This window comes from Clinocottus analis, unplaced genomic scaffold (assembly GCF_023055335.1).
Source record: "Clinocottus analis isolate CAN_PGR_092001 unplaced genomic scaffold, fCliAna1.0.p SCAF_22, whole genome shotgun sequence".
Lineage (NCBI taxonomy): Eukaryota > Metazoa > Chordata > Actinopteri > Perciformes > Cottidae > Clinocottus > Clinocottus analis.
In genome coordinates, this window is record NW_027175954.1 from 2,617,470 (window position 1) to 2,761,648 (window position 144,179).

At 43.4% G+C, this 144,179-nt stretch overlaps 8 protein-coding genes across 8 annotated transcripts; 5 read left to right on the forward strand and 3 right to left on the reverse strand.

The window, feature by feature from the left end:
* The first annotated feature begins 4,804 nt into the window (after positions 1-4,804).
* On the forward strand, positions 4,805-7,969 carry lrata (lecithin retinol acyltransferase a). The gene is made up of 2 exons (XM_068589211.1): positions 4,805-5,341; positions 7,817-7,969. Exons 1-2 carry the CDS (start codon positions 4,805-4,807, stop codon positions 7,967-7,969), a joined length of 690 nt encoding a protein of 229 aa, XP_068445312.1.
* Positions 7,970-10,115: 2,146 nt separating this feature from the next.
* Positions 10,116-11,542, forward strand: si:dkey-30k22.5 (lecithin retinol acyltransferase family protein). The gene is made up of 2 exons (XM_068589214.1): positions 10,116-10,610; positions 11,387-11,542. The coding sequence occupies exons 1-2, from the start codon at positions 10,116-10,118 to the stop codon at positions 11,540-11,542; spliced, it is 651 nt and encodes a 216-aa protein (XP_068445315.1).
* Positions 11,543-18,741: 7,199 nt separating this feature from the next.
* npy2r (neuropeptide Y receptor Y2) lies at positions 18,742-21,227 on the forward strand. The gene is made up of 2 exons (XM_068589257.1): positions 18,742-18,859; positions 20,020-21,227. The coding sequence occupies exons 1-2, from the start codon at positions 18,854-18,856 to the stop codon at positions 21,157-21,159; spliced, it is 1,146 nt and encodes a 381-aa protein (XP_068445358.1). The 5' UTR covers positions 18,742-18,853; the 3' UTR covers positions 21,160-21,227.
* Positions 21,228-26,678: 5,451 nt separating this feature from the next.
* LOC137792984 (PDZ and LIM domain protein 3-like) lies at positions 26,679-37,417 on the reverse strand. Its single transcript, XM_068588853.1, has 7 exons — positions 36,915-37,417; positions 32,244-32,395; positions 30,886-30,970; positions 30,580-30,767; positions 29,158-29,285; positions 27,816-27,927; positions 26,679-26,988 (listed from the first exon to the last, which is right to left on the reverse strand). Exons 1-7 carry the CDS (start codon positions 37,005-37,007, stop codon positions 26,799-26,801), a joined length of 948 nt encoding a protein of 315 aa, XP_068444954.1. The 5' UTR covers positions 37,008-37,417; the 3' UTR covers positions 26,679-26,798.
* A 1,012-nt stretch (positions 37,418-38,429) lies between these two features.
* sorbs2a (sorbin and SH3 domain containing 2a) lies at positions 38,430-85,812 on the reverse strand. The gene is made up of 27 exons (XM_068588849.1): positions 85,254-85,812; positions 79,461-79,661; positions 68,972-69,027; positions 67,522-67,611; positions 65,646-65,672; positions 65,396-65,520; positions 63,383-63,790; positions 61,940-62,060; positions 60,795-60,979; positions 58,982-59,048; positions 58,033-58,083; positions 57,690-57,903; positions 57,468-57,582; positions 54,871-54,942; positions 53,240-53,296; positions 52,427-52,476; positions 51,467-51,642; positions 49,272-51,086; positions 48,106-48,185; positions 47,769-47,866; positions 47,297-47,411; positions 47,027-47,155; positions 46,366-46,560; positions 45,248-46,228; positions 42,036-42,073; positions 41,731-41,837; positions 38,430-40,737 (listed from the first exon to the last, which is right to left on the reverse strand). The coding sequence occupies exons 3-27, from the start codon at positions 68,979-68,981 to the stop codon at positions 40,676-40,678; spliced, it is 5,388 nt and encodes a 1,795-aa protein (XP_068444950.1). The 5' UTR covers positions 68,982-69,027; positions 79,461-79,661; positions 85,254-85,812; the 3' UTR covers positions 38,430-40,675.
* LOC137792979 (uncharacterized) lies at positions 64,020-65,366 on the reverse strand. Its single transcript, XM_068588845.1, has 2 exons — positions 65,361-65,366; positions 64,020-65,158 (listed from the first exon to the last, which is right to left on the reverse strand). The coding sequence occupies exons 1-2, from the start codon at positions 65,364-65,366 to the stop codon at positions 64,499-64,501; spliced, it is 666 nt and encodes a 221-aa protein (XP_068444946.1). The 3' UTR covers positions 64,020-64,498.
* A 15,287-nt stretch (positions 85,813-101,099) lies between the features above and the next one.
* Positions 101,100-105,727, forward strand: tlr3 (toll-like receptor 3). The gene is made up of 6 exons (XM_068588850.1): positions 101,100-101,195; positions 101,749-101,877; positions 102,408-102,874; positions 102,972-103,166; positions 103,324-105,173; positions 105,300-105,727. The coding sequence occupies exons 3-6, from the start codon at positions 102,419-102,421 to the stop codon at positions 105,529-105,531; spliced, it is 2,733 nt and encodes a 910-aa protein (XP_068444951.1). The 5' UTR covers positions 101,100-101,195; positions 101,749-101,877; positions 102,408-102,418; the 3' UTR covers positions 105,532-105,727.
* Positions 105,728-106,556: 829 nt separating this feature from the next.
* Positions 106,557-112,134, forward strand: cyp4v2a (cytochrome P450, family 4, subfamily V, member 2a). Its single transcript, XM_068589240.1, has 11 exons — positions 106,557-106,749; positions 106,888-107,000; positions 107,531-107,616; positions 108,528-108,718; positions 108,838-108,907; positions 109,006-109,132; positions 109,247-109,420; positions 109,805-109,907; positions 110,420-110,554; positions 111,680-111,859; positions 111,965-112,134. The coding sequence occupies exons 1-11, from the start codon at positions 106,557-106,559 to the stop codon at positions 112,132-112,134; spliced, it is 1,542 nt and encodes a 513-aa protein (XP_068445341.1).
* The last annotated feature ends 32,045 nt before the right edge of the window (positions 112,135-144,179 follow it).

The following is a 144,179-nucleotide window of genomic DNA, read 5'->3' on the forward strand; positions in this document are numbered from 1 at the left end:
GGTGAGCAGTGAATCTTGGAGTTTCAGTCTTGTTAGGAGCGACCCTGTGACCAATGAAACTTGGAGTTTCCCTCCTGACAGAAGTGATCTGCTTGGGAATACTTTTTACAGAATCACCTCTGTCAGGAGGACTGGCACCAGGCATTGCCACTTGGCGGCGACACTTAATTTGGACCCCGTTTTGCCATTGTTTGTTGAAATTGTTACAGAGTTGAGTCCTATTAGTATCTTTTCTCCTCAAAGTGTCTCGGTAGGAAACTGTTGGTGTTCCATCTTCCAAGTAATAGCCGCATTCGCGGAGGCGAGCACTTTGTCTGAGCATTGCTGTAAAACTATCAAAAAAAAGACCAGAAGGTGAAGAAAATGAAGGGAAGTCCCACGTGGGTTGTTCTTCGTCCAAAAGAGGCTAACCACTGTCTGGTCCGTCCTATTTAAAGTTTGGTTCATGATCTCACTCATATCCAAAGGCACATCTTCAAAGGTACAACTGTGACATCACACAATTCTATTGCAACGTACGCAGCTCACCCGGATGTCGCTCACCCGGATGACACTCACCCGGATGTCACAAACCCGGAAGTCACTCACCCGGATGTCACTCACCCGGAAGCAAAACAATAGGCACGGCGTTTGTGCTTGGAAGCTAGACTAACGTTACGGGTTGAAATGAATGAATGGTCAGCGCGATACGGCAAAATGAATAAGACGTGGTTCCCTGGACAAGACGGAAGTGGTATGAGCCGTTTGTCCTTGTGAACTGAGCTATCATCGTAGCTATTCAGTCTGAAATACCACTCGATGGCCAAGCACACAGCTGATGCTAACTCTGCGCCCCCTCGTCATAGCCAGACACGAACGGATGACTTGAGACAGAAACACATGGACACCACAACGAAGAACAAACTTACTGCAGCCAAAGCTGAATGGATGCTACTCGGGCTGCAACAACGAATCGATAAAATCGATTATTACAAAAGCTGGCAACGAATTTCATTATCGATTCGTTGTGTCGCGCGATTATTAATTACGTCGCTCAATAAGTCGCGGAGGTGTTCGCGTATTGAACAAAACAGTTGAGTGAAGCGGAGCGCAGCAGACAGGAGGTCCAAGAGCTTCTGCAGCGCGCTGTACCTTCTCGTATGTCACTGCATAGTCGCGTTGCGTACAATAACTTAGCAGCTAGGCTAACCGTTGTCGTTAGCTCGCTAGCTAGTCCTTCATTCTCCGTGTTTGAGCCGCGCTGTTGGGTTAGATAACGTCTTCGTTTTAAAATACCGCGCAGCTTCAAGAGAAGCAACGCGTAAATATCTCCTGAGGTGAAGAACTCAGACCTGCATTCAATAGTCTGATATAATGTGGCTTCATGCAGAGGAAGTGCTGCTGGGATTTGTAGTTCCATATCGAATTAACAACCTTTGTTTAGATAAAGTGCAGTCCGTAAGTTATCCGTTGAAACACTGAGTGGTTACTTCTGGAATATCATCTCTTGTTCTCTGAGTTCTGTGTGTGTGTGTGTGTGTGTGTGTGTGTGTGTGTGTGTGTGTGTGTGCGTGTGTCTGTATGTTTGTCTGCATGTGTGTGAGTGTGCATGTCTATGAGTGTGTGTGTGTTTGCGTGTGTATGTGCAGGTGTGTGTGCGTCTGTGATTGTGCATGTCTGTGAGTGTAGAGAACAAGTTCTGACAAATCCTGTTAAGTTTCTGATTTGTATTTGCTTTTTATAAATTCTTTATTGTTAAGATTTGTTGCACTGTGAATTTGTACTGTTTTTGTAATAAAAGGTTGCAAATTAATGCTTTAAAATTATTATTTTTTTATCCGATTAATCGAAAAAAATAAATGACCGATTAATCGATTATTAAAATAATCGTTAGTTGCAGCCCTAGATGCTACTGCGTGTAGCCTGTTAGCGTTGTGGAGGACGAGGATCTAGCTGATATAATACACATCGCATCCAACGACAGGACCTGCGAAGCCTGACTGCTATGTTCACCACATAGAAACATACAACTCATACAGATAACAAAAATAATACAATATAATAATAAAACAGATTGAAAGTCTCTCTCTCTCTCTCTCTCTCTCTCTCTCTCTCTCTCTCTCTCTCTCTCTCTCTCTCTCTCTCTCTCTCTCTCTCTCTCATTCTTTAGCACTTCTGTGTGAAATTGAGAGATATCAAGTTTAATGTTTTGCTTTTTTTGTAATGAGGAATGTTTGCCATTCCAAATTGTCCAAGGCCACTGGTATTATCACTCCAACAGGTTGTCCAGTGTGCTGCACTGTTAGACTACAACCACACAGCTATTGTAGCTACATATACACAGTGGAGATACATGTCATAACATATATCGCAATAAGGCTTCATCCCGTGTTGACATAAGATGATAAATTGTACCTTAACTACCTCTTGTGTGACCTGCTTTTATTATGTGAGAAAAAAAAAACAGGACCGGGACGGGTATACAGCCTCGCTGACCTGACCGCCGGGCCCGTGAAGCTAAACAGCGCTGAACTTTTGCTGAACTGGCGTCTTTGTGAGAACACACCAGATGGAAAGTGTTTCTTTCATTCTCGAAGTGCCATGAAGACGTGGTACACTCTCTGTGAACACTGTGTCCGGGATGTGAAGACGCATTTTTTTGGGCTGTTGTGCGATTCGGACACTGAGCACCCGGGGCGACTCTGACATTGTGCGTATTCTGTACCAGGATGCAAAACAACACAAAAGCAAGACAGTATTGTATTTCTTAAACACATGGGGAATACGTCCGTCGTTAATCTACTTCAGTGTCCAGGACGAAGAACAAAGTCAGCACAGTTCACATGGTGGTCGGAAGAGGAATTACATTTAAAGAGCCTTGTTAGGGTCCCCCCGTCGGTCACAACTATAAGTCTGGAGCCATTTGACCGTGGTGTAAATCTCCCCCCATGACAGAGGGCAAAGGTTTGTCGTAATACCGCCTCAGGGTTCAACCGGTGGTCACAGACGGTAAATCGACTCAGCTGAATGACGGAAAAACATCCAGCGAGCTCGACACCTTCTACCATGAATGACTTAGTGACGTCTCTGGTTTTTTAATGAAACTCAGATGACCCGGATACCTGAGCACGGCCATATGAAGTCATTCTTCTCTGCTTGGCTTCCATGTTCACACCCAGTTTGTGGGTGTGTTCATTTGGCCCTGCAGGGACACATCATGTTACCGGTATATTCATTTGTGTCTGCTTATCGTGCCATTCATCTTATCGTGAGCCGTGAGCTAACACTTACCATCCATAAACATGGACGACACTTTAGTGCATGTTTATGTTCAAGATTTGAGCCGATAGTGCTGTGAACTCATTAATCACACACACTTTCTCAAACTGCGCGTCTGCTTTGTTTTGTCGGACAAACTAGTTTTCTCCTACTAAAAAAAAGCAGCTGTCTAAATTAAACATATAAAGCGAATATGTATCCCTGTGGCCAGGATTTTGGTCAACAAATGAAGAATTTTTTTAGGTCAAATGATGTGTGTAACTGAAGCCGACAGGATTACGGTAATCTGGTGAAAGGAATGTTTTTATCTCATACGAGGAGGTGCAGACGATCCGGCACACGGCTGTTTTCTCCCCCCAACAGGGATCCTTGATGATGGAACAGACCGGCCACTGTGGGTCCACGACGTGCTCGGCCCACCAGGTCCTCTGCTCGGCCTCATCAGGAGCGTAATCGGCTCAATAGTCTAATTAGACATTTCTTTCACGTAGAGGCAGTCAAATCATCAAAAGGGACAACAAAAAACTTGGAAAAACAAACAAACAAACCATCAGTTTAGCAATAATGAAAGCAATATTGTACTTTTGTATTCTTTATTTGATTAATTATTTATATTTTTTTTGCATTTTTGAATTTGTTATGGACTTGTGCTTTGAGCTTGTAAAGATCAATAGTGGGACGTTACTAAATACATTTACTTAGGTACTGGAATGAAGAACCTTTTAAAGGTATTTTCACTTTTAACTCTTTGCTTCTCTGTACTTAAGAAAGAAATATTGTACTGCAGGATATTTACTTATAAAAGAGTCCATAATTGTTACTTTAAAATATCAGGAAATGCATCTGCTTTCAATTAATAAAAAACTATATATATATATATATATATATATATATATATATATATATATATATATATATATATATATATATATGATATATATTGATTTGTGGGTCCACTTATCTAGGTGGTTCTCCACAGCGTGCTGTAAGAAAATATTTACGCTCTAATGATATAAAATCCCAAGAAATCTATTGATGTGATTTCAACACTTTAGATATTTTGGATTGGAAAACACAATTGGGCCCCTATAATGTCAGTCCAGTGTTCACTCCCTTCTGAGCTCTGGTTTTGGTCTCCACCGCAAATTTGGACTGTTGAGCTGCAGTATTTCTTCAGGGGCCAACTCTATTTGTCTGAGCTTCTTCTCTGAAAATAGCTGCCTGCTGCTGTCAGAAATACCGTTTAGGGGTGAGTTATATTTTCCATCAATGTCATGCATTCAATGTATTCTATCACTTACATTTATACAACTAAACTGCCTCCTATTCATCCTCGTCAGTTCCTGAGGTGATTAGTCTAATTAGCAATAAGCCTCCAGCTGGAGAAAAATACATTAGAAAAAAAAAAAAAACATAGAATACGTGCACAATGCTCACTCCTGTCCTCGGGATTTGCTCGCAGCGTTCTCGCCTCCTCGTGCCAGTGAGGATAAAAAAGCTCCTTTGACTGGACCACTTCAGACCACTTCCTCTTGAAGCTCTCGAGATGCTGCAGCTGCTGACCTTCGTGGTGGAGAAGCTCTCTCTATTCTCCATCTTCAAACTTTTTCAGTCCAGCTGCGCGGACGCCGGTGAGGACCGCGAGCGGCACGCGCAGCGCGGCCCCGCGGCGCCCCTGCGGAGGGGAGACCTGCTGGAGGTCCCCAGGACCGTTTTCATCCACTACGGCATTTATTTAGGCGACGATAAAGTCGCGCACCTGATCCCGGACATCCTGCCGGTGTTGTCAAACGACGAGCAGCTCATTGGGTCCGTCGTCACGAACAAGAGGCTCATCCTCGGCTGCATCTACAGGAGCGCCACGGTGCGCGTGGACACGCTGGAGGACTTTGCGTACGGCTCCAACGTGCTGATCAACCACATGGATAAGACGGCGCGCGACGCAGCTCGACCCAATGAAGACGTGGCGCAGAGAGCGGAGCGCCTCATCGGAGCAGTTCCGTACAGCCTGCTGTGGTACAACTGTGAGCACTTTGTGACAGACTGCAGATACGGGTCTGCGACGAGCCGGCAAACGGAGAAGGTAATCGTCATGACACGTGACGCAAACGACGTGATTATTGTGAGGATACGTGTGCGGACGCAGCCATCACGATACTGAAAGATGCTGTGTTCAAATGCGCTTTCACTTGTTTACACTGTGCGTTTGTCAGTTGAATTCATCTCAGTTTATTTTGTAGAGCACACACACATGACACATTTGCCTCAGAGGAAGTTGCATTACGTTGCATTACATTATGTCATTTAGCTGACGCTTTTATCCAAAGCGACTTACAATAAGTGGATTCAACTGTGAGTACGAACTCAGAACAACAAGCATCAAGAGAGTACAATTCCTTCAATAAAGTCAAACTACAAAGTGGTATCAGTTTGAGCCATCTGAGTGCTGCCAAAGTGCTGCTGCTGCTGCTGCTGTCTTTATTCAAGGTGAAGTCGAAAAAAGATGAGTTTTAAGTTTGCGACGGAAGATGTAGACACTTTCTGCTGTCCTGATGTCAATGGGGAGCTCTTTCCACCATCGAGGAGCCAGGACAGCAAACAGTCGAGTTAACAATCATCCCTGTCCCCGGGGCGTCACATCGGCTCAGAAAGAACTCTCCCCAGAAATTGAAGAAAACAACCGAGGCAAAAGAGGAAGATCCCTCTCCCCGGGTAGATGTCATGTGTACAGAAAGAACAATGTAACAGAGTTACAGCACATTCAATGAATATAACATGTAATGAGTAGGAGGCATAACCATGGGTGGATACATGTGTTGTGGAGGCCTGCAGGGCAAATGTTGTTGTTGGGCCCCTGTTGACTTCCCCATTGGGCCCCTGTGGATGTATTTGAATATCTCTAACTTCCCTTTTCGAGAGTCCTCACAAAAGGCCTAAACAACAATTATACTCTGAGCAGCTTTATTTAGGAATATGCGCCACATGAGCAGATCATGTCTAAACAAACAAACAAGGTCTTTACATTCTGGCACAGGAATGCCCCAGACAGGTTGTTGGAAAGATTCACTCGACGCCGTGGAGTAAACTCATTAAACCAGGAACATTTATTCTTCGGAGAAGGAACAGAGTCAGAAGTACAATGTGACAAGCAAATTGCATCTCCCAAACCGTGTGCCGAGCCCGGCCCACACCAGCACCTTAAACACATATGTTTATCAATACATAAAGGCCCACATGACGTCTTCATGGTCTCTCCACAGTCATCTGACGATCAGGCCAGTCCTGGCCTAGATAGAAAGACAGGCGCCCGTATGTTTAGACAAACAGAGACACTTGCTGTCCCAGGACTTACCAGGAGATTCAGAGTTGGTGTGTAGATGCTGCCATGAGAGGAGAGTTCAACGAAAAGTCACTGGCCTTCTAACACATATTACTTAGAACATGCACAATGATTCATATTATGAGGATAAGAGAGTAATTATGTTTTTTTTTCCAACACGGGTCCAGACATTTAGGTCAGGGTGAGCCGTAGGAAGGTTTTAACCGAGGCGTGCGACCCAGATCCTGACAGAGCTCGTCTCGGGATCAGTTCACTTCAGAGCTCATGGTCTCAACGCATTTACAACCTCAACCACCCAACCTGCTCTCAGAGGCGTAAGCACATAGCACGACGTGTGAAGGACACTTCTTGTGTCACGATAGAATGATTCAGAAGATTTAAACAACAACAGGGTTGGGATTAAATAAGTAAGTAAAAAGTATATCATGTCACATAAGTCACTTTTCTGACTTTTATATACTCCGGGTTGCTCTGAGCACAACGTATGCAATTCAGTTTATTTTGTATAGCCCAAAATCACCACTTCCAAATTGGCTTTTGTGGGCTTCACAAGCTGTACACACAGGACATCCATCACATCGGATCAGGAAAAACTCTCCAAAAAAATGTTAAGAGATATTCACTCCTATGTGTTTATATTGCACACTGCATGGCGTAAATAGCAAAAAGCAAGACCGACGTTTTTATTGCATGTAAATTGTCATTTTAGTTGATTCACCAAGTGGGTCGCCTTTTGTTCCTTCCAAAGAAATGCATTAAAAAACAAAACAAAACGTAATCATTATTTTTTTTGGTGTTGGCATAAAGTTATCTATATTTCCAATTTGGCTGCAACGTAGCGCAAGCGACCTTTGTAATGAAGGGCATGACTTCTTATTGTACTTTAAGTGGTGCGCATTCCAACGCAAATCAGCAAATCAGATTAGCAGAAGCAACAAACACTAATTGGTCCTCAGTTTTTGCCCTTCAGAACCAAGTGGCAGGTCCCGCTTTGCCTTTTTTTGTAATCCAGTTTAGAGTTTAACCGTCATGACTTGGTGGTGAGCGCTATTGCTATATGCTTCCCTCCAGGCTAACCGTGCAAACTGATTTAATGTGGTGGTCCAACTATAATCGGGATATGAAATGATAAGGTTTTGACGAGGTTGATTCTGTTCTGCAGCCATTCGTCCATCAGGAACGTGTGAAATAGTGAACTGCATGTCTTTCCTTTTGTAGTTCTGCGAGGGCTTGAAATCCGTCATCAGAGACCAGCGCAGCGTGATCTTCACCGGCCTCCTCGGGATGATCTCCATCGTGTGCTTCGGCATGGCGCCGTCAACTACATTACCCACAGTTCTCATCCCCTTCACTCTGTGGATGGCTGGTTGAAGGAGTTCAGCGCTAATAACCTGCACCTGAACTTTTATTTGGCACCAAACTGACCCAAAGGTGGTCAGTTCGGCGCCCCCGATGCCTCATGAGTCTGCTTTACAACTATACTTTCATTCGATTGTGAAGATGATGTTTAATGTTTTGATAAATGCATTAATAGTTCGCTATATGAGTTGCATCTGCCCGCTCATAAAAGTGTGGGCAAATACATTTTTGTTCACATTTGATGCGCTACTAAAGTTAATATAATGTACAGTGGTGCTTTGACTCCAGCAATATTTTAATTTATATACAGTATCATTGATCTTTTATAGCAGTGTTGTCAATATAACGTTGTAAATATGACACATGTGCAATAAAACAATGTATTTTTTACGTGTGAATTGTATGAGTAATAGTAGCAATATTTCAGTCAATCACATCAAAGCAGTGTCAATAAACTGCCGAGTCTTTCCGCTTCATCTGTACTGACTAACATTTCAATAAATATATATTTAATATACGATATGATGGGAGCATCCTTTCTTAGTCCTGCAGTGGGGAAATGTACAGGATTACAGGAGCAGAGGGTAAAGAGACAAAACAAAAACAAGTTTTATAAATAAGCAATAAAAAAAATAGTACAAAAATCCAACTGAATTGAATATTATGAACACAAGCAGAATGACTTATTGCACTTATTGCATTTACATTGCACTGCTTTTCAGTGTTTAGTGGTCAGAGGTGGCTGTGCAGCCTGACACATGTATTATGATGCTTTTTTTCCCCTCCCTTTTTCTAAATGTCAAAGAAAGTGCTGAATAACGATGACAAGAATTTAAAGCGCTGCGCAACAATCCACGAAAAACAAAAGCTGTTTATTCCATTATCCGAAGCGCTTATCCCGTCCGGGGTCGCGGGGCGCTGGAGCCGACCGCGGCTGACAACAGGCGAAGGCCGGGTTCACCTGGACGGGCATGGGGCTCTTATAGAGATCACGTTCACACCTACGGGCAAGTTAGACCTGAGCTGCGTGTCTGTGGACTGTGAACCCACGCTGGGAGAACGTGTAAACTCCACCCAGAGCCAAGAGCCAAGCTTTTTGCTGTCAGGTGACAGGCGCTAGAGAGCGTATTCACCCACGTGACCACAACAAGCTTTGGCGGCCATGTTGGGGTCCATGCACGGCATTGTTTTGCTGTGTTTTATGCCGCTCTTCTTCAGAAATTACCATTATATCCTGAAGGAGGCACAATTTCAGTTCAAAACGGCGTGTCTTGTGATTATTGTACTGTGCCTTATGGATGTGGGACTAATGATTCAGAATATGAGTTTATCAGCTCAACAAGACAGGCTTGTACTTCAACTTGTCGAGCTTCTCAAATAATGCGTCTAACTTACTTCGGTTTCACTCGCGTATGAGCGTGAGGACCGTTCTCATGGGTTTCTGTTGATACATCGGGTTGTGTGCACGTTTCCATTCACACACTCTTGTAATTAATCACCTTTTGCTTTTTCGCCGAGCGAAAATCAATGGCTTTCACTTGCGCAACGGGAACTGTGGATGGAAACTTGGGAGAAAACCATGAACATGTTTTCCGCAACTGGTTGCGAAAAAGCGAAAAACGAGTTAACCGCATAACGTGTCGAGCAAGTAAAATCAGGGAAACAAGCGTTACGCTTTTGGTGTGAATACGGCATAAGCCTGCAGACTTTTGTTCGCCTTGAAACTTTCCTGTGTGTAAAAACTTGTCTCCAGTACGCAAAACCCATAGCAAAATCCATTGCCTCCCACTTGCGGCAGGCTAACGAGGTGGACCCCAAGATGGCGCGATTGAGATGATGACGTCACGTGAATACGCTCTATGGCCACTAAACCTCGTGCAGCCCAAGGCTGTTTGCGTGATTGCTCAATATGAGTGACCTTTTCAAAAGGAGGATTTAACTTGTAGCCAAGACAGCCTTCTTATTGACGACCTTTGACCTTATTACAACGAGGCATGAGTTGGAAAAACCAACCGCACAGCGAAGTGATTAGAGAAAGCTCCTTTATTTTGGTCAGAATCTTACTGAACTGTTGACCAATATCTAATCCCACAAGCCGCCCCTCCCAATAACAACTGAAATAAAACGGGGACCCGGCACTTTGCAGCACACTGCCACCATGTTTCTTTTCCAGCTGCTCAACCTTTTCTACGTGGCGTCCAAAAAGGAGGAGGAGGAGAACGCCTCTAAGCATGACCTTTCTCTTTACAAGCGCGGGGATCTACTAGAAGTCCCCAGGACGATGTTCACACACTTTGGCATCTACCTGGGCGATAACCGCGTGGCTCACCTCATCCCGGACATCCTGCCTGTGATTTCTACGAATGAATCTGCGATCGCAAAGATGATCACAAACAACCGCCTCCTGCTGGGGGTTCTCGCCAAGGTTGCCAGCGTCAGAGTGGACTCGGTGGAAGATTTTGCGTACGGCTCAAAGATTCTGATCAACCACATGGACAGAGTGTGCAGCCAGCCTCCTCTGGACGGGGACGAGGTGGCCAGGAGGGCGGAGAAATTCCTGGGTTCAGTCACATACAGCTTACTGTGGTACAACTGTGAACACTATGTCATGTACTGCAGATACGGCATGTCCATCAGCTACCAGACGTACCAGGTAGAGTCTCTGTTCTCCTCTCAGTGGAAAGACGAATCATCCGTTTTAGAATATTGTTCCTCGTCGAATCCACAGTCCTCATCCTGTGATAAAAATGCATCGCAATGTTGCAGCCAAGCTAACGGGAGGCTTTAACAATCTCAGTTTGTCATTCTGAGAAAGTACCTTCCGAAAGTACTTTTTTTTGTTTGCTGTGACAAACTTTTCTTGCTGAGCTAAGTCCCCAAACACTTAGAGTGTCATTGCTTTAGGAAGGAAGCTCTTCTACCAATTACTAATGTAGGGTCATAAAGAGAAGTTAGTTTTATTTTGGAGCAGACTTGCACAAAAAAAGTACCTATAGAAGAGAAATCGAAAGAACTGTGTGACTCTTTGTCTTCTATGAAATGAGAAAGGTCACGTTCGAAAGCCAAAAGGTGTTTGGTTCATTGCATGTGCAGCATTCACCGTCAGTTGTTTTTTCGCCTCCCATGGATTTAGCGTTTACATTTAGTGAACTGTGGATTAGAGTTAATCCACAGTCAATGTACTTACGATAGTGTGTGTGATTATTTCTCAATGACGTTAACACTGAAATTCAGATTTACTGACATACTGTCGCAAGTAAATCTCACAGGTTGTTTGCTCCAGTCCACTTATTCACGAGGCGAGTAGCTCCACCTAGTGTTACTGGAGCTGATGAAGCCCTTTTCCCCCCTTTTTCATGGCAGATCTTCCAATTTGTGGTTATTTGAGTCTCAAACCACACTGACTAATCCTCACTCTCCTTCTTGTAGTTCTGCACAACAGTACGGAAGATTGTGTGCAGCAGGAAGAGCGCCTACCTGACTGCACTGTGTGGTGTGGGAGCCCTGCTGTGCGCCGGCTGTGTGACGCCACTGACAGTTTTAGCGACCCTGTTCATCTCGTTCACCATCTGGATGGCGGCCTGACGGCCTCGGGTGGCACGGCTCACGAGAAGGACTAATTTAACAAGCTGAAACCAAGTCCTGTGGCTCAGCTGCACGACGAAAGACGTTGGGAAACAAAGATGTTCACTCGGAACGTCAGTATTTTTTTTATGTTTAAATTACTTATTAATGTTCACCAGGCTGTATTCAACATTAATCTCATGTTACAGTAGCAATTTATAGATTATAGACTTTTGACTGAGACAGAAAATCTGGAAAGTAGAAACTGACATGACGGATGTTGAAGGAATGTTTTGCTTGAGTTGTACTTCAAAAGGTTGCCTTGGACAAAGTGCCATGAGTTCTTTGATGGAATAGAGTATCATTTTGATGTATTGTAAACGGCTAACTTCATGTGTTTGTCAGTCCATTAAACATGTATTTTTACCTGCTTCCTGTCATATTTGTGTTCAATATTTGTATCTTTTTTATTTATTTTTTTTTTATCTCAAAGTGAAATCAACTCTGTTTGGTTTATGTAATATTTGTGTCTGATTTGCCTCATTGCAGTCCTGACTTGTTTGAAACCATGTCAAGCACTTTGTAGCTTTGTTTTGAAAAGTGCTGTATAAATAAAGATTACCCGTTTCATTATTATTACAACATTCCCTGGATTGAAAAAAGAAAACATGTACAATTTGAGAAAAGTCCCTGGGAACATCCAGCTGAATACCGCCTTGGGAATAAATAGCCATGAACAATTAAATAGATTTACATTTTTTGGCTCAGGACTGCAGATAATTGGGTCCGCCTCCTGTCAGTCATGACAACAGTCGCATGACGACACTGGGAAACGTTCCTGAAGCGTCTTTCAGCATCCCCCTTAAGAATTCAAAGCGAGTAACAAAACCGCCCGGCGATATGGATCAACTGAGATACGCACGATGAACGATATGGGAAACTTTGAAAATGGTAACAAGACCTATAGGAACCACATATACACAAACCTTTCTTCGTTGCATTTTCATTATTTGTAGAATCGGAGGATCAGTGTGGAAAACCAAATACAAAGAGACAAAGTAGAAAAATCGCAGGAAGGAACAAGAAAACTAAAAGCTGGTATAACAACTACAGTGCAGGTATATGTGTGTACCCGAGGAGGTGATGAGGGAACAGTGTGCAAGTGGAGGTGAACACTTTGAGAACAATGAAGGACGCCGGCCGCACAGGAAGGTATCAGCAGGTTCTGTGACGACGGGAGGTTTGAATTCTTCAGCCTGGCAACGCCGCAAACAAATGTGTCATCGTTGAGCTCACTTTTATGCATTACATGACGGATGAACACAAAGGTAACCCTGGTTCTATGAGAACGGACTGTTCAAGGCCTGTGTGAAATAGGACTGATCGTCGTTGTGTAAAGAAAGTAGTCATGCACGTCCTGTTCTACTCGTCTTTTTTTTCAAATGAAAAGGAACCATTTGATATTTTTAACCACTAGTGCAGTGAATGAATGGATGAATCTTTTGTGTCTTGTTCATGCGCACATTCCTGCTGATAGTTGTATAATATTCCATCGCTCAACGTGTCGTTTCTCAACAGTGGATGGCCACATAGCAGTGCTCGAGCACAGGTGGAGGAGTAAACATTGATGGAAACGGTTTATACATATTCAAAGAGATGGCTTTTCAAATGTTTTATGATGCCCCAAAGACCATCTTTCGATAGAGATAGGAGTTACAATCTTGTTATCACGTGATCAAAGTTCAGTTTAAGTTTTATACTTTAGTAACTCGAGATCTATTTACTACAGTATTTTAATGCTGTTAATGGATTGTAGCAAATGCATTAACCTTTTGGAAAAATAAAATATGGAATTCTTCCATTTTTAAACCGAACGACACAGTTTCTTGACTGAAACTCCTTCCTAACAGGCCAAGCCTTTATTTTATTGTGATTTTTGTTGAAGAATACAATTCTTTAGGTCCTAATCTTTCCAAGAAGGTGTCTTATTGACCGTTTGAGGAGGCATTTTGGGGGAATCTGGCTCTTATCATGCTGGATGTTCATAGTTACAATGAAAATATCTTTTTTTTTGCAGATATACAACTTTTTCCCCAAGACTTTGCGGAACAAATACATACAATAAACACAAGTATTGGAATTAATTTGGGGTTCTTACGAGGACTCAAACACAGGGGAAAAACACTCAAACAGGAAGAAGGAGGTCTGGAGCCAAAATTCTACAGTTTTCAACGGGCTAACATACCGTAGTAAACATAGGTCGATAAATACAATAATAAAATGAGTTGTCTGTTATATTTCCATGTATAGAATATATCTTAAATCATCAGAAGCTCTTTAACCTGAGCTCAGATCCAACAAACTGATGTCAGGGTGTTTTACTGCAACTGTACCTGCTAGATGTAAAAAGTCACTGAGGTCCAACTGTCTAAATGTATCTCTGCCTTCAACCTGAGCAACACAGGTGGAAGACCAGTGCCAATTATGGATAATTGCCTCCCCATTACACTTCGGCACTTATCCTGCAGGGAAGCACTCTGTATTGATTGAACGGAGGCCGGTGCGACGGGCTCAAGCCCCCGGGTTCTATTAGAGGACTGCAGGTGCACAGTCCTGCTGAGGAGCCTCGCTGAGTTCAGTCACGTCTGAAATTGACACCGTTGAGCTTTCAGCGCGGGTTCACTGAGTGGAATCTGATTTTCATTTCTATATTCCCGTATGGTGTTTTCTTTATTTAGACACATAGATCAAATGGCTGATTAAAAATAAATACGCCAAGTGTGTGTTGCCCCTTAAATGTTCTGCTTTTGAATGTCGGGTGTGATTGTGTACTAGTATACTACAGGCCGTTACTGGATCTTCACCTTCACGGGACTTTGAGAACCCAAAAAGGAACAACAAGCTTTAATATTATTGATTAGAAATTCCCAGCAGGCGTGCCTGCAGGTTGCCTCATGATCATCTCATTTAGATTCATAAAGGACTCCGGTGTGTCTTGAAATACAGATCAAGTTTGAAGTAAACACACCTAGGAGGGATCGCTTAAGTAAAACCTGCATATCCAGATGAATAAAACACCCCTTTAATGTCTTGTTGCATCTGAAATTAAATAAACACACTCCAAAGCCATTTTATTGGCATAACATAGACATATTTGTTCTTAGAAGAGGTGTCCATGTAAATGTGTTATGTGCATGTATCGCATTTGTAAAATAGTTTGAATTCCTCACAAGAAAACAGATAAAGCAATGAAACTTAAATTTAGACTTGGGTTTTTTTCAAAAATATATTATACAACTTATTCGCAATAAATAGTGTGGATGCTTATTTTTCGTTGAAAATGTGATAAAAAGAACAGCATAACTAAAACGATAAATATTGAGTGTGACATTTCCTTAGTTAACCCCTTCATCTTCAAACTGACACGTGGTCATTACATCGGGGCATCCTGCAAGGGTTTGCAGTTTCATAAAGAACACGTGACATTTGATCAATTATTTGATCTATTAGGCCCTGACATAAAGTATATTAATATCTCTGCTGCCCAGCGCGACAAAATGTGTCCACGTCGTCTACAGACACGATGTGCATCGCTGAAGAATCGTTCTGTCTGGATCAATAACTATCAATACTGTGTGCGGTCGTGTTCAGGTGTCAGCTCGCTGCATGTCGTTGTATACGACAGTGGATGAGAACTATTAATTTATAAAGGTGCAAGTTAAGCCAAGGATAGCTGTAACTCTACTCTAAATAGGATCAATAAAAGAATTTAAAGAAAGAAAACCCTTAAAATGAAAAAAAATCCATTTGGAGTCATTGACATTCATGTCAATGGAAAAGCCATGAATAAAAATCTCATTAGACATGAAGTAATATCACCCAGTTTATCAGTGTGACCACATTTTCAGAAATCATTTGAATCAATTTTGCAGGAACTTCATTTGATTACAAATGAATACTAGAAATTTGAATTCAGAAAGCGGTAGAAGAGAAATAGAAGTTAACATAAATCTACTCGGTTTGAATTACCAGTAAATTAAAACGATACCGTCTGATCCCTCAACCCGGTATCGACCCCAACTCGTCAAATGCAGAAAGTCGGTCGGTATCTGCATCTAACACCGATTATAATGAGTCCAAAGTAAACCCACCTGAGTCATTATTAGAAAGTCTTCGCAACAGACGTAGCATAGAGAGCGTGGAGTGGAGAGGTCGACCTACCGCAGGACTTATGCAGGAGACCCGTGATATTTTGTCTGTCGCGTAAGTAATCACGAGAATCTCGTGAGATGTTAGTTCCTCAGTAGTTCCTTAATAGTGAGCCAGTCAGGTTAACGTCAACCACGCTCTGTTCTTAACCCCAACTTAATGGGTTTGTTGTCTAAACCAAACTTCTTGCAAAGATAAAGACAAAGTTCATTTAAAAAGACGCCAGTGACAGAGTGTTTGACAATCTGCGAGTGACAAACTGAGAGCGTTGAAAGGAACGATTTGATGACATGATTGAAAACAGGTGCTGGAGATGACGTGCAGGTGTGGAGATGAGGCCAGGTGCCACACACAGAACACAGAGGGGAGACACAGGGAAAGACCAAAAAGGAGTTGAGTCATGCATGTGTTAAAATGTGTACATGAACCAACAGAGAAGTATCCCCTTTCCTTAATATCTTTCACCTCATTGCTTTTTTTTTTTTTTTTTTAAACATTTTGATTGACTAAAAAAGGAGAGTATGTGGAGGATTTCTAGTGGTGTGGCTGCAGATTGCAACCAACTGGAACGCTCACTCCCTCCTTTCCAAGACGGAGTAATGTGAGCCACTGAGAGCAGAGCGTCGGGAGGGCAATTTGCCTTCCCAGCCTGATGTTTTTAATCAGTTAAACCACATTGAATGAATAAATCACAGTTTCCCTGAGGAACATGTTTTATCTCATTTACAACAAAATACAAATATTATGCGCTCCAGTTACAAGTCATGCTGCTGTGCTTCAAACATGCATAATATTCTTTAAAAAAAAATCATTCCAGGCATCCATTCTTCTCTTTTTGGTATGAACATATTAGCAGACTCTTTACACTTTCTTGGGTTGTGTAATCCAGCACAATGAACATCAGGTCTACATTACAGTTAAATGACTTCATAAATCATGACTGATGAACAACAGCTTACTGGAATTGAAGGAGAAAACAAACACACACGTGTGCACAGCACAACACATGTCAAATTGTGGAGAAAGTAATCAGCAAAAAATGTCAAACATATAATGTTCAGGAGCTGAAAGCTTAAAATCACATTGTTGTGCATGTGACAACCGAATAATGTGCTTGTGTGCTGACATCCGTATGAACAAGGACATCATGTACGGTCAACTCCACCTTCTAAAACCTTTGGGGACGCTCTGGACGAGCCCTTCTATTCAGGGTTTCCTGGTTTCTGTCATTACTTCACCATCTGTGTAGTTGCACTATGGGCTAAGTAGGTTTTTGCCAAGGAGGCTGCATGACAGTAACTCGATTTCCAATGGCCACATGGTGTCTCGGTTTGAAACAGTGGTGATGAGATTATGAGCACAATTACCTGCCCCAGACTAAACAGTTTGAAAGGAGTCAGCCTCGCCGTCCTGCTCTTAAAACACTCAGCGCCATCGACGGGAAGGTATAATTTCAAGTGAGGTTTTTAATAATTATGCAAATTGCGGGTCAATGAAGCTTCTATAGGAAATTATACTGTTGTCATTATCACTGTAACATTTCTGACTCAGAGTTTGTCGTAACTGTACATGTTTAACGTTGGCAGACATTTAAATATAATTGAGGGATGGGTCGATGTCCTTTCAGAGAGTTTAACTTTTGACCCATGTGCTCAAATTGTTGGACAGAAGCAAACCCAGCCATGTCTGCACATATTTAACCCCTCTTCAAGAGTCAAATGTATTCAGGCCTTTACGTAACTTAGCTGCTGGCAATCACAATTATGGAAGCCCATTTCCGCCACAAAAAAAAAAGTCGACAACAAAATCAAATCATAATGATGACAAAAAATAATAATAAAAAAGTTGAAATTATGAGATAAAAACTGAAAATTATGACATAGTAAGGGCGCATGCGCTGCTTGCGCTGTCTTCACATGTCTCTTCAGCCATGCTAACTATGCAAGCTAACTGTGGACGTGTTAGCTAAACAAATACTAGCATTGCTTGTAACGTAGCTGTTGCTGTGTTTCTCAAAGGGGGCGACCGCTACCACAGACTGCACACAGCCCTTAAAACAAGAAGTGCCGTCCAACTAACGCTAATGCAGTGTGTTGTAAAGTAACGCACATGTTGTAACTGTGCACCGAGTTGTCCTCTGTCGTTTTAGACGGGCACTTCACGGTGGAAAGTGTGTTAGCATGACACCGTTCAGATAGAGAATGAAGAACAGCAGTGAGTCTCAAGCATACTGTAGCGCCGCTTGGTCAGGAAAGCTACCAGACGTTATCTTGCTCATTGTGTGGTTTATTCAGGACTGTACACATGCTGCTGTGGGCCACAGGATCTACCACCAACAGTGCATGCACACTTACTATCTCATATGGAATGGACTTCCATACATACTATTCCTCCAAAGAAATTTAGAAAAAAAAAGCATGCATTCATGTAATCATGTTTTGAATTAGTTGAGCATGACACGTGAAACAATTTGTGACTTATACGTTTCTTTCTTCTCCTTTCAATCAGCAGGAAGTTGTCATCAACCCCCAGTTGCTCCTCACGGAAGAATTGCTCTGCGCAGGCAACCCCATTGTATTATTGTTTGCAAACATCTCTCCATTTGGATTAGATTGACTTTTCTTCCCCTGTTGGCGACTAAGAGAAAGTCGAACACAAATGCTCACTTGACATCATGAACGCTGTCCCTCTGTGTTGGCCATTGAAACGCGTCATTGGCCATTCCAGCGCGAGCGGAGGCGCTCAGAGCTAAAGATCCTAAACGACCCATTGTGAGGCAACGGGACATCGTCTCTCGGGGGGAGGATGTTGGACTAGGAAGGACGTGTTTCCCCTCTATTCCCCAACCAGCCTCATCTGTTGCTCTCTCTCACAGCCTCGCGGGGCAGGTACAGTAATGAGCCCCCGACGTTACGCGCTGCAGCGCGCACTGGCACACTGTGCGCGCTTTGCTGCGGCTGAGCGCACGCTGTTCCTCCTTGAAGACGATTCTTAGTGCTTGAGTGGTTCATATTGTTTTAGGGTTTTGTGGACACAACTGGGACGAAAAGAAGGGGATGAAAAGCTGTCACCCAAACTTTACTGCAGGACGAAACAATGAGAGGAATCTGAACATCTCTGCCTATGGAGGTGAGTAAAGAGCGTCTTGATCTGGCATCTGATCTCTGGATCCGGACAAAACAAAACTGTTGTTTCACTTCTGATCCATGTTACGTGTCTTTTAGCTCCTGTTAGTTACTAATTTAAGATGTCCTGTCCAGCAGCAGGTCGTTACTCGTCCTCACTCTTGATACAGGTTCAGATTCAGGTTTATCTTCTCAGATATATAAGGAGGAAATAGCCGTGGTTCATATTCTTGCAGCGGGATATGTCAATATCTTTTAAAAAGGAAAACACTTTAAAACAATATGCATTGTGCTTATTGATATTGCAAGTGGAGGTTGGAGTGACTGACAGTATTGCCAGATATTTTGTTTGAGTTTTATTTCTTTATATCTGTGGATTGGAAATGTGTTCATTACAGCAACAATCCCCTCAGCTGCTTTCAGGGAGTCCTGGCTGTTGTTGTATCGGTGAATCAGCTCTAGGATCAGCATTCTGCAGGCATGACCTGCAGTGTTTTTAGCAAATTGTTTACTTCAAATTCACAAATCAACAATGTGCTTTCCAATATTCCAGGTGTTGCATGTGTATAGATTGAATAGATCACCGTGGATCTCTCAGCACTAAAAACACCTAATATGTCCAATACACCATCTAATGTTAATAGTTTTAAGGACATCTTAAATCATAATTGATATTCCACTGTAATGCGATTTAGATATTTAGAATCTATTGAAATCTTCTTCTTGTCCTGTCCTCTGCATCTTCCTCTATCCATCACCTGCATGTCATACAACACCTCTATAAACCTCCTTTCCTCTGGCCTGGCAGCTCCGTCTTTACCATCCATCTCCTCACATACCTAACAGCTCAGTTTTTCATATGTCCCAACCATCTGTCAACGAGCCCATTTCTCTCATACGCTCATTCCTAGTCCGTTCCATACTCGGGACTGCCACCTTCAACTCTGCCCCCACCGGCTCTGTTGAATCCTCAACATAAATATTGTAAATAGTGTCACTGCTGTCTGAAGGCAGAATACATATATTTTAAATGCAATGCTTTTCAAAATGTTCCAAAAGACAACATTTTCAGATACCCCCTTTTAAAATGGATAATGAAAAAGATTTTTGCCACAATGTTGTATTCAATTAAAAAAAAAAAAAGTGATGTCCATCTTTTCCCAGGGTGACTTCTGGGGACTGTTCGCCATGGACACAGCAGGTCAAGTCAACGCCACTCGAGAGGAAGATCCACAACTTGGACTTCAATCCTCCAACTGCTGCTCAACCGACAACACCGAAAATGGGAGGATCTTTCGGATTCTAGACGACAGCACGAAGCTGGTCGGAGTTCAAGTTATTCTCATCCTCGCTTACAGCACAATCATATTGTTTGGCGTCATCGGAAACTCCTTGGTGATCTATGTCGTCTTCAAGTTTAAGACCCTTCGGACCGTCACCAATTTCTTCATCGTGAACCTGGCTCTGGCGGACTTGCTGGTGAACACGCTGTGTTTGCCTTTCACGCTCGTCTACACTCTGGACGGCGAGTGGAAGTTCGGTCGGGTGTTGTGCTTCACGCTGCCCTGTGCTCAAGGCATGGCGGTGCACGTGTCCACCATCACCTTGATCGTCATCGCCCTGGACCGCCACAGGAGCATCGTCTACCACACGGACACCAAGATGTCCAAAGACATGTGCGGCGTGGTCATCGCCATCACGTGGGCCGTCAGCGCCCTGCTGGCCAGCCCGCTCGCCATCTTCAGGGAGTACAGGACGGTCGACCTCTCGCCGGAAGAGTCCATCCAGGTCTGCATGGAGAAGTGGCCCGGCAGCCGCACGAACGGGAGCATCTACAGTATATCGGCGCTCCTCGTCCAATACGTTCTCCCGCTGGCCATCATCTGCGTCGCCTACATCCGCATCTGGAATAAGCTGAAGAATCACTTGATTTCCAGCGGTCGAAACGACCGTCTGCAGCGCAAGAAGAGGAAGACCACCAAGATGCTGCTGACCATGGTGGTGGTCTTCGCCGTCAGCTGGTTGCCCTTCCACGTCTTCCAGTTGGCCGTCGACATCGACAGCACCGTGTTGTACATGAAGGACTTCAAGCTGCTCTTCACCGCGTTCCACATCGTGGCGATGTGCTCCACGTTCGTCAATCCCATCCTGTACGGGTGGTTGAACGACAACTACAGGGCGGCCTTTTTTTCCGTGTGCAAGTGTTACCAGCCGTTGACTTCCAAGTCGAGACGCTCCAGAGACAGAGAGTCACAGAAGAAAGTGAACATCTTTTACACAGATTGCGAATCAACAAATGTCTGAGTTTGCACTCGAAGAAGGTTCAATGGGAATCCATTGTGGAAATGTTTCTGTTGCTTTTTCTATGTGGATATTTTGAGGTATAGTGGAAATATTACAAAGAAATGGTTGAAAGAAGCCATTTCAAACATTTAAAATAAGGGCAGTGACCTCAGGGTGACAGAAAAAAGGTCACAGTGACCCTCATCCCAATCAACGCTTGTCAACTCATAAGTAATTATGATTGAACTATGGGTATTCCCAGTCTGCTTGCTTCTTTATATTTGTTTTAATGTATCAAATCAATTAAAGCTTAAATTCAAGCACAGCTGATTCAACTTCTGGATCTCCGTTAATCACATGACCCCCTCACCTGTTTTGTTTCAGGTTGATTATATTCCTCATATTGTCCAGCCACCATCCAGATGATACAAATATCAATACACCTCTCTGAGAAGCCTCCAGTTATTACTTTTCTTGTCCTTGGCTTAACCTCTCAGGCTGCTGAATCGATATTTTTACCTAAAAAAAAAATCTGGATCTACTGCATATATATATATATATATATATATATATATATATATATATATATATATATATATATATATATATATTACCTGGCTATTTGTAGTTCAGATGCAAATAAAGTATTATGAATCAATTAATATCACATCTCTAAATGAAATTAAAGATGATGATTTTGAGTAATATAAGCATTTGCATTTCTTTGTTGAAAAGAATGTTTTTCATTTTAATTGCGTCTCCTCCACTCTTGAAGACCACGTCCTTGAGACTACCTTCATCAAAAAGGTAAAATATATATTTTAAAAAAAAACACAAAAACAAAGAAAGTATAAAAGAGTAAACCCCACCTGTCTGCACATGGCATCATATGCAAGCTTGTCTCACACCACTTCAGACATAAACAAGTAAAAAACATAAGAAATCAGTATTACCTTTTTTATACGGTTTAAAAAAAACAAAAAAAAATCATAACTTGGAACAGGAGGATATATTTGTAAATATTAATAAACAGGCCTAATCAATGCTGAAACTATTGCCAAATGAAATATTTTGTAAGATACGCAGCTGTAAAAGGATTCGAGATCGGGAGCATTGCCTCAGCTGCAAAAGAGCTGACAGCTAATCGTGTTTACCTGAGCGCGGACGCGACAATGCAAGAGCGGCGGCCATGAGCCGGCCCGGCTACGTCGACAAAGAAGTAGCTCGGATAAAAAACACACACACACAACACACACACGCACACAAAGAGAGTGACTTAATTCTCTGCTCAGGTAGACGTTACTCCACTACATCAATATGGCGCTAACAGTGGTGTGCTGCTACATTAATGCTCTGAGTCACAACTTTACCAATCAGGAGTTAAGTGCATTCATCAAAAGACGAGTCAAGGACTTAACTTCATTCATCAAGCGAAAGCGCACCAGGGTCCACATGCTGTACAACCTTGTAAGGAGAACAAAAAGCAAAACGCTTTGACTCGTGTGTTAGACATATCCCGTTGTATCTCTCTGTGTGAATGCCAACTGTGTTCTGTTGTAATTTATTCTGCATGCAAAACTGTGAGTTCATGGCACATGTGAGATGGAGAAAGTGTCGTGTGAAGTACATTTAACTTTGTTCCAACCTGGAGGTTTTGAAGCCGTCTTTGCGTTACGGGGTCTGAGCTGCGGTCGCAGAGGGATGCAGATGTTTGTATTATGGGCTGAGCAGGAAATTCAAATATCCTTATTAGACAAATGAGGAGTTCCTCCCCCTCCCCGACCGGTCTTTGTTTGCTGCGAGCTGCATAAGAGCCCTTCCTATTGTGCAGGTCTTCACTGATTTACTTTAGTGCATACGTGAGGTGGTGAGGGGCTGATGCATTACCTTCGTATGTCCATGTTTAGTCGGCTATTGAAGTTGCATTCAGCAATAAATCTATATTCTTTTCTTCACCAGTCTGACGTTATTGAGCTGCTGGACTCTCAGGAAGAGGATACTTGATAATCATTTTAAATGAACAAGAGCTTTGAAACTAATTTGATTCATGTTTTGTTTGCTTACATTAGAGAAAGAGCTTACGTCACTCCTCGTGTCTCTTTCCATCCGCATGCATTCACATTTGATTAATGGCATTCAGTCAGTGACCAGCATATTGATTTGGTCAATGTATTGTAGTTCATATTGGGAAATAATTCAAATTGTAGAGGATAAGGACAGAAGATGATAAGTCGTGGGGTCACTTATTGATGTGGTTAGTGGCTCCTGGCTTCTTTAGGGATTATCTGTCGTATTAATGACTTTTGAAAGTGTGTGTGTGTGCTCGTCATATATGAACATCATATCGGCTGTTATACTGACACATCTAGCAGACACGGAGCAACGTTACCATTGAATGAGAGTCATTCTTCTTCTTTGGAACCTGAATAATGTGAAAGCATTTATTCATCGGTGTTGTAGCTGTAGTTTGGTCCAGCATGTAGTGTGCAGTGGGTTTATTTGCACTTTCTTCATGGAAACAGCCATATGAGGTCGATAGTTCAAGCATGCTGAGAGGTAACGACATGTTTGAACCGAGGAACAAAAAAAACAACATCTTGTGTGTGTTTGTTACTGTGAGCGACACCTTTCACTTGATTTGATGTGCATATGAAACATGACTTAATGTAGCTTCAAAAAGAGAGACAGTCCCCCCCAAATAAAAAATAAAAAAACATGTTTTCCTCTCAATTTATTTATCAAATCAAGACTGCGTATGTTGTGATAAGTGTTGAAGTGATGAGCTGTAGAGGTTTTTTGCCTTTTTAATGTATAAATCAAATTCCTAAAAATAAAATAAAACTCTCTGTACACCAGAAGTGGACGTAGCCGATCTTGTTTCTTGATATTGACCATTTCCAACTTGGCTTTTTTAGCAACCAAAACTACACCTGAATCAGACATTTTTGACCGCAAAAGGTTACAATTAACATTTATGAACCAAAAAAACACACTGAAAACTTGTTAACGCCCAGACCGATGAACGGTGACGTAATGAACCTGTCAATCACAAGGTAGCAACTCCCTAAAAACATTCCCCGCTTTATGGTCCAGTTTACTCTAAAACGTGTAACTGCACCGTTAGCTCAGTGAGCTAGCAGTACGTTATCGAGAAACTTATAACATGATCCACGAGCTCCCTGCTGTGAGGTGATCAAGAGGAAAAATATATATTTCAAACTGTCCTTTTAAATCAATTCATGATTAAAATAATCATTATTTGAGTGAATTCGGCACCACATACGGTTCAATATCCGTTCCTAACGTGAGGCTCAAAGAGGTAAAAATGATACTGTAGCTCCCCCCGCTGTGTCAAAAGGGTCTTACCACGGCAGCAGGACTCACTTCTCTCAGTGTGCAGTACTAAACCATTAATGTGTAGGCTCATTGATGCTGTTGAGCCGCAATAGAAGTATTAAACAGTGTACTTGGATGCATTTGCATCCCACGGTGCAGTACTGTCACTGGAGAGTTTGAGGGGTTTATTTATTCATATATCTTTTTTTGAATTACTGCACCATAGCATCAAATGAAAATATTCATTTTTTTGGGGGTGGATAATTTACCTCAGTTTCAATGCAATCTAGCTCTTTAGTTTTGAAAAGCACAACACAAATGAGTATTGATGGACGCTGTGAGTGTGCTTTATCCCCAGCGGACTCTGTTGTGTAACCGTCTGGAGCAGAAACAGGAGTCGAAATCTCTTAATCTAATCAATCACATCTTTATCCCCGCTGTCCTTTTCATCTGCACTTAATTAAAATGAAATATCTAGCCGGCAACTCATTAAAAAAGGGAACAGCGCTGCAATAGTTGTTTGAGTTGTATAATGGATGCTGAAGCAATCCAAAGAGGACCCTTCATACTAAGTGTTGTCGTCTCTACAGGATCAATACTGGTGTGACAAAGAGGTGGATAACATCAGCTCATATTCACGATGTATTTTTCGTGTTGCCAGCAAGTTCCCTCCTGACATTACGTCACTTCATCAAAGTTTCTGTGCGTCCGGGTCGACCAGTCCGCTCAGTGGTCAGGTCCATCACTGTGTGGCTGCTGGCCAGCGATGATGCATTTTCCCCCTCCGAAAGAACAGATGATGAAGACCAGGCTGCAAGAGACTTACCACAAACACCAGATGTAACCAGATGTGATCCATCTCACTGGAAGCATGTTGTAATTTGGAGATGACGTTAAATTAAAAACTAATCCGGGGCTGGATTGTGTTAAAAGCAGAAGAGACATGTATTGGTTATAGATTCTGCGGCGGACAAATCCCCCCCCCCCCGTGTGTCAGGTTGAACCGCAACATGTGTGTGTTGTGCCTAGGCGGCACTGATTGACTTGAATTTATAGCAGATCGGGACAAAGCCTGCGAAAGCAAAATCGGTGCTCTCACAGAAGAAAAGGCCTCTTTGATAATAAGGACATGTGTACAAAGGGCTTTCAAAGAAAATAGGCCAATAAACTAAATTAAATACAGCCTGCAGGGTTGTGCACAAATCAAGAACTGCCCTGATGCAGGTGGAAAGATTTTATTTTTCCTCAAGATTTACTCAGACGAGGGTTCACAACACTCAAAAGGAGGTCTGCATTACATTGAGAGAGGATCACAATGTCGTGGATGAGCAGCTTCCCGCCACTAAAGCGCTGAAAGAAAGGGCGTTGTGACTCTGATTGGCCAGGAGGAGAAGTGCACCAAGCTGTTTTCAATGTGTAATTAGGAGCCTGCCCGCACACCCTGCACAGGTGATCTGAATTACCCTCTGATTACCTCAGTGGAACTGAAGTTCAGCTAAAATGAATTGGGGGAAAAAAAGGAAAACACAAAAGATTGAGAGACAGTGAACAGGCTTTTTGTTGTTTTTTTGGAATAAAAAAAAAAAATACAAAATATATATTTGCTTATTCTCTCCCAATAAAGGTTTGAAAGTTTTTTTTACACTGGTCGGAGCAGCATCAGCTTCAACTCCAATCACTTCCAAAAAGCTTCTTTTTTTTTTTAGCACAGGTGGTATTAATAACATTAAAGACGGCTCCTTTCTATTCAAAGTCGGATCAGAGTACGTACCCGTGAGAAGACGCTTCTCAAACTACAAATTGAAGCGTTTATTTAGGCTTCAAGTCCATTTTTGTCCCCCACAAAATGCTCGTAAACCTGAGGTTGATGTCCAATAAAAAGGCGATGCAGACAGCTGTGTGTGTTGATCCCCACAGGTGGTGCGTTTCATCTTCAGACTTCACATACAGAGGTCATCTACGAGTCAGTATGAGCAAAGCCCTTTATTGCAAAGACAACGAATTATGAGAAACTGGCAAGTCTCAGTGTGTTTTGCAGCCACTGCCGCTGGGCTCTCTAAACAACCAACTGTGAAACATTCCTCCACAGAGAAAACACTCTGCTGCAAAGATCAGAGAGGAAAGTGTGTTCTTATCGATATATATATATATATATATATATATATATATATATATATATATATATATATATATATATATATATATATATTACTGCACACAGACGACATCAGATAAACAAGCGCGGACAAACGCACACAGCAGATGTAGGACACAGAGGCGTCTGTTGCTCTGTGTGTGTGTCTGTGTGAGTGTTTGTTGTGAATCTATGCAGAAGGGAAAGTCGTGATGAGGTCGTGTCCCTCCGGTGGTCTCATGCGAGCGCGAGCGTGAGTCTCACAGTACAGCTGCCCCTCCACGAAGAAGTAGCCCTTCTGTTTGAGGTTGACGTCGCAGTCGGAGCACACAAAGCAACCGGGGTGACGGTATTTGTCTCGCGCTTTGACCACCGTCCCGCTGCAGCGTGGAAGACAAAAGAGGGAGATGTCAAAAGAAAATGGCGTATGTGTGCAGTGTAGTAGTAATGGTAAAACCAGTACAGTACACGATGGTATAAATACACCCTTTCTATACTAGACACTGACAAGGAGGACCTGAAAGCGACACTGAGACTGCACAAACAATTTCAACACACATCATAATAATATAAGCTATATATGAATGGTACGAGTTGTGTAATAAACTCACTAAGTTACTCATGCTATGAAGCATCTATAACTGGTGTTTTAACAGGAATACTTGAGTACACAGTAACACATTCATATATCATAATGATATCTAATGACAATGTGTTACAAAGTGATATCACTATTAAAATACATGTACGAACTATTCACAAGCTGATGACAGGTAATTGTGTATGTTACATTCATATTTTTTATTGGTTTGCCACTTGGAAAAAGCCTTGGCGAGGAAATGACAAGCTTTTATTTGAACTTTAAAAGGCACATCATACCAACAGAAAAGTGGTTTATTATTATAAATATTGCTTCTTTAAGGTTGAGGTTAGTGTTGTCAATGAACAAAATGATTCCTATGTCTGTTAAACACCGTAGATATGTGTAACGTGTGTTATAACAGTTACATTATGCACAACAGCCCTGCAGTACAAAGTATATCATGAAGCTTAATGTGCAGCCTGCGTGTGTTCAGACAAAAGGGATGTTTCGTGGCGTTGCTCTGGACCGTGGCGCTCCTACACGTCCCTTTGCTTTTGTTAGTGTCCATAAATGGAATGTGCATCTCAGATGATTACGTTTTTTTCTCTCCTATAGTTTACTCACACAATCCCATTCCCACACTTGTCGCAGACGGGCAGCTTCTGCAGGTTTCCTGTGGGCGGAGTCGGTTTGCTCGTCGGGGCTTTCACCGCCCTGGTCACAATGGGACGAGTGCCTGCCCACACGGGAGAGAGACCACACATCAGAACAACCCCCCCCGTGCTCACGAACAAACAAAGCACTCCAGAGAATTGAGGCAAGGACACTTAAAGCCTCTTGAAGTCCTAATGAATGCTTCCTTATCAGGTATGAGCATACTTCATAACTTCAATCCTATCAGGATGCAGTTTTCCAACCCAATTAGCGGAGGAAACACATGGAGGAGTGCTTTTTGTAACGAAGCATTGTGTAGCTCCAACACTACACTACTTGAACATGGGTAAAACATGAGGGCTCGCCTTAATTATATATTGTGTAGCACTCTGTGTATGTTATGAATCATATAGGGTCAACGTGTTGCATAAGTGATTCAAACAATGGTGTTAACCTCCATCTTTGTTCCCTGTGGACGAAAAAAATAGAATCTATATAACTGTGTTTGCCACAGTTAAAAGGTCATCAAATGAGCAACGTGGTTCAGTGAATGCAACTGTGTGTAGGAGTTACAGCGGGTTGTTCGTGTGGCTCCTCTTGTCCACATGTGGAAGTGTCTGTGGGCAAAACAACAAACGCCCAAAATGATCCTGATGTGCGTAAAAACTGTAAATAGCTTTTTGAAAAAAGTAAGCTGTGTGAAATCTGTTTTTTTTTTTCTTCTGCTGCACCTTATGAAATGTCTCAGACTCAATTGATGAGCTCCAGCCCTCATTGCTTTAATATGAAATGTAGTATAATTAAACTAAATCCTTCCACACGACCACAATGACACTCCTAAAAACTTCAAAAAGAGCTGCGGCTCATGAAGAGAAAATTGCATTCAATACCCTGAAAACTTTGCTTCACATTTGAAGTATTTTGTTTGACATTAAAAACTCATCAATGCATAAGTAAGCAAGTAAAAAATCTCTTCAGGTATTGTTTATCAAGTTTATATGACTGCATCTCTTTTCATCAATCTGAGCCCTCGCCCATTCAAACCGAAGAGATCAGAGGAAAAGATGAACACAAAACTCTCATGTGAAAGAACAACAGCAGGTCTAACTTGTGTGTGTTCATGCAGAACCCCAGAGCTCATAATAAAAAGCTCATTTAGAAAATAAGTTCCTGCGGCCTTTAACTTTTAAACATCTGTGAGGCATTGTGTTTGTCTGTCAGTAAGAATGAAACTTTGCGTCTGTAATCATTTCGACCTGTGAGATGTTTTTGTGTTGGGGAAGTGACAGTCCGAGAGAAACGAGGAGCTCACCGTCGCTGTCGATGAAGTCCTGCAGCGCTCGGAACGAGCCGGACTGCCGAGGCTCTTGGGGCTCCTCCTGGTCTCTCTGCAACATCTGGTACACGTCAGAGTCCTCGATGCTGACCAGAGTCCTGGGGCTGAGCAACACACACACACACACACACACACACACACACACACACACACACACACACACACACACACACAAACACACACACACACACTTTCTATAAGATCAGCATATACGTTTGTGGCACCGCTGTCTTTCTTTTTTTTGGGCGGAGGGGAGGGGCATTTTTCAGCCGATCTGAGGCTTTTTTTCTTTATTTTATAATAATTTCTTAAGCTTAAGAACATTTTCTCTGATTAACATTTTCAGAAACATTCAGAAATCCTCAAACTTTGAGGTACATGTACTGCATAACAATGTTGAGTTATTGTTGTTTGTTGTCATAACATATTATATCTTGTTAATAATGCGGAGGCTTCAAATAAGCCCAGTAGGGTTTCTGCCTCTTCCTGCACTGTGGCGTTATTTATCTTTATTAGGTTTGTGTATTTTTTTTCCTGTGCAAAATAAAATAAAACAAAACAAACTAATAAAAAATACGAATAAAGCTGTCAGACAAAAAGTGGAGTGAAAGGTTTTCACTGAGACTAGAAGTGTAACGTTGCATAAAATGGAAGCACAAGCATACCAATAAATATACTAGTTGTACTACCGCAGCGCTGCTATCTAGCAACCTTGACATACGATACGACAGTGACGAATGCAGCGTCTTTTCCCCAGACCACTGAGTCGGTTTTATGAAGAGGGATTCATGCTCGGGGGGCAGAGATGATGCATTGCCATCTTAACTGCAGCGATCAGGTGAGAAGAACCAGCTGGAGATTACAGAGCTACAACACGCTGAGTCAGCCTTAAAAGGAGAAAGAACGGTCCGGATGCTGAATGTGGGACGAGTGAGACAAATCACGAGTTGAGGAATAGAAGGAGGAAGTCGCAGTTTAGCAACACGCTCGTTTTCAGACGTATTGCAATACTTTCTTTCCTTCGTTGTTCTATTAAATAATGATCATCTCTTACGCTGCTCATAAATGCATCACAGTGAACTCAGAGTGCTGCAGAATGAGTCGGCGTTGTTTTGGCCGACGTGACTTATCTTTGATTAAAATATGAAATATGTCTTGTTCTGAATTCATGGTCAAGCCGGGGCAGATTACTTCCTGTGGTAATATGTTGTCCGTGTGACACGCTGTACATCAGGTACGAGGGGAAGGCTGAAGGTCACTTCTGTGGAAAAAATAGTCTCTTTTTTTTTTTTTAATCAATATCTCACAAATATGTCAAAAATATCATCCTGATTCTCCTTATTTAAGATATGGATGCAAGGCCTTGAAGGAGGCTGCAGGTAGAGAGAGAACCATCACCTGTCTGGCTTGGGTAGAACCAGGCCTCGGATCTGGCCCTCCATGGCGTCCTGGATGTTGCCAGAGGAGTAGAGGCCTATCGGCGTGTTGTAGGCGCTGCTGACCACCTGATGCGTGTCGTCGATGTTCGCCGCCGCCACAAACGGCTGAGCTTTCCGGTTGTGAGCCGCGCCGATGGGTTTGAATTCCTGCGAGGAGGAGAAGACGAAGCAAGGTCTTCATGGAGACAGCGGCGGGATAAGGACGTGAAGCGAAACTGTGCTCTTTTGACAAACGTGAGGTTGTTTGTCAAACACGCTCGCAAACCTGCTGTTCTGCCTCTAGGTTCATCCTGTATGGGTGAGTTTTACCCTCCTCCACCACACGCGGGGACCACAGTCTTGATTCATTCCTGGAAAGTATGAAAACAGATTCTGGTCAGAAGGTCACCACAACTTGATTAATAGCTGTTGAATTATCCTGTTTTTGAGTCTGTGTTTATAAATTGTGTCTAATCCCAACCTATAAATTAACTTAATTTAGGTTTAAACATCTGCTCTTTTCCTGTCACACTATAGGAAACTATTTTAACTTTGTCAAGTGGGGTTTGAGTGTAAATGAAGAGTTAAAATTCACCTGATTTTTAAAAAAAAAAGACACATTTGAAGGGTTTGTGAGATGATTGACAGGCATTTAGGACGTTCATTACTGGACAATGTTGACTCATCAGGCCTCCAACATGAACACTCACACAAGGGAAGGTGAAGACTTACATGGTAAGACAAAACTTTGTTTTAAAAGAGCTCTAATTAACCCACACAGGCTCCGCCCTCTACTGGACGCGCTGCGTAACACTCTCCTCCAATCAGAAGCGTCCGTTCACCGACTGAAAGTTTGCATCAGCGTAATCGGACCAATCAGGAGGAAACATCCCTGCTCGACATCCTCTATCTCTTGGATAAACCAGCGATGTGGCTGCTTTTCTTTATAAATGGAGTCGTCGCTCCAAGATCTTTGCCAGCGCCCCCCCGCCGCCATGTCTTCACACGTGCATTCACACGGTCAGCTGCGCTTGGAGCGAGGAGGAGCTCGAGATCCTGCTGAGTCACAGCTTGACAGTGAAGATGGCGGCACTATGTCATCCGGTAGATGAGCCTCCCCACCGACATCGCTCCACCGGGACTTCCCTCTGGTGACGACCGCCGCGACCGCGTCGGTCCGGATCCGTGTCGTCGGGTCGATTTTTATGCCGCAGCCGTGCGTGCGTTCATCGGGCTCCACCCACTGGACCCATAGAGTCCAGTAGAGAGCCTGTGTGAGTACGAAGGTTACGATGTTGTAACTCTAGTTCTAAAAGAAGAGGCAGAGCCCTGGACCCAGGGAAATCTCATGATTTGGGTTAAAATAAACCGTTTCTGGCCGTAAGCCCAGAAGGCTAACTTCTCCCATCTGCAGCGGACACAAGCTCCTGATTGGAGGAGAGAACTACCCGCATAGTCCAGTCGGGGCCTCGGCCTGTGCTCATAGAAACTGGGGTTACACTTTCGTAACCTTTGTTAAAAGCCAAAAAGGTTGGGAACCAGTGCCGCACAGTCCCAGCGTGTATTATTGGGATTTAGCAGGTGTCGCCTCTACTGTGCCCGCCACCGGTTTGTTTGTGTGCAATGCTTTTTGTTGCTTTTAACCTTTCGACGGTAAGACTGAGCTGGTAGGTGGACTCTTTGATCTTGTTCTGGGCTTCGCAGTGCAGCAAGTCGCTGGCTGCGACTCCATCGATGGCCAGGACCACGTCACCGGCACACAGGTTGGCCACGGCGGCCTTGCTGCCGGGGGTGATCTGGAAGTCGGGAGAAGGAGAAACATATTCAACAGAAATACAGACACTCTGTTTTGATTTCTTTGCTAATTAATCCCCCAAGCGGTTCCTTTTTACGTTACTAAATATTAGTTTAGGGCCTTGGAAAAAAGATCCATGAAGATTTGAGTCAATTTTTAGAGTTTGAAAAATATCCTTTGCTCAAATTCAACTGGCATCTCGAATTGATGAGGGTCGTGAGAAGTTTGGGATCTAAAAACAGAGTCATGTAAACTTCCGATTAGCACGAAATTAGTCTGTTTATACTCGTTTTGTTTTTCCTATTAAAGTCATTTTGGTCATGTTAGTTCATCTTGTGTTAGGCTCTATTTGATCTTCCATGAGTCCATTTTTAATAGGTTCATGTCTTCCTATTTAAATAATATAAAGGCTTCTGGCTTGCTGGTTTACTCCAAATTGTTAAGTTCTTCTTCCATCATCTTTTTCAATGTATGTAGGCTTCCACACTACAGGTATGTAGATGAATGTCCTCAGAGTTACTGACATCAGACTGAATCTAAAGCAAAGTCGTCTAGTTTGTAGACAGAAACCAAAAAAAACTAAACTCCCATTCCAACGGTCCTGTGTCTACAACAGGTGGGCAGCATGATGAGAAGCTGTGGTCTGTTCTCCATCACTGGCACTTCATCTCTTTAAGCATACCTCAAGTGCTCTCATCACGAGAGTCTCGCTGCCAAATACAAAACACAGACTCCACTAAGAAGCCCGGCTACTCAGTAGAAACGCATAACAGAAAAGATTCAGGCCATTCATGACCTAAATCCACCTTTTTTAAAAAAAAAATTTCCCCCACCACATGTACTCTGCCAAGCACTAGCTGCTGTGTGAGGTGCAGATTGAGCCGGTTGGTATGCGTCCATGTAAACCGCTCGTCCCTTGTCAGGGCGATAAAGTAAACAGCCGCTGCTTCCCACTAAGTGACAGCATCCAGATGGAATAAGTATTGCTGCTGGCCAGGAAGTGACCGAGATGAACAAGAACTCCCAGAGAGCCAGCGGGGTCACCGAAAAATACCGTAGGAGGCAACTTCAAACCCCGACTGAACATTCCCGCACTCGCACTGGCCTTGACCTATGCGCAGCCATATTGCGTTACGGGACAGAGCTCGATGTTGCATTGAAACTTGAATGAGGTCATCCGCCTATAAATAACTGTGGATGAAAGTGCTGAGGGGATGCCTCATGCTGCCAAAGAGGGAGCAGTGATTTACAGTGGAGCGTTTGTTGGAGGGGCTGCTGTCTGACTGTATGTTTTACTGCTCCGAGTGTCTGTTATCTGGTTCTGTGCACAACAACTATGCTTTTTATTGGATTCTTCAGTTTACACGCAGCTCAGATCAGTCAAACATTCGTCCGTTTTCTTTTTCTTCCTTTGTCTCCGCTGCTTCCGCTACCTTTCCCCCCGCTCTCCCCTCCTTTTTCTTTCCTCCCATCTTTCCTTCCTCAGCTGAAGAAGAAAAACTCAGCGTCGTTACTTGAGATGTGAGCATGAATGAAGTGAGGGCTTCAAAACGGAAAGAGGGAATCCACTTTCAGGAATAATCTTTCCAATAAGAAGTCATCTGGCCGGTCACAAGGTTTGCTGTCGTGAAGCGTACAGTGTTCAAGCGGCGTTCATCATGATTTCAACAGTGTGTCAAATGACTGTGCGTAAAGTAAAAGGGGATCACGGTTCGTGACAAACTAATTAACAACTCCTGTCACTTGATTCTGCAGACGTGTGAGGTAGCCGGTGAGCAGGAAGCTGCTCAAGAGACAGATTTCTCCCCTCAGGAGTTGGCGGAGACCAAAACAAAGCTAAAAGGAGATCGGACTGACATTTTAAATGAATCATGACGTTCCTCCGTGTGGGCTGGATGTGTTCAGGCGACGACTTTTCTAATATTGTGTCTAGAGATTGTAGCGCTGCCCCCAAGTGGCGAAAAAAACCCTGATAATAATTATTTAAAAAAACACGTTGGAGTTAATACAAATTCAAAGTCAAACAGATTAGAAACTAGATGCAGCAGAGGTGAAAGGACGGTCTGGCTCCATACGTTGTTCTTTTCCCCTCTCGACGAATGACACTGTGGCTTGATTGTATTTCTTTCAACCAATCAGAGTTGTTTTGGTGAAGCGCAGAAAGCAGCGGCAGTGCCCGTGCAAAATAGATAGCGGAGGAGATGAGCGTGTGAAATATGGAGCCCACTGCGTGCTTCATATCCACAGTCTGCTATTGGTGAGTCATATGCTTCCATTAGTACAGCTAAATTGCAAAATCCCATCCTGCCTGGTAACTGACTGAGTCAATCAAGGACCATGTTTTTGACGCAGGCCTAACGCCGTTTGTTACACACAGGGTCTTGTGTGATTTATCGTCACGTCAATATAGTTTTCTGAACTGTTGCTTTTGTCATAAGTACTTTCACACAAACGCAAATCCTGCGTGGCAAAAAAAAAAGTCATGTTTCGTAACTTTTGCACCACAAATAAAAGGCATCAACCAACCACTGTGTGCGGAACGGACACAAATAAAAAAAAATGGCTGATACAGCTATACAATAATTTCCCTCAGGGTGTTCTGGATCAATAGGATCCTCTGTGAGACGTCATCTGCCGGCATGAATCTATTCAAACTTTAAGTTGTAAAGTTATGCGACTGTAGCAAATTTGCATTGCTGCCAATATGAAAAGTTTTGATGCAAATTATTCACAGGAGAGGACTTTGTGTTTATTTGCCACACCTCTGGTGTGCAAAGACATTTTATTCTTACCGATGTATAGCCTCGAGCTAAAATAACTCCGATGACATCACCGGGGTTATTTTCTCCAACAGAAGACAGTCCACTGTTCCCACAGGCTCAGGACAGGAAGATGAAATAAACTGATCTGGATGTGTAAATTTGGCTCCGAGCCTCTTTCAGGCCGCTGAGGGAAGAGATGATTATCGCTCCTGTTTACTTTCCTCCACCAGCTGGGAACACCGGCCGGTCACACAGAGAAGGACGTTCCTGACCAAAAATGGCAGTGAAGGAAGACGTTTGTGTTTTAAATGAAGCCCGATAGTTCAGCGACTGTATCGGTGAGATGTTTCGTCAGGTATAGCAGAGCTTTTTCACTGTTTTTTCTTTTTTTTGGGTCTGAATCTCTCCCGCCCTTAAAAGTACATTTTAAGACACGGCTTCTTGTGTTACTGCTCGCGTATCGTTTACCCTCCCGGATTCCTCGTCCATCCGTCTCGTCACACGTCCACTCGCGCAACAGCTGTGGGGTTATTGGACGGAGCCAGTGGTTTGGAGACCTAAGTATGCTTTCAGTCACTAGTTCCTGAGGTCTTCTCCTAAATATAGACGGACAAAAGCCCGACAGAGCGGGATTACTGGGCCTCCTCTCATCTGAGCCTGTGTGACCTCCGACTGCTCATGAACACACCGCTGTTCATATTCAGCGTGTTTGCTGGCTTTATAAACGGACTTTGTACTTTTTCTCGAATAATTCAGCTATCTTTTTTTTTTGTGCTAAGCTAGGCTAACCGTGGTGTTGAAGGTCTCACGTAACTCTGGCCAAGGAGAGGCGCATCAATGTGTCGAGCGACTCCTTTAAATGGGATACGTTTTTGTTTTATCAGTTACTATCTGTTTTTTTTTTTCTTGCAAGTGTGGTTTAAACAGGAAAAACCAAATTACACTCAGGAAATCATCCTTTTATCAACAGATGAAGCTAAATTCCATCTGAATCTGCAGCATCCGTCCACTGTGAGAGATCGCTCGACCATCCAAAGGGTCGGCAACTCGGTTCCTCAGAGTTTTCTCGAGTGAGTCCCGTTTAGGTTTTTACGCGTGTCGTCCGTCATCGAGGCCGCAATAAGGACTCGCCGCGTGGTGACCTCACGCCGACTTTTTACAAGCGTTTGAACAGCTGCACTGTGGTGATGCACATGTGGCACTGTGCTCATCTTCTCCAGGAAAGACACATTCATTTTTCCACGCGTTGACTCGGCTGCGAACGAGTGAAGGATTAAAACAAAAAAACGATGTTTAAGGAACTTTCTAGTCCTCACCAGTTGACTAGCACACTGCGCTCCTTTATACTCTGGTCTGAAATCCACTCAATGACACATTTGAGCGAGTGTGTGTATATGTGTGTGTGTGTGTGTGTGCACATGTCAGAGTACAGTGTAAGCTGCTATTTGTATCTAAGCCTCTTGCATTCACTGTGGCACAGGTGCAAGCCCCATACCGGCCCGGACAGACTCTTTCTAGATCAACGAACCCTCCTGGAAACGCAACGTCGAGGCTCACGGTTACACGGGCTCCTCCGGACCGGATCACAGACTGGACTAAAAGTACGATGCCATTTTAGACACCTGGCTTCTGACAGTAGAAACATTGTCAAGGCCTTGATAGGCAAATGATCAACCGGCAGTAAAAGGATGCCGAAAAGCTTTTTCTTATCAAGTTGTGACGCGGATCGTTCACAGAGACCTTCTATCACTCACTCACCCTGGAGATGGTCAGGGGCTGGTTGAAGTCCTTTCCTCCGGCCAGGCGGAACCCCCAGGGGGCCGGACCGTTCAGCACGACTTTGAGTGGCATGACCCTTTAAATGTCCCCACCCCTCCCCTCTCTGCCGCTGTTGGAGAGCAACAGCACCGACAGTAAACTGCACGCTGCGGGGAAGCGAGTTGAAGAGCAAAGGGATATCAAAGGGATGGAGATTTTGACCCGTGTGGGTGGGAGCAGGGGGAGGAGAATGGACAGACCCCACCCCCACGAGCGAGGTAATTGGTCAGATTTTGGGAACCGGCTCCCAGACTCCTTCCACCAGCACTCGCATGCCAGTCTTCTTATTTCTCTTCAACACTTTTTTTTTAAAAATTATTATTTCCTCTTTTCTCCGTTTCTAGTTCTCTCCCAGAATATACTCCAGCATATCAGCTGGTGAATGAGCCGCTACCCAGGCTTCAGTCGCCCTAAACAAATCCAGTGTTGGCTCACGGTGTGCGAGGACCTACATGGGCACTCGTAGACGGAGTGAGGATGTAAACCAGCTCACAGTCTGGCTGGCCTCCTCTCTCTCTCGCTCTCTCTCTCGCTCTCTCTCTCTTTCTGGTTGACGGGTCTTGCTGCTCCTGTCCTTATTTGGTGTGGAGGCGCAGCTCCACTCGGAGGCCCTGGACGTCCCACAGGCACATTCCAGCCACTATTGATCTGGACGGGACCCAGGACTCTCACCCCCCCCCCCCCCCCCCCCCCCCCCGAGCTCGCCAACAATCCAGTTTCAACACATCGTCTCTCTCTCGTCATCTGCGATAGGCTTCCGCTCATCGCTTTGCCATGAAGTAACTGAATCAAAGTGCCAGTTAAGAGTCACAGCACACAATCCACCACCTGCGTAAAGAGTCAGTTTGACTTTTTGGACTGATTCTCTCTGTGACTAATTCACACCTGCAACAAAAGCATATTTAGAAGTACACTTTCTGACATCTATTGATCCTATTAAATATCGTCAACGCCTGATGTGGATTGTTTCTCTCTGCTATGGACATACAGATCAGGGAGTCCTCTCCTGTTTTTAATGCACAGCTGAAAATAGTCCCCAACAAATACATGATTTACTCTTGTTTGAGTAATGTTGCTGTAAACAGTGCGGGGCAAAGACGTTGAGAACATGACTGATCCTTCAAGCGGATCGGTTTCATGGTGGGCACGAAGCCACAAGACAGACGGTCCAATAAACTGTTGGTTTTTTTGGTACTTTGGACCACTGGTGGTCGGCAATAACATGGTTTTAGATTTTAAAAGATAACCTGCTTTTCTCTTTTTGCACACCACTGCCACCAACAGGCCAACTGTGTGAAACACCGTAGTGCTTAAAATAAAAAGAATTGGAAGAAAAGGGGTCGACATCTCTGGATCGTACTTTTTAAACCACACAAATTTGATTTTTTCTTGTTTTCCGTCATCCACCATTGAAGTCGTCTTCCTGTTAAGCTGACTGGACGAAATCATTAGAAATATTTCATCTACCAGCTGGATTTTATTAGCAATACAGCCCCATAAAATCATCCAACAAATGCTAAGATATTGTAGAAATACTTAGGTCCAAGAGTGTGCATCGAATTTGATATTAACACCAATAACATATAAGATTAACATTTTCATTACATGTATAAACATAGCAGGAGTCAAATCTTCAATCCAAATCTGTTCTTCATGTTGTATCAAAGGCGGACCAGAGGGTCAACACTGTAGTGTGTGGTCATTCTGTGCACACCGTCCTGATGCTTTCTACGCTATGTATGCATGAATTAAAGTTTTTTGCATCACAAAAGAGGTTTACATATACATGGCTAGTAAATTAGTGAGTTGGATATAAGGCAGCAATCACCAACTCTACTCACTATCTACATTAACTTCAGTTTAAATATGTCACTGGCTTTTAAAACAACGCAGATCTGGAGGAAGAAGGAAAGAAAGAAAAAAGAAAGAAATGGCCGACACGCCCGGCTACAATAATAACTTTGAAAAAAGTGGAAATTAGCACCACTGATGAAGAATGCGAAGAAAGAAGGAGAGGAAACCAAATATGATGGTGGGTGAGAAAAAAGCTGACTTTATAAAGCAAGTGGATGTTGGCCATTTTACAGCTCTCATACAAAAGGCTTACAAAAACACCACACGCGCACACACACACACACACACACACACACACACACACACACACACACACACACACAGTGTCCTCACACCAACTGAAATAGTGGATGACGGGGTGACGTGAAGGACGGTGAATGATAAAACAAGATATATCTTAAGGTGCTTTAACAATTGTTTTGATGTCCATGTGAAACACATAACATGAGAAAATAAAAACACATCATATTCACCGAGCGTGACAAGCTACAAAGGGGCCGACAATAAAACAGTATATGACATGAACGCGGTGACGGCCGGTTTTACAAGACACCACCGGAGGGTTTGATGAAACGTCTTCCCGTCCTGCGTCTGACTTAAATAGCTCGGCATAAAACATCATGACACCTTTGCGCCATTGCAGCCCCATGAACAGTTATCTGATCGCCTTATCTGAACAACGATAGTAAAATAAAACGCCTTCACACGTGCGACGTTAGAAAAGCGTCGCGTTGTTTCCGACCGTTCTGAAAAAAGAAAAAAAACGTCTCGTAACGACCGACACTTGTCCTCTAATAAATATAATACCTAAAAAGGTCGGTCACCTCCTCGCACATCGAACTTCATCCCGAAGTGTTGGTCGTGTGTCCACAGTCAAAAACATCTGGTGTGTCAAATCAGAAGTGAAATTTGAGATCAAAACAAACACTAACTTGTGTTAAAAGTTTCGTTAAAGTGCATCAATCCTAGTGAGACGATGAAGAACCAACTGGTCGAAAATATGTTTCCTAATCTTATTCTTTAAAAACTATTACATCAGGTCTAAACAGCGAATGCAAGAATCAATGATACTTTTCACACTTCTTTCATTTGCAATATTTGAAATGATTGCGCGATAGTGATTAATGATCGTCTTTCATATCCCCCAAAGTCAACCGGTCAATACATTAGGCGACACATTACACATTGAGACATGCACAGTCTTTTCCACTTGTACGTGTGGGACTCGACATCCTTTGACCTGAAACATCGGCTGCATGGCTGAATCCCTTCAACACAGTCGGTATGCAACAGAATACTGCTTCTCCAACTCCCTCTTCACTCGACGTCTTTGGGGATATTTGTAATCGAACACTGAAATGAAATGTAACAAGTGTTTTAAAAGTTTGAGACAAACTGGAGACGAAGAAAACAAAAATAGAAAGGAGGTGATGGTGGCGACCGTACTGCCCTTTAAAAGAGAAAGAAAAGCGTCACAGCGGCGCCCCGTTTTCTATCGTTTGACTGATCGCAAAGTGTCCTCCGATATGCTTCCGTCACAGTCAAAGGCTAAAGGTCGCTGACTGGAGCACGAAGTTTGGGTTCTCCGTGATAGAAAAATAAAGGATTAAAAAAAAGATAAGAAAAGAAAAGATTAAAAAAAACAAAAACAAAAAAAACATAATTTTTTGAAAAGAAGTCTTCCATTAAACATGGCTAGTTAGAGCTAAAGGTTGTGTCTGTGTGAAGCCGAAGAGCAACGCAAACACGCGAGTGTGCGACAGGCCTCCGGGGAGGTGGCGTCCTGCGGGTGCTGTGCTGAGGGGCAAAGAAAGGGGCGGAGCCAGGGGCGTGGTCTGGAATCATCATTATAGCGGCTTCACGTAGTTTCCGGGGAAGGTTCCAAACAGCTTGCTCCGTCGAGAGGTCCCTTCAGGAACAGAGGGCAAAACAATGAGATCGTCAGTGCTTGAAACTTGGCAGCGGCTGTCAGTGATATTATCACAGCTCACTGCGGCTTGGAGAGCCGCCAAACCCCGGAGATCAAACCCAGTCACATGAGAGCATCTTAGGAGGGCAAAGTTTTCCCCAAAAGAATGTTTCAGATTAACAAAACAGATTCTCAGGGCTATCAGACCTGCTAAGCTGTGAAGGATGACGGCGAAGTCCGTGACCTTGTGGTGGGACCACAGCGCCACCTAGTGGTCTTTGCTGCTTTTAACATTTGCACAGTCCCTCCGGACCACAAACCAGGCACACACGGTAATAGCTTCTATTGGACCGACTGTTTCTTAGTGTACATTTGATGTCCAGCTGTTCGGTGAGACATATTATACCATAACTGCATGGGTCAGGGCAGTGGTTCTCAAACTGTGGGGTACGACCCTCTAGTGGGACACTGAGGCATTACAGGTAGGGTGCAGGTGGGGGAGGGAGGGAGATGCAGACTCTTAAAAAAAAAAGGTTTTTGTTAAGAATCTTTTATTAATCCCACAGTGGGGGGATTATTATTTTTTTTACCCATCATCCTTAGTAATTAAGGAGCTTTGTGCTGTTGTGAAGCAGTAGGGCTTCAGTGTCTTGCTCAAGGACACTTCAACATGAAACTATGGGGAGAAAACAGGGACATATTTTTTACCAAACATGAGTTATTTTTTGCACATGTATAACTTTATTTGCATTGTTTTAAAAAAAAGTTTTTGTCAGATGGAGCAATCTGGTTTACTTGAAAGCGATTTCATTATTTTTTTAATCTATGAGTTAAAAAAGCACAGATGGAGGAGTCTAAAAAAGTTGGATCATTTTGTTCCCATGTTGTTGGGGCGGTGGGGCCCGAACATTTTGCTTCCTCCAAAGTGAGGCGTGACAGAAAAAGTTTAAGAGCCACTGGGTCAGGGTTAAGGTTGTCGTTCTCTCCTCTTACCGACAAACCAGCCATCGTCACACTTCTCCATCACGTCTACAACGTCGCCCTCCTTCAGCTCCAGCTCGTCCTCGTTGCGAGGCATGTAGTTGTACACGGCCTGGTACCTGTGTAGAGGAATTAATCATATTTATAAGAAATAATGGTTCTGTTGTGTGTACTGTGATCACCTTTTTTTTCCTGTTTGTGTTTAAACATTATACCAATAAAGAAAAAGCAAAAACTTATACTTGGCATTGTTTAAAAAGTATTTCCACACATACTCAGTATAGCACAATATTTAAATACATAAGAGAGATACTTACGGGTCTCCTCCACCATGGAGAACATCCTGGACCAATCGCTGTGAGAAAGACAGAAACAGACAAAGTCAAAATCGTACATTTGAAAGGCTTTTGCATCGGGTGTGAAGATGTTAAACGCAGAGACTTGTCTCAGGTTGCCGCTCATAAGGAATAAGTTGTAATTTCCCACCAAGAGGTGTGACAAAATTCTTTGAAACAGACACACCAAGCACTCACAGCAGACACACAACAATTGATCTTTTCTTGAAAAAGGAAAACGACACTGAATTTGAAAAAACAGCACACTGTAGTTTGTACGTGTCGTGATCAGTGACGGATGATGCGGTTATTTTCTAAGACGTCCTTCCTGCACGGGGACAAGAGTACAGTCAGAGCACGGTTGAATGAAGACATGCCCCTCCTACCCTTCGACCTTTAATGTGGGACAGGTAGGACCTCCGGGACAAGATGGGGCTACGGGGAGGTTTACCACCAACAACTGCGTCCTGCTCAACAGGCAGAAAGACCAGAAGCAACACACCGGTAATCTTCAACAGTAAACGAGTCAGCGGCTTCCACGACACGGGCTGAATGCACGAGCACGAAGGCTAAATGGCATGCTGCAGAACATCACCCATCGACATGCAAACGCCAAGGAGCAGCCTCCCAAACACACACACCACAGCCAACAACACGAGGGTTGTCTGCCGGCGAGGGTTCCCACCACGGAGGTGGAAAGAGGTCTGGTTACAGCGTTGGGGGCTCGGCCGAGTCGCTCAGTGGCACATGAAGCCCCCACACCCACAAACAGAACCGACTCAAGAGTATAACACCAACTGAATCCTCCGCACTGCTTCTGCATGAGCGGTCCCGGACAGGACGAGGGTTTTCGAGCCAATGAATGGACAAAGAATAATTATGGATTTGGTGAGTGTGCATTTTAAAACTTTCAAGACCTAGTGATTTAAATGAGAGCTTTTTAAGTGTTCGTCCTGCGAAGTTGATTTACTTAATGTACTCGCTGAGGTACAGACGTCTCTTTCCCGCTGCATGATTTAAGTCCTTTTGGGCCCCACGGTGTCACATGACGGACCCATAAATTGCTCTTCTACAGTTTAACTTAGGCTGTAACGCTTAAGGCAAGTTAGATTCAAGACTTTTGAAGTGAACCAAGTCCACTCGAAATTAACTTTAGGTTTCAACTTTGCGTTAAAAAAAAAAAAAGCACCATTCCTAGCAAACATTGCCTGGTATCGGTTTCAGCCACCATTTGTGTTAATCTGTTGGTTAATCAATTAGTTCATCTAAAGGCCACAAATAGTCGAACACAACAAAAAAAAAACACAACCAGGTAAATTGTGATGTGCATTTTTCACTTACAGCCAGACAATTTACAAGGATATGAAACAGAGAAAATGCAACACATTATCAGAGCATTTTCCTGAATAAATAACAAACGGTTAATGGATTAGAGGACTAATCACTTCAACCATAGCTTCATCTTCAGCAAGGCCAAGACATACATCGTTAGAGAGAGAGGCATCATCAGATGAGCACTTCTCATGGTCATCGGCACCACGAACAAGATCTAAAATCAACGCCATCATCTCAACATTCCAGCGTTACCTTCACCTTGGGGGACCTACATCCTGGAGGAGGAACAGTGGGGGGAGAGCGCGGAGAGGCGAGGGGAGGAGAGGCGGGCTTAGGGGGAGTCAGGGCGGGAAAGGGAATAGGCGACCCTGAGTCGGGGCCGGAGGTGACCAGATGAGACGGGTGAGTGACAGAGAGCGGTGACGGGACTTTTGGAGTGAGAGGGTGAGAGGAGTGGAGGGGAGGTGGTGAGACAGGCGGCGAGGGTGATGTCATGAGGTAAGGAAGGGATGGGGGACGAGGGGAGAGAGGGGGAGTGGGAGGGATGGCGCTATGATGCTGATGCTGTGACCGCGAGAAAGAAGATAAAGAACGAGTAAAGGAAGAAGTAGAAGATGAAGAAGGAGTAAAAGAAGGAGTAGAGGACAAATAAGGAGTACAAGAAGAAGTAGGAGTACAGGAAAAAGTAGAAGATGAAGGAGTAAAAGATGAAGTAGAAGGAATACAGGAAGTAGAAAATGAAGAAGTACAGGAAGAAGTAGAAGAGGAAGTAGAAGATGAAGGAGTAAAGTAAGAAGTAGACGAAGATGAGGGAGTAAAAGAAGAAGATGATGAAGGGGAAGGTAAGGAGGTAAGATGGGGTGGTGTTGAGGGTGAGGGGAGGCTGGAGGGAAGGAGCCGAGTCAAAGAGGAAGGAGAGACGTCTGCCTACGGAGGTAATGACACACACATCAATTCTGAAGAAGAAACACAAAAGCTAAATGCTGAAGATTTGTATGGAGCCCCAGAAAGAACATGGAGGGAAAGATTTAAAATATGACCTACTTTTATGTATACAATCGTGATATTTTAGGACTTTAGAGTCAATGCATATTTCTTCTTTGATTAAAGTTACGACAAGGAACTTTTATTTTGTGTTGATTTTGGCGGCCCCTGTGGACAGAAGCGGTAGTGTCCCTTTAGAAAAAGTCCCTGCTGCAGCATCTGCCCCGCTCAGTCCTGGCTCAGGCTCTCCTGCGCCTCCCTCCCTTTTAGTTGGCACAATAATTCTTGCCTGCATGATCGAGTGATTTTGAAGGCCCAAATGACGAGCATTTAAGATTAACGATAAAAACAGCCAAATAGCCAGTATTACAGTGAGATTGCCTCATCACCTGTTAAAAGTGCCTCGTAGTGACTTTAATGGACAAATAATCTACTACTACACCTCCCATCATGTTCAGTACTTTATCCTCACACTGGCCTTGTCCTCGCAGGAAAAGCATATCCATGGTTTGTGGCCCGTGAATGACAATGTAACACGGCAATTCACAAGAAATCTCTATTTACTGCTCAATATAAAGTAAACTATTGAGCGTATATTAAATATGATAAGGAGGGATGTAGTTGAGGATATACCTCAACCGAGAAAACGTCAATGCAATCCTCAGTCTCCATTATTATCTGGTCACCATGGACAATAGTTTTAGTTATTTAACATAACGCTTCCTTGCAAATGCATTTTGGCACAGAGTACATTGACCTTGTATCAAACTTTTAAGGCAAACGTAGGCATATTTCTTTTTAAGATTGCATAACATTCCCTCCATCTAACTGCCAGGGCTCGTAGTATTTCCCCTGACGCTCACACGGTGCTCTACCTGTGGACTGAGTCCCTCATTTACACCTTCAATGTCCTCCCCTTTGTGCTCTCTCGCTTCACCATCTTCCTCAATGAACAACTCCGTGTATCCCCTTCCTTTCACCGACGGTGCTCTCTGAGGCTCAGCTGGTTGCTCATTCAGAGTGTTGGGCTGCCCTCCCCAAGAGATGGCCAGTGGCTCCACTGTGACCGGCTTGTGAAACTGCGCCTCTAAGCGAACGCCCGACGAGTCGCCGGTTGGAGTCACCGACGGGGGTTTCCCAGCCCGCTCATGGGATTCCTCTGCTTTTAGTTTAAACCTGCTGTGGGATTGCCTGGGTAGAATCGCTGCTGGGGATTCAACCGGGGACAATCTTGAAAAGTCTGTGCCGGTGGAACCGTCCAGAATCATGGACAACAGCTCGTCATAAGGATCTTTTACCCGCAGCTCGACATCAGGCATTGTGCTGCTTTTGCTTACTTCCACATGTGACCTGTCCTGCAGAGGAACTTGTGTGGGTGACTTGATTGGCTCTCGCATTGTGCAGGACAAAATCTCCGGCTTAGAAATATGTGATGGTTGAGCTATTGCTTTTGCAGTGTTGTACCGCAGTAAAGAGTCAGACAGTGGAGCGGCAAATGACGGATGAGGCAGAGGGGGAGGAGGAGGAGGAGGAAGAGGCACGGGAACTAAAGCGAGTCTCCCCGGAGGAGTTATGGGAAATCTCTGGGGCGGCGGGGCGGAGCCTCTATTTGACGGCGCAGGTGAGGGTGTCTTAGGTTCCTGTGCCTTGAGGAAAGGTGCAAGGTCAGTGGGGAGTGGGGGTGGTGGAGGCGGGACAGGGGTGGCCGCGAGGGAGCGAGCCGGAGCGGACTCCGAAGGGTCCAATGTGAGGGACAGCCACTCGCTGGTGATAGCTTGCAGGTCAAGCCTTCTCAACGGGGGGTGACGGGAGGGGAGGTCACGAGTAGCGGAGGATGGAGGTAGGTGGTAGAGAGGCTCCATGAAGGTGAAGTGGAAGAGAAGGAACAGTGGAATTTATAAAAGTGGAACAGAGAGTACAGTGTGTGTTCTTTGTGTATGTGAGCTGTATTTACTCCTTCACGCAGATGATGCATTTCCCTTGATTCCCCTACCTTGATGGGTGTCGAGCTCGGTGTCCTGTTGACAGGGTAACCATGCGGGTCCATGCGGTGGCTGGGACTCTTGGACGGGGAGCGCTTGACGATGTCAATGTACGACACGGGAAAGATGCCCTGCTTGGTTGTGTCTGGGATCTTCCCCTCGTACCAGTTCTGGTCCACCTGCCGTAGCACGACGACTCTCTCACCCTGCGCACACACAGACACACACACACACACAATATACACGGTCGTTAGCTGAAGCCACAAGTACTGTTGAACACTAATCCACAGGACTCTCGCTCTCTACACTGTGTAGATTTGTTTATGTGAGCATCAACTTCAAAATCATCAAATTTGTTAAGCGGCTTTAGTTTTGTTTGTAGAAATACGAGACAATCGCAGAGAAATCTATCCGTTACTTTCAACCCATTCGACAAACAATAGCTTTAAACACATCAAGAAACGAATACATTTTTGTACTTTGTCTTCATTTAAAAACTTTTTGCACCTTTTCATAGCATAATATACATGAAATTTGGTCTCTGGATTAAAGACATCCTTAGCAATTTAGGAGCAATGGGTTTGCTGTGAAGTGCCCAGGGAGCAACTGGGGCTTCAGTGTCTTGCTCAACGACACTTTGACATTTTATTCCCGCACAAACACACAGGCTACCTTTCTCAGTGACAGCTCCACGTTAGTATCCGCATTGAAGTTGTAGCGAGCGACTCCCTCTCCGACCTCTCTGACCTGTGCTGGTGGAGGAGGACGAATCGGCTGCTGCTTCTCCGAGGACGGCATCCTCTGTTTGTGTGTGCATTGGCGTTAATGTGTGTGTGTGTGTGTGTGTGGAAGAGGGAGAAAAATGAGGGACAAATTACACACGAGACCCTGGAAGGTGCACAGGCGTCGTGCTTGCATGCAGTTCATCAGCGACACACTCACTTCCACGTAGGATATGGGTAAAATGCCGACCCGTCCGCGGTGCTCTCCTTCATACCAGTTGTTGTCTATCTGCCGGATGATGTTCACGGCATCACCCTTCTTAAAAGTCAGCTCCCTGCAACACATTCATGTCATCAAAGTGCCAGCACACAAACGAGAAGAAGACATTAACCGGGGAAAAAAAAAATTCCAGCACGGCTCATTTCATATGAACGTCAAACACTGAAGCAGCCAAAATAAGCTTTATTCGTGCATATATTTAAAGACTGCAAAATAAAAGCAATCAGTTAAAGCCATCCAGGTGTGGTGGTGAGATGTGACAGTGAAGCAAATTAAACTTTACGCAAGAAATGCACCCAAATCCAAAATGGTAACTTAAATGCAATGAGTCGAGATGTGTTGATATGCAGTTAGGCATTCGCACTTCAAAGCTAGCTTCCTCGCGCGCGCGCTGTGCATTTACTGTACTCACTTAGCGGTTTGTGCCTTAAAATCATAAATGGCTCTCGCAGGCTGTTTCTGATGGAGGAGAGAGAACAGAATAAGTTGTGTCATCTGTTTATGGGAGACCTAGGAGATGAGAGTGAGAGAAAGAAAGCCAGCAAGCATTACCAGGCAAAACATAAAATAAAAAAGCTTTTTCAATATTTGTGAGAAGATGTAACTGTGCTGTGGCATTGTGATGCTAAATCTGAAATATTTGTGTCGTGCCAACCACATTACTGATTAAAGTGTACTTATTTAGGATAAAACTGAGGTGGTATGTTTGTTGCATTACATGAAATGCATGTTGGTGTTCAATGTTGTACCTCTCTGTCAGGAGTAGGCCTTCTACTCTGGGGCGTGTGGCGTCCGTCCATGGTGGAATAACACCTGGAGACATCCTGGTCTGTGGTTAGCAGAGACACGTGAGAAAGGTAACAGGAGTTATCACAGCAACCACAATCATATCACTTGACTCGTGCTCACAATACAACAAAATGTGCTTCGGCGAAGTACTGAATGGTACAGCGATCAGACGACGGCTTTCCAACCAGTAAATGAGGGAATGAAAGCTCTGGGGTCAAAAAAAGATTGTTTTATTTCCATTTCACTGGAAAAAACAACAATATGAAACATGCAGTTGAATATTGCTGAAGCACAACGTGAAGCGAAGGGAAAACAGCTCGAAAATGACTAAAAGTACAAAGATGAACATACAAGCAAATGGCTTGAAGGAAAACATGATTGAGGGATAGAAAGACGACTCCATAAATTAATCTGCAAAACAGAAAAATCATACAACAAAAGACAATAATCAAATAATAAAACATACAAAAATATTCACCTGCATTAACTTTAACCAGAGTGATGAACTGTAAATTCTCAAATAACAGCCTTCATTTGAGATATAGTATATTTTACTCCTGGAAGAAATCTGCTCTTACTTCCTATTCTGTTTGATTTTCTCTTTCGAACAGAAATATTGTTCCCCCTGACTAAATAATTCCAATTCTTCCCACTTTGCCATTGTTTTCTTCAAGCTTTTAAGCTACTGTCAATCAAAGCCAGCTTTCTTTTTTAATGTTTCAAATTAGGTTTCCAGCAGCTCAAACAGAATAATCCTCCCAGTTTAGTTGCAGACCTCAAATGTGAAACACCAGCAGGACGAGGTTAGTTTCACTGACATCACAGAACGAAAGAATGTCAATTATTTTAACACCAGGCTTTACTTGAGAATGTACTGTAAACATTCTTACTGAATTTCATACACAGAAAAGACACAGTAATGGATGTATCGGCTGAAACGATTATGGGGACGGGGCAACAAGCCCATGCAACACTGAAAGAGACATTGAGGTAAATGTCTGTGGATTATGTGTACATGTTTATTACTGTGTGTGTAATCAAAAAAAACATGATGTGCTGGTGTCACTGGCTACATGACAAAGTGTACACATGCATAATGAAGGTGTAATATGTGCATTTTCTCCACCTGAATAACAGAGACCATTTCCATTGCCCTGCTCCTCTCCATATTCGTTATTGTTTGAGGTGTCCGAGTGGCGTCCGTAACAGGCACTGACTGGTGACTGTAGCCGCGGAGTGGAGGCATCCCCTCCATGTGGGGCGTACTCAGTGGGGCTCCCGTCTGGGTACAAAGATGCAGAGGACAGACCCCCGTGCCAACACCCCCTCCTCCCCCTCAAAGAGGAGCTCCGCTCAGGCACATTTGGCAGCAGTTCGGCCAGTATTCTCTTCAGGATGCTGTCATCGGGCGCCCTAGTTCCTCTGTGGCCTCGCTCCGCTTGAATGTGCTCATATATGTCTCTCAAGGCCGCATCCAGTGCTTCATAGATGGCCTGTTTGGACTTGGGTCTGCTGCCTCGATCTGCGCCGCCACTGCTTCTTCTGGAGGTAGGCGGGGAGCCCTTTTTCCTGCGGAAAGGCACTGGGCTGACGAGGAAGGCCAGCTTGGACATCGCTTGCTGGGACTGAGAGCTCTGGATTTGGGAATGGCTGCTGCGGCTCGGCTGTGAAGGTCTCTGGTGCTGCTGGCGCGCTCGCTCCCTCTCGTGGCGAAGCATGGTCGTGAAGCGGGTGTAAGAGGCCGGGCAGCGGCCCTTGCAGGAGCTGATGAGGTGGCGGTGTTGGTAGCCCTGGCTCTGGCCTAAACTTTGGTGACCAGGCTGGTGGTGGTGGTGATGGTGGTGGTGACGGAGGTGGTGTTGAAGGGTGGAAGAGCCGTACAAGCTCTCAGAGGAGGTCAGCGAGCAATGGTCAAAGTCACTCTCGCTGCAAAATGAGGAGCCCTCCACCTGGATGAAGTCACTGAGGTCTGACGCAACGGCGTCTTGTTCACTGTCGGAGTAGTCTGGGTTGGCTTGTGGGCTTTGAGGAACGGGAGGAGCGGGAAAGGACCGCCCACGGCCAGGCTCCGGCCCCACGCGGGGCTGACCCTCGGGTGGGCTGCGAGGTCGATGCCGGTGATCCATGGTGTGAGGTCCTGGTCCGCTGTTGCCGTTGTTGTCTTCCTCGAGTAAAGACTCGATGGAAAACCGACGTTTTGGAAAGCTGGGCGTGACACCGCCAGTGCTGCTGGCTCTAGATGACGAGCCGCCCGGTGTGGTGGCGCCTGAAGGCACCTCGGTGTCACCCAAGTTGGGCATGGATTTGGACTTCTGAATAAGGGTCTCGTATGTAGAAATGCGCGTCGGCACCATATCGCGCGGCACCTCCACGCCCCAGGAGGGGGCCCAAGGAGAGAGGCGATGCCGGTGCAGGTGAGGCTGGCGCTCGAGCTCCAGGATGCGAGTGCGCACCGAGCGGATGACCTCAGACGGGATGAGGTGAGCTCGGTCGATCTGGTGCATCTTGCGATAGAGCTGGAGAAAGCCCGGCGAGTCGTGCGCCCGTCGCCGGTGGAGGCGCGGCAACGAGCGAGAGGAGATGGATCCGGTCGAACCCGAGGGATTCCCATCGCAGACCAGAGACCCAGCACTTTCTGAGCGGATGGCGTTACGCCCGGCCGGGCCAGAATGCCCGTCATTGAGTAAGTCATCGCAGCTGCGCGACCTGAGCTTGCCAGGAAGAGGCGGTACCTCGTCGGTACTGCTCCACGTCTCAGCGTCCTGGCATTTTGTCTGCCAGCTGTTTTTACAACAGACAGACTGCTTGGAGGAGGAGCTTCCTTCCTCGCTGGCCTCCTCGTGGCAATGGACAGGGTCAGAGGGGAGAGGGGAGAGATGGGGTCTTTGATAAGGACCTGGGGAGGTCAAACTGTTTGAATACATGTTGCATGCGTCCCCACCTTTCAGATGTCCAAGAAAAAAGCAGCGTGGTGAAAGAGAAAAAGGAGGAAAGCAGGTTTAGCAATTATACCCAGCAAACGGGTGGAGCAGCTGGGGAGAGGGAGAAGAAGGAGAGAAAAGAGTAACGGTGGGGGAAAAAAAAAGAGGGTTTGATGTTTTTTCTTCAGACTTCCACGAATACGAATCACGGAGACTTATGAGCTCACCAGACAGACATTGTAGGATGAAAAACATCACAGTCACAAATGACAACAAATCTTCTAGGATTTTTAGGCAATGTGGCGAGTAAGTAAACACATGAAAGTCTGGGGAAGAGAAGGGGAAAGAGAAATAGAAAGAACAAAAAACATCAAGTAGGACGAGTTGTTTGTTTGTGTACCTTTGGGTCTGGAGGGCGAGGATGGAGAGGAACGAACCGAAGGTTTTTTTAGGCTGCTGCTGGGTCTGTAGGCATCCACTGGTTTCGGGGAAGTGGCCGCTCGGCTCTGAGGCGGAGCGTTCACTTGGGAACTTGCCGGCTCCGACTTCCTTCTCTTCCTGTAGTCGCTGGCGGCACTGCAACACAGCTGGACGTCAAGGACGACACTACACGCCGCCGCTGGCGCATGCATGCGTTTGCAGAAATTGAATTCAGGTATTATGAATGTCTTACAAGGGCATACTATTTACAATTTTTTTCCGTGTCATCGGGACAAACCTTGTACCAAAATGTTGTAAAGAATAAAATAAATATAATAAATAATCAGCGTCTCTATTTACCTTTTTGAACAACGTGAAAAGATGGTTTTCTCTTTTCTAAACCAACGCAGCGTATCCAACAAAATTAGCCTATTAACCACGTATCTAGAAAGATACCTTACCTTCTCACATTCAAAAGGACTAAAAACCCAAATGGGCTTTCAAACACACTCAATGCTTACATGAATTACACGGCCTATTCATTCCTTTTCTGCTCTTTTTGTTGACCGAGGAAATTGCGACTGAATAAGCAGGCCATCGGTGAAAGGGAGTAGGACAAGGGGAGGAAGGGAAGAAAGAGGGGGAGGTTGTGGAAAGGATAGGAGATGAAGGAATCAATAGGTTTGCAGGGTTAATTTATTCCGGCTCGGTTGGTGAAAGAATGATGCAAAGCGTCCCGTTTCAGTGGCAAAAGAAAATAAAGCCTAACACTAATCCTTGCATTATTAATAACAGACACAGAGGCGATTTGCACCAGAGTCAAGGCAAATGACTCCCTGCTGAATCACAACAAGGACCACTGCTGTTGAGAGGATGGGGGAGGGGGGAAAAGGAGTGGGTGGGGTGGGATGCAGATGAAAATAAAAGAAACAGAGGTTACCTCGCAGGTCTCTCAGGAGCCTTTTCAGCGGGAGCGATGTGCAGGGATGTCTGAAATAGGGCAGACGACAAGAGAGAGAAGTGAGGTCGGCAGGAACAAAGACTCCAGGCAGAGCAGTTCACGATGCACAGCCTTGCATGCGCTTGTTGTTGCTGTGTCACACTCAAAACGCTCCCCCAGCAGGAAGGTGCGCGCGGATGCTGGTTCCACATGGTACACCTGCGCGGCGAGGAGGCGCACGGGTGTAAGCGGTGAGGATAAATTCCTGCTCTCTCTTATTTTGGGCTTTTTTTCAGGGCTTTTTTTTCTGGAGGATGACGGCAAAAGGTGATGTAATGAGCTGAGCTCAGGGGGCAAATGTTGCCCTGCAAAATGTGGCTCGGATCAGCCGGAATGGGTCTCAGTGGCAAAGAATGGTCGATGCACATTAACTGCAATGGTGTCTCTGAGGAAATGCTAACCGTAAAGTCGAAACACAATAATGTTGGAAATGTTAAAAAAAAAAAAAGATTTCCAGTGAATTATACCTATATTTATTTTAATAGATCTTCATAAAATGTCTAAGAGACCCTTGTATAACCCTATGCAAAGAAATGAAGAGCACTTCAAAGCTAGAAGTTAAACAAAGCAAACCATCATGCTCATCTCGTGATGGCTGACACTGTGACATCTGACATCAAGCTACACGACATCACACTCATTTGAAGAAATCATGTCTTACATTTTCCTGAAATGAAAGAGTTTTTTAATGCCTGTGATTTATTAGAACTTGTGAGATTAAAACCACCGGAACACTCATGAATGTGCGATTACCTCAATACGTTGGCGAGCAGAGATGTCTGGATTATAATCCAGCCGTTTTTTAGGAGGCTTGAGCCCCAAGCAGTAGCAGTGAGCAGGAGGAGGAGGAGGAGGAAGAAGGTGAAAATGAGGTGAAGGAGGAGAAGCATTGGTGACATCATGGGGAGAAACCAAAAAAACAGGAACAATGTGGAGAGAGCGACACTCGTTAGAGGATCTGAGTAACCAGAGATGGACTGACTCTCTCTCTCTCTCTCTCTCTCTCTCTCTCTCTCTTTCTCTCTCTCTCTCTCTCTCTCTCTCACACACACACACACACACCATCTATTTATTCGTATATAATCCTACAGCATCAACACAACTACAATATGTCAATGTTAAATTGGGCTTTCTAAATCAAACTTTATACACACACACAGACACAAATGTGCTCATGTACCACACACACACACACACACACACACACACACACACACACACACACACACACACACACACACACACACACATGCAGAGTGACAGCAAGCTGTGAAGCAGAAAGCCGTGTGAAGCACGAGCTGTGGTGTTTAATCCAGGATGCAGTGATTGAGTGCTGGGTTACCAGTGCAGATCAACAATTGTTCCCTCAGTCGGTCGAAACCTTCTCGTGACTCAATAAACGCTGGTCACACAGTGAGGTTCTGTGCATGTCGGGGAACCGTCTATGCTCTAAGGGCTTATTCAGTGGTGTGAAACATTCAAAATATTGCAGGTAGAAAATCTCAACGCACAGCAAACACGACCGTGGGAAGCCATGCCAGCAACCGATGTGACATTTCCTCCTGAATATTTTGAAATAAGCCCAACAAACAATCACCTGGAGTCATGCTATTGCATAGACAGCGGCATGGCACTTTGTAAACCAGTCAGGAAGGGGTGGGGTTATCCCAGATCTGTAGCTAGAGGCAATCCCTGCCCTGGGCCACTATGATGTCATTACCATCTACATCCAGCAGAGGGCGGTACAACATTTACCTTGTAGTTGTGCAGAGCATCGCTCTGTCAATGGTAAAAATAAACAACTACAAGAAGTAGAAAATTCATAAATAATCAAGTGAATGAAATATGATTAAGGCAATACACAAGGATGAGGAATGTTTGTTAGCATGTGAAAGAGATGTTGAAGAATAAAAGAATACTTTTCATCTTCAGAAAAATCATCAATGGCATAAATAATATATATTGTTGTTATATGTTGTATGTAATTACTTCTCTGAGCAGCACTACCAGTTAAAACGAATGTCATCTTAAGCATTTTGACCTGTTTTTAATCTTTTTCCCGCTTAACTTTGGGCAAGATGAGACACCAAACTGAAATAAAATCATCTAGTTGTGTGCATGAACATTTCAGTGCCTGCTAGCCACCAGACCAAGAGAACACCCAGCAACGCAGAGACATCACACAGCCGGTCACAAGGGTGGGGGTGGGGGGGTCACAGCACCCAACAAGTACCACATGCCCAAACAACTAGCCCCACCCGGTCTATTGTGGTTGACATTCAAAATAAAGAAATAAAACATCACGGGTGGAGTGGAGAGAGAGTGGGGGGGGGTCTGCCTATGGCAGGGTTGTGCTTGAGAGGGTAGCTATGGCCCTGACTTACCGGCCGACCAAACTCCAGCTCGGAAAAGAACTTATACCAAGGCTCGTTCTCTAAATCTATGTCATCATAGGTCTGGGAAAGCATGACAGTGACAGAGAGAAGAGGTAGAAGAAAGACAGTGTGGAAAAGAAGTCACACACAAAGAAAGACATGAGCCTCATGGTTAGGAATGGACGAAGGTGGCGCGGGAAGATGGGCACAGGATGAAGATTTTAACTCGCTCTCGAAAGCAGTGATGCAAAAAATTTTTATTACAGACAAATCATTGCTTCACTGCTTTAACTAGTTTGACATTTATTCCAAACCATTAGGGCCTTTCAAACTATTTGACAGGCAGCGTACACTAGTGCCATGTTGAATAATCAAATATGCACAAGACATCTCTTACCACCACTGGACACCAAAGAGGCAGACAGTTTCAACACCTCGGCCCTTCTCAAATTGATATTCGTTCATTTCACGTGCGCATGAACATCTACAGAGCTGTGAGTCCCACGACAGAATCCCATTACCGCCGCCTTATATTCTAAGCCTTAGCGAAGCTGACAGATAATGAAAATCAGGATGTTACTTTGAGCATTACATATTTAACACCAAACCTCATTATCCACAGCTCGGAGCCGGCTCAGTGGATGGAATATTAAATAGTACACAGCCGTATGTCAGAAGGGGCAGGTAAAGGTAACTCATTCAGATGGAGAGGGGCACATTATGAAGAACTGTTTGTAAAGGACGCGAGGGGTTGTTCACGTGGGTGTGTGCAACGTGAGCTTCCCTTCTACATTGGTGGGAGCAGCATAGTATCACAGTCACTTTTATCGATGAACATCAAGACAGGACAGTGCAGTCAATAGCATATAATTTGCATTTTACTCTTTTAAAAAACATTTATGCGTCTTTTTTAATATTTTTCTTTTAAATCCTGACTTCACTTTTCGGGATTTTTATTAGTCTGCCCTGAACGCGTGCAAGATAAACTAAGTTCTCTTCATGAATTCAATGTGACACGGGATGAGTAATTCATCTACAAATTGTCATTTTATGGGTGTAATATTACTTTAATGCCTTTTTTATGTCTCATGTAAAGCACTGTCAATTGCCTTGCTGTTAAGAAAGAGCCACACCAATAAACTTAAAGTCCTGCCACACTCTCCCTCTGTAAGTTATCCCCATCAGCACCATTAACCCGTTCATGCATTCATGGAGGCGCTTTTAAAAAGGTGGAACGACAGATAATCAATTAAAAGTTGAGGTCTGAGATGTATCTATTGTATTAAGACCTGTCAGCTGCCATCAAATGTCGCCTTGTCATTTGCTTATTGGCTGACATCATACTGCGTGTCCTAAGTTTCCTGAAGAAAGCGAAGGTTTACCTTTCCTGATGTCACACGATGGATTACAACCATTCTGTTGTATCACATAGGGATTCATTTTCATATCAAATCGACCTGCAATAAACTGTCGGATAGGATGCCTGTATTTGCATGCAACAAAATTAGACGGGTACAAGCCAAAACAACAGGTTGTTGCTGTGAAGCAAGTTAATCATCTCCTCTTTTTCAGTTGGATGTTTAAACTCAAGCAGCTTTCTCTATTTTACACAGTGGCACTGCAGCCACGAGGCGTATTCTTTTTACTGTCATTTAAACTGCCGAGATGATGCGTTGGTTTACTACTGTCTGCTCCTTCTAACCCCATTTCCCACATGGAAGTGAAACACTGCCAGGCGATATTTGTGTAGGCGTCGCGGCGTTGCATCTCTCTTGTTGAAAAGAGAATACAGCTTTGAGACATATGAGTCATCCCGTAAAAAAAAAAAAAAGCGAGAGAAGAGATATCCAACTGGTAAGTAAAAAGAAACTAAAGAAACAGAGTGGCAGACATTTTTTTGTTTTGCTTTCTGCAGCTCATAATTGGACACAAATGGACACTTTACCACCGAACATTATGTTTTTCAGGAGCCATTTGTTTCCATGGACAGTGGAGCGAAAAGGCTTCTAAAACAGAGCTTCAGATTAGACAGCGTGGGTTCACTTCTACTCTTTAGCTTTCTCCTTTTATTGCCTTATCAGGAACTGACTCATGCATTATTACCCTGAGAGAGCTCTCTGCAGTCGTCGCATTAAACGTCTGCAAATACCTTTTTTCCCGTTTAATCTTCTCCCACATGACAGACTCCTCATCTACAACACCTTCTCCATTATCCTGTTCTCCATCTCAGAAACCTTTTTGTCTATTATTTCAACCCTTTCCTCTGCACAGCAATTATCTCTGTACTGGCTGTTCTGAGTGGGGAGGATGACAAAGCAGACAGCAGACACTCAAGGATGCAGCACTGGAAACCTTCGCTTTTAAAACGCCCACGTCTTGCCTGACAGAAAGAAGTCCACGCAAAAGTCCATAAATATGAAAATACATACGGCAAGAAAGTTAAATGTACGTGTGACTCTTTTCTCAATTTGACCATCCAGTTATTTTACATGCCAGAGCTCTACCTCTGCAGTGTTACTTCACTTACGTTTGCTTAATGTTTCGTCATCTATCCCTTCTGAATTGTCAATATAATCAAATGACAGAACATTTTCCAATATACTCACTGGTCTTTCGTGCTCCAAAATGGAGGACTTCCCAGGCTCGTACTCAAAAATACTCTTGGGCTCTGCGCGGTACTTTCGCGTGTCCACCTTCCTGTTGGGAGGACCCCATTCATTCCTGGTGCGAGAAAAAAGAAAAACATACTTTCTTAGAAAACCGCCAGAAACAAAGCCAATGAATCATCAAATGAATGATGAGAGAGATGGAGACAAAGCTGCTCGTACGCGTCAGGCAAGTCTCTCTCGCGGTCGCTGTCTCTGGCCCTCAGCTGCAGGAGAGATGGCATGGGCGGAGGCGGTGGGGGCACAGGTGACGGCGGCGGCTCGCGAGGGGCCGGATGCCCTCCGTTGTCCGAGGGGCTTTTGGCGAGTGGCCTGTACGTGTGTGTCCGGGGAGCAGGGTGGGCCATGGTGGCGCTGGACGACAGGATGTGGTCGTCTGTTGAGGACAGAGGAGACATTACAAGGGAGAAGTAATGAGGCAGAGCGAGCCAGACAGGAGGAGACTAATGGGTTGGGAAGAAATGGCTTATGAGCAACTTCTGTTGTGCGTTAGAGCATCACTCACCGTTGTTTATGACAGCATATGTTGCATTGTATGTGTCAGAGTAGTCATCGTCTGCAGGAGAAGGGAACAAAGAAGGATTGGTGTTCATGCACAAACAGACGTTGTGGTGCAGAGGGAACAAGAGTGCAGTTTGCTCTCCCGAGAGAACAGCACTTTTAGCTCGCTTGAATCCAGTCGTAAAAGTAAGTTCCAATAGTGGACATTTTTCACAGCGGAATATTATAAAACCACCCACGCAGCATGAACCACTTCCCCCTCCGTCCATCAATAAGCTCAGCATCTCACAGAGGCAGTGTGTGTACCATATTGTAGCATAGCTATGAGTATTTGATTTTAGCTCTTTTCTCCACATTCGGAAACTACACATTTTTTTTAAATCTACATGAGCTCACTTGAAAGATTTGTAGACTTCGGTGGGACTATATAATTACTTTATAAATTCAAGAAGAATATACAAGGATTCAGAGAGTCATGGAAGAGCTCCAAGATGCATCAAGAGAAGAGGCCTGAAGATGCCTTTAGCCACACACAATCATGCAACAGTGTGTGTGTGTGTGTGTGTGTGTGTGTGTGTGTGTGTGTGTGTGTGTGTGTGTGTGTGTGCTGCAGTAGAAGAAGCCATAGCAGTTCATAACAAACAAGCTTTGAACCGACTGTGATGCTGTCAAGCCCATAAAATTAGAACAGATTTCCCAGGACAGCTCTGTGTCTATTAGAGGTTTCTCTCAATTCCTCTTCCTCCGCAGACTCTCTTGCGCTCATCTAATGAGTTCTGGCTCTGAAGTTCTCTGGGTCTTTTGGTGTAATAAGAATCGACATGTGCGCACCCACACAAACACACACAAAGACGCAGACAAGCATGCATGGCCAATTTCTAAACGTCTGATGATCAAATCGCAACACAAAAAGGGACATTTCTGCCTCGCAGTGTGATGCAGCTCAGACTTACCTGCTTTGTGGACCTTGTGGATCTGTTTGAACATAGTTTTGTACCAATCCTTAGGCCTATCCACCGTCTGTGGAGAGAGAAACAGTCATAAAGTTTTACGTACCGTGAAATGCAACATAAACCTGATATCTGCAGTTAGACGGTACGAGGGGTTCCCACTGTTTTAGGGAAAAGGTTCCTTACTGAGCCGAGCAAAAAAAACACTCAGCCTTTTTAGGGATCTATATATATATTTCACTCACAATGAATATAACTCACGCTGAGACATGAATAAGTTAATTATCGAGATTTATTGTATGAGACACTCCCCATATGACTTGGGGAGGACTAAATCTTGTCAAGAGTAATTTGCATCAGAATAATTCACTTAATTTAATTTACCAGCTCTTAATTGGTCTCAGTGAGATATTTAATCTTTTTATCAGCTATAACTGATGAGAAACAAGTCTGAACAAAAGTTTGCATGGCTTTATATAGGCTTTGTATACAGTACACTTTAGGTCCGCTCTATATACAGCCTGTGGTTCTCACGTTCACATTGAAGAAACAGTGAAAATGAAATGTGTGTCTGGGTTAAATGGTCATTTCCTTGTTATATGTTATATATGTATCAAAGATTTTACATTTTTAAGTATTTAATATTTTCTTCCTGTAAAACATTGAAATATATTTGATGACACATTGAACTCTGGGACGTAGGAACACATCACTTTGATTGGGTGTGACAAGCTCACCCGTCATATGAAACCACACATGACTATTAGCTTGTGGGCTGCAAGTGGCCAGCAGAATGACATCATAGTAAGCTGTATGTTTGAATGAACCACTTGGTAAACCACAATTGCAGTTTGTTTTGGTTTTTAATTGAGCTTGCTTTCAGAAATCAATGTCAGCAGGTTTTGGTTTCGCAGCACAGAAGGACACAGAAGCCACGTCGCTACAAAAAAAACAAAAAACAAGTGGGAGCTCCTGGTGCGGAGCGTGGAAAGTCCAGGAGAAACCCTGGTATGCGTGTCTTTGTGTATACAGTATAGATCTAAAAGCCACTTCAAAAAAGAGCTATCCCATGGCAGACCTAATCCCCCTTTATTCAGTAGCGCTAAACACCGTGTCTGGACTCAGAGAACAGGCTGTTTGGCTCCAGTGAATGTGACAGAGCATGGAGCATTGGCACGGCCAGGAGACGGACCAATTACCACTTCACTCTCCATGGTGACCAAATAAAGTGCCCACAAAAATGTTTGTCTTCTCACAACAAGGAGCGTCTGTTTTTCTTCTTTTCTCGTTCCGCCTTTTCTCTTTGCTTTTAAAATCGGCCATCTCTCATTCTTCCCGTTACTTTCTCTGGCTCGCTCGCGCTGCAGTAGAACATGTCCGCTTTGAAATGTCACCTCTTCAAGAAATGGATAACGGAGTGGAGTGCTAATACGCGTAAAGCCTGAGCGGAGATAACGCGCAAACACACACTTTAACAAGTGAGCAGCGACGACGTTGCAGCGCTAAAGCAAAAAGACCTCGACTGAGCTCATCTGTAAAACTAGCATGCAGAGGGAGAGTCAAAGAGATACAGAGAGAGAGAGAGAGAGAGAGAGAGAGAGAGAGAGAGAGAGAGAGAGAGAGAGAGAGAGAGAGAGAAAGTGCTTTTGATATGGGGTCAAAAGCTGCTGGCAGCTGAAAGTAATCCACTCTCGTGAACCTGATCAGATATCAAGACAACAGGTCAAAAGACTCATCTGTGCGACACTCTAGGGTGCCTCACCGAGAGAGTCTGCTGCATGCCAACGTGTTTAGCTCTTTGAATGTTTGACCTCACCGTGCGGATAGCAATGGGGATGCCGGAGTCGTCCACGGGGCCGATGCCTTCGTAGTGAGGGGCCTTGATGACGGACACCCTCTTCTCCTCCTCTGAGAAGCGAGCGATGGGCACCGTGCTGCTGTGGCTGCTGTGGCTGCTGTGGCCCAGCGCCACAGACTCTGTGGTGAATGACTCGCTGCCCTCTACATATGAGGAGGAAGAGGAGCGAGAAGAGAATAGACACACTGTCCTTCGAATCCAGTAATAATCACAGAAATCCAAGAAGGAATGAACAAGTCAACTCTGACTCATCTGAAGATGAACTGCTCTTTTGAACACCTCCTGATGGGAACAACCTCTTTATCTCCAACTCATTTCATCCTGTACGCCACATCTAGATGGCTCAGTCTTCTACTAATGGGTATTCACATATCGCGGCCCGGGCTTCTCACAAATACATGTACCATTAACTATTTTTATGGGCAATAATGAAGAGATTAATTTGCAAATATTCTTTTTATGCCTTATTATGCATTAGCTGGTGAAACTGTAAAAATACATATTAAAAAGATCTAATTGCTGTCATCAAACTAATTTACGGAAGATCCGAAATACATTCTGTGATCTCACTCGGAACCATTTAACAAAGCTTTGATGGAAGAAATCTGTCTTCTGTTTGATCCCAATAATCGTTGCAGGAAGAGATCAACAACATATCAACTGATAAGATTCGCGATTCTTTCCATGGCTGATGCTAAAACACTTTTGCATACATTTGTCTCATCGGCTTATTTAGTGGAATACACTGTTCTCTGGTTTACCAAAATCAACTATTAGCAAACTACAACTTGGACATAATACTGCTCACCAAATCTAGAACATTTTATCATTTTACTACAGTTCTTAGTTCATTACATTGGGCCACTTCAGACTCTTAAGATCCAACTTTAGACTTTCACCATCCATAAATTGTCATATACCTACCGGGGCTTCACAATGTAATAAATGTCGCTCTCCTGACCTTTTCCAAAATGACATAACACATCCGATGGATGGTTCTGGGATGGCCTTTTCTTACCAAGCCCCCTTTTCTTTGCTATCGTCTTCCTGTCGAATAATTGCTGATAAAACATGAAGTGGAGGGGTAGAAGATCGTGACTCACCTGAACTCCGGCTCTGTCTGTAGAGCCCGCTATGGAGTGAAGTGGGCGGAGGAGGGTAGGACAGAGGAGAGAGGGGCCTCTGTGGAGCACTTCCATTCATAGCGTGAGAGAGGACTTGGCCCTAAGAGTGGCCCGCAAGCCAGACAACAGAGAAAAATCACTCACTACCAATCACAAATGGCAGCAAAATGTTCACATATACTTTTATAGTGGAGACTGTTGATGCTCTGCCCTATGACATTAGATTATGAGTGCAAGTATAAGAAAATCTATTTTTTTTTTCTTCAAAAAATAGCAAAATCAAGAAAATGATTAGTTTTATAAATCCATAATTAGTCATTACATTGTTACACATATTTGCATTTAAAGTGGCAGAGGAGTCTATTCCGGAAACTAATGTGCATGTTGACAGATGTTGAGGCTGATGTGATTCAGTATCTGCTGAATCTGAAGCGACAGTGTCATGTGAGAAAAGTTAGTGAGGGGGAGGGGCACTTATTGAGTCGCTTCGATTCAAAAACAAGGCAGAAGAGATTAATACAGTGACGTTAAGCAAATGCAAGTCTTTCAGATTCCACATATACTTTATAATCAATTAGTTGTGACAAACAAGACGGTAGACACAATGGGAGGCTCCTTTGAAAAAAAAAATGCTCTCCCATTCAACACAGGGACATATGATTTCATTAGACAAAAAGGGGTAAAAACACAGCGTTTTCATTTTAAGGCCAGTGTTGATCAAAGATTCATGAGAGCTCTAAACCCAATGGCGATTAAAAGATGCTGAGGCAGTCATTTTAAAGTAATAAATTCACAATAAAGCAACACACAAACACTTTGTTGACAGCACTTATTGCCAGTGTATGGAATATCTACACAACATGTTTTTTTCTGTCTTCTGTCTCATACATTTGATGCAACAGATACACTTATATTTTAATTACAGAAGTAATGGCTCGTGTTTTATTTCGGGCATTATGTGCATTGGCATTCTGGCCATCGCCATCTTTGGCTGTCAAAAGCAGGGTTTTCCACCTGGTGTAGACGCTAAAGCTGCTAATCTTCTAACGTTACACTAAGTCCCCTGCATCGGCACAGTGTTAGTCCTACTTCTAACTTCTTGGGAGTACCACTCTTTCACAGGGACCATTACACGTCATGAATTTTTGATACGAACGGGCCTTATTTAAGAGACAGTACAATTGCATGTGATTGCAAAAAAGGCATAACAGAGAAACATAGACAAGCACAAAGACATAGTGATCTCATGAGTAGAGAAACATTCACATTATAAGGGATCATTAGGTTGTAGTTGAAGGTTAGTGAAAGGTACAAATACGGTAGTGAAAACATTTTGTGAAGCTTTGGTTCAGCCATCCAAATGAGAGTGGGGAGGCAGGGTACCATTTGTGTGTTACAGCAATGACTTGTTGGGATAATTACGTTAGTGACAGTGGCGGCTGCGGCAGTGGAGGCCACAAAGGTAGTTAGCGCATCATCAGGGCCAGCGGTGGATGTGTAGGTAGAGACATGGCTGAGGGTGGGCGATGGCGTGGGCGAGGTGCCGGGTGAGTCCAGGCTACAGATCTGCAGCTCGTCCAGCAGACCCGCCGTGGACGACGAGTAGTGGCTGAGAGCGGACACCGTCACGGGGGAGGCCGAGGATGACACCCAGCCACTCGTACTGCTCACTGTGGGGAGGCTCGGCCTGCTGGCTGCACCAGCTCCACTGGGAACGTACGGGGTGGGCAATAGAGCCTTGGGCATTAGGCCTGGCAGGTAGTCGAGTGACTCTGAGCTGTGGCAGCGATAGGGGGAGTGCAGTGCTGTTGGGTCAGGGGAGGGAGGCCCCTGGTGTTGAAGGAGGGAAGGGGGAGAGAGAGGGAGTTGATTGGAAAAGGAGGAAAGGAGTAAAGCGCTTAGTGAGGTCACTCATTTGCCACAACGTCACACAAGATGTGCGGAAGCAACACGTGAAGCGTAACAGAAGATGAAATGCTGCCGTGACACCGCACTCAAGTGTCCCCCCGGCTGCAGCATCTTCCTCTGAGAGGTGCCTAACGCTGGGAAATGAAGAGGGTCTGTTAGTTTCAAACTCTGTTGAAGGCTGCAAATACAGGAGACAGACAGCAACAGTGGTATACAAAAATACATTAAATAGTTGGTTATCACACAAACAGTATGAGTTCACAGATGTGAAGAACACAAATTAGTTTGGTTGGTCAGATGGCAGCAACAAGCCTAAAGGACTGAAGGGCAACACAAACAAGCAGCATCCTGTACGACGTGCATCAAAACACCTTGTTTTCTATATGGGGCCAAACACTGGTGGCTTCATGGAACACCGCTGTCATACGACCTAGTGTTCGTATGCGTAAAAACTCCCAAGGAACAGCAATTATATCATCCTCTGAATTTGGCACATCCCCCCCAAAAAAGAAGTGATGCAGCCAGTGTGTTACCCTTTCATCATCCTTGATGTCATGACAAAAACCCAGCAACGTTGTATCTAGGTGGCCTTGAAATGGACACAATCATTACTTGTGTTGCATGATATAGTCAGTTATGTACCAACAGCACTGCAGGAGAAGGTCTTGGTGGAACTGCAGGTGGATCCCTCGTTACCTCCACCCAGGCTGGAGCCGGGTTCGGGGTTTGATTCGGGCCTCTATCTGGGGACTTCAGCTCCGCTGTGGTGTTTGCAGGCCGACGCTCTGGATGTTTAAGATCCTCTGGGTCCAAGCCGACGGAAGTCGGGGCTGCCTGTGTCAGTAGTTTAGTCGGAGCAGGACCCCTTTGCGGAGGTGAAGGGGGACCTGTGGTCTGGGACTTAGGTTGGGGGTCGAGGTGGGAGTCGCAGTGATCCGGGGGGTCGGGGATGGTGACCGGGGTTAGTTTGAGGGAAGACACCTTACGCTCCTGGGCCTGTGAATTAGTGGAGGCAGAAGCACGACAGCTGCTGATGTCACCGGGGAGAGTGAACTGCTGAGCCTGTTGGGCTGAGCTTGCATTGCTCTCCGAGTAAGAGTAAGAGGATGTGCTACTAATAGTGTAGGACTCTTTCAAAGCGGCTTTCTCATTCTGCGTGAATGTTAGCATCCCGGGGGTAAAATCATTAGCCAGGGCAACAAGGGAGCTGTAGTCTGGCGGATTAGCGGCCGTGGGTGAAAAGTGGTAACTCTCTCTTCTGGGGGGTGGCAATGGCACATGATTGATATCCTTATTGGACAATTAGAAAGCAACAACCAACATAAGTTCAAACAAGAACAACAAAGAAAAAACATCAGTGCAAAGCTTGATACAACTCATCAAGTTCTTCTAAATACAACACTTCATGGTCAACTACAATAGAATAGTAGAAGACACTTTCCACACAGATTACTGATTCCCTGTTTTGATTCAGCTATAACAGCTTTAATGCCAACATCTGTCAGTGTGATGTCTGAGACATTTTACCTGTGTTGGTGACTTTTTGTCCTGCAGGTTGGGTCTGACGCTGCGGAAGCCTTTGGCAGCAAGAGATGAGCTGTTAGCGTCTCCGTTCTTAAAGCCATCTGTTGCGCTGCGGGACCGCCAATTATCTGGAAGTGGAGTTGGTAAAATTAACATCACAGACTGCAGTGTTTTGATTAAGTTTGCTGGGGCTTCAACGGGGTGTTGCCCAAAGAGTCTCACCACCAATTGAACACAAGAAACAGAGACTTACCCAAGTCTGATGAGTGAGATTCACTCCCTGTGGAACGGAGAAGACACGGCAACAATAAGTGACATGAGCGAATGCGTGGTCACATTAATCACAACAGACGTCACAACGACTGTATAGGTTATAGCTAAAGTCGTCTTCATGTCACACGATGGGGTAAGAGAGGAGAAAGAGTTCTGAAAAGACACAACTGAAGATGTAAAAGCACAGGATGGTAACAAAATGTTTCTGTTTTCCCATCATCTTTTAAAGGCGGCAAAGTGAAAACTTATCCCGCATTACCAGTACCAATTAAAGATAGATTATGTCTTTGCTTTCTCAGAAGGCTGTTCTTTATGTGCAGTGGGTGCAAATGGTTTATCAGATTCTGGCTCCATTACAGCCTGTAGTGGCTGTGTACAGTTTAAAAATAAAAAAAAGGAGGGGAGAAGAGCTTAAAATATTTCATGCACATCGAGACTTGATAAACCACTTCACTCCCAGGTCTAATAAAGGAAGAAAATCCTCCAGAGCACACTTATGCGAGCCCCATTATTGAACATAAAGATTAAAATCCACAGCAGAATGACCACTGTGCATGGAGCCACACCATTTTGGTTTATTTCACACTGGCATATTTCCAAAGAATGTGGCTATTGGGTTGTGCACTCACCACTTTGTCATAATTATTCTGATTATGAACGTCTCTGTCAATTGATTCCACAAGGCTGGTTATGTCAGGCAGCTCGCAGCAATATGCACAGCTAGTTTTATCCGTGGAGATGGCTCTCCACAGCAAAACAAAACTGAACTGACTCCTTACCCTTCCATTATTCCCTCGTCTGCAGTTGGAACCATCCCAGAGCTTACTTTCACTTTTTTTTCTAGGGACTCCAAGAGTAAGAGTATGCTAAACAGTAATGGAGAGTGTACCGTACACCCCTGCCAAGGCTGAGGGTCCCTCAGAGGCTGACGCCTGCACAATAACGCTCTAGTAGCTTCACACAAGATCCCCAGGCCCTCCCGAGTGGTGGTTTAATCAGTTATACTATGCTCTTAAACCTTCCATATCGGACAACAGCTCATCAGTTTTCAGACAGCGTCCTACTATAGTTGAAAGAAGGCTGACGGTGCTAGAATGCAGACTTTGGTGTGGCCGTTAACCTAGATGCTGACAGAGTCCAGATATGCTGCTCTTTCAGGAGAGTAAAGGCCAGCTGAGAAAATATTCAGCTCTCCTGCTACGTACAAAATATCTCTCCTCAGTTTCAGGATGGAGGGGCTCATGCATAGAGCAGATCTGCAGTAAATTTGCTCACTGATCAGAAACAATTCAGCAGAATGCCGCCATTTTAGTCAACGCACAAGCCCATCCACGAACTGATCCACGTTCTCTAAAGTGCTTGACGGAGCTGTGCCGTCATGTCTAACCAATCAGTGTCGGCGGAGGAGAACGAGTAGCAGATTTAAAAACAACCTGAGACAACGGGAAGAGCAGAGTAAACTACCCATGAAGATGGAGCAGTGTGAGAGCATGACACATGAGAGCTTTTAAAAGAAAAGAAGAGTCAGCAACAGGTCGGTGCAGTAACAAGCCCAGGACGGGAGAGACTGAACAAAAGAAAATTAAAAAGGATAAAATAACGAACTGATCCGTAGAAAAACAAAAAGCATCCTGCAGTCCAAACAATGCTTTAGCATACAGAGGCAGCTGTGGCCGAATGCTCAAGTCAGGAGTAATGAAGGCCAAGCAACAAGCCACTTTTTAAAGACTTACCACGTGCTTTGAAAGCTCAGTCCAGTCAATACCTGAAGTGGCCTGCCTTCTTAGCTACTCACATAAGTCTCCTTATTCAAATGGGTTCATTTGTAGTGTGTTTGTTTGCGTGAGTGTTAGTACCTGAGCCTAGATTTGGCGAGCTCTGGACCCTCTTCATGGGAGAGAGCGTGAGTGACAAGGCTGAGCTTTTGCGAGCGCATCCTCCGCTGTCTGAGAAATCACAGCCAGGCAAGTGATCACAGAGGCAGAAAGCAGGAGCACAACATGCACATGCACCAACACAAGACAAGAGTACACACACACACACACCAAATGCGTCCAGGCAGAAAACAAAACGCAAACAAGTGCACATGCATTAGAAATGAGCTCAGGACATGTGATGAGGCTGGTGTGCAGCAGAATTTCAAGTGATTTGTAAAGTGTAGAAGTTTGAAGGTGTAGCACACACGCTTGCTGTTCGTCATAGCAAGTCTCAACACATATTTTGCACATTGAAGAACACAGTGAAAAATGTCACTTCTGTAACAAACGCTTAGCTCACTTTACAATTGAAGCTACTGGCCGATATGGTTGGTTTCGAAAGTGTGCGTCAAACTCTGGTATGATTCTGGTGGCTTTTGTTGGTTGCCTTTCAGCACACGGTAAAGCTAGTTTGGTTTGTCTTCTCGATTGTAAATACAGGCAAACAACTAAGATGAGTCGAGCCGTCGCTGGCAGCTACAGAGCGGTGGCATGTGGTGCGTGGAGAGGTGCTCAGACGGGTTGCTCATTGATTCTCCAGCTGCAATACACACTTCTGTCCGGGATGACTGCCAAGTTCAGGACGACGCTTTTGGGAACGTATTGAGGGAGGAATACGTCACCGTGTTGGAAAAGCAACAAGGTTAATATCCCTTCTGATGCTTTTCAGACACTATTAACACGGCCCAAAATGGACGATCACCAAAGAGGTGAAGCATGGTCAGGGTTAGAATTATAGACTCATGCTTGTGGTCGAGGGGAACTGGCGCAAATGGCGGCTTCTAAAATAGCTACGAGGTCTGAAATGTGGAACAATATTGATGTCTTTGTATCAAATGGAATCAATAGTTTCATGTTCAGTTCATTTGTAACACAAGAAAACATGATTATTCTGCTTTGCTAAACAAAAATAATGGACAACAATCTTAACACAGTGTGTGTGTGTGTGTGTGTGTGTGTGTGTGTGTGTGTGTGTGTGTGTGTGTGTGTGTGAGTGTGTGTGTATTCTTAAATACCTGTATTCATATTGAAGAGCACTTCTTACTGATCTACTGCAGGGACACACACTTTCCTGTAAAACAAAAACAAAGCATTTCAGAAATATAATAAATGTCTTGAGTCGAGCCGTCTATTGATGTCTTTGTATCAAATGGAATCAATAGTTTCATGTTCAGTTCATTTGTAACACAAGAAAACATGATTATTCTGCTTTGCTAAACAAAAATAATGGACAACAATCTTAACACAGTGTGTGTGTGTGTGTGTGTGTGTGTGTGTGTGTGTGTGTGTGTGTGTGTGTGTGTGTGAGTGTGTGTGTATTCTTAAATACCTGTATTCATATTGAAGAGCACTTCTTACTGATCTACTGCAGGGACACACACTTTCCTGTAAAACAAAAACAAAGCATTTCAGAAATATAATAAATGTCTTGTGATACAGCGCATTAACCCCTAAAATGGAGCAAAGCGAATCACGACAACGCAAAGTGATTTACAAAATGATTTTCCTGAAACTGCTCCAATAAATTATTCAGGAGGCAATCTCGTTGTATTCGGCATGAACTCTTGTGAATCAAATCTCAAATATAAGCATTTATTTTGGAAATCTGCCAGTTTCCCACTGCCCACTAGGTCACTTGGTTTACTTTGATTTAAATCACACGACTTAAGAAGACAAAATCTGAGTGCAGGAAAAAGTCTGGAGAGATTAATGATGTTTAGGCTGTGTGCTGCAAATGAGCTTTCACACATCTCATTTTTCCAACCGTGAGAAAAGCTGCAGACTTCCTGGTGACAATCAGGAAATTAACTGAATCGTTAATTGCATTTCCAGGCAAACAAGGTGCTGCCACAAAATAGGAGAGAGAAAGAATTCATGCATGGATAATGTAGCATGGCTATGAATTGCCAATATATACTGATCCAGATGTTGAGGAAAGCCTCAGAAAGATAACAGAATTATTTTTTGATTAACTGCTTTAAGGACAAGACAAAGAATATTAGACATTGGACACATGACAGGTACAATCTTCATGTATAAGTCCACTAAGTGTTTTTTAGATGAACAGCAACGTTTGTCAACTGTCTGAGATTTGATGCAGCTAAAAGTGATCACTTTTGTCTTTAATTGACTTTTGATTTTCTATACAGAAACTGTACAAAACAAGTAAACGATTCACGTAAATCAACACATACTGCCTGTCGTGTTCACAAAGATGTTTAAAACAAAAGCCTAAAGCGTTGGGATCCAACCGTGGGAACATGACGTCTTCCAGCTGAAAGACTTAATGATCTCAGCGGACGTTTCCCAGAACAAAGATAACGCAAATGACAGATACAGAATGCAATGTTTACCTAAATGTGCCTATATGTGATGCCCGTCTCTCGCTATATGGAGGCTCTGATTCTTGGAACTGTAAAGCGTGAAACAGACCGCCGCATTCGCCGCTTGAACGCTGTGCACAATGTGTGTCATCACTGGACTTAGTGTGCATGATGTACACCGCGAGTGACAGCCGACAGTGACTGCAGTGGGGATCATACATGTCTGGTATGTAAATACCTGACACACACTCATGGCTGTAGTTGACACACACACACACACACACACACACACACACACACACACACACACACACACACACACACACACACACACACACACACACACACACACACACACACACACACAGCACGACTCTTTCTCTCGATCAGGGATATCAAGTGATTTTAATCCTCGGAAGAGAGCTCCTCGTTTCGCAACAGAGATGGTCACATGACTTTCCGGTGGAATATTATTGTCAAATTACAAATCACCACTCATAATATAGCAGGTGCTTATAATGTATAAACAAACAACATGTTCAGTTACAATAGAGCAGAGCATATACCTAATTTAATGCCTGGGATATTAATCCAAGCATGCAATGTACATACAAGTACAAATTTAGATGTACAAGTACATCTAAAACCAATCAGAATGTCCTTTTTTTCCCCATGTTGAACAGGAAGATGAATAGATGTTTCGGCTGCGTCTCCTTCAGTGGGTGAATCTGTACAAAAGACGTGACACTATTCAATTTTAAGTCCACGTCTGGATTCGTAAGCAGACATTGTGTTTGCATCTCTGTGAGCAGCGATCTCCCCCCGACACATAAAGGCCGTGTGACGATGAAAGCACATACCGCTTGTGCTTGAACTCGAGTTGAATCCTGTCACCACTCTGGGTAGGAAAAAAAAAAACCTGACAATGCATTCATAAGTGATTCTTTTTTGCTTCAACACTATGGCAACTTTTGGGCTTCACATTGACAAGTAAAGTCCTGATAATTGTGGCTATTTTGGAAACGGTATGCCAGTGTATTCTGACATGAATGTGTAAACTGCCTCAGCAGTTGGCTCTGGTGATGAATGCTGCTAGATGCATGGCATAACATTGACACGCATTGGACCATGCTGGAAATTTTAAAAAGGCCTCCACATTAGACGTATGTGTTCTTTCATACCTTCTTAACATTTCACCGGGGTATACGGTATGCGACGCCGCCGGGGGGCCGGCCATAGGCCAATTGTCCCCCAGAGAGAACTGGCAAGTTTATTGTCAACTGTAAAACATCCCTTTAACTATGGCTGTGGTCACACTCGTCTTTTGTCATCACAAATGCGTCTTTTGTCGTCCGATCAAGCCAGGACACTATAAACTCTGCAGCTGAACAGCCAGACCAGCAGTGGACACACATAGGAACATAAATTAATCTAACGGATCTGTTGTATGTATTGTTATCTGTTTTGGTTAAACTCCCGATGTCTTTATCACTGTCGGCCTCAAAACATCTTCATCTTCATGTCAAGGTTGTTTGGTCACCGTATTATTACTTTCGTTACTTTGTCTCCATGCTGACCTTGAGCATTGATTGGTTGGTTCACGTTTAGAACGCTAAGATTTCTTGATGCAAAATGTAGTCTCCACAAACACAAACAGATCTAAAATCCAAAATGTTTTAAACAGACAGGGTTATGCTCTGAATACACTTGTGCTTGAAGCCTTTGCAGGTGGCATGCAAGCTCTCTATACTATAGTATACTAGTATATACTCTATAATAGAGTATATACTAGTAATAGAGTATTATACTCTACGAGCTGTTCACTGCTTTATTTACCGAAACGCCAGAGGGCGTAGAAACAAAATTAACTGTGACGAATCAAAAAGACAAATGTAACCCACGGATATGCTCAGAGAATGAAGGTATGTAACCGGCAAAAAGTGATAAGCCAAGCTCCACCTTGAAAAGGAGGGATTTTAAGTATCTCATATTTATGGACTTTACTCTCTGTGTACAAGCCCTGTGAAGAAAAATAACTTGATGTTAAAGCCCAGCAATGACAGCTAAGTACATTCATATTATAGAGCATTTTTTTCTTTTAATTGTTTAATTAAAACAATTTGGATTAATATTCAACAGATGACAACTTTGCCTTAATAAGTAGTCAATAACCCTTAATGACCCCTTCACAAAATGAATTAACTGTTTATTTTAATAAAGAGGTCATGTGAAGTTGCACTTGGAATAAAATTTGTTTTGTATGCTTCTGTTTTGCCAAAGCAGTGCCGCGAGCCAATGCAAATGTTATGTCCTGAGTTTGTGACAGAAAAATGTTTCACAGCAGCACAGGTGTAACTCGTAGGGACCTCACATCATCCTTTTGTATAAATAAGTAATTAAAAATAAACCTCATCTACCAACGTATAGTTCCAACAACTTTGTGTGAGGGTTTCCAAACACTGGTAACGCGAGACAGGAGGAAACAGTATTACTTGCGGTGCTACATCAAGCCATACATACACTGTGGGATACTTTCAGCCTCTGAAGACCTTACCCTCACCCTCATCCAGAGCAAGCTCGTAAATCTATCTCTGAAAAACACACATACACACACACACACACACACGCACCGGGGTAAATCATGGGTCTGGCGTCGCAGGCAGTCGCCGTCCAAATGATGGTCAGATTATAAACAGGATCATGTTTCTTGGGGACAGATCGGCGGCGACACAGCAGCTGTGGCCGTGGTGTAATGTTATGGCTGCACACTTGAAGGAAAGCCCGCCGGGCTCTACACCTCCAAGTCACTCTCACGATCCGTTCAGGCCTTTTTAAGCTTTTAATCACAAAATGGGCAGCGCTCTCTAAAGCCGGAGATACATCATTAGCAGCTCGTGCATTTTTCAGCGTGCATATCACAGTGTACGGTTTACTAGAGGGGGCACGGCATGTTTCCATTAATACCCGGGCTCCATGCAATGCTTACAAACTGTGGGTACAAGTGGGAACATGCCAAGCACTTGTTATCATGACTAATTTAAATTAAACCCAGAACTCTTCTCTACGTCGAGAGTCGTTTTATCTTGACGCAACAAATGGATAACAAACAACAGTTGTTTTCAATTTCGTTTCCTCGTTTGGCTGGCCAAAGCCGTCGCTATGTTAAGTGTCTTTGCGTTCTTATTTTGCCGCGGTTTATCCGCCGACTGTAATTTCGGCATTGGTGGGCCACTCTGGAGACCAGTGTGTGTGTATAATTACTGAGTGTAATAGCTATGGGACTGCAAATACCCAAGTCAGAGCTATAAGCCACAGAAAGCAATGATGTCCAACACCACAAGCCCGAAAGGTCTCATTAGTCTGTTGAGTGACCTACTGGGACTTATTCGGTTCAACTCAGTGGACTTAAAGGGTTTGAGCTCGGAGTGCTTTTAGAAAACACAAGACACTGTGTTGACTACAGTATGTTAGTAAGCTCATCCTCCATTGTTCTTTTAATTAGAGAAACGATACTATTGATTTGAGCTGATCAGCATTTTTATGAGTTTCAAGAATATTGTTGACCTCGACAAGACTCTTGGAGACACGGGTTCACTATTAAAGACATTAGATAATACGTGGGGAGTCAATCCATATCTGTATTTCTTAAAATGATCTCATAAAATGTGTGCGCAAACGGCAACCAAGATGACAAAGCAAAATTCAATAAATGCCACAAGGGGAGGTTAAAGCATGTTGTGAAATGTCATGCCCTTATTAACAAAAGTAAGGTCACTTGGCTCGGTCCTTACGCTAAAAGAATGTCCTGAAAAACACCAACACGGTGGCAGATGTAAACCAGACAGTGCAATGGAAACACAAAAGGAAGGAAAGTAAAACACAAACAATGTCCTCAAAGAGCACTGGCCGGGAAGCCATTAGTCACTGGCAGTCTGCCTTGGCACCAAAACAAGTGTCTACAAACAAAGATGTCGCCATCGGTCTATGAGAAATTCTCACAATGATAACAATAATAATAATCCATCGAAATGGCATGTTTCATTTTAGAAAGTTATTTATGTGTGCGTGCGCACGCATGTGAGAGAACAGCAGGAGAGAGTGAACGACCATCCGAGATAAGCCGCCTATGGCTACAAGGGTCCTGACCCCTGGGAGTGGTCAATCAGCCTGAGACATACTCACAGGATGTCAGCAGATTAACCTCCTTAGAAAATCTATTTAGAGGCCGAACCAAAAAGTCCTCAGATAGACATTTTATGTTCAGCTGTTCTGTGTACCAATGATTATCAGCTGTTGAAAGCTCGATAAGATATTGAAACATTACAAAATGGCAGAAATATACACCAGGTGCAATATTATAGAAGACATATTTAATCTGTGAGTAGGAGGGGGATAAAGGAGAACAAATCCCTTTAAAACAAGGCAACAGGGCGTCCCTGGAGATCCGACATAAATCTCAGTTAAGACACGGCTGGCCTGAAAGCCAACAGACAGAAAGAGAGAGAGTGACCCCCTCCAAAAAAGGCAGAATCCAGAATTGCTTCATTCCGCGATTCCTGAATTGTAGCCAAGTTATTTTAGTGGTGCATTTTTGTGGCGAAAAGGTTGGGAGCTCAGGGTTGTGGCGAGAGGAAAAAAAGAGAGGCTTGGGAATCAAAATAAGAGTCTCGCCGTCGGTTATATTACTCGTTTTAAGTGGACACTGCGTTTTACAGCTTCAAGTATTTCAAACACTCAAGTATTCATGTTTGACATCAGCCAAACAAGTAAACATTTCAATAATATATCATTCACATGAATTGAAATGGTACCACAGTACAGGAGAAGGGTTACTGCAGAATGGGTTTAGCTGTGCACATTTAAACAATGAACTGAAAGCACATTACATCCATATCCGTGTTCATTTTAATGTTTTGATCACAGGATTATCAAACACTGATTGTCAAGTCTACACGCAGAAGGAACCAGATGTTTTTTTGTAAATAAAAGTGTTCCAACAGCTGCAGCAAAGACAACTTTTTGTCTCTGCTTCCCAAAAGTAAAAAAAATATAATATTGGCTCTATAGCCACTCAACCTACTGAAGCGTAACTATATGGCACAGTGGACCTATTCATGTCAATCATTCAATAATGTGGCTGTTGGAACTTTTTTTTTTTTTTTTAAAAAGGAAGTGGTAACTTCAGATAAAGCCAAGGTCAATATTTCATACACTGCTTGGCACTGTGGGACCGTGTGCATCTGGATTTGTGGAATTTGTGTTTCCATACAAGCAAGGGAAGAAGAAGACGTTATTTTTTGAATGTCATAATCTTGTCATAAAAGCTCATGCTCCCTTGGAAAAGTTAGCAAGAAAACAAACGTCCACCATAATGGTCCCATCAAGTAAATAAAATGAACTAGAAATAAAAATGTGACATGAAGTTCTAATCTACATCAAGGCGTGTTGACTTAAAGCACTGTGTCCAAAATGTGTGTTAAAATATTTAAAATATTTTCCTGCTCATACCATGGTCACATGCCAACAATATATTTTTTTTTGCAAAAGGTTATTAAGAAAAGATTTGAATTTAGAACAGAGAAATACCCAGAGCCCTCCAGTTCAGACAACACTCTCCAGCCACTCAGAAATAGTGTGATATCCTACTAATCCAGGGTATATAACAAAATAAATACAGTTGCTGTAATGCATTTCTACAAAAAATGAGTCTCGTGTTTTACAAAAACATTACAAAAACATTTCTTTGAGACAAATAAATGCTACTCATTGTAAGAAGCAGTCATTCATCAGCTCCATGTAACCACTCCACCGCCACATTGCCGCCGCTAGTTGAACAACCACATCCCACAAAGCCTCCGTTATCAGCCCTGTTAGTTCAACCTTGCCACTCATTAGCAGACCCCCCTCCAGCCGTATGAATGGATATGGGAGGTCAATACGCTGACCCTGCATGCCCACTCGCTGCCCATACTGCTTACAACAGAGGCCCGTGTGTTCTGCAGATTGCATCACAACCCCACTAACGAGCACAGCCACTGGCCTCGGCGCACTAATGCAATTATGCAACACAAACCCCGGCACTGTGAGCCCGGGCCGTGGGGGGAGAAGGATGAATTGGATGTGACAATTCCGTGGGTTTGTTATCTTACCATCTCTCAGAACTAGCGATGCATTCGCTTTATACTGCTGTGGTGCTCACGGAGGAGAAGACAGAGATACAAAAATAAATAAATAGTATGGACGAGCAGGACAAATTAAAAAAAAATGTAGATGAACATGGGAATCACAGAGAAACAAACAAAACACGGACCGAACACTGAAAGAAGACAATATTAGCATGTAGTATTACATAAGCCGTCTGGCTGAAGCCGTCTGGGGACACAGCATCTATCGCGAGTAAACAACACCTCCAGAGCTGCCACGGTTTCATCTCCTCCTCTGCAAGACGCGTACGCCGCATGTGGAGCTCAGTTAATAAAGGATGCGGCACTATCGAAACCCCCGGGCTACAAACGGAGACAACCACAACAAGCTACTGAAAGCCAAGGGTACAATGAAATGAAAGCATGAGCAAATAGAGGGGACGTGGTGTTACAAGGTGCTGAACGCCTGAAGCAATGTTTGAAGATGAAGCTTCTCCTGACAAGACGTTTCGACTGAGCGTTTTAGTAATGAAGCCATTTATTTAAAATGCTACGGGCATGACAGGCTTTATGAGCACTTCCCCCTCTTGAGAGCAGGAACCTACGGGAGGTAAATGCCACGACTGCCTGATGCAAGTGAATATAGGACCCACACTAAGAGGAGTAACTAGCTTAGACAGGTCATACAAGACAGAAAAAAGGTTGTATGACAAATGCTGATCCCAGCATGACGAGTACTCGATGCATGCGGGCTAAGATGATAACTGAATCTGGCACATGTGGTCATTAAGAGGCCTGATGGAGAACGGATATTCAGGAATGCAGAAATTAGCTCCTCCAGACATCACTGGGATAGTAAACACTCTTTTAGAGTGAGGCAACCACACTGCTTATTATTAAATCACTCTTGTGGGGGAATTACTTCTGTGCAAATTACTGCATGACGGCAAAGAAGCTTTGTGGATCATTAAACCCTTCCACGGGAAAGAAATGAGTGGCTGACTATAAATGAAGCCTGAAACACATGTGCAAATTAAATCCAAAGTTTGTTCAGTAAAAACTTTCTTTGCCGTTCTTTGAAAACACTTTCAAATTCGAATGATTAAAACAATCCAAACATTTTGAAAATAGTCATTTGACACAAGATGTACGCTAAAGCGGGAGGGCTATCAGCTGCGGCTAAGATTACATTCCCCCCATACATAGTCTGGATTCCCCAGGCAGGTACCAGTGTTAAGTGTCAAGCATGAAGATAAGAGGAACTTGATTAGCAGGGGCGCTATATTTACAGCCAAAAGGCAAGACCCTTTACCCTCTAAGGTGGTCCAGATCATCGCGAAAGTCCATCTGAGGAATGTGTGTACTGAGTCAGTCTACATATTTCAATGGCGATCTTCGTCATCGCAACAGGAAGTTTAAATTAAGTCGTCAGAGGTTTGACAGTGAGGAATAACATGTATGCATTAGATCAAAAAATGACTTCATTTAATGCGTGGGCTGAATTTCTCTTGTGCTTCTACCGACAGGACATTGAGCTCCAAACGCATGAAGACAGAGCTCTGCTGATGTTTGTGGTAATAAGCAACGCGGCAAGTAATGAATGTGTTTAGTATGTCAGAGAGAATCTCACACTCTCATGAGACTGTAATTCAAGAGCCTTGTGTTTGCTGTTATTTCTGCAAAGGCAAATTTGCCTTTGTCCTTTTGTATCAGCTTTTTAAACAAACAGCTCGTATCAGGAAGGAATGAGGAAGAGGAGGGAAAAACTGAGCGACAGTCACGGCGGAATTAAAGGTTTCAGCTGCTATAGTTTCTCTGTCGTCTTTAATGCCTTTTTTTATTTCTCTTATTTATTTGTACATCATGTGTACGATGAGAGCAATGTGTACTCAGAGTGAAATTACACACACGGCCAATAAAGCTGATTCTGACTTCTGTACAGCTCTCTAAAGCTCCGTGATTTGTAGGAAATGCATTCCTCAAAACATTCCAGTGTATTCAAGTCTTAAATAAATACATCTGTGTTCAAACCCGACCTTATTTTAGTCTCTCTCCAACAGAGTAACTACTTCTTAAACCCGACATCACAGAGTTGTACAGATCCAGCCGAGCAATCAAGGCATCTCTGTCTCAAACAGTGTGGCTTTATTAAACCAAAATGTTTTTAGCGGACCTCCACCGAGTTCTGCAAACACATGAAGTTTCCAGTGAGACTGGAATGAATAATTTATAGTATTATAATGTGACGGTTATCGTAAGGGCAGCCCCGTGACGTTCAGCCTATGGGTGAACAGACAAAGTGCCTCACTGTACGTCAGTCCAGGAGAGAGGGAACCGGCGAGCCCGGGCTGCAGGCCGAGGCTGGGAACCACCCCTAACTGTGTACCCAAGGGGTCAAGGTGACATTCCTCAACACCTCCGAGAGTGGCCTAATGGAGGGATTGGAGCATGGCTTTTGTTGAATGGGAAAGATGAGACCAGGAAAAAGTGTGTAACAAGAGATGGAAGTATGTAAGAAAAGGGGCAGAGGGAAGAAAATGAGATCGCGGGGCCAAATTATGGAAAGGTAAGACGTAAAAAGGGAAAAAGAACAGGAAGTTCTTGGGGACCGATTCCAAAACGTTCTTGACATTTAGATGAACACAATACCAAAATTAAAAGATACAAAATCCACTTCTCTTCCTCTAGGGTTTACGTATAAAACTTTTCAAGCCACAAAACTGTAATTTGCTGATGCTATTTCTGAGGTGGCCTTGGTGGCAACCATTGTTTTATTTGACACCATTTCCCCTGCTCCTTGTCACGAAAGACAAAAGTTGTACTCGCGGCCTATAATTGTGGCATTTGGCAGAACAGATGAATACAATTCCCTTTTGGTGTTATTGGGTTGTAAAATCTATTCCAACCTCTTGAAATTGCAGTCCCTTTCAAAGCATCAATGCGTTCAAAAATATAGACACGTCAACGAAGGAGCAGACTGCTATATATATATATATATATATATATATATATATATATATATATATATATATATATATATATATATATATATATGTGTTTTATTTTCAATTGTTTCATTAAAAAAAGCAATTTTTGAAACTCACTTCCCAAATGATCCATACAGTAAATTAAACATGCGAGTCAATTCATAAGCAAAATCTTCAATCTGGTATATAATACATACTGTAATTTGGCATTAAAATGCACAAAGAGCACATTATTGCCCCATGCCATGCAAACCCTGCAGTTCAGGGTTTTTTTTTGTGACATTTAACCCAAAAAAAGCCTGACCTCTCGACCCGGCAGAGTGCAGGTGCAACGGTCCATCAAGCAGAGGAAACGTAACTCTTACCGTCATAAAACCCAAATAGACTGGAGGCCTGCTAAGAAGAGCCAGGTATAGGTGAGCTGTGAGCCCAGATGCCTTCCCTTTTCCTCCCGCTTTCTCTTCTTATATTTTGATTTGTTTAGATTTTTTGTCTTCCACCCTCCGCTCCGGATAAGTCTCTCCTCCCGGTCAAGCTTTATTCCCAGATCTCACCCCGTTTAATGCCTGGGGAGCACAGAGACAACAGAACGAGGAGAAAGTTAGAGAGCCAAAGAGTGGGAGTGACGGGGGAAAGAGAGTCCCCCGTTTGGGTGAAGCAGTGATCAGATACGGCTATTTTCAGACTAAGGCATGCTCGTCTATGGGACTGGAAAGTTACCCCCCCTCCCGTAGATGGGTGGGGGCTAAGCGACAGGGTTGACTATCTCTATTTTACCACACGCACACATGTTATGCATGCATGCAATACCACACAAGTGCACACAGAGACAGACACACACCCCACATCCGCATACTGTGAAAAAAATAAGAAAACACACACACGAGATGATAGCATAGTTCAATGGCGTGAAATGCGTCAGGTACATAGGTTACGTCTCCCGACACATTCTGCATGGTTCAATGAACCAGGATGCCGACGAGAGTGAGCAGACAGAGAGAGAGCGAGGGGTGTCGCACGGCCATCTCTCCTCTGGGGCTTTTAATGTCACACAGCGAGCCGATGTCGTCATTGCGGGCCGATGTCAAGTGGGCCACTTCCACGCGAAAGAAAACAACTGACAGGAGTGTCAAATTGTTTCTGGCTTGAGATTTTCTATCACTTTCTGACGCTGACATCTTTTGATCGCCTGGGAAGACGACGGTTTGCTCCCAGATGAGCACACGAGCACACACACACACACACATACGCAGACAGACACACACACGGAGCGGCAGACACAGCGACTCTTTCTCTTTTTATCACCGCGTTCAGTCGGTGTGTCATATCAGGCTGTAAATATATGCAGAGTAATTATGTGTCCACTCACCTGTGTCATTAATAATCTTACTGCTGTGTAATTCATATGGGAATGTATATTTGGAAAATGACCACACACGCGCACACACACGGACACACACACACGCAGGCGAAATATATGCAGCAGCGAGGTCAGCCAGAGGCACCTCTAGACCCCAGACTCCCTGCTATTCCCAGAATGATGATGTAACAACTGCTATTAGCATCTCACATTTGGAGCATGGATACCTAAAACCGACCAGCTACTGTGCAACGTGCTATTTAGATCACTCCCACCTCGTTCCTTCACACCCATACTTGACGATAAACAAAACAGGCACAAAAGTCAACATCCAACAAATTTCTGTGCAGTCGGGTTCGGGACGAGTTCAACTCGACAAAGGAAATCCTTTAATGTATGGTAATGTGGCTCCATTAGCAGCTTCTGTCAGTCTACACCTCAAATGGACCAATCAGTGCAAGTGTATCACGAACAATAGACCAAATGCAAAAACAAGAATGATGAATGCCAGCCGAGCCTGAATAAGTGTGTGCCCATGAGAATTAATAACATAATTAACCCATATCTCATATCAGGCTATGCTTCCTCCCCTCCTGCATGCCAATGCATCCTATACTGAAGTCCTGCTTTCAGAGATCAATAAAGGACGTGTTTTTTAATAGTGTCATCAGAGGATTTAGGCGACCTGTTAAAGCCATGGAAATGGGAAAAAATAACTCGTGCTGTTAATAATTTGTCCACCTGAGAGTTGAATATGAAAAATGTCTCACCACGGCAAGGCGGTCGATGACTGCAACAGGACATCTTGCAGTTTGAGATGAATATTGATATTCGAGTGTTATACAACAGCAATAGCCAATTTATATTAATGGGGATTTAGGCTATGAATTTAGAATTAGAGCCTTCAAGTCGAGTCAAACAGGATAATGACAATCATATCTTTAAGTGTGATTTGTACGAGACTCAAAATTGCAGTGAAAAACTTGGCTTGGATAACAACAGACTAACTGGACTACTTGTAAATTGTGTTTGAGAAAATTCCAAGAAAGCTGCAGAATGCGGCTAGTTTCTACTAAATCAGCCATAAAAGCCACCTGAGATCAAATCAGTTTGTATGAGTGGTTCATGCATGAGGCCCAATGAGGGTCAAGTAGTTTGAGCATATAAATCCACACGAATCAAAACATTATAAACTCATGAATGCGCTCGGTCAAGCGTCGACATTTAAACCAAACATGGATGGCCTTAGTTGAGATGCTCTGGATCACCTTTGTCCGCCGTCATCCTGCCTGTGAGGAAGCAGGAATGTAAAGAAATCCAAGCTACACGGTCACATATCCATTAATAAGCAGCGCTCTTGCCACTATGTCCACCAATCACCCGTCAGCGGCACACCACAGCGATCGGTGCGCCTGCAGACGTGATCAAAAAGCAGCTGCCCCCCACCCCCGCACAGAAATGTCTGTTCACGAGCAGAGGCTCACGGAGCTATGGTGAAAAGCTGATAACTGACAGGTGCTAATGATGCAACTTCAGAGCCAGAATCAGGAGCCTAATAAAGTATTGAGTTCACTATTCCAGTTGTTATCCATTCACTTCAGACATTACCCTTTAACCCATGTGACTTCACAAAAGATGACAAGACAACATCTCTATCAACATCCCAGCAACTGATGTGGTTCACAGTTCTGGATCACGTCCCTCGCGTATAAAAACTAAAACGTGACGTTGATAAGCAACTTCTGTCCGGGTTCCCGTGCGAAGGAGTGATTTATGAAAACAATTAAAACGGACGTGACACAGCAGCAGCAGCTTAGGAATGATCTCATTTAAGTACCAGAGCAAACTATTTTTATAGCGGCCGACACACACTCGCACTCAAACACACTGACACTTTGACCTATGAGCAACTCCGGACCACAGTGGGCCGCGTCGACATGGTCTCGCCAGTACAGTTTCAACACCTAATTCATTATCAGCTTCTGCAAGGCCCCGCCATTCCCAGTTAAGTAAGTGGCAGGTTATAAAAAGCAGGAGAGCCGTGAATGTACATTAGTAAGTGTCACTTACTGGAAAACACTTAAACCCGGGAGCAGATTAAAAAAAGGGAAATATATATCCACCAACATATTGCTCAATAGAGACGAAAGAAACGTCCAACGTGCGGCACACGATGCAGCGGAATCTGTGCTCCTGTTTTTTTTTTCTTGATACAGTATTGTAAATACATTTTTTAGATGTGAAGAATATGTAAGCCATTTATGATACATTTCAAACCAGCTAACTATAATCCCAAAAGGTTTAAGGCCTTTGAGGTCAAACAGAAGCATTATCCCCTCCAGTACACAAAACAATTCATACAGTCATTGATTAAAAAAAAAACATCCAACCCACACACCCACACACACTCACCCACACACACCCACCCACACAGGTCACTGCAGTAGCAAAGAGTTGAGGACCTGCGTGCTTTTGGCTACAATGAAGAGAAATTATGAAAAACTCTGTTGTTCAAATTCTGCATGCGTTTCTCCATTAGCCATGATCTGCAAGAACCTGGCAGCAAACACTTGTCAAACATCATGTAAAGCTCAGCATTTTCTTTAGTCTGACTTAAGTTTTCCAACACTTGGCAGAGTGGAAAGAGTCCCTAATGCCTCTGCATTAAGACTCTAATTAGTATAAAGCATGTCTAAATCATTGACCTTTTTTTTTTTTTGCTGCGATAAACTTGTTTTTACTCTGGAGCCCACTGAAATAGATACATTCAAATTCACTGGACAGAAATAGTATTCAGGACATTACAATTCACTGGACAGAAATAGTATTTAGGATATAGTTAAACAAGATAAAGATCGTGGAACTAACCGCCCTGTGGAGATGGTGGATGTCAGAAAGAGTTTTTTATGTATTTTTTTTAGCGCACACAAAAAGAGTGAGCTCTGATGATATCCACTTTCGGCCATATCCACATTTCCGTCTCTTCCACTGAAACATTAACTCACTGTCAACATGTACATTGTCCGGTGCAATGCAAGTGTCAAGTGTAAGGCACGTCAGCTGCTTCCTATTGTGTCCATTCTTAAGTTATTGCAATTAGAGCACTTGACAAAAGTAAGACCTGATTATAGATGGCCATTGAGGAAACTTTTCCCGCGGGCGGTCCCCTATAATCAGTGACACTAAGAACTGGGCAAGCTTTTCAATCGCCACACTTTGAGCCATGACATCAGCCTCTGAAGAAGGGGCAGATGGAGGCGTATAACAAGTGCATGTGCGTGCGATGGAGTGAAATAAAGAGAGCAATAAGCTCAACTATGAGAGTAACCCCCCCCCGCCCCCCTGTTACATTCTGTACTTTGTATCACTGTCTCCTATTCCCTGATGGCCTGCCCTGATCCCCCTTTCCTCCTCCTACTCTCTCTTCCTCTTCCTCTCTCACTCAAACATGCACCCCCCCCCCCCCCCCCCGCCTTTCCCTCCCTCTCCCTACACACACACACACACACACACCCTTGCAGTAACTCTAAACTGGCAGGTGCAACCGAGTTGACGCTAACAGAGACATACTTTCTGGCTCATTGGCCATCAATCAAGTCAAAATGCAATGATCCCCCATTAAGAGTGTATATTTAAGCCTCTATGAGAACCTGTTTATCGGCGTCGCAGCCCCTCACCAGACAGATAGCAGCCAACTGTTGCTTGTCATACTGTGTCCCGCTGTGTCGTTTCCTCTCTCCAAGACGCAAGTATTCAGTCAGAGAAATACATGGAGATACCATCCAGTAATGCCTACAAACACACACAGACACACAGGCCAGGTAGGCTACACTGGGAGTGGTGTGAGGTTCCCGGAGGGATAGTGTTACACTTTGTACATCCTGGACACCTCCCCACTCACCCAGCATTCAATCGGGACTCAGATACCGTCCATTGCTGCTGGCCTTTTTTTCTATGTTTCCTCATTACATCATCCCTTTATATTCGTTTATCAGGCAGCAGCAGAACAAACAAAAAAAAACACACACAAAAGGGGCTGACTACTCCTTCATACTTTTTGTCAGATCTAGAATATGACAGATGTGTCTTAAAATACGACAGAATACCCACTGCTGCAGTACCAGAGGCCCAGTGGTTTTCATCATGTATTAGCAGGTTTGTCATAAAAAGTAACTTAATTACAAAACTCAGTCCTTTTTTTCTTGAGTCTTGATGAAAATAAACCTGCACAATTGACCAAACTAAGATTACGGAATCTTTTTTTTCTTTTTTTTAACACATGCTGCACTGCACTGTTGAGGTGCCAGCAAACAATAGAGATTATCTTGAGCATTTGGGATGTAGGTTAAACATGGATATCCCGATTCATGCGTATTGCCCCCACGCAGCAATGTCTGTTAATGTACAAACCTACTACTAATGCTAAGCAACATCACTACAGCTTAAAATCTTGTGGTTTTGTTGGGGGGTATTTAACATCCTTCCCAGACCTGACCTCATCTTCCTTTTAACGCACTGGAAACAGCCATCACCCTGGAATGCACTTTAGTGGAAGCAGAGGCGACTCACCGCATCCCGGATAAGCCGATTCGTTTGCCCAACACAATTGGGTTTTATGTAATTGCTGCTCGTAACGCACGTTAATACAATAAAAAACTCTAAATTGCCTCCTTATTAAATAGCTCGGTAGTCAGGTCCCGGGTTGGTCTCCGCTGCAGTTTCTAAAAGCGGCGCGGAGGACATAAAGTAGCCCCTCCAACAACAACACATGCCGACACGGTCTATAACGGCAACTCACCTCACAGCCACTGCCGCCTCACTCGGCCGCTTCCGCCACATTTCGCCAGGTAATCGGCCTCTTCCATTTAGCGAAGACCGACCGAAGTCCCTCAACACCGTAAAGGGGACGCAGCCCACGGGTGAGCTGCAGCGGCTCGGCGGGACGAGTGCGAAGCGTCTCCCTGTGATGTGATGAAACCGTACACCTGCTTGTCGCCACGCGCGCACGCGGATGTTGCACCCGGTGTCGGTCAACTCGCTATGAAGGCAACTCCCTCTCTCGCGGGGGTCACCGGGGCTTGGGTAGCAATGCGGTGTGAAGCAGCTTGGTCCCACTGTGTTTCTTCTCGACACAAAACCTCAAAGGAGAAGGTGGTGCGGCGGTGCACGTAGTTACAGCGTGTCTTTTTTTTTTTTTTTCCTACACTACAAGCGACTGCAGTCCCGCGCCGCGTCTATCCATCCAGAAATGGACTGAACCTGCCTCCCGTTTCCGCTTGTATTATTCCTTGAATGATGCTTCTTGCGCAAAATGGCCTCTGTTATTTTCATTCAGCAACAGTCCGCCGCGAGCTTCTCATTGGGTCTTCGCGTAGCCATGGCAACGCCCGCCGTTCAATCAGTGCTCGCGCGACAGAGGACACAAAGTAGCGCCTTGTGTGTGTTTGTGTGTGTGTGTGTGTGTGTGTGTGTGTGTGTGCTCGCGCGCGGCTCGCAGCCATTAAACAGGAAAGTGACACTTTACTTCTCTATCTGCAGGAGAGTTTACGCGGGGCTGCACGCTGTGTAGTAAAGGCTAGAACACGACAATAATACAGTCGGGATTAGTGTGTGAGCCACAGAGCCATGCTGGGAATAAAGATAGAGCTGTGCCAACATGTCTGTGTGTTTCCCCGGCAGCATACCGTGTTGTCATCAAACCGTTTGAAGGCAAATGTTGAGCTATTAATAAATGACAAGTCATTTATAGCTTGACGTTTGAGGTGGGCTTGTGTTTTGAGGATGGGGTTACAACGTCTATACAGAACATGGAAAAGATAAACCTCAAGTTAACCTGCATTATGGGCTGAAATAAGCATTTTACTTTATTTTAATATTTTCATTATAGCTACACTGTAGAGATTATCAGGTCAGCAGACATTTAGTTTGTCAACAAGTTATTGCTTGGAGAGGAGAAAAAAACAATTTTGTTAATTGATGAAAGTATAGGATAACACACCACTGTGACCTCTGTTTTAGATGAATTAGTTAATTTTTTAAGCTTCCACCAACCATTAAAGGATGTGATGCATCCAAACAGGAAATAGTTCAGCGTGAACCCTGCAAGTGTTGATTTATTCAGTTGCTGACGAAGAGCTAACATTATTTTGTGTTAAACTCTAAGACGTGTTGATTTGTATTGGCTCCGGTGTGATTTACGATGCACATTTTAAACAAAAACTTTTGCCGCAAAGTCTTTAACGCCAAAAAATGAATCGTGGTTATCTCTCCTTAAGTCTTGCCCTGTATCATGACTTTATTTATTTGCTTTTTAATGGCTTAGCTTGGGAATTCACCCTCTCTGTGTCTGTTTTCCTCCCCCTCTCCCTTGCACACACTCACCCCAAGCTGTTAAATTATTTACAGATTGGATGGGAGTCCTTTATAGCGATGTGCTGTTATTGTGACCATGGCAAAAAAAAAAAAAAAAAACATGACCTTTACACATTTAGCACATTGTTTCAAATGAAATATAATGAATCCTTTGAATCATATATGGTGTACTTAACCTCAAGAATCAGATGAACAAACAAAAATCAAACTGTCCATCTAATGTTTGCACTCATCACAAAATGTAACGTCTCAGTACAACATGAGAGCCACAGATCTGCAGACTGCAGAGCATCTGCAGGAGAAAGTGAAAGCAGAAGCCCTATTGCTCATGAATTCTTAAAACCTAGATGGCTGTCAGGCGGTCCTGTGAATTGATATTCGGTTAAACTACACAAAACAAAAATATAACCCTTTCATCTTAAGGAATGCATCCATTCTTCTGTAAATATCTGACAAATACTTTTTAAGCTTACGCAATAGTGTCAACACTGTGTTCACCTATTCAGCTTCATGATTATGCAAAAATATATCATCGACAAAGAGCGGCATAACACTGCTTCATTTAAATCCTAATAATCAAACCACCAGCATGTACATAAACTGATAAATTACCTTGTTTGCTTTTTTTTAACGATGGAATGCATTATTACCTGGTTTTATGTTTATATAGAAGTTATTCATATTAAAAGTGCCAACAAAGTCAAATGCGCCGACAGTGTTTACGCCTCTGCGACAATGCACTTAATTGGCATGGCGTTATCAGCCGGTGGGCGAGCTAACGCGCAATAATATGCACAAAAAAGGGTGCACCGCCGGCCCGGCTATGTCAACTAAGCACAGAGAAACTCGGGTTACAACTCATACAACGTAGAGAGTAATCACTACTCCACTATATCGTTACATAGAAAATAATTGGTTGCTGCTATATAATTTTCTTAATGTCCAATAGAGAACCTGAGACATTGACAACAAATAACGAGTCAAATTAAAGCTGAAGTGTCATTCGGTTGTTCACACGTGCATCAACGTGGACACATTTAGACGGTTATTGTTAGCTGACCTTTCTGAAAGTGTTGATGAGACCACATCTGTGCGTGTGTGTAATCGCACGCATGCATGTGTTTGGTCTTTTATCACCAGCTCTTGTCCACAGCACAGTCGGCCCCAACTGACCTCACTGTTGCCATGTCGTTGCCTTTTTATAGGGGACATGTTGTCCACAGACATACTCTTAGCAATCCGTTCGGACGGGGCCGAGAGGACGATGATGATACATTATGTATGGTATGCGGTGGTCCATTAGTGTTTCAGGTGCAGAAATACTTAGGACATTAAAACAAATTACAGAACAAGATACACATGTCTACAGGGGGGGATGTGTCAGCAGCGTTTTACTGTCATTTGTCTCACACGCACACAGACACACACATAGCCAGACCCTCTCAATACAATTCAATTCAGTTTATTTTGTATAGCCCGAAATCACAAATACAAGATTTGCCTCGGTGGGCTTTACAATCTGTACACATAACATCGCTGTCCCAGAACCTCATACAGCAGTCTACAAACAGTAGATAAAATCATGCACTTTACTCAGCTGTACATGCATGTAACCATAAGCCAAAGCATATGAACCACTTATCCTATTTAGGGTTGGCGCCGAGCCCAGCTGACATTACGCTCACCCTGCAGTGGACAGGTCGCCAGCTTATTGCAGGGCACATATCGAGACAGACAACCATTCACGTGTACGGCAATTTAGAGTCTCCAATAAACATAAGCCGGGGAACCCGGAGGGAACCCACGCTGCCACGGGGAGAACTTGCAAACTCCACACAGAGGGACCGCCGATTTCACGACACTGTTACCCTCACGGTGGCGCTAGCATGAAAGTCAGTCGACGTGTCGGGGGTTCATGAATGTCTTTACAGAATGTAACGGCAAACCAATAGTTAGTTATCTCAGCCTGGTTCAAAGCGGTGAACTGAACGATCGACAGGCCTACGTTGCCATCACTCCGCCTCCTGGACTCTTTCACTACATATAGTCTCCGGCCTCTTCACCAACCCACTCTGACACGCTAAGCATCGGTAGTAGAGGCGCTACCAGTGCGCGACACTCATCGAGTGGAGTCAAGTGTTGATGAGAATGCGATCCGGATGCTGACCTTGGATACACGATACAAGCCGACTAAAGCTGACCACTACGTTACAATTTGGATCCGTGTCAGACCTTCTTCCAAATACAAATGTGTAATAATGCTTCCCTTAATAGTATTTCCATTTTAGGATGGCAACATGAACCTTATCTTAGAGAGCATGACATCATCAGGCATGTGTCATGCTTTTATGGCTGCAGCTACTTATCATTGTCCACATCATGTCTGCTATCATCAAATATCCAATACTACCACACACACACACACACACACCCCGTGGCCCCTCTTAGAATAGCCCGCAAAAAAGGAGAGCAGGCTGGCACATGGATCTTGTGAGGAAAATAGCTCTTTTATCTGAGCAGTGGCACTCGCTCACATCTTTCCACTGATGCTCTCCAAAGAGATCCACATTTGGAACAGCTGATACTGAGGTTCGCTCGTCTGGCCAATGTTAAAGTGGCACACTGGTGCTGAATGAGTGGATGGCGCATGAGTGCACAAGGACATTGTCCGGCAATGACTTAATGCCACTTTGACTTATATTCCAGTCTCGCTTTGATGTCTGAGAGCTGACCAGGTGAAATGCCGAAGCAAATCCGTGAGAGAACCGGGCTGCTGACTTTAGAGTCCTGCATCGTCTCTCTATTTAGCGGTGTCACTGAAGTGCAAGTTGACCCTTTGCCCTTTGTTAATGTCTGCACGCTTTACATTGCCATGGTAACAATATTGTTGGTTTTTTATTAGACACATTTTCATTTGATTAATTACCGCCAGCCGTCTGTCGGGATTAAGAATCCTCGGCTTCCACAATTTTTAACAGGGTCAATATCTCTACCTCTCAATCACGAGTGAAGGGGATGACATGCTAAATTATGACAGCCAACTATCATTCAAACATCAAGGTACACTTTGCGCGCCATAAAACCCAAGACTCACCTTGCCCTCTGCCTTCCTCTCTGTGCTCCATCAATCAAAGAGTGAAAGTGTCAGTGTCACACATGGGTCTTTAGTTTGTGCATTGAAGTTGGCGCTGTGCTGTTTTGACACATGTTTTGGAGAGGCTGACATGGCAGAATGGAGAAGAATGGTGGAAAAGAGAAGATGAAGGATACCATAATAACAAATGACAGGGTGAAGGACACGGAGGAGCAGAGATGCACGATGAGAACCGGACCGGAGGCTGAGTACCAGCTGCATCATTTGTGTACCTGACGATTACCTCGCGAGAACCTTTAACTGCATGATAATACATAATATGACTTCAATTAATCCTTGGAAATGAAGATAGACATTTTGAATTATTAATGTCTGTAACATCTGTAGCTAACGAAAGACCAACCAAAGAGGCATAACAGCAACACAACACAAAATGTAAGGGAATACTGGGGTGGTCATTTCTAATGAACTGAAATGTAAATCACGTTTTGTAACGTCCTGGACTGGAAAAAGATACGAAGTGAGGGATGCCGCCATTAATAAATTATGTCAAACTTTAGACATGATGAGACTCTATAGCAGCGAAAGAGGAGACAGAAGTAAATTAGTTTGTTGTACTCTGCAGTGCTAGAGAGATATTTAGCCTCTTTTAGCTCCTTGTTTTGGTTGTGCTGCCCCCAAATTCCATTCTCACAAATCAAAGCACAGACAGACAGAGATAGTGCCTCGCTGTTGAAGAAAAGTTAAACAGGAATGCTCTCAGCAGGTCTAGACCAAAGTCAGCTCAAATGTCATCAACGCAGCCACATCAATTGAAACCAGCATCATCTCCTAGAGTCCTGTACACAACACAGACGCTAGTAGACATAAAACCCATTCAATGTGACAGTAACATCAACAATACTGTAAACTCCAAAATACTGAAATAGGTTCTCATTTTCCTTACATCGAGTAGTCTCGCTTTTTCAAGGCGTCAGCTGACAGGAGTTGCTTTCAAATTAGTGACAATATTTCATGTTCAGCACATCTGCATGGCATACTCGGCTGTTTGGCGTGCCTTGCTGTTTTTCTCCCTTCAGATGAGGAGTCAGCAGCTGTCTAACGTTCAGAGGGTAGCTCCCACCAACAGAGGCTGTCGTTGTGTAATGAGTCAAACCCCGTAATTACAGCAGCAGGGCACAAGGGGGATTTTAGGAAACCAGACGGCTAATTGATCTGCTCATTCCTCCCTCGCGCAATTTCCTGTGTGAAGCCACACGAGGTGATGAAACTTAATTTCTAAAACACAAACAGCAAATGTGTTCAGACCCGAGGACTCGAGAGTGTGAATTCCATTTCAAGTGGAATCTGTCCTGAAACCGTGTGCTTGACACAATAATACAAGCAAACATTGTGGTGTCTGCCAGATGTAGGCTCTTTAATAACATTCCACACATGCTTTTAAACCTCCCCAAGATTTTAAGGCTGCGCAGTAACATACCTCAACAAATATTGGATAGACCGCCGTGAAATTTGAGACAAGACATTCATGGTTGCGAGAGGAAGAAGTAACTTTGGTTATCCTGCGTCTTCTCCTCCATTACCTCTGTCAGGTTTGACCTGAAATGGTCAAACATTAATTGATGGATTGCCATGGAATTTGGCTGAGACATTCATGCCCTCCCCCCTCAGGGTGAACTAAAATAACTGTGATAACTAATAATAGTGTGTCCAATACTTTCGTTGACCAGAAAATACCTGCAAAACGTACATATTCCCATTCCCATCATCCTCAACTCTATTTTGTGTTGAGTAAACTAAGATGTTAACCATCCTACCTGCTAAACATCAGCAAGTTAAAGATCAATGTACTAATATTAGCATCCAGCATCAGCTGCACAGAGCTGCTGGGCTGAAGACTCTTAGTCTTGTATACCTTATTTTGAGTCAGTATCAATATGCATGTCGAATGGTTTTGATCAAATCTGTACTAAGACCATTGATGATCCCTCAACATAAATTATGACCCTGGCATTGAAGCATCTAATCGTACTCCTGGAGCTCATGACCTCGTGCACCTCTCTGCTTTTCCTTATCGGGGCATGGAGCGAACGCAGAGCGGCTTACGCTCGGTATGCAACACACCCCTTCATGTTTCCCACGCGTGTGTCTTCCAAACCCAATTACTGATAGACGCCGTCCCTGCAACACATTTCTAATATTACTCTGCACTTCATCCGCCTCAATACCCTTCACTGATGATTGTCGAGCCAGGCCTCTCCTGTGTGACTGCCGAGTGGATTGATAAGCCGTGTTGTGGCTGATGAAATGTTGCGGAGCTGGATGCTGATGTGGTGTCTGCCTTGAATGCTCACTAGGAGAGCTGGAGATAAGCAAATATAATAGATGAGAAAAAGGACACAATGGACTATGAGTAAGTGAAAAGAGGGGCAGGCAGTACGCAGGGAACAATACAAAGTGATGTCACAGAGAGTAAGAGCATCTTCAAGAGGATGTGATGCCAGTCAACTTGTGGATGCGCCAGGTGGCTCAGACAGTGTCACAAGAGTCTCTGAACCTTTGAGGTTCACACTATCAGGTGTTTGGTGAGAAAATACACTGATTGTCAGCTCAGGAGAGATGCGTTTAGGAGTGTCTTAGAATAATCCAGCAAGATTTCACATGTAGAATTGCAGAGAGTTTCGATGCTCTCACGTAGCAGATGTTCTCATAATTATTCTTAGTTTATTTGCCAACTATTTAGTCAACGTATTGTCTTTTTACTCAGCATTTACCTAATTTTTAAAAATATAGTGAATAAATACAAATACAAAGTTTTTTCTTGATTTAAACTTTATATGTTTTATGTCCCAAGACTACAAAAGTAAAGGATATGGGAAACATTGAGAGCAGCACATCTAGCATAAAAAGCAATCCACTATACACTCAAACATGCCAATGAATCTCTGGTTTGCGATACATGATGAAGTATTGTTGTTGGCCTCAAGTATAACCTTTAACAGTTACAATTGTGCAATGATTGTGACACTGTTGGATTCATTCGTTTTAAAAACACATCATAATGTGCTTTGAAAGTAGGCATGATTCATGACGTACAAAGACAATTCAATCCAATATCAACCGCCCCACTAAATTCACCTGAGCTAACGGTCCAGAACCAACGACAATGTTTAAAGGCACCATGAAGCAGGACCTGTAAATTAAATGCAATTCAACCTCTACAAGTTTACAACAGAACAATCTTCATTATACATGAACATTGTTCAATCCTATGAACCATCATAAAAAGCTGCGTCGACCCAAATTCAGATATCGTTTTTTGGGGCTATGTTCTTTTCCTCTGTGGGTTTAGCGTCCACGCCAGTGACACCACAGAACAAAACTAACCACAACCCAGCATAGCAAGATTAACATTGGGATCATTGTATTCTGGTAGAGAACATGTTTGCTTATCTTGGAGGAAACGCAGAGCACACAGAGTCCTCACAGTTTTGGATGAACTCTATGCTCGATGTCTCGCCTGAGATGTTCGTAGTCCCTACATTTTTAGCTGAATCTGTGCTGCTAAGTCAAATTCTAGGATATATAATATTTTGCCATTGTTGTGCTTTGAAACACATCTCTATCCTTAGAGTAGATGGAGCTTCCAGCCCGTACAGGACATCATAGGTCCCGTCTCAGTTGATCTATCCATCCAGTTCAACCCACTTTTTATATGCTATTATTGTAGCCTATCCCAGAATGCATTAAAAAAAGGGCTAAGAGACACCCTAGATATGTTTCCACTAAATCTCAGCAGGACTTCTACAGTTCAATTTCCTTACATTAATAGTCCAAAGGTTGTTTTTTTTATCTTTAAAAAGGTACACGATTCACCATCAAACCTTGAAAGCAGTTGACCAATTTCCAAGTCACTGAAAAAGTCAATTATACTGGTAAATCTTGTGTGGTCCTCGAAAATGATTTCAACGTTCTCCTATTTTCCTTTAACTACCAGAACTCCTCAAGGAGATAAAGCCTGCAATCTGAAGCAATGCTCTGGATCATGTCAACATTCAAATGGAGGTTCATGGGTCTGAGCATGTTGAATAGGCTGTGTTTAGCTATGTCATGAAAATAGAAAAGAAAAAAGAAAGTCATCCTTTTATTAATCCCCTCGGGGAAATTCTTCTCTGCATTTGAGCCGTCCTCGGTTAAGGAACAGTGGGCTAAAATGATCTCTCGAAAAGAGTGAGAACCCTGATTTGACATTAACCACGTTTTAACAAAAGGTGTGTAAAGAAAAAACTACATATATATTGATGTATTTCTGCAGCCACTATGTTCACATGACTGAAGATTTATCGTGGTGTTCTATATCAGCGGCAGAGAAACCAGCTGCGGTTGCTCATACAAAGTTGGCAGAATCAACCGCTTCAGCTGTTGCCATCATCTACTTGCTAATGAGCCTGTTAGGAATAATCATTTATAAATAATAAAAAAAGGAAAGATTTGCATCAGAATTCTATCCTTGATTTATTCCACGGGCTGTAAATCCTCTTTATAGATTTTCAGCGTTTCCTCGGTCTTGTAATTAAGTAATGGCTTTATTAATCCTATCAGACCTGCGTTGCCCTAGGGGAGAGTTGGGACATTCATTAGGAGGAGACAAGAGATTAATCCAGACCAAACATACAATAGCTGTACGCAATTATGTACATGAAGGTGCAAATAAGTGAACTTGATTTGATTCAGTGAAAAAACAATGAGCATAATGAGTAAAATGAAATACTGTTCTCATTGACTTCTTCACAGGATGTGCCGCAGAGAAAACTACTGCTACAGGGTCAAAGCCTTCACAGGCTTTCACTTCAAAGTTACAGTGCGTCGTGTCACAGCTTCAGCACAAAGAGGAAATGGGACAATTGGAGATGTACAAGTCACAAATTGCCCTGCTGAACGTGTTGCATGCGGCGGGTCAAAGCAAAGGGATTTTTTTTTAGGATGAGGAATGTGATCCATGAATCTCCAGCTTCCTTCTTTGGTAACAGCGCTGCTCCGCTACATCAAAAGAAACCTAAATCGCTAAATCACTTTTGACCACATGACCCAGAGAAATATTTGTGTATTTAGCCAAAGGGGGATGATCTTATTAGTGGACGGAGGAAAATGGCACGATTGTTTATTATTTTGTATTCATCAGCTGAAACCTACTCAAACTAAAAATCTATGAAATCCTATCAAATAGTATCATATCTGCTCTGGACACATCTACTCATCGCTTCTTTTTGGTTTCTTTCTTTGTTTGTTTCGTTGAAGATATCGTGCTCTGTTGAACAGTGGTGAGATTCAACCAGCACATACAAGTCATGTGAATTTTTTCAAAATCTGCACCCGGTGGTAATTAAAAACAATACGTCTGAGTGTTGCGCAACATAATGACACTCCTGAATGAGGAAGATGAAAAACAAACTTGACTTGATGCTGCTCTGCGGGAGTTCTTCTGAACATACCATTTGTATGTTGAAAGGAACCAGTGCACCTCAAACATTCCCTCAAACCATATGGCTTTTTAAATCAAGAGGGCATTACGTCCCATCTGCTGACTATCACTGACAGGGGTGTTGGTACTGCCAGATTGTTGCAGCCAAAGCTTAAGGTGCTGGCACAACGCTTTGCCTGCCTTCCATGCAATCAGTTTGGTGTTAGAAGGGTGTAATCTCCTCCTGAATAGGGCACTTGTTTCACAGCACATGGTCTCGCAGTGGCAAGTCTTCACACAAGATGTGTCTGCAAAAGCGGGGCACAGTGCTCAAGGCACTGTCAGTGTAAACTGCATGCACAAATTAGATCTCATTACAAAGTCCCGGGAAGAGGTTTCGAGAAACTAAAACCGAGCAAACATCACCTATTTGCTACTTTAAAAAAGGTATGGAGTAACGTCTAGCTGAGCAGAGGATGAAGCATAGCCCAACTGGATTGGCATGCGTTTGCTTGCATGTTTGTGCATGTGAGGGTGCCCCACTGGCAAGCTCAAGGCCACCACTCTGCACGGCCTCATACAGCGGTTCCAGCTTGTCGCGGAGACATAGCATTCACCCTCGAGTTACCCCTCAGACAAACACTGCTAGCTCAGGAGTTTTGCCATAGCTTGCACTGTTAGCGCTATTCGCACCATTGGCCGCAAGGTCCATAGTCGCCATGATGAGAGCCAAGGCTATGGAAATGCTCGTCTTGTATGTAGCGCTTCTAAAGTATTGTTAGCAATTATAGCTACTGCACATAGCGGAACATTTAGCGGCATCAGAGCCAGATATTTTCCTCAGGAGTTGGAGGAGACCAAAACAGAGCTAAAAAGAGAGGTAATATTGGACTAACGTTTGCTGAGTGTCAAGAGATGTTACTCTTTAGTCAACTGTTTGCTAACGCACTAGCCATATCAACTTGCGAAGACAATACTGCGTTAATGTTGTGTTTACAGCTTTTTTCTGCTGTCCCCGAGCGGCCAAACGGTGGTTTACGTCTCTGCGTCCTGTATTTGTCCACAGACCATATACATGTCATGCTGTACATCTTAATGCGAAGATAGCTTTGTTTGTATGTAATAGATGCTATTTCTTTTAACTATTGCTTCAAGAGAAAAGGAAATTGTAAGGCTGATCTACGGGCTACACTGGTTTATCTAATTGAACAACTGCAAAGAGTTATCATCCCAATAAGGTTTTCACTGTATCTGCCATATTTCCAGCCGCGCTCCCCCGCACCAAGAATTGTCTCTCCTTGCATTTTACGGAGCTGCACTGCAGAGAGTTAACAGCACAGTAGTAGATCCACGCTGCTGATTCCAGTTCACTATTGATATCCTGTCACCCCTGGGGACCACTTATAGTGAGAAGAGTCTTGAATCAGCACTTTGTGAGCACTAGCCAGTGGTAAGGCGCACATACCATCAGCTAATGCTCAAATAAAAAGAACACAATGATATAATTGAACAACAGTTGCAGCTGACAATGAGTGTTTTCACTGAAGTGAAGACATTCTATAATTTGCACTCTTCCATGAAGGTTTCATTGATCACCATCAGGAATAAAGGCTTGTGTGCTGTGTGACATAGTGGAGTCCTCTATGTAATATTTGGGTGTGTTTGTGTCCTTGAAAAAGGACTGAATCTGATAAGGAACACCAAGAGTAATAGGTCCATTTCCTGTTCTGTTTTCTATTCTCTCATGCATTTGATTGAATCACACGATGCACATTTGCCCCGCCTTTCCTCTGAGATGTAACAACCACACAAGCTGTGTGTCAGTGGCTGACACCGGTAGCAGAGCTTGGCGTCTGACCTCCAAACATCATTGGTCAGCAAACTGGGGAGGGGGAGATATACTGCAGTGTCGTTTTTTTCTCTGCAGAGGGCAGAGAGAGAACATACTACAACATTGATGCTGCTGCCTGCGGCGCTCCTTGTATGTACATGAGCTTCTTTTTTTCCCCCCCTCTCCAACATCTAAAATCTACTCACTTGTGATGAAGATGAATCCAGGCATTTAACTCCCCTCTTCCTCGAATATCAGTGCACAGACAGCCCCCTTTTTTTTTGGACTCCTTGCTCTTGTTTTTTTTCCCACTTTGAGCTGCTCCTACACAGCAGATGCCCATTACGTCAGACAATTACAATGCACTGCTGGGAGACTGCAATTAACTCCATTAGCAGCCATAAGGCGTATGGGGGTAAATACACACATAAACTCACACACATAAACTCACAGGCACATAATAGGAGAGTGTTATTCAGTGTGAAGTGAGGATTTCAGTTGATATTGGCATTGCCTTGCTCGGGGGTTACATAACATCAGATCCAACTTGTAAAAACAGTCAAGAGCCAAGAGGGCAAACTCACCTTTGGTTTCGAGGCATTCCAATACTCCAGAGATTCAGTCGGAAAATGAGGGAGAGGAGATTGAACCGAGCTGGTAAGATGAAGAATGCGGCACACACACACACACACACACACACACACTCCCATTGATGGAGCCGCTGCCTCCCCCAGTTATCCCTCTTGCATGAGCGCATTCAATCACACGTGCGCATGGCACGCACTAGCCGCTCTCGGGCTCAAGTGAAACATGTACAGCAATGCCTTGTCACTCAGTCCACAGTACAGCAGGAGGGAGAGGGCGGGGGAGGGGGGGGGTCAACGTACTTTTAATCCCCTTATTCCGCTGCCAAGTTGTGTTTATCCTGAGAGAATCTGATGCAGCTAATTCCTGTCAGCTTTCATGCTTGTATTTGCTTCCTTCCCCCCAATGAGCTGTTGACAGTGAACACAATGTAGCGCCTGAATCTGATGCTTTTTTTTTTTTTTTTAATCTCTCACATTACTTACTTGACCATTACCACAGTGCTTTGGTCTTCAGCAATCCAGCCATTGGCACAAAGCCTGTAAACTGCCTCGGCTTAACACCGGGCTAAACCAATCAGGTGGCCTGAGGCCTGTCCCAGGACGGACCTGCTCTATTAATCTGAGGAGAGGATGAAGAGGAAAAGAGAGAAGGGATAAAAAAGTGTGTGATGGAGGATGAGTGGTAAACTGCAATGAACGTTGAGGAATCACCAACAAAGATACATGCAAAACAATTGTACTCACCCGCATTATTAATCCAGGTATTCGAGAGAGAAAATGTGCTTAAATTAAATGGGATAGGGTCAGCGTCCTCCCTCCATAAATCTCCACATAATCAATAATCTATTAGCAAACAGGGTGTGCAGGGGTAGACGGAGAAATAAGCTTGTGTGCTACGTCAAAAGAAGCGTTAAGATTTTTCTTTTTTTTTAATAGGCACATCAGAGATATTGTGCAGTAAATTCAATGACAAGTACAATCCAAAAAACGATCACAAATATTACAGATTATCATGTTATAGTATTAAGCATGATTTAATATGAGTGTCAGATGTTGGTCATGTATAAGAAAATAAATGTCGAAGGAGCTGGGACGTAGTAAAATAAATAGCTGCATGCTGAGTTGCATGCTGGTTGCAAAGCATTCTGGGATGTAGGGCAACTCATATGGCACTGCATCACGTTTTCTCCATTGAAGGACTCCCATTAGTGCGCTGCGTCTCATTTCATCCGCCGAGAGGGCACTTTATCATGTTTTATCTGCCACAAGAGCTTCCAAGACACTTTGCTGAAACATGGGGGCACCAAGGTGAGCAGGTGCAAACAACCCCTGAAGGACAAATGTCACAATCACAGAGGGACTCGAAGAAAACATGGGGAATTACCAAAAGCGCTTGGAGTCAACCTAAAAAAAAAAGAACAAAAAAGGGCCGTACCAGATTTCATGGCAATCCATCCAATTGTTTTTTTTTTTAAATATTTCTGTTTGGACCAAAGTGGTGGACATAAACAATGGGTCATTGTGCTAGCTTTAAAGAGGCTTTAAAAGAAACACACAATGACATAATGGCTCCATGTACAGTATGTGGTAAGGTGGGAACAAGCTACAAATATAGACAGACTTCTAATCAAAGTTTACCAAAGATATTGATGCAATAAATAATTGGTTTGAGCAGCACTTTGACACAGAGTGGCTTTGAACGGTGCCAGTGCGGCTTTGGATTAATGGCATTCTCGGGACTGATGGGACACAGGCTCCGTTGTGCGACAGCTGATGTCGAGCTAATTAACACACTGTGGTTCACAATGGCTGTCGGTGTGATATGATTGAAGATTTTAAATGACACCGAGGATATTGCAGTGAAAGACGTGCTCAGTGAATGCACTTTTAACAGGGTATCAAAGCAATCGTGGAAAAAAAATAAAAATGTATTGGTTTGAAATGGCATTCCTTGCAACTGAGAACACCGCCTGAAGGAGGAAATGACACATGACCCAACCATCAATTATAGGAAGTTAATTGCTTTTGCTTTCAGGAGTGCAGTTTGTTGATCAACTGTTGTTTCAATTGATTTATTTTATTTAGCAGAAGGTCATTTCAGCTTTTACATTCGGGCTGACCTTTTCCAAATGGGTATGGCCATTGGTTTATTGGTGTTTGGACAATCTCAATAATACACCACTCGCTGCCTAAAGCTGTTGTGATATATATATATGGCTCAATAAATTAGTTTCATTTAATTACTTGCAATGTATTTCTAAAGGGAAATTGGTGCTAACTGCAATATTCAGAGCATCATCTATTGCTGCTGGGAGAAGTTGTCCATTTCCAAATCAAGCAAGAATCCTCGAAAAAGTCCAATACAATGCCAAATCCTACAAATACCTAAACTCGTTTATTAGCCACGCTGCAACAGTGAGCAACAACATATCAGGTCATATGTGATTACATTGTGTATGGAGTAGATATCACGTGCATAGTTTATTTTTGTGACAAAGCCTGAAATAAATATGCAAAACTTGCTATTCAAGGAGAAGCACAGTGTCTATTGCAGAGATGTTGTGCAGCACAATAAAAAGTAATGTACTGCCCTCTAGTGGAAATGTCAACTTAACCCTGTTGTTTTTTTGTGTGTCTAGTTTGTCACCCATAAGTTTCACTTCCCTGATGTTCTCAATAGGAGCATGTAATGTTATATAATCAAGCTTATAGATGTTTTTGTGAAGGACTTTCTACAACCCAGTTAATTGTATTTTCTAATATGTTATGTTTTTGTTTTTTTTAAAGGCAGTGTTTATGCCACATGGTGGTTTGTGAACATACTAGTATTTGTGTAATGTATCCCTGCTGTGCATGTTGTCATGTAATATTTAAAGGTGTACTCAAGTAAACTGAGCTTTAAGAAGTGCAGAATAGTTATACACCCTCTACTACTAACATGGGCAAGAATGTTGTCTGAATGACATTGTCTTACTTCTGTATTTTTTTTTTACTATTGCAGAGCGTATTTTAGGGAAGCAAAAGCATCATGTAAATAAATCACTCACTTCCACTCGCTGAAATTGTATATTCAACTAGATATATCATTCTACAAGAACATGCATGTACAACTCACACTCATCTTCCTACGTGACTTTTAAGAAGCCTGTGCAAACAGATCAGCACGCGTGTCATGTGCATATGTGACACATCAGAGTCAAATGGGCGGACTCGTTATTTGAATCCAATCCAAGAAAACCTGCCCAGACCTTTCAAGGCCAACCTGGTTTTTTTTTTCTTCTCTCCAGTGTTCAAGTTCACGGACAGACGATAAAGGCTTTTCTTGCCAGCTGCAGCACATCAATGGGCACAGAAATCCGACGCGTAAAAGAGGAAAGGTGGAGAGAGCACATAAGGTCTGTTTCCAGAATGTATAGCCGATGAAACTAATGACGGATGGGGCTTCACCTATGCATTTACATAGGTTATTTCAAATTTAAAGAGGCGTTATAGCTGTAGAATAACTTATTTGGAGCAAGCTTGCACCCAAGTGTCGCTCCTCCACATTGCCTGGCACGTCTACTCTCCGGTTCTTGTCTCATTCAGAGAGACGATCGTTTATATAGAAATTGATGATCACTCTGCTAAAAAACACATCAACAAGATTCAGCTTTTTTTTTTTCGGCAACTGAAAACAACTTTCCCTTATAACACGTTTACACTACGCCTGAGCAAACCTTCGCCGAGAGCAATATTCAGACTTAGTGCACGAGACACTTAAATAGTGCACGAGCCACTTAAATAGGCTGGTTTGTAGGAAGCAACTATGAATGTTGTCCAACTTCCCATGTATTTCTGTTTGTCGTCAAGCATGAAACAGTTAAATTATACTGCGGATTTATGCGATGTGGAAGTGAAACCGCAGTTGCCAGCACCTTATTTCCGTATTGTCTGTTTTTGTGGCCGCAGTGCGCATGCGCCGTGTGCCAGACTTCCAGGCTCTCGTCTGCGCTCCGAAGCAAAAGAGACGGTGGTGCTGGAAGTGAATGCCTTCGGTTTCAAGTCCATGAAGTCTGATATGTAAAAAGGCAAAATCTGGTAAGGACTCTAATATTACAGATATAAAGCCGGTAGACTTTAAAGTGTGGAGTGTCAAAGTGAGACTCTGCTCTGATTATCATGTAGTCCTCATATTTGTGTACTTTTGATAGTAATAATAATATAACTTGTTGTGTCTTTGGAAGAGATATTTTATGTGGAAACATTTTCCTCAATATTGGGTCACACATTAATGACAAATATGTATATTGAAGTGGCACCACTCAGCATTTTTATATTTACAAATCAAATGAATGACATGAAAGATGTTGCTAGTGATGAACAGCGAACCGTCGCCTGACCAGACTCAGTTCCCCTCTCCTCTCTGAAGCGTGTGAGCCTCTTGATTTCTTTGCTTTTTTTTTACGGCCCACAACTTTCCTGTTTTGAGTCACTCTCAGTATCGGTAGGCATGTTGTTGACAGCTAAAAAGCTCCAAAAAAATCCTAGAGCTAAAAAGGGGAGAAAAAAAGGAAATATACTTCTTACATCATCCAGATGCGTACAACTATTTTGGTTGTTTGTTAAAGGTTTTGAAACGATGCCTGCCCTACGCTCCCTTCTCCTGCTGCCGGTGCTCATCATGTGCCATGTTATGACGGGCCGGCACAATTGCGTGGCCTCCCGGAAGAAGACCTGCCACGTGCACGACGACGGCAGAGCCGACTGCAGCCACCTCAGCCTCAGTGCTGTCCCTCCGTACCTTCCCAGGAGCATCACCAGCCTGGACCTGTCTCACAACAGACTGAAGACGCTCCCCCCCGGGTCACTCGCCCCGTACCCGGGCCTCGTCCACCTCGACGTCAGCTACAACAGCATCACCAAGCTGGACCAGGGTTTGTGCCAGACGCTGCCTCTGCTGCAGACACTGAACATGGAACACAATCAAGTGTTTGCGCTGAAGAAGGAGGACGTGAGCTATTGCGCTAATCTAACACGGTTGATTATGGCAAGTAATAGGTTAAAGCTTAAAGGGGAGACCTTCTCTGCACTACAGGTACAGTTAAACTGATGAGGTGGGTCAACACCTGGATTAATAGCTTGTTTGATTTGCCTCTCATGCGTTACATTCCTATGTTTTTGGATGTTTACAGAACCTGCGAGTTCTTGATGTGTCGATGAACAACCTGCAGTCGGCCAAGCTCGGCTCTCAGCCTCAGCTGCCCAACCTCGTGAGCCTCAATCTGGCGTTCAATGACGTCGCCACTCTGAAGAAAGACGACTTCTTGTTCCTCAGCAATTCGTCGCTTCTGCAAGTCCTCAACATGTCATCCGTGTCGCTGAAAACGGTAAGAGACTTACCCAGAAATGGGAAATGAAATGGTGTTGTCAAAATTGTAGCAAGTGTTAGAAAGTAGTATTTGAAGCACTTTGTTTTCAGTTGTCTGTTTTGTTTCCCTTTTTTTTTTTGTCTCACCGCAAGTCCTGTGTTATGTTTCGTTGCAGTTGGAGCACGGTTGCTTTCAGCCCATTTCAGGCCTACGTACTTTGATCATGGATGGAAGCAATTTGGGCACGCTTGTTATTTCCAAACTCTGCTGGGAGTTGTCAGGGACAGCCATCGATGCCCTATTTCTTCAGAAGACGACGCTGATCACACTCACAAACACAACCTTTACGGGCCTGCAGAAAACTAATCTAACCTTCCTGGATCTGTCCCGTAATGAAATGGGTAAAATTGAAGGAGGTGCATTCAGGTGGTTGTCCAGACTTCAGAGTCTAATCTTGACCGACAACAAGCTCAAGCTCTTGACCAAGGACACATTTCAGGGGCTGAAAAGTTTGAGAAGACTCCAAATGACAAAAGCTCTTGTGAAAGGTCACAACACCCCGATCATCGAGGACTTCTCCTTCCAACCACTGAGTGCCCTGGAGAGTTTGATATTGCAGAGAACTTCCGCTCATGAAATTAAAGAGCACACATTTACAGGCTTGACAAGTCTTCAGGAGCTCGACATGAGCTGGAGTAGCTACATTTCGCTCAGAAACATCAACAGCAAGACGCTAGTCTCACTTGCAGGATCGCCTCTCAGAAAGCTCAATCTAACAGGGGCAGCTATAATGCAGATTAATCCTCGGAGCTTCTCCGTTTTGAGAAACCTCACCACTCTCCTTCTGGATTTCAACTTCATCAAGCAAACTCTGACCGGCAAAGAGTTTGAAGACCTGGACCAAGTTAAAGAATTGCACATGTCCAATAACCACCAGACAGTCGATCTGAGCTCCACGTCCTTTGTGAATCTTCCCAATCTGAGGGTCCTCAATTTGGGAAGGAGTCTCAAAGCCGAAGCAGTGAACATGGATCCCTCTCCTTTCCGTCCGCTGCCCAACCTCACCGTCCTGGACCTCAGCAACAACAACATTGCCAACATTAGAGAGAATATGCTGGAGGGGCTTGTGAACCTGAAGGCGCTGAAGCTCCAGCATAACAACTTAGCTCGCTTGTGGAAGAGCGGCAACCCAGGGGGGCCAGTGTTGTATCTCAAGCACACACAGAGGTTGATGACCCTACAGATGGACAGCAACGGGCTGGATGAGATCCCGGCAGAGGCTCTGAGAGGGTTGAGTAACCTCAGTGAAATCAGCCTGGCCAACAACCTCCTCGATAGTCTTAAGGACGCTATTTTTGATGACCTGCGCTCACTGAGGGTTTTCAATTTACAGAAGAATCAGCTCACAGCTGTGAGGCCCAACGTGTTCAAAACACCCGTGAGCAACCTCAGCCTCCTTCTCATGGACAACAATCCATTCGACTGCACGTGTGAGAGCATGCTGTGGTTTGTGACGTGGTTGAACAACACAAATGGGACAAGTGTGCCCGGTCTCAGGGACCACTATATGTGCAACACCCCACTAGCGTACTTTAACAACTCCATCATGGATTTTGACGTCCAATCCTGCAAAGACATGACCCCCTTTCAGGCCCTTTACATACTGAGCAGCACTGCCGTCGTCATGCTGACAGTAACCGCGCTTCTGGTGCGGTTCCACGGCTGGCGGATCCAGTTTTATTGCAACATATTGATCAATCGCACGTTGGGATTCAGCGACGCCAACGTTGAGGAGGGCCAGGAATTTGAGTACGACGCTTACGTCGTCCACGCGGAGAAAGACGCGAGCTGGGTGGAGAGAAGGATGGTCCCCTTGGAGAACGACAACTGCAAGTTTTGTTTGGAGGATCGAGACTCGATCCCCGGCATGTCGCGACTTGAATCCATCGTGGATAATATGAGAAAGTCGAGAAAGATCTTGTTTGTCGTCACTGAAACTCTCCTCAGAGATCCCTGGTGTAGGAGGTAAATGAAACAAAGGTTAATTAATTATCAAATGAGGTTATTTAGAATATTGCGACATGCAGTATATTCTGTTTGGTTGCATACTGAGTTCTCACAGTTGTCTCTTTGCTCCCATCTCCTATTCAGATTTAAAGCCCATCATGCATTTCACCAGGTCATTGAAGCCAGCAGGGACTCTGTGGTTCTGGTCTTCCTGCAGGACGTCCACGACTACAAGTTGTCTCGCTCCCTCTTCCTCCGGCGGGGCATGCTGCGCTCATGCTGCGTCCTGGACTGGCCCGTCCATAAGGAGAGGGTGCCGGCCTTCCACCAGAAGCTCCTCATCGCACTTGGCATGACGAATCGATTGCAAGAGTGAATGCGTTTCACTCTGGCATAGTATTTACCAATGTTTGTTCAATTAATTGCAAGTGATTGCAGATTGTTTTGCCCTCTGCATATTTTGAGTAAACACAATATTGTATTTGCATTGCTCTGCAATGTAAATACAAGGCAAAAGTCTTGTTGCAGTTATTTTTCATATTTTCATCAAATGCTAGTACTGCATTTATCAATCTTGGTAACTTTAAATGCAGAAATTAAATCTGAAATGTTTCAAAATTGTTCTGGTTTTATTTATTCACTTTACGGTTGAACGGCGAGCCGAAAGGCCGAAAGGCTTGAATTAAAGACTTTGGTGGAGGAATGCTGAAGTGCTTCATTATTTTGTTGGCTTAACAGTAAAAAAACAGAAACCAATGTTTTTACAGTATGTGAACTCTCGCCAGGTTGCAAAACGTCCAAATCCATAAAGATTGAATATATTCTACATGACGTCAGTGTGCCATCTACCGCCTTGATGCTCAGTCTCTGAAGATTACGCCACAGATGAATTTAACAGGTCCATTTTAAAAAAGGTACCCAAAACTACATAGCCTCAAACAACACAAATAACAAGGCTTTGAATAAAGTACTTTTGGAGAAACATTTTTTTGTTGAAAGTGTTCAATAAAAACACAAAACAATGGATGAACATAACCGGCTGTTATTTATTAATCATTAGGCTTAACGTGACAAGAGGTTGGATAGGATACAAGTCATGATCAGGACAAGTGGAATATCATTAATAATTAACATGTTTATTACATCATTTGGACCAACATTTACCATCTTAATCTTTTTCATTTTGTTTATCTACCTCATATCTCCCACATTCGGTACCGCCCAACGTATTTTTATAGGCACATGAACAGCAATGAATAACTATGGCGGCATAACTTTAACCCAGTGAGCTGAGGGGAGGGCGTCCTGCAGAGATAAGGAGCCTTTCACATGGCTCACCGCCTCGGACTGCTATTTAAACACGCACAAATACACACACGTGCGTACACACAGCCAAAAGAGATGGCGGCGTTGCTCGGCGGTTACTCGATACCTTTGCTTGGAACCAGCGTCTTCGTCGCAATCCTGACCTACCTCACCTACAGGCTGCTCAGCGATTACCTGCACAAATGGTTCACCATGAAGCCCATACCGGAGGCGGCGGGGACGTATCCCTTCATAGGAAATGCACTGCAGTTCGAAGCCAACGCAGGCGGTAAGAACCACATCAGCATGCTGCCGCGGGAGGCCCCGCAGGCGGCTCCAGCACTTCACGGTGACTGACATGACCGATGAGGTCGTTGCCTCTTCATTGCTGTATGAATACTGTAAATGCAGACGTATTTTCTTTCAGATTTCTTTCGTCAAATTGAGGATTTAACCCGTGACTTCAGAGATGCGCCGCTATTTAAACTCTGGATCGGACCGATCCCATTTGTGATTCTGTTTCACGCGGAAACCGTCGAGGTACACTGACCGACAACTGCCCATTTACAGCACGCCGACTGAGCCGACAGCAGGTGGAACTGCTTTGTCCACATGCTTTATCTTGTAAATGTGTTATCTCAGGGAGTGAATAGGAGTAGAAAGTGTCTTTTTTTTTTTTAATGTAAAGTTATCACGGTCCATGTGTTTGCACAGATGTACCTAGAGCACTAACCTGTGAAGCAGAGGGACAACAGATAAATTCAGCAAAACAACCAGAGTTGACCTCAGTTACTCCTTGTGACAACACGGTCTTTCTATTATGTCATTGCACAACAGGAGCAGACAATGGTCAACAGTGGATGGCAGTCGACAAACAGACTTGCTGTAGTTATATTGTCTCTTTCATTGTATATTTCTTTGTGATCGTTTTAGATTTGGATCCATCTGTATGACTACAGCCTCCGTAACTGCTACTGCTCCCCATTCCAGTTATTAAATCGCAACTTTGCTGTTTCTGATTGCTTATTCTTTCCTGCACTTTGGATTTTGCCCCTAATTGTCGTTTGTAGGCGATTCTGACCAACTCCGTCCACATGGAGAAAGCCTATGCATACAACTTCCTCCACCCTTGGCTTCGAACTGGCCTTCTCACGAGGTATTTACTTGTGGAGCTCATCTGACTGATATTCAAAGCTTGTCAGTAAAGCGATCAGAAAAGGTTGTAACATTAAGACTCCTGCGTTAAAGAAAAGAAAAACAATGTCCACTGCAGTTGTGAAATCAACGGCAACATCATAAAAACAATAATACAAATAATAAGACCCATAGATATGTCCCATGTGCATACTGTCGACCAAGCTTAAGCCCCTTCTGAGTTTGTGATCACACTGGAAAAAACAACAAAATGGTGTGTGTCCTTGCAGCCAGAGGGTGGTGCTAGAAGCATACAAGTGTAAGAAGTGAATTGAGTGGGGATTTACTTTTTCAAATGATTCATGTTGGGCTAAAAGGTGGGACTAAAGTGGAGGGGTCCCCACAATCAATATGCAATCAGTTCCTAATTCCACCTCAAGGTGGCACAATAGGATCATCATCTGGGGAACACCGAAAAGTCCTCACAATCTCCTCCAGTGGAAATACTGGCCCGATGGAGGAGCCAAAACATTCAGAGTCACTGGCTTGTGATCATGAAGGTCCACAGCAAAGTGTTTAAGATACTGTTACAGCATTTTGTCTCGGGCTTGTAACAAGATGGAGTCCAAATTAAGTTACAAGATGGAGCGTGGATATACGGATGGAGTTAGTGATGTAACGCATGTATGGACGACTGAAAGCGTGGACGCAAACTTCAATGAATCTCAAAGCTGTGGAGGTGTGTATGAGGGCTGCCCTTACTGTGCCCCTTCCCCACTCCGGCAAAGTGTTACCGAAATGTCAAAGGTCAATTCTTGATCCAATGGCTCAATTTAGAACACATAAAAGCTCTCATCTCTGCTTCTTCTGTCATTTGTTTCAAGGATATGTGCCTTGTGTAAGTTCTCCTTGATGTCCTCTGCTTTTGGTCAGCACTGGGGACAAGTGGCGGCAGCGGCGGAAGATGTTGACCCCCACCTTCCACTTCTCCATCCTGACGGACTTCTTGGACGTGATGAACGAGCAGGCGGAGATTCTGGTGAAGAAGCTGGAGAAGCAGGCGGGGAAGGGTGAATTCGACTGCTTCAGTCACATAACGCTGAGTGCGCTGGACATTATCTGTGGTGAGTGAGAGAGCACGTGCGGCGAATGAGCGAATGCATGAATTGAGCATTCATCCCTGGTTGCACTTTGAAATGATCGGAATACAGCGAATACAATGTGTTTGTTTGTTTCTCTCCAGAAACTGCAATGGGAAAGAAAATTCACGCCCAGAGTCAGTCTGACTCAGAGTATGTGAAGAGGGTTTACAAGTGAGCGACTTAGACGCTTCTCCGTCACACAAAGAGGAATATTGATATGATTAATTGCTTGATGTTTCGGTCTTTTTCCTGACTTATTTCTCCTTCAGAATGAGTGACATCGTGAGCCGCAGACAGAGGTCACCGTGGTTTTGGCCCGACTTTCTGTACAACTACTTTGGCGAAGGCCGGGAGCACGACGAGACACTCGAGATCCTGCACTCCTTCACATCCGACGTGAGTAACGGGGCCAGCGGCTTGAAAACCAGTCGACGTTCAGTCGTCTTTTACATTCAAAATGATCCAGAACCCGCATCGAGCCTCAACCTTGACCTCAATTTTCCGTCTCAGGTGATAAAAGAAAGAGCGGAGATCCTTTCCAATACTGAGTCGAAGGGGGATTCTGAACAAAGCACAAAGAAAAGACAGGCCTTTCTGGACATGCTGTTGAAGACCACATATGAGGATGGCAGCACAATGAGTCATCAGGACATTCAGGAAGAAGTGGACACCTTTATGTTCAGGGTTGGTGGTGTGAAATACAACTCGTTATGATCTCCGCCAGGCGTTATGATCCATTTAAAGTCAGCGACACGAATAAATCCCAGGTTTTGTTATCGTCGCAGCCATCGTAACTGCAATTGAGTGAGATTTAAGTCGTCTTTTGTTCGGGAGGGGGAGACACGCCGGGCAGAGATCTGCTCTCACGGAGTTCATTTCTCGAGTTTATTTGTGTCTCGCCCTCGCTCATTCCTCTGGTTACAGTTGCACGAATATATGACACACTAACACAACACACTTTGAATTCCTAAAATACTCTCACTTACCGCAACAACAACAACAACAAAAAAACTGCTTTGAAATCATAAACAATGTGTTTTTCTGTATTTCATGGCCCTCGCCGTGCAGGGACATGATACGACAGCGGCCTCTATGAACTGGTCGCTACATCTGCTGGGCTCCCACCCCGAGGCGCACGGCAAAGTTCAACGCGAGCTTCAGGAGGTGTTCGGTAACAGTAACATGCCCTCCGCCCCGACACCCCGCATCTTCTAACTTCCATGACATCATTTGTTTTCCCGCCCAAAGGCCTTTTGACTCATCTTTGTTCAGATTTTGTTCTTCACAGCTCGAGGGGAGCTTATTCAGGGGTAATAGATGTGAAAGTCCTTGCCATGATACACGGAGAACAGTTGAATTATTTTCACCGCTCCGTGGATTTGCCGCGGCCACCAATGCGATCTTTTCCATGACGTGAGCTCGATGACGTGAGCCACGTTTTCACAAGATCTAGTGAGGATGTGTTGTTTTCTTTATGTAAAAAGATGACTTACTTCCCTCGAAGCGGGTAATGTAATTAATAATCGCTGATTTATTGTCTCTAGGTAGGATGTACATACTTTTGAACTCGTCAATCTGATTACCAACCGATTCAACAGCTCGTTTACTCTCCGTTCTTAATCGGTATTTTGTGCTGAAGGGTTGAACGGTGTTTCTTGTTTCATGTAAAAAAAAAAAAAAAAGGTGCATCCGACCGGCCCGCTAACATGGAGGACCTGAAGAAGCTCAAATACCTGGAGTGTGTGATCAAGGAGGCCCTGCGACTGTTTCCCTCGGTGCCTTTCTTCGCCCGCAACATCGGTGAAGACTGCCACATCAGTGAGTTACAGATGAGTGATGACACTTGAATGAAACATTCATTCGCTGAGTGCAAATCGCCAAAGGCAGCGGCATTTCCTAAGAATCCAGGAACGGCCGAGGCTCCCTGCGTTTTTTTTTTTTTTACTTGTGTATGTATGAATATGTACATGTTGTGTATATTCAGTTTGAGAGTATTGCCTTAAAAAGGATCATTTAGTCCAGGAAATGAATTTTTCGGAATAGCCACACCCGCCCCAGCATTAAGAGAAACCACTACCTGTGGGCACTTTAACCGGGCCGAGTGCGCAGCATTGAATACTTTTGTAAGATTTGAGGAGGAGTGTCGGCCATCAACGTTTCTCCTGAACCAGATTGTTGAATCTTTGTGATATTAGCGGGTGGCAGCCACTGGATGGGCTTCCATAGCCAGTAATCTACTCCACTTATGTCCGTATTTTTAGACCCTATGTTTGGATTTCAAGATGAGACGCGTTGCTTCGTCAGTGGAGATGAGATTAAAATGAGTTCCTTGTAAAGATCTGAAGTCTGGGATTGACCATATTTAGAGTTGACATTAAGAATCTGTTGGGAAACTAATTAAAACAGATTATCTCTCTTTACGAAAAACAGAATTGTGAAAGAACAGTGAAGCGATAAACACGTCATACTTTTGACATTCAAATTCTAAAACAACTTTATATGCTGTGCATGTCTGTTTCTTATGCTTCAACCTGTCATTTCTGCACAGCTGCACATCAGGCTGCACATATATTATGAGCATTATACTGCTGCAAATGGACATTCGACAGGGGACTTCTTTTTTTTTTTTCAGGATATCCGTCTCACTTTCCTCTCAATGGTGTAAATAATTAAGTAAATAGATCTAGCAATTCCGAGAATATGGTGGCATGAATAAAGAGAAGTTCAAAAGGGCGCCGGCGGTCAGATACGAGCTGGTCATTGGACTTTTCACCTTTTCCTAGACTTTACCAAATAAAAATGTGATCCACCAGTTCTCAGCCTTCTTGTTTGGGGCATTAAACAGCCTTCACTTGTCTGTGACGATATCTAATGGCTTGAGCCACAAACGGTGTGAAGTGATGATGAGCACGGACAGTAATTACGTTTCCGTTGTACCTGCAGATGGTTTCAAGGTTCCCAAAGGCGCCAACGCCATCATCGTTACCTACGCCCTGCACCGCGACCCGCGATACTTCCCCGAGCCCGAAGAGTTCCGGCCCGACCGCTTCCTGCCCGAGAATTCAGCGGGGAGGCCTCCATACGCCTACGTCCCCTTCTCCGCTGGACTCCGCAACTGCATCGGTGAGAACGGCACAGGTTTCATTTTTTTTGCGTTGAACTGGACCCGTGTCCTTGCGCATCCTTCACCACAGAGACCCCATCGTAACGGATGTCATGCGTCCGCAGGTCAACGCTTTGCGCTCATGGAAGAAAAGGTGATCTTGGCGTCCATTCTGCGCAACTTCAACGTGGAAGCTTGTCAGAAGCGTGAAGATCTTCGGCCGCTCGGCGAGCTCATCCTGCGACCGGAGAACGGCATCCGGATCAAACTGGAAAAGAGGAAACCCCAAACGTAATCAAATGTCGGCACCTGCGCTGTGGTTTTCAGAGGAATTCTGCTTATTTAAATCTTCCTTTCTGATCTGTAATGGCTTCTAAATGGCCTCTTAGGTGGCGGGGAGAGTCGCGACGTTAGTGTTTGATCTGAGAATCTTGTCATCATTATAGTCTTCACAAATACATAATCTATGCCATGTGATATAAATTGAGGTCTCGTGATTCGACATTGTTAATTTTTTTTTTAAGAAAACAGCTTTGTGATTCACTAGTCTGGCTAAAAAAACTCTGCACATGTGTTCTGCCCAAAGAGTGTACAAATAGGTTTTGCAATAAAAAGCGAAGAAAATAAATGAATGAGTATTTGTGCATTGCTTTGAGACAAGTACCTGATCGTTATGAAACACATTCGTGATTATTAACTGAATGATTTGCATGGTGCTACTCGACTGGTATCGGTCGCTGTACCATCCATTTTCTAGGTCCCGTGTTTTAAGAAAAGGAAGGAATATATTCTGAAATCCAAAACTATGTTGGTTTAGTATCTTTTGTTTGTTAATACCTACAATACCAAATGAAACAAAAAACAAATGAGTTGAAATTATGCTTGTAGAAAGAGAGCATGATAAAGGATCAATATGATCCTGTGCATATTTTTGTGGTATTAGATGGTAATGAAAGCCTTAAGCTTTAAAGTCAGCGGTGCAGAGCAGGACCTAATAACAAACACGTTCAATACATATTCATTACATTTACAAACACATCAAAAGATAAGTCTTTTATTTCTGCAGTATTTCCTCTGAAGGTTAAATTACAAACCCCCGAGCTGCAGTTTCTTCCTCGTTGGACCTCGTAGAGATCTTAAAGTGTGTTCATTAATGTGTTCATGAGGTCATCTATCTGCTGTTCATCGCTCTCTGGTTTCTTGTGTGCGTCTGACTGGAAAAGTTTGTGGAACTGGAGGAATGTGGAGTTAAAGAAACACTAACGTAAACCACCAGAGAGGCGGCGCTAACGCAACAGACTCGCTCGGTGTGCAAAACACCCGGAGGCGATCGGGGATCCCCTTCATCTAGTGTGATGCGGGAGTCTGACACCGACGCAACACGCTTCATAGCCAACGAGACACAATGCCATGGCCAAAAGAAAAAGTCGCCACCAAAAAAAAGGTCACACACACTAATATTTCATTGGACCGCCTTCCGCTTTGATTACGGCATGCATCCGCTGTGGCATTGTTTTGATCAATCTTGTGACACTGCAGAAGCTTATTTCCATCCAGTGTTGCATTCATTTCTCACCGAGCTCTTGTATTGATGATGGAAGAGTCTGACCGCTGCACAAAGCTTCTCCAGCACATCCCAAAGATTCTCAATGGGGTCGAGGTCTGGACTCCACGTGTGAATATGATGTCTCATGCTCCCTGGACCACTCTTTCACAATTTGAGGCCGGTGGCATTGTCATCTTGGAATATGCTGCCCGTGCCATCAGGGAAGAAAAAAATCCATTGATGGAATAATCTGGTCGTTGCTGAACCTAGACCTGAGCAACTGCAGCAACCCCAGATCATAGCCATGCCCCAACAGGCTTGTACAGTAGGCGGTAGTGGTTAAATCCAGGTGGCGACTTTTTTTTTTTTTTGGCAAGGCAGCGTATCACGCAATCACCACGGCTAATATCGTTCACTATAAGGTCGCTCGCACAGCAACTATGTCCTGCAACAGAACGACCAAAATCACCACATTTGAAATGCCAGAGAGAATAAAACAGATTGTAATTTCAAGGGACAACAACTTGCCGCGCGACTCGGCGCATCGTCAAATCCACCTTTGGTCCTTTTGAATAACCTTTTTCGTCAAAGCTCCTGACCTCTCGTCACCCTGCTGGCTGGGACTCTTCAGGTTGAAGATTATAATGAGCAGAACTCTTTAGTCACTGAATCCTATTGAGGTCAGAAGGATCCATTGTAACAAAGCAGTAATAATAGCATGGCACACTTACAAATGACCCCATCCATAATGTCACAGGATGATTTAGCTGGCATGGCTGCAAGGGTCATTGCCTAACAAAACGACATGACTGATGAGGAAGCGCATGCTCATTCTCCGATGCCATTATTTGAATTATTGCGCACGTCTCTAATCAATGGCCGGGTCGAGCCGAGGCGCCCGAGCTCCAACTGGAGGAGGAAGAGCACATTTATCTGAAAACCTTAACCTTCCTCTTGTGTTCGGGTCGGCACTGACCCGTTTTAGGTTTTAAAAGGCATGAAAGAACCACATGACATTTGTTTATTGCATCAAGGCCTTTTGACTTTGTCAGGAACCTCGAGTTCAACAAAATAAAAAATAAAAAAAAATGTTTCACTAAATTAGAAAATGCTATGGTTGACATTCTGACCTTTGTGTTGTTCCGGTCAGTTTTGACCCAATACGCAGATAGTTTCTAATGATCAAGCGTCAATTCAAAAGTAGTACAAACAGTGTGTGCACATGGCTATTAAACAGTGTGTGCATGGGTCCAGAATTATTTCTGTGTCAAATTCTTTGAGTATCTACATTTTCTAGAGTTTCATTTCACATGGTTCATCAGTAACTTATTTTTGGCAAATGTCGTGGACACAGATTTGCTCTTTACTTGCAATAGAATTTTTGACGATCAACTTGATCAACTTTTATAATGTAAAAAGCAACAAATGGAAAAAGCTGGTGGTGAACAGGACTGACCCCGTCACGCCCTGCACGCTCTCACGCCTCAGCTCTATTGTGTTTTGTGGTTATTTAATCATTGTGAGTAATATATCAGTAACTTTTACTTTGTTTGTGGTCATAGCTTTTTGCAGCCCAGATACATTTTAAAGGAGATCCTAAAACTATGAAAAAGAAGAAGAACAAAAAAAAGAGCAAACCAAAAACTTTAAAGTTTCAAGAGTTTCGTCTTTGGCGAAATTATTTTATTCTTTTAATGTTTTCCTTTCCTTTTTGACTTGTCAAGTTTGGGGACACTGCATCAAATGACGTCGATTTGCAGCTATTTATAGCTTTACATTATAATAAGTAACCTGCTTCTGGGTCAAACTCTATGGAGAAAACCATTGAGGCTGTGACTTCAGTGGCGTTACATCTCTACCATCACAGACAATCTCTGAATTTGGAGAAGTTTCAAGCCTCACATGTTCTTACAAGTCTAATCTTTCATGCATCTTTTATTGTTGAACATTGACTGTGTTCATCTCCTTTCAGACAAGCCAGCAGACACATGAGAAACCCTCTGAAATAACAATACAAACATCATGAAAGACTTTAAAATCAGACCTTAACGCCAGCTGCTTTCCCCCCGAGATGCACAGAGGCCCCCAGGGCTCTGTGATGAAATTGAATGAAACCACTTTTAAAGCACCAAATGAAGATAGATTTCCAATTTCACTTTCAAAATTGAAATTTGTGTTGAAGGGACTATGACATGTTGTGACTCCACAGGGATAACATGAAACCATATGCTCTAATGACCTTCTTGTACAGTATAAAATGATCGGTATTAAACTGTTGGGCTTTTTAAAAAAAAAATAAGGTGTAGTTCATGTTGATGTCCAGAGAGAGGCAGCAGTGTATGCGTTTCTGAATGTGTTGCTGTGTGTGTGTGCGTGTGCGTGTGCGCGTGTGTGTGTGTGTGTGTGTGTGTGTGTGTGTGTGGCACAAACAGCAGAATATATCTACAGCTTTTTTTTCTTCTTTTTCCGGTCCAAATGTGTTTTTTCTCGGTCTGAATGGCCGCCAGCTTTATGTTTGAGTGACGGCTGTATTTAGCATGTGTAGTTTATAGCCTGTGAGTCTTAGATTTTCCTTGTTCTGACACTTGAATGACACAGGACAAATGTGCAAACTCCCTTTTCAAAAACGGTTTAATTAACACACGTTCATTCTGAGGAACGTTTCCCGCTGGATTCTCCGTTCATCCCAAAGTGAGAATACTGACACTGAGTTGCACGTGACGAGATCAATCTGACCACGAGACAAACGGTGGAAACAAAACCCGCTGGCTGTCATTTGCGCACATAAGTATAGAATAAATCTGTACAGAATGAACTCATCCACCGTGATTAATAGGTTTTCTCACAGCCCATGACTCACGTTGCTTTTTGCTCGCACATGTTTTATTGCACATACAGTAACAAGGGTAGTTGCCGTCTATTCATTCTTCACTTCACAGCAGTCGATCTGCTCTCGCTTCGTGTAGATAGGCCATTAAGGCTGGGCCTGAACAATGTATATATATATATATATACACATTTTATTATCATTTAGCAGCGGGGCCCGTTTAATGCCAGGTTTCTGAACGCATCTCTACCTGAAGATAACATAAAACGAGAACGCTCTCTCTAGCCAGAGCCAGTGTCCGTTCGGGTTGCTGTAGAAACTCTGTGGAAAAGCTACATATGTAGATGTAAATACATTGTTTTAGGACACTGCGATTGTTAGTTTCTGGTGATTACAAACTGATTAAAACAAGGATGAATATTAGATTTCATTACTGCTAATTGATGCCCCTCAATGTTTCACATTGTTCCTCTAATTACATTAAATTACATTTGAGTTCAAATGTGACTGTGTGTTGGAGAGTTTATCTGTGCGGCACATTCACCACGTCGTTCCACAGAAAGGGGACAAGAGACAGACTAACACAACTAGTTTTGGTCTATTAATGGCAATTGTTGACAAAGAAGACTCCACGCTTATCTTTTACATAAGAAAATCATATTCTGTACTTGTACAGAGATGATTAAGACATAAATCAATGTTCAAAGAAACAAAAAAGAAAATTGTATTTTGACGTGACAAATGGAAACACTAATTTCTTAACGGAGAATTTGATGAAAAATAAATCTTTTTTTTTTTTTTTTAAATCTGTCTTCCAAAATCCATCTGAACAACAACTTGTGTATTTTTTTTGTGGGCTGTTATTCATGGTTTTTATTGTGCTTTAAAGTTCCGTTTTGCGTGACACTATTATACCAACAAGCCATTTAATGCGAGTCACGAACCGTGACCTTCCGTTTATTGATGTCATTAGCTTAAAACAATTGGCGAATCCCTATTAATGAGCTATCAAGATCGACGGAGTAGACGCTGCAGCTGCCTCTGGACACTAGAAGGAGGAGTAGTGGGACGTTGTAGTGTTCATATCTACATCTCTGTGATGTCTTATAGACCTCCCTGGCCCACAGAGCAACACCAGCGTTGAGGAGGATCGGATGTGACAGTATCCCTGAATCTGACTGAGCACCATGCGGGAGATTCATGACACACTGCTATCTCTATTGGTTGCTTGTAGTCAGTCTCCCGCACACACACACAACTTTTTCCAGCCCCTCTCCCTTTTTGCTCTCCCTTCTCCGCCAACCTCAATTCAGTCTATTCTCACATCAAATGAATGCCCCTACGAGGGTTCAAACTCAAATCGGGATTGTGTCGTCCAATGTGGAACGAGGCAGGGGGATGTGGATGGAGAGAGGGAAGGAGAAAGAGACACACAAAGAGATAAAACAGAGGGAAAGCAAATGAGGTATCAAGCGGACTGATGGCGTAAGAGGAAGAACAAATTGAAAGTATGAGGACCAATGATCACACAAACCAGATAATTTGAACTATCTGCTGAGGGACATGGCGGTCACAGCCAAGAAAAGATTTCTCTGGGTTAAAATGAACCCATCTGCCGGCCATCTTTACTGTTCCCAGAAACATGTGAGCCAGTTGGCCCCAAACTTTGAGGTGGACGGGTGCGCATTGCTGAAGGCACCAAGGCCACGCATTCTTCCCTTCCTTTGAAGTACACGAATACTTAATCTCACAGCTAAATTGTTTGAAATGTGGGTCATGGCTCCAATTTTTTTGACGACAGTCGAAATGCAGCCAGAGCTCTACATATCAGCGCTTCGTCCCTCTTGTACCTTGACACCAGAATAATCTTCGTACAGTCATTTCTCATTAAGCGAAAGACTTTCTGGACATGCTTCGCGTTAGGTTTCAATTTTAAGTAGCCGCGGGTAAACAAAGGTGTTGGATTGGAGTCAAAACAATTTGTTGAAGCAGCTGATGAGAAGAATCAGGCACTTTCATATAAACTGTGTGCGACTGAATTATAAATGAATTTTTCTTCTTTAAAAAAAAAAAGAAAATCAGCTTCTTTATTGGAACATATATAATGACGTTACACTGTACACTTGAAGGCATTATAGTCCAGTATGGACATTGAGTGCAATATAATAATTTGAGATGTAAACTTTGGCGGTATAGTGAAAACCTAGCCGAGTACTTCACCGATCCACAGCCACTGCTCTGCACACACAGAAACATTTTTGAACACTTAGTTTTTTGGACAGTGCGTGTAGCTAACGGATTAATGAACTGCATGGTGTGTTTGGTCAACTCACCGGCTAACGGCTCTAACAGTTCACACGCTGTCGAGTGCCTCTCGGCCGCGAACAGTGGCTCACTTTTACCGCTCGGTTTTCGGACAGAGTGTTCGGCTAACCGCTAACAGAACTAGCGGGAGACGCACCGCCGTCCCTCGCCACAACTCAGCCCCTGCTAAGTGGGCAGATAGCTTGGTGAGTTTACTTTTGTTTTTGGCCAGACTGCGCTTCTAGGACTTTGAAGCGGGCAAGGAAGATTGTGGCTGACCCCTCTCACCCTGGAAATAAACTCTTTGAGTTCCTTCCCTCTGGCAGGAGGCTGAGGTCTATCAGGACCAAGACCTCCTGCCACACAAACTGTTTTTTCCCCGTCAGCCAATAACCTCATTCCGTGCACTTTACTTCACTTATTATTTTTGTTGGTATTTTACATCTGCACTTATTTACTTGTTTTATCTAAATGTCTATACTTTCATTTTGTATTATTTCTTTTTTTTTATATGGTTAAATGTTCATTGTTACTGTTGTTGTGGTTGTCAAATGTTGTGCAACTTCCGCCAGGAGAAATTCCTTATTTGTGCAAACTCACTTGGCAATGAAGGGTTCTGATTCTGATGAAGTGTGTTTAATGAGACTTTACAACCCGTGATTGTCTTCATTCAGTCAAAGATTACAGCAGTAGCGTCGCAGAGGATTTAGAGTGCTAGTAAGTGAAGGAAAGGGACCGAATGGTCTTTGTGCTGGGGTGTCATTTCAAATTCAGTTTGATCATTTCATTCTGAGAATTCAATCAAAAGAATCTGCCAAACATCAAATCATGACACACCTTACAGGAATATGGGAAGATCCAGAATAAAGTTCACTGGGCAACTACAGCGTTGCCCATGCCAGGAACTTGACTCGTTCTCAATAGCTCTCAAATTTCAAAGAAAGAGTTTTAAAAAAAAACTAAGTATACAGCAACAAAACACACCCACATAGACACGGCAATCATACAATCATGGTAAATGGACTGCATTTACCTTGTGCTTTCATCTAAAGGGCAACCATCAGTAGCAATTTGGGGGTCAGTGTCTCGCCCAAAGACACTCCAACATCTTGACAGGAGGAGAAGGGGATCAAACCACCGAGCCTGTGGCGAGTGGTGAAAAAAACGCTTATCTCTTGAGAGACAGGTGGTCCACCTCATAGACTCTGCCACCTGTGTAGTAGCCCTTTATCAGGCACTCATTGAAACACTTCGTGGAAAATTACCATATATGGTTATTTGCCCGATAATGAGTACTGTGTGTGTGTGTGTGTGTGTGTTGGCTTGTGTTGTAAAGCACTTTGAGTGACGAGAAAAAAATACTCCATAAATAATCACGTTACGCATAAACCGATAAACTCAATAATTCTCTTTCAGTGATAATGAACATTTTATTACTCCCATGAATAATTACAATATCCCCCCACTGGGGACACAGTGTGAAAATTGTACAAACATATTTGTCACAGTTAAGTGGGACCGATGTGGGTTGAGGTTTAATATTTCAGGAGTACTTCCTCCCCTCCTCCCCCCATCTCCTCGCTACCGCAACTGTTGAACTAACCAAAGGTTTGAATCTTATCAGTAAGCAAATTGCATCCTTTTCATTGGATCACCAGACCATGTGTCTCTCAAATGAGCCAGACAGGGAGGAGATGGGCGATGCCTCAGCAGGTGGAGCCACTGTCGAGCAGAGAGACCATGCATTTTATTCATCAAGTACACTGGACATCAAAATAATAGAGGGTCTGACGCGTAGTGTCGGTGTCTTATTACTCAAATAAATTGCATTTCAGAACATGACAACTACATCACAACGCAGGCATACATCGCACAAGATGTGGTGGGATATCGAGGACGGTTTTAACAGTTTGACAGAACCTGGAAAGCAAATTCAGTCAAAAACGTTATCAGTTACCGTGTTGAAAATGTCATTCCAGCGTTGCAACAAAAGCTCAGTCGGAGTAGCTGTCAGGCCAACCTGAATGTGAAATGTGACGAATGCATTGGGACATCTGATAAGTGACCTCTGTAGGAGTTCTCCTTACTCGAGTGGAAGAGAGAAAAGGGGGGGGATTTACATGCTTCTCAAACCCTACATCTTTTCAGACTCTCCGACTGGCTTCTCTGCCAGACCCCAGGGTGCCCCGTGGGATTAAGAAAGAGAGAGAGAGAGAAGAAAACAGAAGGGAGAGATGAACTGTATGCCGAATGGATGGCGCTACATCCAAAATTGCCCTGAACTAGAGAGCAGTGCATTACCATTTTGAGGGCAGAGCAGTGTGTTAAGAAGCAAAGTGGCACAGTCATTAGCAGGGTGGACACGCACAAGCGGGCCAAGGTTAAAGTCTCATCAAGGTTAAAGCAGGACTGAATCCTTAACAGCTCCATATATGAAGAAGAAGAAGTAGCACAAAGCATGACTCCGCACCTCTTTTCTCCAACATGTTCTCCAAAGATGGATATTAAATCTTAAGCTCCACGGTCCCTCGAACCAGTGCCAATCAATTTGTTTTTCTTTAATCACAGAGGTTGAATTAGAATAACTGCTCCCATGTTCGATCTCTTGTCCTCAAGCGCTTTCACTGTCTTTTGAACTCACTTATTTAAAAGTCGGGACCTTGTTGAGCACCGGGCCACTCATGTGAACACAAATAATTCAATAATTTAATGATATTACATCCTACTAAGTCACTTGATCCATTCCATTTCCCTTGCCTGATTTTAAAGGATAAGCAGGGGAAGTACAACCTGCGCATAGCGGGGATGCAGGATGACGCGTGATGGGCCGACCAAACAACCAAAACTGCCATGGAATATTTATTCTGGCAGCCACGTTTGCCCAAATATTAACTGTGCATGACGGGGAGGCAAATGTGACCCGTTTATTTGGATTATCGGGGACTTGTGTGTATTTGTAACGCTCTGCCCATCCTCACCTTGTGTGGACAAAATCAGAGTGACCTTAGCGGCTTCATTTTGAAATTACTACACATAATATTAGATATACTGAGATTATGTGTGTCGGGTCATCTGCAGATGACACAATACACCAACTAAATAAATTAGTCCATCTCCATCTCGCCAATCCTCTATCCATAAAAAGGTATTTATATATATATATATATATATATATATATATATATATATATATATATATATATATATATATATATATATATATATAATGTAGTTTGATTCAAATTCATCAAAGCTGGAAAGAAGCGTCGACTGTCACTCCTGTTACTGTAAAAGTAAATATGAATGTTACAAATTCAAAAGGAACAGTTTTACGTTTTAGGAAATGCCCTCATGCACATTATATTTACGCTACAGTTATGATAGTATTCATCTTCTCATGTAATCATAAGCAAGAAAGCAAATACGCCTTTTAACAACCGCCATGCTGACAGCCATTTGTTGGTCCTGCGAATGGGCTTAATTGTGTACAGCTGCTAAATATTGAAAGAATAGCTCCACACTTATCTGAAAACTGTTCTTTTAATGGAAATGTTGGAAATGGGCTGCATTCATACAACACTTTTCTACCTCCAGGGACAAGGCACTTTACAATTTCTCCCTCTCATTCATCTATTCAGACATCGATGATGCTGATGCTGCCACGGAAAGGCCTGCACCATTTAAATGCTCATCTGTGTTCCCCAGCTAGTCACTACTTAGTATATCCGCCTGTAGACTAAGTGCAGATAGTACACGGTGAGTTTATGCAGCTTTTTCAATTAAGACTGTTTGATACGATTCAAGAAAAGGACACCGATCGGAGCGGGTACATCCCGTCTCGTATTTGTCATCTCCTCACGTGGACCTGAAGTTGTCGCGCGCCGCCATATTGACGAGCGTCCCGAGGCTCTCGTTTCTGCTCCGAGGAGCGACCAGGAGCGATCTCTGAGGAGCCATGAGCGGCGAAGCGCGAGAGCAGCCTCCCTGGAAGACGCGCGGCTTCAAAAGCCAACCTGGTCCGCCGCCTCCGGCTCCAATTGACATCTAGTTCATTTCTATGAGAAACACAAGTGTGCCCTTTATTTTATGTAATTCTATGCTTTGAAAATCCAACATATCAATGAAACGCATGCTTGCATTCACACGGTTCTTCCACTCACATTGCATGTAGGACTGAACAACTCGCATATGAGAATACACATTACTCACAACGTAGACTTTGAATAACAGTTTCCCAGGTGAAAAAGATCTCGTATCCGTCGGCCACATTAACAGATGCCCTTTTCTAAAACATGTGTAGCGTGTGTCGGGCATCCGAACAGGAATGCCGTGTGTTGACATGTTTTGTTGTGCTCTACAGCGAGCGCGTCAAGCTAATGGGCCTGGAGGGACGCTTCACCTCCACACAGGTCTCCTATATTCATGAACTCAGCTCACTTCCACGTAAAGCATTCGTGCCGATGCAATGCCTCCATTGCCAGTGATTTTAGTGTGTCTGCATCACACTGAAATCTCATTTGATATTTTATGAGAGCACAAAAACAGAGGGAACGGAGGCACCGGCCGCTACTTGGCCGAGGTTTGGTCTGACGCATGAGGCCTCGACTGAGCCCTCGGCCCTGATGGACTCCTGTTGGGGGGGAACCATGAGCCTGTGGCTGACGCGGCCCCCAGTGGCTCATGGTCCTCTGGAGCTACTGGACTGGCGGCCGGGCATGTGAGGAAGAAGGCTCTGCACAGCCTGGCACAAGAAGCTGCCCCACCACGGAGCAGGATGATGCCTACCGGGGCCTGATGGACTTTTTAAAAAGAGGAGGAAGAACACCACTTGATTTTTTACACACTTGGGTCAAGAAACGACAACTTTTCTTTATTCATTTATATATTTTTCAAACTGAAATTGCAGAAAACCCTCAAGGGAAACTTCTTCATGAACTTCAGCCGTGCCACAGTGGACGACGCGTCACGTGACTCAACAGAAGATACGGCGTCTTATTTCTCTCTAAAAAAAAACAACATATCTTCTCGTTATTTTTTCCTCTCGAAAAATAACGAGAAGATACGTTTGTGGGACTGAGACGCCAGTGAGTCCTGTATTTGTTTGACTCGTTCTCACTGTTGAAACCAGCCTCCAGCTGTGTTGCATATTTACATGGGCACGTTCAAGTTATGTTCACTCGACTTATCCACAAACAGCTCATACGATACCTCACGAGCTCCTACAAAAGTCCGACAACTTGTGCCAATTTCTACATTCCGATAGTCTTTTCAAAATAAAGTTCAGTCTTCTCAGGTAACAACTTGGGTTGAGGGTTTTAGCAGTCTTCAAACTGTCTCGTTCATGCTTACGTGGTTTATATACAGATCGATTATGTGGGATTTTCTTTGAATTACGGCAAATTGATTTTTGTCGATATCGCTGTAGGAGAAAGAATCCTTATTGACTTATCTTTTAGGGTCGTTTCTCATCTTTCTGTTCAATCACATTGAAGAAAGTTGTGGGCTTTACGACCAAAACAGTGAGCTGATTGATGCTGAAAAGCTTTGGGTAGATTGGCTTGATTCAAAGAGACAGTATCAAACATCAGCGGAGACAGACACGCACACTCACATGACTCATTGAAAACAGACGTCACAGTAAACCTCTGAACCTGTTCATTAAATTCCAGAGGAGACTAATTTCTTCACGACTGTAGTTAGTGTTACAATATTTTAATTGTCACATTCGTAACACTAACACCAGTGAAATGATGTGTTGTCACATTTATGGTTGTTTCCTCAAAGTTACTGTAAGATTTAATAAATAAAAGATACAGGAAACACAAAATAAAAGACCAAAACTGACAAGGACAAGTACGCCTATTGTCTGCATCCTCCCAGCCAAAGACCTTCATTATCAGGAACACAGGCTGCAGTTCAATGTGCATTAATCCACGGCTGAAAATAGTATTAATTTCCTCTGATATTTATTCAGCCGTTTTAAATTATAAGGCCTTTTGTAAGAATATATTCTTTTTCTTTGAAAGATTTATCTTTGGAGACAAACAAATGGGCGGAGTGCAACGAGAAGGTTAGAGATGTAAGAGTCTCGAGAGATGTGCCGTCTCACATGGAGACCAAGCATGACCACGATCACGACATAACCTTAACCGTGCAGTTATTATTGCAACCACAGAGACGAAGCGACCACATTCGGTCGGTTATAAATCATTAAAATGAAAAGAAATAAACATTTGAAATATATCAGTCTGTGTATAATGAATGAATATAATAGACAAGTTTGACTTTTTGAATGGAATTAGTGAAATAAATCAAACTTTTTGATGATATTCTAATTATATGACCAGCCCCTGTAAAGTGTGGGATACTTTACCATTCGGAGCTATGACAACCACCAATACAACTCAATAGATGTATTTATTTGGTCTTAATAAACCTGAAAGACAATAAAAGAGGACCAACACCTACTATATACTTGTATATAATAAAACGTGGTAGTTGAAAGTAGTAAAAGTGATAGATAATGATTGCACATGGGCATCTCAAAATGAAAAAATAGACTTATGTGTTTATTCTAGTCACATGACTCCTATTACTTCTGTCCATCAGGGGAGAGGGATCCTCCTCTGTTGCTCTCCCTCAGGTTCCTTCCCTTGTTTCCTTGTAAAAGGGTTTTTACTGTCTTTATTTGGGGGAGTTTTCCCTGATCTGATGTGAGGTCCTGGGGACAGGGACGTTATGTGCACAGATTGTAAAGCCCTCCAAGGCAAATATTGCATTTGCCATGTTGGGCTATACAACATAAACTGAATTGTTCATAATGCCGTGTGCTAGTTGTGTTATACGTGTCGTTTCTGGGTGATGGGAGACACACACACACCGTTGTAACGTGACTCCCACATTGATCACTTCAGGGTCGAATGCATGAGCCCATATCCGATTTACCGCATGGGAACTCAAGCATTAACTTATGATAAGGCGGGTGATTTTTACTGAGGATGATCGCAAGACTGCAGGGCTTCACAGAAATCTATACGTGATACGCATCTCCACAGTCAGGAAGAACGCTTGTGCTTCAAGGTCATCCGGAGTTCCGATAAACACACCACAACATTTATATATATATTTAATAAGACATTTTAAAAAGGCAAGAACTAAGCAAACAGATGTTTCCACTCAATAATACATCCTACTGGGAGACCATATGTGGAAACTCTATTTAAAAAACGATTCAACGTGGTTATTCGGCACTTACTTATACCTTTATACTGTCAATAATCTCTGAAGAGAAGCGTGGAGGAGCAATGTGCTCCTAAAAAAGGTGAATTAGACAGCTGGCTGCTTTCATCTGTGTGCTTTGATGAAGTGGGACTTGGAGAGAGCCTAAATTCAGCAACACAACTGCCTGGTCCTCCATTGTCTAGACAGATAAACAGGCGCACAATGTGCTGACATGCAGGTGAGTGGAAAGGATTCTTCTTTTGAATTTGCTTGAAAGTTTGGAGGAATTTTAGAAAAATACATGCCTTTGAAACAAGAAAGACTTTCGTTTAAGTCACGGAGAAGTCTTTCCTTTTAATCAGCAGCGGCTGCACTGAAAAGTGTTTTGTGAAATGAGCAAAACGTCCTTGTGAATTTCCATAGCATTAAAGGATTATGTGACGGAATTATGAATCGCTGTCGAGTGAAACAACTCAGAAGAAAGTGTTGTTGGTATGTGTATGACTCTAATTGTAATTTCCTGAGTTAAGTTTCCCTGTTCTTCTTTATTGGAAAAATATGTTTCTTTTATAAACCAAATATGAGCCCCAGTGCAGCCCAGCACCTACGTACAAGGTAAGGGCACAGGCATCCCTCAGGTTTTAAATTATCATATTAAAAAAAAAAAGAGCTGAGCAGCACCAGCTCTATGTTGACTCCAACATGCAGAAAAAGCACATTCATTTCATGTTTTATTTGCTAAAAAATAAATAGTCAAAAAGGAAATTGGGAAAAAAAAAGGGAGTGGGGAGAGGGGCGGGGGTGTAAAAGAAAGGAACCGTCACTGTTTGCGAAACACATTGCTTGGGTGGTGCAGAGGGATACACACAGGCTTTATGCTCGAGCTGAAAGATGTTAAACTCGAGGACACGTCTCTGGCTCAATGCACTCTCTGCCTCGAGCGAACTTGTATGCAAGTGTGCCACAAATACAACTTGCTCCGCTTTCATTCCCAAACACGTCTTTTAGAGGCTCTGCTTGTGCACATTATTACATATTTGAAAATGTAAGCACACTGGAGACTTCTTACAGCTAAAACATTTGGAGCTACCGCACAGGCAGTCGGGCACTTTCGCAGAGTTGTGTTGGAGAGTTCTCTCACCTACGCAGTTCAGTTACAACGTGTGTTATCGCAGCGTAAACACCAATGGGAGGACAGGCTGTTCCAGCATCAAGTACAACTCACTCGACTCAATATTATTGTGTCATCTCTGCAAGTGGATGCTTTTCTGTGGAGTCTTTTGGGATCTTCCTTCCTGACGCCCCTCCTCTCAACCTCCTGTTCACATGGATAGTAGTCCATGCCTACTACTCATTATATGAATAATTTGTGTCATATGCATTGCATGTGCTCTAACACTGTTATTTGTATTCTGTACACATGACATATTGCGTGTGTTCCTCCAGGGAGAAAGATTCTGTTTTTTTTAGATTTTCAGGGGGAGTTTTTTCTGATCCTGATGTTGCGGCAACAAAACCTCACAAAGGCTGACTTTCATTTATTAACCGTATCCAATCACGTCAAAGAAAAACTTGTCAAAACAACCTCAGCCTTTATGTCGTGACTTCAATTGTAGAAATATGGTATTGTCCTCCCCTCATGAATACCAGACATAACCACACTCAGTATGGAAATTGGCACGAGCACAATTGTCGCATCTCTATAGCCCTAAACATGAGCAGTATTCCCTCATACACGCATGCATGGAAATGCATTCTGCCCCAATTTAGTTGGAACCGTTTCTTTAAGACTGGATTACTAAAACATGTGCACGCATGTTTAAACCATCGACTGTTATTGTGTTTGCAGTAAAGCAAACAAAATGTATTTTTTCACATCTAAAACAAACAAAAATGCCAAAACAAGCCTCTTGGATTGAAAGAGTTCACCACATTTAAAGTGTTTTATCAGTATTTCTTGATAAAGTAAAGTGTGAGGGCATTCCGTTTCAAGCACAAACTCCTGCCTGGATATCACAAAGGTCTGGCCTCGTATAGGTTAACGAGTGGATAAGGTGTCTAAAGCGGTCTAAAGATTGATGCTGCTCACCCAAGGTTGACATCGAGGAAGGATCAGAATGCACATTGACAGTTTCCCACTTCCCTTTAGCGCGAAAAGAAAGGCCGTTGTCACACTCTGATTGGCCAAGAGAAGAAATGCACCAAGCTGTTCTCAATTCTTAATTAGGAGCCAGCCCTCGCACCTTGCACAACAGGTGATTTGAATAAGGCTCTAATCAACTCAGGGCAATCATTGTATTCAGCTAAAATGAATGAGGAAAAGGAAAAGGAAAGTACCAGAGAACAAAGGATCGCAGTAGTATACCAATCAAGTTCGAGCGGGTTTCGATTTCAAGTAAATTGTCTGTGTGGAGAGGAAAAGAGACGAAATGCACCCACTGTAATGAAATTTCCAACACTTCGGCGATAGTCTGCTAACGATGTACCTTCTTGTTAGTCTTTATCAACAGATAACTGCATATGCATGCAGATGTATATACACTATTGGGTCGTAGACTCACAGATACAGTTGTCTCTCAACTCCAAATCTGCATTTAAATTTAGCTCATCGGACTGTAACAATGACCGGCACACAAGAGTATCGGGGTCTTGACCCGGATATCGGTTGGCGACATCGGAAACACCAGAAATATTGTCCGTTCCGTTGCCTCCGACCGCTAAAAAGTTGACAGTTGATAGGATCCGAAAGTGTGTGTAATGTGAAACAATACACTTCAAATTAATACAATGTTATGTATTAAGCTTGACTATTTGTCTTTTGTGCTTGTGTCTCACAGTCGGTAGCCGTTTGCATCGAAAAAGCTCTGATGAAGACATTATACACTCCCTGACCAGCAACAATGCAGATGTCGGCTCGCTGGTGAACATATTGCAGCAGTTAATGAGCCATTTATTTATCTCAGGAGTGTGTAAAGACTGAAGAAGAGGGCTGATTGGACTCTTTGTTTTTGCTCTTTGCCTGCAAGGTGAGTGTACGGGCAACTTTGCCTGATGCTACGTGTTGTTGATCCAACCCTACGGGGCAACTTGACTGGCTTTGAGACCTTTTCTTGTGCCCTCATGCCTAAAAACATCTTGAGACAGAGATGATCTTGTTCCTTGATATCAGCTTATGCTTCATAAGCTTTTGGGAAAAAAAGGGATCAGGTCATCTCCATTTCCCCGGTGGTGGAACGACTCGATAATTGCAGTCACCATATAAATGTTGCAATTGCTTCTGGGATTTCTTACACACACATGTACAGGGGACATGCGGACCAGAGTGGAATTGGGTAAGTCATATTAATTGAGTTCTTTATGAGCCAAGTGAAGGGGATTAGCCTGTGACACTGTGTCTGATATGAGGTTAATAGGGAATGTACCAATTCTAACGTTCAACCATTAACTCCTCTTTTTAACTTCTTACCTCTAAAGGGCTTTTCCCACATGATGGGTCAGACAAACATGGGGATTTGTTCAGGAGTCCACTGTCTGTATCCCATGTGAAGAGACTTTTATTACAAACGTAAGTCTGCTATTTGATCCCAAAGCAGTTTCGTTACTTAAACCGAACCAATTATTTCACAACGTTGGACTTGAGAGTTTATATAAGGGTGACAAGGCTGATATGAAATGAATCTCTCTGATCGAAAACCTTCCACGTATCCTGTGGTTTGCAGAAATGTACAGTAGCAATGTGTTTTCTGGTAACTAGGGTCTGCTTATGACTGACTGAAATAATTTTTTTTGTTTCAATCCAGAGGGAACATTTGATATGAACTGGATATTACGAGTTGTTTCTCAAAAGAATATGATCATCTAAAAACCTTTTTAAAAGAAAGAAAAAACATTTCAGAGATAAGCTACAGTCTCCTTCAAATTGTATTTCAGTTGATTAAATCGAACCAGGGTCAAAATGTCCCATGGGCCTCCATTTGGAGACAGTGACCGTCAACCAGCTACCGATAATAGAGCAGTTATTGGAAAATTATGAAGAATTAATTTCAGACTGGGCTGCTATTATCTGATGATCATTCCTCAGTCTGCCAGATGGCAGACTCATGCTGGATCAAATTTACACATGCTTTCAAGCACATCCATCAGTTTCAGTCTGGGAAGCATGAAACTTCAAACACGACCGCAGGAAGCAATGTCTGTTAAAACGACACAAGACGCCCAAAGCAACAGTTCAGTCAAAGACTATAAGCAAGGTGGATATATTCAATATTGCGCCACCTATTGGTTTGTGGATAATCACTTTACAGCCTTGAGCATTTTTTTTTTTTTGCAATCAGAAGTGACACGACAGGGTGGAGCTAAGCTCAAATGAACGCTAAGTAAAACCTTTTAGGCAACCAAAATGTTCGTGTGAAAGGGTTAAAGTTCCAAGATGGAAAGAACAGACAACTCCCAAAATCGGACAATGTCCTGGAAGCGACCTGTCAATCACAAGGTAGCCCCACCCTAAAGCATACCCTACTTTCTGGTCTATTCAACTCTAAATGGGAGGATCATTCACAACCAGAAGATCATGCTGTATTTACGAGAACTTGAAACTAGTGATGAAGACCATGAAGTCATGTTCACAATGTTTACCGAGGTAATGAATCCTTGTGTTAATCCTCTCATACACCGCTACACAATCAGTCAACGCCTACTGGCCAGAAGGAGTAAGACAATAGACGTCACTTCAGCATTGGCTCGAGTTCAGATTTGAAGAGAATTGGACACCATGGTGCGCCATTCATTGCATTTAAAGTTACTCATGTTACACATACCAACATTTCTTTTTCCTGAGACTTTTGAACCTGAAGATTATCCACACGAGTCTTCCTCCAACTAAACAATGAAACTTCTGGTGACCATAGCAATAATACTGCTGCATGACGTAAGAATAAGCAGAGGACAAACTGTATATAATACATCAAGTGTTTTAACACAATGCTCAACAGAACTAACAATTGAAACACTTCAGCCTTCCCATTATATTTTGATATATTTATTGTACATCCTTGTCACATTTTCCTGCTTTATTACATAGAGGTTTTACATGTGAACCTAATTAATCACTTCGTATATTGTTATTTTAAGTACAGTAATTGGTTGTAATACCCATTGACAAATGTCCCACACTATAAAGCAATAATCAGTGTTTGAAGTGCCTCTGTTGCAACTGAAACACATGGCGTAAGCCCCCAGACAATTTGTATTCAGTGCCACATGATGAAATACCGTAACCTCTGCTGTCAATATAATAAAATGTAATTAGTGCACCTGATATATATCGCATGGCAGCATGAATAGCACTGCATACATACATGTCGTTAACACCGATGAGGCCGACAGCAGATGTGCGGCGTCACACGGGGAGATCTCTCCTCCACCGGTCCTGCTAGTTTTGGGGCTCTGCTGTCTGCCGGTGGACGCAGCACATGCTCGCCCCTCTCCTCCTGCTCTAAACAGCCTTCAGAGCTGCACCTTTGACTGGTTACAAGAGCAATTGCGAGTCGTAGGCATTACTGCCCAGCGACTCCCTGTTTGCCATCGTTAAACGCTCTCTCTCTCTCTCTCTCTCTCTCGCTCTGCTCTCGTCCTCTCGCTCAGCCTGATCTGGCCATCTAAGCTCCACCAAGGGCTGCTCCGCAGGGCACGATCAATTGATCACACTCGAGTCAGGCCTTCCTCGTTCCTCTGCCATCTTCGTGACACCGGCAGACTCCAAAACAGACATGTACCCATTGCTAGTTCTGAGAGATTTTTTTTTCTCTTTCTAGTGGCGTATTTGCCTTGATGCGTTCTCACTCGTGTCCCTGTCCCAGTTTCCACTCTCTCCTCCCTCCTCTGTTTCCCTTCCTCAGCTCGTTTCAAGTGACAAGCCAAGATTGAACGCAGCTTACAAGCATCATCCTGAAGCTGTTCTGTGTCAGTGCTTTCTCTCATTCTTTGTTGAAATAACTTTTCAAAAAAGGTAAACAAGAGACAGTGTGAGTAATTGAAAGGCACCTTCAAAGTTTAGCCTATTTCTCTTATGAAGACTTGCCTTTAATTAGGGTAGCGGTATAGCGCTTTCATATTAATTTACATTAGAGGCAAAAAGGATCAAAGCTACAGTGACCTGAAAATAGATGTGAACAAACTGAGGCACTTAGTCATAGAAGCTAGAAACACAACAAGCAACATACATCCAGAAAGGTGTCCTTTTACTTGCTGACACTGTGTGGGAAGATGTATCACAGCTTGTGCTCGCTATGTTGGACCGCTGCATCTGGCAACAAGCAAGAAACAGTGGGAGCATATGAGAGGGTTGAGGGAAAAGACAGAAACCACGCTGCAGGAAATTAGCAAACGGTGTTTATAACGGTTATTGACTGACACGTGGAGTCAAAGTCTGCAGGGTTTAAAGAGGAGGTTGCGAGTTGTTATATCAGAGACAAGGCGGTTCAAAGAGCCTCGATAGCTGCTTCTCAAAAGTAGGTTACAAAATCCTCGGGAGAAAGAGAGCGGCTAGGTGGAGGGTGTAAATGTTTGTAGCGTTTCAAAGCAGGAGATTAGATTTTGAGAATGGCAGGTTGATTTTGCGACTGATGGATGAGAAGATGAAGGGGTCATGGAGAGGTTACATGTGTGCACACTTTCTCTTCGCTACCGAGACATTTTTGTGCTTTAAGCTTCGAGGGAGTTGAAGGGAAAGTCAGACTTTCTGGGAATAGACTTCTTTTTTTTTTTTTTATAAATCCTCACTCTTTAAAAAAAGCTCAACATCAATTTCTTCTCTGTGCACCGATTCAGGACCGATAGATTCAGGAGGTGTCTAGCCCTGCTAGTTATTTTATTCCAGTGATGTGTCAAGGTCACACACTTGATAGCAATGACTAACCTGGCAACCCCACTGTGACAACAATAGCTTTTTTTCTATTGCTTTTCACTTCACAAGGGTCTCATTTCGCCTCCTGTGGTCCCCCTCTTGAGACATTAAACATCACTTTCTGGAGACCTACAACCCAGACGAAAAAACAAACTTATACTGGCTTCAACTTTGTCATTGATTAGGATTAGTACACGCAGACACATGGCCATTTGAAACTCTTTGAGGAGTTTGTCTCGTTGTACTCATCAGTGAAGACCTGTCCACCTCCAGCCAGTTGAGGCTTAGGGAACAGCCTGCTTCAAATCCCTGAGCTGCACTTCCTTTGTTTCAAAACAGATCATTCTTTGAACTGCACTGATGTCATTTCCCTCAGGAGAGACAATTTCAGCGTGAAAACACTACGAGAAGCAGTGGTTCCCACGCCTCGGCCTTTCAATCGCTAATCCCAGCCAGACAGCTCTATATAGTGGGGGTGTGAACGTCCATGATACCAGTGTGCATTCGAGTGTAGGAGGAGGAGAATGGATCACAGAACGCCTAGATTTTGTTTACTCGATCAAGTGATGATTAACCAGTGATGGCTATTCATCTAATTTAGATCTTTAATTTCAAGCTTCCATTGATCCCTTAAGTATATACATCACAAAAAGGAGAACTTCCTACATTGCCTTTTGCAAATTCAAAGGGAAAGTCTTCTAGTCGACTGAGAAGATTAGAAGTCAGTGACAAAACGGCCATGTTTTTTTTTTGGAGGTGAGATGCACATGATTAACCTGACGTGCCAGGTGTTTTATTTCACACAACCCCCTTAGAAACACTTAGAAACAGTCATTGGAACCAGTTTGGAAAAGGGCAGGCCCATTCAACAGATACTTGGCAGGTGATTGGATAAACCACAGTGCTTCAAACTCTAGCTGAAGCCAGTCGGGATAAGAGTAATAGCATTGTTACCAGTAATCATAGAGTTGGATGTGGAACGGAGAGAAAAAGACTGCAGACTGATGGTGATGAGATGAAGGAGAAACACATGGTCGCTGTCTGTTGCTTCATTCAATGGCTTACTGGACAAGCACATGTAATAATAACGGTTTGATTCTGAGTAGTCAAAGACACTTTACATAGGAATCATTCAAACACTGATGAGAGGAGATACTATGCAAGGGGCCACATCAGAACCATCTAACTTTCATACACCGTAGTCGCAGCTACGGGAGCAATTGGAGGGTTAAGTGTCTTGCTCAACGAGGCATCGACCCTGGCTAGCCGGGCCGTGGATCGAACCGCCGATCCTCTGAAGGACTACCGCCGCGCCACGGTCGCCACATGTCCCAATCATCTACCATTACTAGCAACTTTAGTCCAATTACATGTAGAGATACAAAGCTGAGCGGGTCCGCTCACTTAGTGTCAAAAAGAAAAGAAAAAAAAACTGTTAAAAGCAGGTTAAAAATGCACGAGCAGGACTTTTGCTCTCTGAGTGATGTAAAAGTGCTCGTAAAAGTACATTTTGCGCGCGGTGTGGAGTTCAATTGCACTCTAGGTTTTTGACAGTGATTTGCCTTCACACTTGACTCTCGAACATGTTCCAATGGCATGCTCTCACTCCTCAAACACAATACATGTCAACAAAAACAGAGCACTTGAAAAATTACCACAATGATCACATAAGCATAATGCTGTTGTCAATGCAGAGCTGCAGAGCATGAGCTGTTTAATCAGTAAGGCACGTAAAAAGTACCTTACCTTAATGTATCTGGATGTTATGTTGCAGGCAAACTGCTGTGTCTTTTCTCTAATGTAAAAACATGCTGTTTATCACAGTTTTCACAGTAAAAACAATCTTGTTGTGATGAGCGCAGTTCAGGAAACGCCTCTGAAAATTACCTCTGGAGATTTAAGATGAAAAGGTTGACTGACTGACAGCAAAACAATTTTCCTTGGAACTGGAAAAAAAAAAAACAGAACATTGTGAATGAGTCATAGCTTCTGATTAAATTGCTTTTGTACAGTTTGTTCTTATGGACCCTGCCATGATTGGGTTGTCACAACGTAACGCTGACTATCCCGATCATTACCAAACGTTAATTTACAGGTTCAGAGAATTATTCTGCCTCCTCCTAAAATAGTCATCATGTTTAATAACAGAAAACAGTTACATCTGCAAGTAAAAACATCATGACTGACAGTTTGTAGACTCCCAGCAGACAAAAACGACAGTATTCTGGCTTTGAGAGTTACTTTTTAATCTGCAAAAAGGGTGTCCAAACTTTTTTCACAGAAAGGAACAAACAGAAAAAAAATAAATTAAAAAAAAGGAAATTTGGCCTTTTTCAGGTAGGGAGAGATGCTGATTCTTTCGTGACCATCACACTGCATCTCCATCAGTTTAAATTGCAACTGTCTTCCACTTCTTCTGCATCTACGAGGAAGAGGTCGAGAGCGGCTGGATTTATTTCTCAATGGCAGAATTTATTTGGAAGCGCTGACTGAATTATATCATGAGATGACAGACACAAATTTTGCCATTTTACAGAAAAGTAGTTATTGTAAAAAAGGAAAGAAAAAAAACTTTCCTGACTTAACTGATTAAAAGAGAGTGGAGTCAAGAATAACATTTAATCAGAAGGTGCAGAGAAGACCAAATAATGGAGTGGAAGTACATGAGCACACATTCATTACCTGGTGGTGTGGCACAATTGCAGTTGATGGACATTTATAAAAGTGAGTGGTTTCAGACCCATTAAGTGAAAGGCCACTTAGGGCTAACAATGGCCCCTGATTAAACAAATGGCTGAGGTCAGAAAGCAGTGAACTGCGAGGGATGGAAGATTCTGGGTCAGACAGCTGAGAAAGATTATTCATAATGCAGCAAAGACCTAAAACCGAGTTGAGAAGAAGGTTGCCGTCGTTTACAAGCGGGAGCGCGTCGGTGCAGGAGATTAAAAAAGTATAGAGGGGCTTTGTATTCAATGTGTCACGACCATGTGTGAGCGGCAGAGACTCAGGAGCAGAGAAAACAGACAGGAGCTGAAAAGGGAAAGACGGGTAACGAGGCGCAGGTGAAAATAATGTGGGCGGGGCTTTGCAATCACACAGGGGACAGGCACACGAGGAGGGAGGAGTCTGGAACGAGAACAGGTGAAGGCAATCAGGCAATACCGGGAACACACGCATAGAAAACACAGGGCGTTACACAATGTGGATGATGGTGTATTCTTTGGTGTACGGGGAAGCTGGTGAAGGTTTTGAAGGACTGGGGTGAGGCGATCTCTGGTGCGGCAGTGCGACGAGCGGCTGAGTTTTGGATACATTGTCGTTTGTTAACGGTTTTGGTGGAGACGCCGGCCTTTTCCACTATGTTTGTGTGAGCACATCCTTTTTGGTCAGTGTCAAGGAAGTTGGATTCCCATGCATGCATTGTGTCCTTTCCGTATTCACCAGATGGTAGGATCATGCAACAGAGATCTCACTTTGATACAGTCACACCCCTGTCAATGTCAATCAAGCCCATATTAACAGGAGCTGTGGGATGGAGAACGGAAGAGAGGCACAGTCAAGACCGCGCTTCTCCATGCTTAATGGCCTGATTAATAATAAATCCCTTGTCTAATTAATTGGTCAAAACTAATGAGATTTCTGCCACCTGTTTTGTAATGAGTGTATTACCAATTTCTCTGCCACACAAATCATCCTCTATATGTATTGATAAGCAAAATCTGCATATGTTATGGTCCTTGAAAGCTGCACAATACATGAATATTAAACTATTTGTTTTGCATGTACGCTGTTCCTGCTGCTAACAGGTGTTCAGGGAGGGGAAATAATAAAGTTCCTGGATGCGTTTCTCTAAGAGACGGCACTTCAGGGCCTTACTAACTCTTCTTATTCCCTCCGTGTCTGATTGCACATTGGCAGGGAGGGTTTGTCATATTAAGGGCTGTCCAAACCAGTTAGTATAGAGACAAAGTTCATCATGGGACACACAATGGACCAGAAGGCATTTTACCCATAAACAATCAAGAGGAGCGTCTTTCAAATTGTGGGGGTTTGGACTCCTTTAAATAACCTTTTGATCCAATTCAGTTCAACACTCAGTCTCTGCTGGAGAAATGCAGAAGCTCCAGGAAGAGCTTCACGTTAGGCTTAAATATGTCGTAAATGGAATCGTGGGGGCTGGATAACGGCAGAAGTTAAATAATCTTCATTAAACTTCTGCTGGAGGTGAATCCAAAAGCAGATTAAAGAGCTGTAATTATAGGATGGTGAAGTTGTACGTTTGTCTTTCCGTCATCAATTCCCATGAGACGATCCACATTAACGATGAATATATAATGTGCGCCTAAGTCTGATCAAAATGTCGACTAAGACATTGGCTCCTTTGGTAGACATTGACTTCGATGTTGTAGGAACCTTTAAGTTCCCACCCCTGAGGCATTTATGGCCTAAAGGTTTCACAACCTAAAGGTTAGACAACCGAGATGCTGCCCGGGAGGTCGTCAGAACCCTAACCGCTCCAGCTGCTCTGAGAATAAATAAAGGTTAAATCATAAATTAGACAAGATGGTTTCCTTTTGTTAAAAAGGGTAGTGCCCCGAGGAACTCCCTAATAGTCTGTTAGTTAATGTAGTTCTTGAAAATTGATAACAATTTTATTAAATTATTCAAATAACCTCTCGCTTCTATACAGTTTCGGCGATGTACTATTGTTAGCACAATGCAGAGGATGAAAAAATGTGCTATTGCAAATCCTGATGGTCTAAATGTGAACGTTCAATCAACATTTTGAAATGGTCTGTGAAAAAAAACCGTTTCGAACCACTTTTGACCACTGTTTAAAACGCTCACTGGAAAAGTTGGGAAATCCAGCTTGACTCCACAACAAGAAAACAATTCCAGGTGGGCGAGGCAAAGCTAAAAAAACAAAAAAAACACGGGTGAAACAAAAGGCAACACAACATGTTTTAACAAAGACAATCTGGCAAATCAGTGCAGTGGCAGTAAACACGCAGGTACGTATATTGTGGGACTAATCGGGTAATGAGCGGCAGGTGTGTAGGGAAGAGCAGGATCAGGTGGCAAAGGAGGGAAACCATACGAACACAATGGGAGTGACGGCAATATTTGTGTACTTTGGGTTGGAAGAACTTGTGTAAACTGCCTCACGGGTCAGTCGTGGACTCTGAGATGAAACGAGCAGTGGAGGAGTAATGTAATAAAACATAGCGAGCCTGAGTAAATAAGTCAAATTTTACAACGAGATACTTCACATTCTTCTTAGTATATAGGTAAAAGCTTGCTGCTATTGTCAGATGAGTGAGAACTTTTCATTCTTGTCTCATTTTAAATCAGTGTCGCGTGGTGGAATTAGCAAGTTCATGGATAAGCTAGCATGCTAATTTTATCAAGCTTCAATGGCACACTGGTGACAGAAAGCAAGCCAAACCGCAGGCTAACCAACCCTCCACCTCTCGAGAGAAGGACAATCTATCAAACGAGCCAGCCGTCCGTCTCCGTAGCTGCAGCCACTTTTCACAGCGGGCCGGGGAACACTGTCCCCATCATTATAACTAATAGCAATCATCATTTTCTTTTGTACTAGTCAAATGGCATTCTTCCTCTATTTTATCCAGAAGTGGAAAAGTCTATTAGAGCAAATGGTGGACAGGTGCGGACTTACAAGCTCTGTAAAGCCAATTGGAAAATGTGATTCAGAAAAAGCAGCTGGAACAACAATCTCTAATGCCCTGCTTTCCTTTCATCTTCTTCAAAGATAAAGCCCTTCAATCCATCAATTAATTAAAAAAGATTGTACTATTCTATCGCTTATGCCGACTGTTTTGGATGACGTCAGGCTTATGTAAAATATTATGAAGTAACTGAATTAGCGAGGCTTCTGTTAGTGCAAGTTGTCTCGCAGTATCCATGGTGGCTGTTGTTTCTTGCCCGTGGCAGAGAGTGGGCAAGTTCATCCAACAGTTTACTTGCTTTTACACCCTCAAGACTGACTTTATTCTGAGTAACACGCCATAGTGAAGGGTTAGTGGGTAGGAATCGGTTTGGGAAAGCAGCGGAGCATTGGCGCGTGACATCATGTTTAGACAGCTGGAATTCAACCAGCGGCATTAGTATTTAGGCCCCGAAGCTCGCATGCAGAAGATGATCCGATGACCTCATGCGGCTTGGTATGCACACTGAAACAAAAAAGGTCATTTATATAATGACCACCTGTCAGCTCACTGATCTTTTGCCAGTCTGATACACGTGCACTATGCAGATATCAAGGCTGCAGCTTATTGGACTTTTCTTGTTGACAAATTTGTATTATTCAGTTTAACTGAATCCATAAGGGAGGGAGTGTAAGTCTGGTCCAGCCTCCCACTCCACTCTTCGCTGCTTCAGCGCTATGATCCATTTTTTTGTGTGCACCCAACACTGTCCTGCTTGCGTTAACATGCATTTCCTTTTCCACACATTTTAGGTGAAAATCTCAGTTAAAGAAGACTTTCAAGTTGATTTAAGGTCAAATGTGAAGATGCTCAACCATATCTCTATTTTAGGGATATGGTGTAAAAAAACAGTTTGAGCGAGTCGTCTCACCTAAAGTCACTTTTTCCTCACGCATCGTCAAGACACCGAAGTCGACGCGGAACAAGGGAAAGGCCGAAAAATAATTCTCCTTAAAGAGCTTTACAACCCGTACGACATCCTCTGACCTTCCAGCCTCTCAGAACAGGACCTCCCCCCGACTTGTGATGTCATCTAAGAATACATTTAATTGGGAGGTTTGCGTTGCACACATCTAATCTGCTTATTTCTACATCGTGCCAAAACTAAATAAATTCAGCTAAATTTCACACTTCCCAAGATTTCCCTCTTTTTATTCAGCGAGGAAACATTGACTTTACCTTTTTGCAGGTATGGAATGTTTTGAGGATGATTCACGTTCTCATTATCAGGCACTTCATGGCAACACGTAATTGATCTACAACCGATATTCCTTGGCGAAGCACTAAAGTACATGTCGGATCTCACATGTAATTGGTTACCATGCCACAGGTCACCATTCAATGAATTAAACATGTTCCTCCTGCCCCACCCAACTATACCATTGAAAATCCCATCATGTTCTGCTTCAGCGATTCGCCGCTCCCAATAAAAAATGGATTGTCGGCAGTGTCTCAACAGCATCTGTTACAGCCTCACAGTGAGACGGTTGCTGATTTGTTTGCCCTGTGTCCTTTTGGAAGAGGCGAACTTCAGAGAACTGGCTTCTTCCTTTTGTGTACAAAGGAGCCTTTAATAATTTAAATTACAATAACAGACACAGTGATTTGGTTAGATTGACAGAAACCAATATTGAGAAAAGAAGCCCGGCGGTGCTTGTTATCTAACACATTATGTAAGTGTGTGTGATGGACAGCAAAGGAAGTGCAGCAGATGTTTCTCTGCTAATGCTGATGAACCCCTTGATGTTTTCCATTTCTTTTTTAGTCATCGGATTTTTCTTTGTATAGATTATGGATGCACAATATACATCCTAGTCCTGGACTGCACTATTTTTATATTGATTCAGTTTGTACTATTAACTGTTTCACATTATGTTTTGCACACAAATGTGCCTGTAGATACCTGTAATATATGTTGTCTTCTCTGTGGACCCCAGGAAGAGGAGCAGCCGCTAAGACGTCAGCTCATGGGGATCCAGTAAGCAAACCATAAAACATGCATTATGTCCATAAATACATTACAATTGTGTATTAATGGTTTGCAATGAGGTGCTCTTCAACTTAATAGCGCTATTCACAAACGGCATAAACACCTTCGCTATCAGATCCATTAAGTTTATAGTGCAGATTTTAAGAGCCCAAAGCCAGTGTGTACTTAAATGCTGCCATTGTGTTTTTAATTTCTTACTTACACAGTTTATGAAACCAGATAACATAATATAAGATGTTTCCATCCTTAAACTGATGAGGTGTTTGCAGGGCACATCCGGTAATATCCTGCTTCAGTACATACAAGTCACATCTGAACGTTGGCTGATGAGCAAACAGCCATAATACCATGCGGCCACGGAGCAGCAGATGGCGGACCAGCAGACTGCGTAGACCATATTCCACCCAGTCCACACACGGTGAGAGCGCCACACAACAGTGAGCTGCTCTCAACTGTGTGGTTCGTGACTCAAAGTTTATAAACTTCGTCGAGCTCATAATCTTCATATTCAATGTCATACTATAATTGCAGTTTTTTTTTACAGTTTGCTGAAGCCGAAAACACAATCATCCACACGATAATCGCAACTGATATAACGCAACAACTGACAATAAAAATGTGATCGTTGACGTTGCCGTGTTTACATGCACGAATACTCGCACTGCCGTCAAACTCCCAGTGAGTCAATAATCTTTACATGCATGCACGAACTAAACAACCCTGGTAATGATCGTGTCCACATGACGCATCCCACATGACACACCCACCAATAACCTCTCCTCGACTTCGGTGCACAGAGTGAGAAAAACAAGATAATAAAATGTGCAGAGATGAGCATCGCTGTGGCTCAGGAAAAGTTTCCTTCTGGCTACAGTCAGTGTTGCACAATGAGCAAACAATAGAGCCACAGCTGGAGTTCAACCACAGAGTTACATTTAGTAACCGATGGTGCGTCCATCCTGTATCTGACCAGCTCACCAGAACCAAGCATCCTGCCTGACACTGGAAAGCCATTGGTGTCACTATGATTTAGCATTTCAAGGTACAAATACATCATTTTGAACACAAAACAAACCACTCTCCAGACAGCTGCTTTTAAAAGGAACTATATCCAATGATAACATATTTGAATGTGCATTGCCAGTTTGTTGTAAGTGTATTTTTACGTACACACAAACCAGTGTGGTGAAAGGAAGAGCAGTATTAACATATTCAGTTTCTTGCCAAGAGTGGGATGAGAGTATTTTTTTACCACTTTGAGATATTTGTATGGTAAGGTAGCCAGCTAACCTAGCTTAGCACAGACGGGAGAGGCACCAGCAACAACAGCGCTGTGGCTTGTTTATGATTAAATACGACCGCAAATGTAAAAAAAAAAAAACAGTAACAAATCAGCATTTCACTCACCATATGCACATAACTTTGTGGAAAAGGGATCATCAGTAAATCCTGAGATTCGAGGTGCTAGCTACAAAGCGCATGATAATGGTCACGCGAGCCCTGTGACCAATCACAGGCTCTGTTTCATGTATTTTAACCAGGCTGCTCCTTCATAGAGGAAAACAGGGGAAAGGTGATTGGATAAAAACGCTGTTACCCAAGTCTAAAGAAGCCATACCCGAAGCCTGAAGGAGCAAAATAACAGATAAAGACAGCAGTGCAATCAGAAAATAAGCTAAACAAAAATACATGGTTTATTTGTGAAAAACAATTACATTATAAAATAGCTATGACTGATTCGGTTTAGGCCACCAGAGAAGGCCCTGACGGCCGCCACTGCTTCACACTGTCAGTCGCCTCCTCCATCCTTTGCAGGGAATTCGTCATTGAGCTGCACTTGCCCTTGCATCTGTTTGCTGCTTTATTATGGGCTTTAGTAGTTAATGTCAATTCTTATCTGCTATCTGCTTTTACTGTGACATACATCAAAGATGAAACTAGGTGCCAAGCTTTTTATATCCATGCAGTAACCGTTACATATGTGTGTGATAGAGAAGAGTAAAAAAAAAAAAAAAAAGGAACATTGCAACAGCATTATAGGCAGCTAGTGTTGCAAGCACAGCATTACGTGGGTGTTGGACCACTTTGTAAATCACACTGAGCTCTCAAGCTGTATAAATGGTTAATAATTTAAAGTGGTTTATTATCTGAATGCCTGAATGATGTTCCGGTGGTTTTTAAGAGGGCTTGACTCATGGCACATTAGTTCTGCAGCTTCACAGAGTCGACTACGCAGTCGACATCCAGACGTGCGCTTGAATCACCTGAGAAAGCTGCGCGCTGTTAAAGTCAACCTCTCTGATTAAAATTCTTACACACAAGTCCGGGGAAACATCCATCATATTAAAAAAGCTGGCGTCAGAGAAAACATCGTGGCTGCAGTTTACAGTTTTAGTTGATTACTCAAAGTCAAAGTCACACATCAAGGTCGCAGTCAGAAAAACATATACATCAAGTCTTATACGCATGGGCCACACTGAGCGTTTACGTATATGTGCAGCAAAGGGATGGATTATGCTGCAGGAATGGTTTGAGGAGTTTCTTTAGACGTTTTGATCCTTTTTTCTGCCGTGAAAACTCGTTACCATTTAAACCCACATAAATTCAGTCTGACCAGAACGGCCGCGCTGTGGAGGATGAAACTATGAACTTTTAAGCCTTCAATCTTTCAAGCCTGAAGGGAGACTTTTAGGGGAGATATTCCTTTAATGGCTGGATACTGTGTTTGGCATCCCTTGTAGAGGGGCCTATAGTACCACAATCAAAATAATCCTGGTCTATAATCCAGAGCTCTGCAGCAGAGGACATGTATATATAAAAAAAAAGATTGATGGATACCAATTCAACAAAGAATAAGAATCATGGCCCTGTTTTTCCTCACACGGTTTGAATATTGCGCCTCGCACAACATTGTGATGGTTTGTTTGCAGGGCCAGGCTTCAATTCTCCAGATTCAGATCAGTAATTTGTGAACGTACAGCAGCACCGTTTTGGATGCAGCGCATGTTGGCGGCATCGCTATCCAGTCATTCACAGTATTCCATTTTGAATCCTCTTCCCGAAGAATATAGATCCATCATCAGAAAATTGAATTTTAGGTGGGGTGGGGAACGTCAATGTAATCTTTCGGAGGGAAGCCACAAACGAGATTACGGAATAGAAATGTAAGCAGCTAATTTAAAATAAAGATAGAGAGGTATTGTACTTACAAAATGTTCTTGACAGCATGGAAAACTATAGCTTTCATCTGTTTGAGATACAAGCTCTTCAAAGCTCGGCACAACACTGAAGCCAAGTTTCTATCCGTTATGGGTTTTAATTTGGCCCGCTGCGTGCACATGCATGCCCGTGCACACTAATGCCGTACACACAGACACTTAAACACAAGTACGGCCTCTCAGAAGTAGATCCATACCAAGTCCTGTGCCAGAGCCCTGGAGCCATGAGATATCTTGTGCCTAGAAATTGTTTGAATATATTCATCAGTTTATTTGGCTCAGCAGACTCTGAAGCACGACTCTGCAATGAGTCCAAGTAATTCATCTATGATATGAATTGCGCTGCTTTATTTAAAAAAAAAAAAAAAAGGGAGTATAAACGTAAAATAAAAAGAGAGCTGGGCTTCGCAGAATGTCCCGTTGGTCAATTCCCTTGTTGCATGTGAGATTGTGTGCACCAGCAGAAGGAATGCGTCACATTTTAAACCCATGACACCGATGTCCTTTCGTCCCCCGGAGTGGACAGAAATAAAAGATGCCAAACACTCGACGTCAGCAGGGCCAAACATGGCCATGCACACGTGACACATATTGACATGCT

Excerpts from the sequence above, each read along its gene's own strand:
- cyp4v2a (XM_068589240.1), top strand. The coding sequence starts at position 106,557 with ATGGCGGCGTTGCTCGGCGGTTACTCGATACCTTTGCTTGGAACCAGC. Across the intron at positions 107,617-108,527 it reads CGAACTGGCCTTCTCACGAG|CACTGGGGACAAGTGGCGGC; the intron begins GTATTTACTTGT and ends GCTTTTGGTCAG. Across the intron at positions 109,421-109,804 it reads TGGACACCTTTATGTTCAGG|GGACATGATACGACAGCGGC; the intron begins GTTGGTGGTGTG and ends CTCGCCGTGCAG.
- si:dkey-30k22.5 (XM_068589214.1), top strand. The coding sequence starts at position 10,116 with ATGTTTCTTTTCCAGCTGCTCAACCTTTTCTACGTGGCGTCCAAAAAG. Across the intron at positions 10,611-11,386 it reads TCAGCTACCAGACGTACCAG|TTCTGCACAACAGTACGGAA; the intron begins GTAGAGTCTCTG and ends TCCTTCTTGTAG.
- LOC137792984 (XM_068588853.1), bottom strand. The coding sequence starts at position 37,007 with ATGCCACTCAAAGTCGTGCTGAACGGTCCGGCCCCCTGGGGGTTCCGC. Across the intron at positions 30,971-32,243 it reads CTCAGTCTTACCGTCGAAAG|GAATGAATCAAGACTGTGGT; the intron begins GTTAAAAGCAAC and ends CATACTTTCCAG. Across the intron at positions 29,286-30,579 it reads GTTCTACCCAAGCCAGACAG|CCCCAGGACTCTGGTCAGCA; the intron begins GTGATGGTTCTC and ends TGTGTTGCTCAG.
- sorbs2a (XM_068588849.1), bottom strand. Across the intron at positions 57,583-57,689 it reads GAGAGAGACTTGCCTGACGC|GAATGAATGGGGTCCTCCCA; the intron begins GTACGAGCAGCT and ends TTCTCGCACCAG. Across the intron at positions 53,297-54,870 it reads AGCTGGAGTTTGGTCGGCCG|CCTCCTAAAAAACGGCTGGA; the intron begins GTAAGTCAGGGC and ends TTGGGGCTCAAG.
- lrata (XM_068589211.1), top strand. The coding sequence starts at position 4,805 with ATGCTGCAGCTGCTGACCTTCGTGGTGGAGAAGCTCTCTCTATTCTCC. Across the intron at positions 5,342-7,816 it reads CGAGCCGGCAAACGGAGAAG|TTCTGCGAGGGCTTGAAATC; the intron begins GTAATCGTCATG and ends TTCCTTTTGTAG.
- tlr3 (XM_068588850.1), top strand. The coding sequence starts at position 102,419 with ATGCCTGCCCTACGCTCCCTTCTCCTGCTGCCGGTGCTCATCATGTGC. Across the intron at positions 102,875-102,971 it reads AGACCTTCTCTGCACTACAG|AACCTGCGAGTTCTTGATGT; the intron begins GTACAGTTAAAC and ends GGATGTTTACAG. Across the intron at positions 103,167-103,323 it reads CATCCGTGTCGCTGAAAACG|TTGGAGCACGGTTGCTTTCA; the intron begins GTAAGAGACTTA and ends GTTTCGTTGCAG.